Source organism: Hydractinia symbiolongicarpus, chromosome 7 (assembly GCF_029227915.1).
Source record: "Hydractinia symbiolongicarpus strain clone_291-10 chromosome 7, HSymV2.1, whole genome shotgun sequence".
In the NCBI taxonomy this organism is placed as follows: domain Eukaryota; kingdom Metazoa; phylum Cnidaria; class Hydrozoa; order Anthoathecata; family Hydractiniidae; genus Hydractinia; species Hydractinia symbiolongicarpus.
This window is the reverse complement of record NC_079881.1, coordinates 20,517,627-20,661,805: the sequence shown is the minus strand read 5'-3', so window position 1 is coordinate 20,661,805 and position 144,179 is coordinate 20,517,627. Positions and strand designations below refer to the sequence as shown.

The following is a 144,179-nucleotide window of genomic DNA, read 5'->3' as shown; positions in this document are numbered from 1 at the left end:
TATACCTGCGACATGACTAAAATCGTTATCAAGTTTAAGATATATAAGATTTGACCATAAAGTTGGATCCTACAAGTTTAAAGAAACAAAAGAAATAGAAGTATGCTAAAGAAACAAAAAAGGTTTTGACTACGTTCATTGGTTTGGAATTACAAAAAAGACTAAATAAATGCGATTCCGTGTTATTAATATTTAGACTAGTTTTGGGACCCGGAGTCGAAACGCAGGGTTAAGCCACATGTATATATGTGTTACCCAGCGTTGAATGCCTTGAAGAGCGATTAGTAAGAACTGTAAACTATGCCACACATTCAGGTGGAGCGCTTTAGTATAGTATGTCATAAATCGAGTGAGGCGCAGAACATTGTGGTGTTTCCGATGTAATATTTTTTTTTAAAATAGGCACAAAACATTATGATCTTTCCGCTGTAATATATTTTCTTTCAAAAAATAACTTTCCACAACTTTAGCTAAAATAAAAACACAGTTTACAACTCATGTCACACTGCAATAGCAAAAACAGTCGGCCAATCTTGTGTTGTAACTTTTACATAACAACACAGGATACACTCTGTTAACACTCTGCTAACACTCTCCTAAGCGCTCACTACGTTCAGGTAAACCGTGTAACCTATATCCATATAGCTGTATACCCTTGCAGAAAAACTTATCACAGCTTCCATTTAAACAAAACAAACAAGGAGCAATCTGTCGCTAACAACGGGTTGTGCGCTTAGTACAGGTAAACAGCCAAAGGAATTTTTATTGGCAAAATACCCTTTTCCAAAAAACGTTATTGCAACTTCGGTTTAAATAAATACACAGAAAACAGCCATCCAGCTAAAAAAATGACTCAGCAATTTTGCGGAGTAAGTTTTCATGACAGTAATGAAAGGTGCCACTACCATCTAACTGAATTGATTAAGAATTTTGTTGTAGCTAGACAAACTGCATTTGACTAACTTAACTCTTCAGCTAGAAGTGTTAAAGAGCTAGCTAGAGAGCCACAACCCCTACATAAAAATAAATAATAATATTCCAAACTTTAAAACAATAAGAATAAATAAGGCTAGCTTCAGGTAGCTGGCCTCAGCAGAATGCTGCCCTAAAATCTACATTTGTAGATTGTTAAAATCTTGAAATAGATTCAGATTTACACATGCCTAGAAAACGTGATGATATTTTTATCTTAATATATGAAAACATAGACACAATTAAAGGAATATCTTAACGTTGATAGAACTGAAATTTAGGCAGTTAAATAATTATACCAACCCAACCAAATATTTCTTTTTGCTTCAAAAATTTTAGGTTCGCAGCTTGTTGAACAAGCTGGAGTATAATCAATATGGCGTCCTTGAACTCGTTCCCTTGAAAGGAACCACTAACCTTAACCCGTAGAGCTCGGCTTAGTTGAACAAAATCCACCTCTTTAAAAACATAACTTGAAACATAACTTGCGCTGAGATACTAATCATTCACCGAAATGCCTTGTTAGGACAATTCCAAAACTTCTGATACGTTCTCCCAAATGCAATCAAGCTTGGTAAAGTTATAGTATGTTCTAACAATAAAAAATGGTAAAATTTTTTGCTTATGTCAGCAATTTTCTGTGACGTCATTAAAAGGTCAAAATTTGTACAAAATGCCACTATCTGCCTAAAATGCAATTACTTTAGTTCTACAATTAGTAAGAGAAAATTTTGTCACGGATAATGCTAATTTTTAAAGCTGACTGAGGACTTACGATCTTAGATGAATTGGTGAAACAATTAAGCTGTGTCAATTGCATTATCCACGGGCCTTATCGACTGGCACGACCCTTCGTCTGATATTTCAGAATACCGTTATTATTTGGTAATTTCGACGTTTTAGACAGTGCAACTAGAGAATTCTAAACGCTGCTTAGCGTACCTGGGTATATACAGAATACGCATTTTTGCAGTCACAAGGCTGCGGTCATTGACAAGGGAATGGTTTTTGCCAACTTTAAAAAATGCCTTAAAAACCGCCATTGCGACAAGTTACCAACAAAGATGTCGAGAACCACCTAAAAGTTATTAATCTTACGGTCTTACGCTTTTTACATATTTCTTATGATTAAAAGCCAAAAATTATCCGATAATCTGATTTTTCCGACTTTCAAGTAAAATCCTAAACAATTGGAAAACAACGATAATCAACGTTTTTTAAAGAAGTAATATCATGTTGTAAGTCCTAATCCTAATGGAAGTTAAATCTTTTTATTATAAAGTTTTCCTAGAAAGTTAAGGGGTGGTTTCGATTAATAGCTAAAATCTTAGGTTGTGTGAGGTATGGGACCTAAGCGTTAAGCAGGCGCGTGTCTAATATATAATATACCATCCAGCAAATATAGCTAAACGAAGTTAGTAAAATATAAAACTGGCAGAGGAGCGGAGCGAATAGTGTTTCGTTTTCATATCGTCTAGAATGAGAGTGGTGTTCTTCATAGTTTGGAGGTAGAATGAAAAAAGAAAAGTGCGATAAATTCCGATTGTGTATTGTACATGCGTCTTATATAAACGCTGCAACGCGAATTTTTGGCACTTTTCGGTAGCCTAGTGCAAGGATTCCCTGAAATCTTCAGAAAATAGCTTAACACGTAATCATAACCGGATCGATTTTATCATAAAAGACAAAAAACCTAAAAATTATGTTTTTAAAAAACTTTCGACGTGACTAAACTCTTGCCGGTTGTTTGGAATTATTTACCTGTAAATCTCTAATTAGTTACTTAGGGAAATAAAAAAAACGTATTGGTAAAGGTTTGTTGCATTCTCTTTCTTTTGCACCACGTGCTCTTGATATAAGCATAAACATATTTGTAGATAAGTGTGTAGCATGACAAGGGGGAGTAAATAAGAACTTTCTTATTTAGAGATCTTATTCTTGCACGTTTAAATTTTACATTTTGTTAAAATAACTTTTCACTAGCTAAAGCCAACGTTCTTGCACTATTGTCTATGCTTTGGAACAACAGAAGTCTCTTTAATCCGGCATTTAACCAACAACTACGCTCTTTGCAACTTTGTGTTTACTTGTTTGAGAAACTTTTTAACTGCATGTTTCTCTCCACAAATTCATGAAGTCTTGTTGCCTTTATTTTAATTTCATTTGCTTTTCCGATGAATTAACAATTGTGACGCATTTCACTTTAGTTGTTGTTTGTTTGTTGTTTGGTTTTTAAGGATTTTGTTTGTTTGGTTGAACATAAAAAATACAAAGCATGCAAATTCAAAATGACGTTAAAAAAGATAAATACAACGTGAAAAAGATTACTAATATGAACTTACTGCTCTCACCATAGCACAACAAAAAAGGTAAACACAAATTTTAAACACAAATTTAACCCTAACCAACATATCTACTTTTGCTTTATATAGCCATTCAGAGAAGTTTTAAATGCGTGGTGAAGTTTAATGACGTATTTTAATGCTTTCGTAAGAATGCAAGTGTCAAGAGTTAATTAAATTATTTAAATGAGAGTCTAAAATTGTTTTGTCAAATAAAAGTTATGTGTAAGTCTTGCAAGCAATTTAAAGACAAAATGTACGTAGAACATTACAATGCATATTTAAAAATAGTTTCGATCGCCGTTGCACTATCTTCCGTCATATCAGTTATAAGATATAAGGATTAGAAAGTGATATATCTACACTGTTTGGACTCCAAAAATCCTAATTCATTCATTTAAAACGAAACGCTTGAGAAAGTTTTTGTCACTAAAATCTAAATAACTTCCTCTTTATAGAGAATTAAGACTGTGAAAGAGGAAAAAACACATGAGAAACGTTTCGTCACTTAAGATTAAGGGAACCTTCTCTCTGTACAAAATTAAGAACAAATCAAAGTCTTATAGCCATCTTTCTTCTAAATTTCGTTTCCATTATTTGCATTAATATAAAGTGTCACCTCGGAGCATATACACCCAAAAAGTACCTGATGACATTTGATCATGTTAATTTAACACTAAATACTCGCCCGTGCGTCAAACACTCATTAATTAAAGGGAAAAAGCATCTTTCGTGTTTTTTTTTTTTTTAATTAGCATAAATTTCCTATAATCAAATTAATTGGTTTTACTTTTACAAGATGGCAACAAAATATTTGTGGTTTTCCACAACTATTTTTGTGACTGTTTATGCGACTGATAAAAAAATTTGAAATTACTTTTCTTAGGAATAGACTCGAAACTTTTACAATTTTAAGAATTTTAGTAAGTGAGTAAGTAAGTAACGGGAAGTTTAAAATTCCTTGGGGATTCTACCATAACGGCTGGCTCTTCATCTTCTCCTTCTGTAACTATGTTGCATTGCGGCCAGAGATATCTGAAGCATTGATCTGACTCGCTTGCATGACACACAAGCGGGTTAGCGCCTAGTAGATAACACCACATGGGCTGACAACGCTACATTTAAAGGTCCCCGGAGTGAGGACTCTGAACCTGAAACTATATCAATTAAAGGCAAAAGCGCTGTCACTACACTACATGTCTGCATTATTTTTCGTCAATTTACACAGAATTAAAACAAAAACGCAAAATTAGTAAAATTTAATTGTTCATCTTCAGATAAGATATATATGTAGGTATTTGTTTAGATAAACATTATTGTCGCAAACTATATTTGTTGTCGAATTTTTTACTTTAGATCAATTTAATTTTTCACACTTTTGTCTATGCACCGGAAATAAATTTGGAATCTCACACACACGCAAGACAACAAGTAGGACTGCCCGTTGTTAGTTCGCTCAGTTATTAGCATCTTCCTACTAAAGTCGTGACATTAGAGTCGCAACAACGGTTACAAAATGCCTTACAACCACAACTTTTCTTTTACAGTCTATTTATACTAGCTTTCTTGATAATCAAATATGCTAAGGTAAGGCTGTTATCTAAAGTAAATAATTTTTGAACTTTATCTACTTGGTCTCTGTTTTTACTCTTTAATAAATCCTGTGAAATCTGGTCTAAATTTCTCCTGCTATCAACAGAATGATATATAATCTGTAGTAAATCCAAGTGGCTCCTTCATATTTGAATATTTACAGGTCGTTTAAAAGTTGTAGATATCAAGCCGGCATATCTGTCATATTAAAAATTGCAAATAGCACGCCGCCATATCTCTCACAATAAATCAAAAAAGTTGATCCCAAAAATGAATCATGTTCCCTATTCGTTTGTTGACAATTATGAATCCTCACAGTGAACGTTATTTCAAACTAAGCAACATTATTCAAAGGACCCGACCCGACATAACATTGAAGTGGAGAAAGGGGTGTTTTGGAAGTTTTTCTCAATTGAGGGAACGCCGTATGTCTGCTCTATAGCTACTTGTAGTTATTTAATTTCAAATTGTCGAGTGAAGGATCGTGTGACGGAATAGACACTAGAAAACGATAAAAAGTGTCCCTATGACCGCTGCTCTGCAGTTGTTGTTTAAAATGGTCATGGTAGAGGCAGCACGTGGCATTCCAACCATGTTTAATCAAAAAAATGAACTTTCCATCCGCTAATTCGTTTTGTTGCGGAGTTTAAGCAATTGTGCAATGTTCGGAGGAACGTATTTCTCGCAGTAGGAAGGCCTAATTTTTCACAATTGTATCGCCGAAGATCAAAAACAATTTACCAGCATCTCTCCGTTGGTGCGAATTTATGATGAAAACTGTCTAATTCGTCTTCATTTTTTTTCATTTTTTTGTAAAAACAGGTAAAGTGTTCTAACCTTTCTGGATAAAAACTTTGAAAAGTTGACATTTGTTCCTAGGCAAAACAACGCTTGCCAGCTAAAGGTTCACCTCTGCAATAAAGTTAAAACCTGTACATGGCCAATCTGGCTTACCTGGACAGTTAACTAACTAGCTAGTCTTCCTAATTAGCTAGTCTCCCTGTTTAGCTACAAAGTTTAAGTGATACTTAGCTTCTTCTTTCGGCTAGCTAGCTAGTACTTGGTGTGTTGAAGAAGTCTTTGAACCTTATGTAGCTAGCTACATTACCACCACACAGCGTTCGCTATAGCCTGACTACAAACCAGTGCCATTAAACATTTTAAATCCTAGGTAAAAAAGCACAAAGAGAAGCACAAACGTAGCACACCAAGCGTTCTTTCACGCTCAGATCTTCTTACAGCAACAGTTAACCCTATTCGGTCCGGGGTTTTTCGAACATACTATGACCGGGGGGGGGGCGGACTCCGCCCCCCCTTAATAACTTTTCATAGGGTTGTTCAAATTGAATCAAACTTGGCACACTTATAGTACGTCATAAAAGGAACAAAATGGCGCCAAAAAAAACTTGCTTGCGTCAGCACATTTTCTGTGACGTCATCAAAAGCTTGAAAATTTTTAAAAATGCCACTATCTGCTTAAAATATAATTACTTTTGTTCTAGAGCGAATTTTTACATTCTGTTTGAAGTTTCTGAAAGGTAAATAAAAGTTATTTAACATATCTTCCGGTTTTTACATGGATCGGATAAAAAATTGCCAAAAATTGCCCGAAAATCCGTTTATTTCTGATTTTCGGGTAAAATCCGACAAAATCGGGAAATCGGATTAGTCACGTGTTCAAATTATTCAAAATGATTCTTCTTGATGAAACAAAGTTGTGTTGCAAGTTTCAAGTTCTAAGGATAATCCTAACAGGAGTTATTATATTTTTCCCATTATAAGGATTTCATAGAGATTTTTAGGGGTAGTTTCGAGTAATGGCCAATATCAAAGCCTCTGAAAGGTATGGGACCTAGAAAATTAGCATGCAGGTTTCTAATAGATAAATGTTGAAACTCAGTAAGTATCATAGCCATATAACAAAGCAATCAGGAGTTATTAAAAAAAAACCGTCAGGGGGGGCGGAATCCGCCCCCCCCCCCGGACCGAATAGGGGTTAAGACAACCAAGTTGTGTTTTTCCTTTGAACGAAGTTTGTTTTTTTAAAAAAAGGAAAAAAATTGTCAAGAGTTATATAAATATGTCCAAACTTTTCAAATAATAACAATTATGAATGTAAATCCGTAAACTTCCTTTTGCAAATACAAAACTAAACTTCTATTAATATTTACAATATAACTTAGCAATAAATTGGATGTTATATTTGTAATAATAGATCTGTAAAATACATAATTTATTTTGATCTAAAACAGCTGTCACATTTTGCTTTCAAGACATTTTCACCTAATGTTACTGCATCAGGCTATATAGGTACGACCACCCGAATAGGGTGTGTAGTAAACGGACTCCGTATTTTCGCTTTGGTCGCGAAGCTTAATTACTTAGTAACAAATATTTATGTAATAAGTCGGGTTGTTTTGTATGCCATTTGACACGACTGGTAAAGTGATTAATCACTTATATTATCAAGCATTTGTCCTTTTCGACAGTCGTACCAACAATTATGTTATTACTTTAATGTAAACTGTTTTCCAGATGCGTTGACGACAGCGACACATTTAACTTTTGTTTTTCCAGTTGGTGTTTTTACTTGTTCTTTTGTTGACGTTTGTGTGGATGATTTTGTTTGTTGTTTACCTACAGAAAGTATGACACAAATGAATAATTTCTTATAGCTACTCTATACATAAACGAAGCTTATTTGAGAATCAAAACACTCAGGATTAGCTCAAGCAATCTAAGTAGGTTGTAAATAAGTCATTTGTTACCTGTTTTGCCAAAGATTTTCATTTTGAAAAAAATATTGATTGTACACTTCTGTTGACACTGAATGCGACCGTCTGACTTTTGAAGTAATTTGATCTGAGCATTTTTAATAAAGTAGATAATTTTATAATCTATAACACGAAAGTAGTAGGAGGCCGGAATGTAGAGACGTTGCTAATGGATAATTAAGCCGTAATTGGCCGAGGTAAAATTTTATATATGTCCTCTCCCGTAATCACTTTCAGTTTAATTTACAATGGTAACGATTTCTTAACTTCTGATTAGTTTTGGTTGTGCTGATATGCACTTTTTTCAATTTGTTTATTCGTTAGTGAGATATATGTTAAACCTTACTTACAAAGTTTCATTAGAAGCCGAAAGGCAAATCCCATGTTTGACGGAAACACCTCTACATTGATACAATTTCAAAAACTTTTTGTAGAACCTGGATGGTGCGATATTATGAAAAAAAATATTTAATCATAAAAACGAAATAAAAACATTTAAAACAGATTTCACAGGATAATTTTATGCAAAGCAATCATGGCGCAGATGATCCTTACTATCACTTTCAGCTTGAACTAAATCTTTTTTGTAAAAGCCTGTGTGTTTTACAAAGTAGCTACACACTTCATGGTAAGGTTGAATCAAAATTAAACACAACGCTGGAACTAGTCATTTTCGCTTTGAATATTGTTCTCATTGCGTAAAATGGAGCAGTTAACTGTTCAAAATTGCATTTTGGATTTCTTACATCTTAAGCAAGGAAATATTTCTATAAAAAAATAAAAGGATGTCGAAATTTGAAAGAAATACTGTCTAACTTAATCTAGATAGTCATTTTAAGTTACTAGGGACGAACAACTATTATCAATTGCCTAACTCTAAATTTGATTATCGTTTTCTCGACATTATGAACAAAAAGGAAAACATAAAAGATATGCCATGTAGGTAGTACACAAAATCATCTTGCCTTTTTTCTTTTTCTAAAATAAACTGGGCGTAAGAAGTAAAAATTATGCAGATAAAGCTCCCCCCTTTTTTGTAATAACTTGTGTTTCAATAAACTAACAGAAATTAACTACTAGCCACGTAATAGTGAAGTCGTTACTTTGTAATACATCTTAAAAACATTAAGATTAATAATAAGCCTGTCACAAAATGAGCTTTTTATCAAGGAAGCGAAATATATCGTTTCGTAACATTTATAACTTTCGTAACAAACAGTTATGTAGACAGACATTATTTCCTTTGTTTTATTAAATGGGTTTTTTTAATGTTCTACTAAACTTACACGGAACAGAAAAAGTGCGTAATAAATCGAAACGAAAAAAACGTTTTACTATGTTACGATTTACCTCCCGTGAGCAAAGAATTTAGATTCGTCTGAAAGAGCTTGAAAATTGTCTATTAAAATTTTCATTGTTAAGAAAAATTCTGGTCGATTCTCAAAATATTTTGACTTAAAAGTTTTGAAAATTATCCTAATAAATGCATGATGTCATGTGTTTGAAATAAATGAGGTACAGTTTTAAGGGTTTATAATTGTATGTGCACATGATTTCACCTATCTATTTTAAATTTTGAACGTATTTACATGAATAATAATCTTTGGCTATCCTAAATATTATTCATACCGTGACTGTGGGAAAGGCCACTGACGGTGGGAAAGACCATAGATCGTGAAGGCTTTTTGTTTTTGGTGACTGAAGAGTGTGTGTTCTTCATTGGTTAGGATTGGTCTTCAATTGCAATCTCGAGACGATTGATAACTCCTTCCAAAGAACGGAGCGTGGCAGATTTCGAAGCATAAAAGTTGACTGGGTGGTGAAGTGAAGTACTTGTTTAAGTTGGAGGCGATATGTAATGGTTTTCTGGGTTGCCGCGGCTGGGTTCCAAGTCCACCTTTCTAAGGGGCGGTTTCTTGACCAGCCCAAGCATTACGATACGATTCCGCAAGTGTTCATGTCTACCTTTCGATTTGTAGTTGCCGACTCTTTTTTTTCCAACGTTTAACAAAACTTATTGGTTTTGGCGTATGGTGTCAATGAATGCAGCTGGTGTATTGCAGGAGGCAGGGGATTCTTGCTCAAGGGCCCGCACCAGATTCCAAGCATGAATGAATTTCACCAATCCTTGTGTTTCCACATTCATAGGTGGTTGTTTCAGTACAGCCGAAATTCATTAGCTTTTTGACCATCCGTGTAAAGGGGAGAATACAGAAGTTCTCCAGTGCCTTCTTATTCTTTGGAGAGAAACCTCCTTTTTTCATTAACATCTCTGTCTGAAAAAGCTAGTTATATCTGCATTGCGATGTAATTACTCCTATTCTCCTCATAATACCACACAATCAGCTACACTTTCAAAGCCCATGCCTTCGAAACTAATAAAACTTTTAGAACTCCCTTGTATAGAACCAAATTGCTTTTCTACAAAATTTAAGCTTTAACCACAGCTATATGTGTTGACGACTGACTAACAACGAGAATTCCGTAAGCTGGATATTCCGCGACAAGAAACAGAAAACTTTTTGCATGACCAACGGGACAACTTTTAAACTCAAATCAACGCGTGTTAAGATTGAGGAAAAAACTGTACTAAAAGTTGGTTATGTTTGCCAACACACCATCCATATATCACGCGACTTCATAGCTTAAAGGTGAAACATAAATTATGACGAAGACCCCGTTTACATGCATTTTTTCTTGCCGGCATGAAACTCCTGCAACCATGAGTTCATTTCCGTGTCTTCAGGGAACCCTATTACTGTTCACACGTCAAAGCCGACATGATATTCCATGCCGGCATGATTTCATGTCGGGGCTTTTTGAACATGATATTACCGTCTGAACGTAAAATGTGTTTCATGCCGGTATGAAAACAGCTTATAATACGCACAAGTACTGCATAAAGAAGCTAAATGACACAGAAATCAAAAGCTATATGTTCGTTTATTGAAGAAAATTTTTTCTTTGCCAGTGCAATGGCCAGCATGCATTTGAGAAAAAAATTCATTTCATGCCGCCAGGAACGATTTAAGTGCACCGAAAAAATGTCATGCCGGCATGAAATTTCACGCCGGCATGAGTTTTATGTCAGGTACGTGTAAAAAGCCTTTAAGAAAGAAAATTCTTACATGGAAAAAATGTACTTCATCAAACTATGGCTGGCGAAATTCCATGCATCACAGTTTGTTAATTTTGTCGAAGTTTCAGTAAAAGAAGACAAGTTCATATCTAACACAGAAATTTGACGTTAAATATCTAACGTAGGTTTCTTTTTTGCACAAATTTTAGAATATAATACAGTAATTTATTTTATAAAAAAACTGTCGGAAACATGATTGTACGTTCACAATCAGTATTAACAGATATTTCCGCTCATTTGTTCGTTTCAAACGAATACGGAACTACTTGTTCGAATTCTTCTATTTTACTACGCTGCATGCTTTAGCTGAAATATTAAACCATCTAAAGTAATTATGGTTAAACATTTTACTTTCAATTTGCGCTTCGTTAATGATGGTTGTTGTGTTTTTGGCAGAGCTGGCTTGTAAACTAAAATAATAAAAGTGTTTATTATCCATAAACACTGCATGTCCTGCGTTATTTGTACATCAAATTTGAAAATAAAAACCTTTATGAAGTTTTAAAATTAACAAGCTAAACACTTTACTGAGAGTTAGTAACCACTGGGAAAGTTTGTACACGTTCAAGGCAGGAACAATTTGAGGCATTGGATAAAAAACTTCCTTTTTACTTATAGATAAAAGTTAGTATAAACAAGTTAATAATATTAGATAGTATTTGTTACCTGGTTAGGTAGTCTTGTTGTGTTATTCATCACTTCAGTAATATAGGTGGCTAGCATTTTTTGCGTATTTATGTGTCTTTATACGATGTTACAACTTGAGAAATGGGACATTTTCTTTAGCAAATTATAATTGTTTTTGTAAGAATATGTGGGAAGTATTCTTGTGATGTCACAGATATATATTATATAACGTGGGATATATTTAGGCGCAACCACATAATTTTCATATTGTTCTTATTGTGAAAATAATTATCTTGCATAACTGAAATGGCCCCTATGGGATTTCGTTTAGAGACAATTATAGTTTGTGTGTTTGAGTTGTCCCTTGTGGTGCGCTAATTTGTGTGTGTTAGTCGTGCGTATCGTAGCTGTGCAGTAATTGTTATGTTTTTGTGTCACTTTTGTGTATAAAAAGAGTTGTATTTCTGTGTAAAACAGTTGCTTAGCGTTGTGAACAGCGAGAACAGTTTACTACGGATTTTGAGGATTTGTACTTTATTATTGGAAAGAAACTGTTGAATCTTACAAAATTCTGTCTTTTTATGTGAACCGAACAACAACGCGCAGTAACAAAGTAGTAAACTTGCTGTAGTAGTGGTTCGAGAAAATTTATACGTGGTACAGGACGTGATAAGAAGAATTTACTCTCGACAAAAAGATGATCATCAAAGAAAGCAGAAAGATATTTCGGTGAGCAAATACAACAATTTTCTTTTAGTTTATCCGAAACAGAAGTCAGCGACTAAAACATCATTCGTTTTTATTTCACGCCTGGTCACCAAACCCCTGACGTCACCTTATCTCCTTCATATCCACATTTCGACGTGCTGTAATCTTGGTATTCCCGTCGTCCTGTGCTGTAGTGAGGCAATTTGTTTGTCTCGTGTTCTCCAACCAACGTTCTTTTTGTTCTGCTTGGTTCAAGCTGCTGTAGTCTTGGTGACGTTATCTCCGTTGTATCCACATTTCGACGTGCTGTAATCTTGGTATTCCCGTCGTCCTGTGCTGTTGTGAGGCAATTCTTTGTCTCGTGTTCCCCAACCAACGTTCATTTGGTTCTGCTTGGTTCAAGCTGCTGTAGTCTTGGTGACGTTATCTCCGTCATATCCACATTTTCGACGTGCTGCAATCTTGGTATTCCCGTCGTCCTGTGCTGTAGTGAGGCAATTTGTCTGTCTCGTGTTCTCCAACCAACGTTCATTTGGTTCTGCTTGGTTCAAGCTGCTGTAGTCTTGGTGACGTTTTCTCCGTCATATCCACATTTCGACGTGCTGCAATCTTGGTATTCCCGTCGTCCTGTGCTGTAGTGAGACAATTTGTCTGTCTCGTGTTCTCCAACCAACGTTCATTTGGTTCTGATAGGTTCAAGCTGCTGTAGTCTTGGTGACGTTATCCCGTTGTATCCCCATTTCGACGTGCTGCAATCTTGGTATTCCCGTCGTTCTGTGCTGTAGTGAGGCAATTTGTTTGTCTCGTGTTCTCCAACCAACGTTCATTTGGTTCTGCTTGGTTCAAGCTGCTGTAGTCTTGGTGACGTTATCTCCGTCATATCCACATTTCGACGTGCTGCAATCTTGTTATTCCCGTCGTCCTGTGCTGTAGTGAGGCAATTTGTTTGTCTCGTGTTCTCCAACCAACGTTCATTTGGTTCTGCTTGGTTCAAGCTGCTGTAGTCTTGGTGACGTTATCTCCGTCATATCCACATTTCGACGTGCTGCAATCTTGTTATTCCCGTCGTCCTGTGCTGTAGTGAGGCAATTTGTTTGTCTCGAGTTCTTTAACCAACGTTCATTTGGTTCTGCTTGGTTCAAGCTGCTGTAGTCTTGGTGACGTTATCTCCGTCATATCCACATTTCGACGTGCTGCAATCTTGGTATTCCCGTCGTCCTGTGCTGTAGTGAGGCAATTTGTCTGTCTCGTGTTCTCCAACCAACGTTCATTTGGTTCTGCTTGGTTCAAGCTGCTGTAGTCTTGGTGAAGTTTTCTCCGTCATATCCACATTTCGACGTGCTGCAATCTTGGTATTCCCGTCGTCCTGTGCTGTAGTGAGACAATTTGTCTGTCTCGTGTTCTCCAACCAACGTTCATTTGGTTCTGATAGGTTCAAGCTGCTGTAGTCTTGGTGACGTTATCCCGTTGTATCCCCATTTCGACGTGCTGCAATCTTGGTATTCCCGTCGTTCTGTGCTGTAGTGAGGCAATTCTTTGTCTCGTGTTCCCCAACCAACGTTCATTTGGTTCTGCTTGGTTCAAGCTGCTGTAGTCTTGGTGACGTTATCTCCGTCATATCCACATTTCGACGTGCTGCAATCTTGGTATTCCCGTCGTCCTGTGCTGTAGTGAGACAATTTGTCTGTCTCGTGTTCTCCAACCAACGTTCATTTGGTTCTGATTGGTTCAAGCTGCTGTAGTCTTGGTGACGTTATCTCCGTTGTATCCCCATTTCGACGTGCTGGAATCTTGGTATTCCCGTCGTTCTGTGCTGTAGTGAGGCAATTTGTTTGTCTCGTGTTCTCCAACCAACGTTCATTTGGTTCTGCTTGGTTGAAGCTGCTGTAGTCTTGGTGACGTTATCTCCGTCATATCCACATTTCGACGTGCTGCAATCTTGTTATTCCCGTCGTCCTGTGCTGTAGTGAGGCAATTTGTCTGTCTCGTGTTCTCCAACCAACATTCATTTGGTTCTGCTTGGTTCAAGCTGCTGTAGTCTTGGTGACGTTTTCTCCGTCATATCCACATTTCGACGTGCTGCAATCTTGGTATTCCCGTCGTCCTGTGCTGTAGTGAGACAATTTGTCTGTCTCGTGTTCTCCAACCAACGTTCATTTGGTTCTGATTGGTTCAAGCTGCTGTAGTCTTGGTGACGTTATCTCCGTTGTATCCCCATTTCGACGTGCTGCAATCTTGGTATTCCCGTCGTTCTGTGCTGTAGTGAGGCAATTTGTTTGTCTCGTGTTCTCCAACCAACGTTCATTTGGTTCTGCTTGGTTCAAGCTGCTGTAGTCTTGGTGACGTTATCTCCGTCATATCCACATTTCGACGTGCTGCAATCTTGTTATTCCCGTCGTCCTGTGCTGTAGTGAGGCAATTTGTTTGTCTCGTGTTCTTTAACCAACGTTCATTTGGTTCTGCTTGGTTCAAGCTGCTGTAGTCTTGGTGACGTTATCTCCGTCATATCCACATTTCGACGTGCTGCAATCTTGTTATTCCCGTCGTCCTGTGCTGTAGTGAGGCAATTTGTTTGTCTCGTGTTCTTCAACCAACGTTCATTTGGTTCTGCTTGGCTCAAGCTGTTGTAGTCTTGGTGACGTTATCTCCGTCATATCCACATTTCGACGTGCTGCAATCTTGTTATTCCCGTCGTTCTGTGCTGTAGTGAGGCAATTTGTTTGTCTCGTGTTCTTTAACCAACGTTCATTTGGTTCTGCTTGGTTCAAGCTGCTGTAGTCTTGGTGACGTTATCTCCGTCATATCCACATTTCGACGTGCTGCAATCTTGTTATTCCCGTCGTCCTGTGCTGTAGTGAGGCAATTTGTTTGTCTCGTGTTCTTCAACCAACGTTTATTTGGTTCTGCTTGGTTCAAGCTGCTGTAGATTTGGTGACGTTATCTCCGTCATATCATGTCTTATTCAGATACTCTCCCACTTGCTCGGACCAAGAAAATGACTAGCAAGGGAAAGGAATATATATTTTCCTTGAAGGAATCATTCAAGCGAAAGGTGCTCCTTGAGATTGATCGACTGATTGCAGAAATGGATATTGCTTTATCGGATGAAAATTATGCCTTCATCTTTAACAACGTGGACATCCTTGGCGTAAAACTGTCTGAATTTAAAGCTTACAGCCATGAATGTATGGCATTAGCGAATTCAGAAGAACTGAAGGAAGATTTAAATGCAGAATTGACTAGACTTGAGGATAGGGTTCGACTCTTTCAGCATCATTGTAATGATTGGCTAAAAAGAAATGAATGGGCGTGGAACCAGTATGAAAAATCAAAGCTTCATGCTGACGAAAACACAAATGCTCTGTTGAGAGATGACGCTCTTGGATTCACAACTCCTAAATCATCAAAGTTCTCCGTTGTTGATCGGGCAACTACCAGCCTAAAAGCTGATGTTATTATTCACCCGAAGTCAGTTGGAAAGTCGCATAGATCGCACAGATCGCCCTCGACACGTTCGAAAGAGACAAGATCTTCAGGTCGTTCGCAAGTATCTTCCTTGCGTAGTCGTGCTGCGGATCAAAAGGCTGAGTTAGCGCAACTGAAGACAAAGGCGTCATTTTTAGAAGCAAAACTGGAAGCTGAAGCAAGCATGAAAAGATTGGAGCTTAAAGAGCAGGTTGCTTTGGCAGAAGCAAAACTCAGCATATATGAAGAAGCCAAGGACGAAGATGAAAAAAGTCATTTCTCAAGACCATTGGACACGGATGATGAACAAATCTGCTCATATGCGAAGTGCCAATCTTGGGTGAATAATGGTTGTATAGGTGTCATTGGCTCCGGTTATGAAGGCGCTAGTCATCCAAAGTTGGTAAAGAAAATTCCCAAATTTCTTCCTGACGTGCCACAAAACACCGCGCAACCGCAAGTGGTCGATAATTCAGTTGATGTTAACAAAGACTGGAACATTACCAATGAGCAGGAATCTCCAAACCCATTTGGAAATAACACAGAAAGGGTGTTATGCGAATTACTGCTACAGCAAAGTGCACCAGACATCAAAATTGACCCATTTGATGGAAATGTGCTTGACTTCCAATACTTCATGACCACATTTGAAGCAGTTGTTGAGACCAAGATCAAAAGTAATAAAGGTCGATTGACTCGCCTGATCAATTACACAACTGGTGAGCCAAAAGAATTGATCAAAAGCTGTATATATGATACATCAGAACATTGCTACTCAAGAGCAAAGGATCTTCTGAAGAAAACCTACGGTGATCAATTCAGAATTGCAAATGCCTACAGAAAGGAGCTCAGAGAATGGCCCACTCTCCGTGCTGGTGATTCTGAAGCGTTCAGAAAGTTCTATACGTTCCTCATAAAATGCTACGGTGGTTTGGAGAGACAAATAAAAAGCGAACTAAACTCTCCAGAAGTCCTCAGACAACTTCAATCAAAGCTCCCACAAGCCTTGCAACAAAGATGGAATCGGACGGTTCTCAACGTCCGTCGGAAAACCCATCACGAAGCGGAGCTGAGGGATTTTGTTGACTTCATGGAGCAAGAGACAACGCTTGAAAATGATCCCCTCTACTCTAGAGAAGCCATCAGTGAAATGAAGAATAAAAAGGATAATGACGTGAAAAACAAGAAAGATCCACCCAAACTTAAAACAAACCTGACGGGCGTCACCAGAGATTGTCTCTACTGTTCGAACAAACATAAATTGGAAGATTGTCGAAAAATAATGAAAATAGACGTAGAGGAAAGAAACAAATTTGTTTGGGAGAAGAAGCTTTGTTTCGCGTGTTTGGAACCAATTACCAGCAATCACCAAGCAAGAAATTGCGAAAACAAATTGTCTTGCAAGACGTGCAAAAAGAGGCACCCAACCATTTTGCATGGTTTCATCCGACCAAAGAGGACCAACAAGAACGACAAGGAAAATAATGATAAAAAGGAAGATGAGGAGCCTGAAATCACAAATGCATTTGCAAGAACGAAAAAATCTGTTTGTTGCAAGACAGATAACAACGTAGAAATCATCAGCATGTCTGTAGTGCCTGTGGTGTTGTCGCATCCAAAGTCTGCTGAGTCAATCACCACCTATGCTATGTTGGATAATTGCAGTCAGGGTACGTTCATAACCGATGAAATCGTTCATCGCTTGAATTTAACCGGTATTTCGTCGACGATCGTCGTGAAGACTCTCACAAGCGAGAGTCGTGAAGATTCTTGTCTAATAACCGGTTTGATGGTAGAGCCCATTACACGAGATTTCAAAGTAACAATACAGAGTTGTTACAGTAGAAGACATCTTCCAATAGATCCCATGGAAATACCTACTCCCGAGAAAGTTGCTGAATGACCTCATTTGCGACATATAAAGCATTCCTTTCACAAATACGATCCTGGAATACCGATTGGTTTGCTTATTGGAGCCAATTGCCCACAAGCGCTAGAACCGATAAAGGTAATTCCATGCGATGGAAATGGACCATATGGGTTAAAAACAAGGTTGGGATGGAGTCTTGTCGGACCTGTGCTTCGTCGCAAAGGGGAGAAGCAGAAAATTCGATGCAACAGAATTGCTGTGAAAGATTCCTCCACTGACAAAGTTGCTGCACTTCACCTAATTCAACAAGATGAATTACGGGATGTAACAATTGAGGGGATGCTGAAAAGAATGTACGATGCTGATTTTTCAGAAATGAACGCATTCAAGAATATTAAAAGTGATTACGTATCCATTCACGACCAAAAATTTTTATCACTAATGGAAAAAGAAGTAAAATTTGTAAATGGAAAATATCAACTCCCGCTGCCTTTAATAAACCAACTTCCATTTCCAAATAATAAATGTCAGGCCTTGGCAAGGCTGAAATGGATCAAGAAGAAGCTTGAAAGTAATTCGATCTTCAAAGAGGATTACCTCACGTTCATGAACAACCTGACGACCCAAGGTTTCGCGGAGATGGTTCCAAAGCAGGAAGTTGAAGGGGAACCTGGTCATGTGTGGTATATTCCCCACCATGGAGTTTATCATCCGCGTAAGCCTGGGAAGATCAGAGTAGTATTTGATTGTACTGCTACATACAAAGGCGTCTCCCTGAACGGACGACTCATGCAAGGCCCAGATATGACAAATCTGCTAGTTGGAATTCTGTGTAGATTCCGGTTGGAACCAGTAGCGTTTATGGCGGATATCGAGTCCATGTTCTATCAGGTTAAGGTGCCGCCGAATCAACGGGATTATTTGCGATACCTTTGGTGGCCTGATGGGGATACCTCTAAAGATTTGGTAGATCATCGCATGACTGTCCATATATTCGGTGGAAATTCCTCCCCAAGTTGTTCCAACTATGCCCTGAAAAGAAGTGGGACAGACAACGAAAGTGAATTTGGTGAGGAGGCTGTGAAAGTTATTATGAAGGATTTTTATGTCGACGATCTTTTGAAATCCGTGAAAAGTATCGAAGAAGCCATCAAAATCATCAAATCAACGATACAAATTTGCAGCAAAGGTGGCTTCCGCCTCACAAAGTTCATATCAAATAGCAGAGAGGTTATCAATTCCATTCCTACTGAAGAACGCGCAAAGAACATAAAGTCCCTGGACTTAAAAAACGAATCGCTGCCGATCGAAAGGGCCCTCGGTGTTCATTGGTCGATAGAGGACGACAAACTAGGTTTTCGCATAACCATGCAAGACAAACCTCTGTCGAAGAGAGGGGTGTTGGCTACCATAAGCTCAATTTATGACCCGCTTGGATTAGCAGCGCCGTTCTTGTTGAAGGGTAGAAAAATTATGCAAAATCTTTGCAAAGAAAAAACATCATGGGACGAAAAGATCTCTGAACCTCTTCGAAGCGCTTGGGAAAGATGGCGATTAGATATCGTCCTTCTTGAAAAATTGGAAGTTAACCGATGCGTCAAGCCACTTCATTTCAAAGAGATCGAGTCAACGTCCCTCCATCATTTTTCAGACGCATCCAATGAAGGTTACGGAACTGCTACGTATCTTCGCATCAGAGATGTAGAAGGAAACGTCAACTGCTGCTTACTCCTTGGAAAATCGAGAGTAGCTCCAATAAAGATGGTTTCAATACCAAGGTTGGAGTTGACAGCAGCAACTGTGGCCGTAAAGGTCGGAGTAATGTTGAAGCAAGAAATGCCTGTCGTAGACTACGAATGTTATTGGACAGACAGCAACGTAGTACTGGGTTATATTAATAACGAATCAAGACGTTTTCATATTTTTGTGGCAAATAGAATTCAACAAATTCAAGAAAATACTTCGTTGGATCAATGGAATTACGTTCCTTCCCATGAAAACCCAGCCGATGATGCCTCGAGAGGCATACGTTTGAAACATGTAGAGAAGAGTAGTAGATGGTTCAAGGGACCTCAGTTTCTCTGGGAAGAAAGGGAAGCATGGCCAGCTGCCTACGATCCAGCGAAAAACAGTGTCACTGATGATCCCGAATTTAAACGTAGCGTTTCAGTATTTGTTTCAGCAACTGATTCTGGAATCTTATGTACATTCGAGAGAAGAATTTCCAGGCTACAGAAATGCATACGGGTCATGGCCTTGGTCGGTCGATTTATCGACATTCTGAAGATGAAAATAAAAGCCCCAAGTCATGGGATGACAAGAAGAAGCCAGAAGGCGAGTCCCCCAGTGCTGTGCGTTGAAGATCTTCAACGAGCCGAAAAATGTTTAATAAAATTAGTACAACAACAACACTTTGCCTCTGAAATTAAAGCTCTTGCTTCAAAGGAATGGAGACAAGATCGACGAAACGACAAAATTAAGAAGTCTGCTTTGAAAGAATGCAGCAAATTATACAAATTGAGTCCTTTCATTGACGATGATGGAATTCTCAGAGTTGGTGGAAGATTGTGCAACATGGATGAAGCGTATCAATTCAAATATCCTGCTATTCTTCCCAAAGAAAGTTGGTTTTCCAAACTTGTGCTCCGATGGTGCCACGAAAACACTCACCATTCGGGGAGAGGAATAACATTGCAAGAAATTCGGCAACGTGGATATTGGATCATACACATCAACTCAGCAGTACGACAGTTGATTCATCATTGTGTACGATGTAGAATATTGAGGGGAAGAGCTGGCCAGCAAGTCATGGCAGATTTACCCAAAGATCGAGTAGACGCATGCCCACCTTTCACATACTGCGCAGTGGATCTCTTTGGGCCATTGGTCATAAAACCATATCAAAAGTTTGTAAAAAGATATGGCTGCCTCTTTACCTGTTTGGCGAGCAGAGCCGTCCATATTGAAGTTGTCAACACCTTGGAAACTGACTCCTTCATTCTAGCTTTGCGACGGTTTGTTGCTAGAAGAGGAAACATTCGAACGATGAGAAGCGACAACGGCACTAACTTTGTCGGCACCGAGACCGAGTTCATAAAGGCATTAAAACAAATGGACAATGCGAAAGTTAAACAATTCCTTCAAAGTGTTGGTTGTGATTGGATTCTCTGGAAGAGGAATACACCTGCTGCTTCGCACATGGGTGGAGTATGGGAGCGCCAGATTCGATCTGTGCGCGCAATATTAAAAGATCTTTTCAATCATAATGGCTCGCGTTTGAGTGAAGAATCGCTGCACACTATTTTAACAGAAGCAGAAAGTATCGTTAACTCTAGACCTTTATGCGTCGAAGCAATCAGCGATGCAAACAGTGCAACACCAATTTCACCACTTGCTCTTCTAACGATGAAATCAAAGGTAGTTTTACCGCCTCCTGGTAATTTTGAAGAAGCGTCGTTATATTGCAGGAAACAGTGGAAAAGAGCTCAGTATGTGTTGGATATGTTCTGGAGACGATGGAAATGCGAATATCTGTGTTCACTACAGACACGAACAAAGTGGAATAAAAACGAACGAAATTTTGCTGGAAAGAGGACGGTGGCCACTGGCAAGAGTGGTGGCTGTAAAAACGAGTGCAGATGGAAAGGTTCGGAGTTGTAGCGTGAAGCTTGGTAGCCGTGCTGGTACAATATTGGATCGACCAATCACGAAATTGATACAATTGTTAGAATATCGAATCCCCGACGAGGAGCCACAATTTTCAAGATGAACTTGAGGGGAGCCAGATGAAATGGCCCCTATGGGATTTCGTTTAGAGACAATTATAGTTTGTGTGTTTGAGTTGTCCCTTGTGGTGCGCTAATTTGTGTGTGTTAGTCGTGCGTATCGTAGCTGTGCAGTAATTGTTATGTTTTTGTGTCACTTTTGTGTATAAAAAGAGTTGTATTTCTGTGTAAAACAGTTGCTTAGCGTTGTGAACAGCGAGAACAGTTTACTACGGATTTTGAGGATTTGTACTTTATTATTGGAAAGAAACTGTTGAATCTTACAAAATTCTGTCTTTTTATGTGAACCGAACAACAACGCGCAGTAACAATAACTTATGTAAATAATGATAATTACCCGTTTTTGCTGACGATGAAGTGATTATGTTAACATTAACAGATACTAGTACCTGTCTCTTTCTCTCTTTAGAAAGAAAGAGACAGGTCCATAAATTCCGATTGTGTATTGTAGATATGCCTTGACTAAGAAAGTTGGCGTTTCTTTTTAAAGTTTCTTAGGTTATATAAACCCTATAAAGCGATAGTTTATCTCTTGTGATATTTCATGTTGGTACCGTAATGCAAGGATTTCCTCCAATATCCAGAAAAAGGATTAACACGTTATCATAATTGGATCGATTTATTGATAACAGAAAAACACCCAGGAAATAATTTTTTATAAAAAAAACTTTCGATGTGACTAAAATCTGGAATTATTTAGCTTTAATTCATAAAATAGTTAATTTAGGAAATAAAAAAACGTTAACTTTTCAAACTGAAGCCTAAAAATTTATTTAAGGTATTCTTAAATTCTCCTCTAAGATAGTTAGTTTTGTGGTTTAAGGGAGAATTTTAGGACTTCTTCACGAAGCCTTTAATGTTCTAAAATTCTGGACATCTGAGGACGTATATTTTTTATAGGTTATTCTTGTAAATCAAAAGTGTAGTGTACATAACGAGATACGCATAATACTTTTAATATTTTTCCATAAGGTCATAAATAAAACTTAAATAAAAATGACAATTTTCATTTTAAAATATCAAAATGTATTTACAATTATTATTATTATAAACAATATATACAATATAATATATATACAATAACAATATGAGCTTAGCCTATAAATGTTATATTTGCTATTGTTATTATTCTCTGCATCTTTAACGTATTTCCCAGAGTCTTTTTTCTTGATATTCAATACGGACTTTATGCAAATGTCTTTTGATATTTAGCTGGATAATTTTGTGTTTAAATCATATTTTAATTGATTAGTTAATTACATGGACAATATTCATCTTTCTTATTTTAGTTTAAATTGTTTTCCAGACGAATTAACAATTGTGACACATTTCACTTTTGTTGCAGTTTGCTGTTTTGTCTTCGTTGAAGACTTTGTTTGTTTGGTTGTACCTAAAAAAGAAAACATGAGAACTGTCATTAATTTTTATTTTTTTGAGATAACAACAATAAGATTTTATCAACGCTATAACGGCAACTACTTAGATTACAGAAAAAAAGTTAAAAACATAACCAATTTACCTGATTTATTGAAAAACTTCATAGCTATGAATTCTGTTTTTCCTTGTCGTTTGTTATCACCTTAAGTCAGTTCGTCTTTAACTGTGGAATATGCAAACCGTAAGAGTATTTATAAAAAAATCACGTGGGCGACGGAAAATATTTCTCTGACGTCCATAGCTACAGGAAAATATAATAATTAAATAAACTAATCCTGTAATTTCTTAATTAAAAATATAAAATGCCTCGAAAGTTATGCGTTGGTTTCGACCCTTTAGCAAAAAATGACGCAGCAGTTGATTGTGAAGAATTTTCAGACATAGATATGCTATAATGCAGCAATTCATGTTCATGTATAAAATAAAGATTTATAACTTAAGAGTATTGTCAGCGGTATAAACATACTGTATGCAGAAACTAAAAGTGGGTTTGTACATACAGGTCCGCATTGTAATAGCAATTGCAGCTATGTGCAGAATTGTGTTTTGCGAAAACGAAGCCATGTACGTAGCTCATTAACTTATTGATTTCGGGCTTTTCGAGGCTTTGAAAAGCCGGAAGTTGTGGGAGACTAGAAAAAGCACTCACCCTTTTCCCCCACCTTCTCTACACCTCCTCCTAAAGTGATAAACACACATCATATTGTCACAAAACTTGACACAAACATTTGTTAGCACAAAATGAGTTCAGAAATTACGTCATAATATACTTCCGAACAGACAAAAACAGTGACTCTTTTAAACGTTTTAGACGTATTAAGAATAAGTTGATAATATTTGAATTTGTAGGTGTAAACAGTGCAGTGTTCGCATCAGTTTGCATTATTCACTTCATAATCAGCAGATGTCACTTAAATCGTATTTTTATTTTTGTTTGTTTGTTTATTTTACAAGCACCTGCATTTTTGGCTTGGTATCGGATTTTGGTAAAACATACGATAAAAGGGAAAATCGTTTCAGTTGCTCATCAGAAATTCATACAGTCAAAGATCTTCTTAAAAATTTCCCCACTATTGTTTCAGTGTGAAAATCTTTCCGGTTACAATCCGGAAAGTGAAAGAATATGTTGCATCATTAAATGGCTAAAAAGGTTTCTATTTAGTAGGCTCATTAACTTTTATTATATTAAAAATATTGCAGATTATTGAATTAAAAGTTTATAAAATATGTCTTTGCTACAAAATTTACCTGTTTCGTAAAACAATTAATGGCTCCTTTACAGGAAAATACATATATGTTAGAATATACCTTACCAATTTGAATATGTAAAGGTATTTTGTCGTTGATTAATAACATTATTCCCTATTCCTTGCCCGCTTTAACCCTGTTCTGTCCACAGTTTCACGAAGTTGTTATGACACCTCTAAAACTTTTGATGTGATCTACCGAATGCAACCAAGCTTGGTAAAATTATAGTATCCTCTAAATATATAAAAATGGTAGTACTATATTTTGATTATGTCACCATTTTTTCTGTGACGTTAGCAAAAGCTATAGATTTGTACAAAATACTACTAAAATGCAATCACTTTAGCTTTACAATCAGTTAAAAAAATGTTGTCATTGGACCAAGTTTGAAGTCCGTAGTAATTTCGATTGTTTTTATATTAGACGTACACAATTTAAATTGGTCAAGCTTGACTTCTCAGTGCTTATGCCTACAGCTGACTGAGGACTTAATAATGTCACGTTGTGAGTTTTAACCCTAACGGAAGTTAAATCTTTTTTATTGTAAAGTTTTCATAAAAGTTTACGGGGTCGTTTCGATTAATACCTAAAAATTCTTAGAGTGGGACCTAAGCATTTACCAGGCGCGTGTCTGGTATATAAATGTAGAAATTTTACAAATATGATGGCTAAAAACATAGCAAAACAAAGGTAATAAAAAATAAAACTTGCAGGGGAGCGGAGCGAAAAGGGTTTGGTTTTTAAAACGCCTAGAAAGAGATTGGTGTTTTTTAAGGTTAACAATGACGTAGAAAAAAAGAGACAGGACGATAAATTCTGATTGTGTATCGTATATGCGCCTTGGCTAAGAAAGTTGCAGTTTGATTTTTGAAATTTGAGGTTTCGTAACAGTACATACATGTTTTAATAGTAACCCACAGTTTGAAGGAGAACTTCAAATTTTTTAATTTTTTTTAATCAAAAATGTTCTTAAATTATTCTTATATTTTCCTCTAATTATGTCAGCTTTGTGGTTTAAAGGAAAATTTTAGTACTCCTTTGTGTTGACGAACCCTTTAATATTCTTCTATAGTTCAGGACCTCTGAGGGCGTATATTTGTTTTCTTGTAAATAAAATAGGTAGTTTAAATTACAAGAGACTTATATTACTTTAAATATTTTGAGCTGGGGTCATACAAAAATACTTAAATAAATGTGAATTAACAATTTTCTTTTTCAAATATCAAAATGTATTTACAATTTTTATTATTATTATAAACAATATATACAATTCTCAGCGCTTTAGCCCTTCAGTATCATATTTGCTGTTGTTCAACTATTCGTCTCTGCATCTTCAACTGTAACGTATTTCCCAGAGTCTTTTTTCTTGGTACTCAATAAGAATGTTATACAGATGTCTTTTGATGTCTAGCTGGATATTTTTGCGTTCCATTAATCTCTTAATTACTTAGTTGGTTACATGGACAATATTCATATTCCTTATTTTAGCTTGAATTGTTTTCCCGATGAGTTAACAATTGTGACACATTTCACTTTAGTTGTTGTTTGTTGTTTTGTTTTTGAGGATTTTGTTTGTTTGGTTGAACCTGAAAGATACAAAACATGCAAATTAAAAATAACGTAATAAAAAAGTTAAATAGAGCAAAAGAAAGATTACTAATATAATCTTTACTGCTCTCACCATATGTTAGCAATGAAAATTTATCGGATGGTACTTGACAATGGAAAATAAACAGATATTTACCTGATTTATTGAAGAGCTTCATGTTGTCTTAAAAAATGTTTATTTTACTATTAGTGTTTGATTCGATCCAACTTTAGTTTAAGTAAGTTTAACTGAACAAACAGATCCCCTCTTGCTTTATATAGCCGTGCAGAGAAGAATTAAATGCGTGGCGAAGTTTAATGACGCAGTTTGATCCTTTCGTAAGATTAGAAATGTCAATATTTAATTGAATTAATTAAATGAGTCTCTAAAAAATGTTTTGTCTCAAAAGTTATGTGTAGGTCTTTTAAGCAATTTAAAAAGAGAACGTCCATCGAACATTACAATGCATATTTAAAAATAGTTTCGATAGCGATTGTTCGTTCCACAATGTTCCGTCATATCAACGGAACGTAGGATTTGAAACTGATATGGAAAGAAAACGCATAAGAATGGTTTCGTCACTTAAACGTAAGGAAACTTTCCTTTTGTAGATAATAAGAGTGAGCATCTAGACTGTGAGGAAGGAAAAAACACACATAAGTTAAGATTTGTCTCTTCAGCTTAAGGGAACTTTTTCTCTGTGAACAAAAAAGAATGAGTATCCAGACTGGGAACAAGACAAAATACTAGAGTCATTATGCTTTCAAATACGTTTTCTTCAACCATTTAAAACAATCGAAAAATTTATTTTTTCGTGTGGAGAGGAAATTCAATGGCATTATTCGCATTTATATGAGGTGTAACTTCAAAGCATATACATCACAAAGCCCTTACTTGGTCACATGTGATTAAATAAATTTAACATTAAATTTTTACCAGTGTCCTCAGCAATCATTCAATAAGAAAAAAATTTTCCGTGTTCTTTATAATTTGCATAAATGTTCTATAATCAAAATAATTTGTTTTACTTTTATAAAATGTTGTCACACATTTGTGGTTTTCCACAACTAGAGGACGCATAGCAGTCATTTTGTAAATAACTGAATTGTATATCCTCTTTAAAGATTTTCTAATAATAATAATAATGATAGTCTGTATGACTGTTTATGCGACTGATAAAACAAATTGAAACAATTTGAGAAAGTAGGTAACAGGAAGTTTGAAAGTCCTTGGGGATTCTACCCTAACGGCTGGCTCTTTATTCCTTCTGACCGTAACAATGTAACATTACCGCCAGGAAGTGTGTAGCATTATGTTGACTCGTTTGTCTGCCACACATGCCGATTAGCGCCTAGTAGATACCACTACATGGGCTGCCAACACTTCATTAAAAAGTCACCGGAGAGGGGACTGGAACCTAAAACCATATAATTAAAAGCCGAATGCGCTGTCACTACACTAGCTACATCTCCGCATAATTTTTCGATAGTTTACACAGAGCAAAAACAACACCACAAAATGTTCATCTTCAGATAAACTATAAATTAATTCACGTAGGAATTTAGATAAGCATTATTGTCGAATTTAATTTCAATTTAATTTTTCACACTTCTGTTGATGCACTGGAAATAATTTTGTAACCTGACACACACTTTAGTATATCCCTACTGAAATGCTCCCATAAGACTCGTAACAACGGATACAAAATGCCTTACCATCACAACTTTTCTTTTAAGCTAATATAATTTAGGTTTGTTGGTAATCAGGTATGCTGGGGTAAGGGTGTTATCTACCTTAAATAATTTTTCAATTCCATCTAATGTTCCTACTCTTCAATGAACTATCATTGCTATCAACAGAATGATTTTTAATCCGGAGTAAATCCAAAAGGCTTCATGTTTGAATATTTACAGGTCGCTTAAACGTTATAGATATCAAGTTAGCACATCTCTCATATTAGAAATTACACACGCACTATATCTGTCAAAATAATTCAAAATGGTGTCCGAAAAAAGACTAAAACTTGGCAAAAGCTATATATTTAGTAATCAATACTTTCAAATAGCTGTTTTATGCTAATTAATTATTCTTACAGTGCTCGTTATTTCAACCTTTTTCGCCAGCTTATTCTCAAATGAGAGAACGCCGTAAGTTTGCTTTGTTACTACTTGTGGCTTTATTCATTGTGACATTGTCGAGTGAACGATAGTATGGCTGATTAGGTACTAGAAAACGATAAATACAGTTGCTATGACCACTGCTGTGCACTTATTTTATAAAATGGCCGTAGAAAGATGTAGCATGTGGCATTCTAGCTACGTTTCATCAAAAAATGAATTTTTCGTATGCTAATTTGTCTTAATTTTTTAATTAAAACCTATCCCGGTGGGTGCGCTTGTTGCGGAGTTTAAGCAATCGTACGAAGTTTGGAAGATCGATATTTGTGTCAGTGGAAATACTTTGCTCATCATAATTGTTTTACAAGGGTGTCTCCGTTAATCATTTCTATGATGCAAAACTCAGTATAATCGGTAGATTACCGCTAAATTCATGTTGGTAAGCATTAACCACGCTAGCATTGAAACACAAATGAACTGGTACCGTTACCAAGTTAGTGAAATGTAGTTTTCAGAACTGTTTATGGCACAGTGAAAACTCCGTAATTCGTCTTAAACTTTCGAAAATTTGACATTTTCTTCAAGGCAAAACCATGCATTCTAGCTACATGTTTTACTCTGCAATAAAATTAAAACATTGGTATTGCCAATTTGACATATCTGGACATTTAACTAGTCATATAGCTAGAAAATTAGCCAGTCTCTCAAGTCTACGTAGCTACAAAGTTTCAGTGATATTTAGCTTCTTTTTTTAGCTAGCTAGATAGTGCTTTGTGTGTGGAAGATGCGTTTGAATTTTATCTAGCTATAACCACACAGTCTTGGCTATAGTTCTGGCAACAAACCAGTGTCACTCATTTAACCTTTTAGCTCCAAGCTGCGTTAAAAAGCAGAAAAAGAAGCACAACCGTACCACAATCGTTCTTTCACGCGGAAATCTTCTAAATGCAACAGTTATGGCAACCCCAGTTGTGTTTGTCCTTGGAACAAAGTTGGCTTCTGTGAAAAAGAATAAACTTGCCAAGAATTACAAATAACTTGACCAAAAACAAAATATATAAAAGCAAATAATAACAATAATGAATGTAAATCATTAAACTTCCATTTGAAAATACAAAACAAAACTTCTTTTAATATTTACATATTAATGTAACTTAAGAATGAATTGACTGTTATATCTGCAATGAAAGGTCTGTATAATACACAAAACTAAAAAAACAACGGTCATATTTTTACTTTTAAGGCATCTGCACCTGATGTTACTAAAGTTTCCGCATCAGACAATATAGGTAAGACCGCCCGGATTGGGTGCGTAACGATTTTTTCATTTCCTTGGTACACTTCGCGAAGTAAACGGACTTATAATTTTGTTTCGCTCGTAATGAATATTTATGTAAAAGTCTGTATGCCATTTGACACGACTGGTAAAGTGATTAATCACTTATATTATCAAGCATTTGTTGTTTTCGACAGTCGTACCAACAATTATGTTGTTACTTTAATTTAAAATGTTTTCCAGATGTGTTGATAACAGTGACACATTTAACCTTTGTTTTCCCAGTTGTTGTTTTTACTTCTTGTTTTATTGATGTTTGTGTGGATGGTTTTGTTTGCTGTTTACCTACAGAAAGTATGACACAAATAAAAAATTTCATATAGCTGCTTTTTACAAGAATAAATAATGTTATTTCTCAATCAAAACACTTAGGAATAGTTCAAGCAATCTAAGCAGGTTGTAACAAAGTAATTTGTTACCTGTTTTGTCAAATATTTTCATTGTGAAAATAAAATTGATGTTAGGCTTCTGTTGACTCCGAATGCGACAGTCTGACCTTTGTAGAATTTTGATGAAAATGTTTTTTAAGAAGACGATACTTCTATAACTTATAACACGAAAGCAGTAGGAGGCGGGAATGTACAAACATTGCTAATAGATAATTAAGCCGTAATTAGCCGGGGTAAAATTTTATATATGCCTTATTTTGTAATCACCTTTAATTTAATTCATAATGGTAACGATTTCTGAACGATTGATTAGTTTGGGTTATGCTTATATGCACATCCGTATATCTGTTTATTCATGGTAAATTTTACTTACAAAGTTTTATTGCAAACCGAAGAGCAACTCCCATGTTTGACGCAAACACATCTACATTGATAAAGCTCTCCCTTTATAGAGACAGTATAATGAAAATAGAAAATTTCAAAAACATTGTTTAGAACCAGGATGACATGACATTATAATTCAAACCTTCAAAAAACATTTAAAACTGATTTGACAGGATATTTGTATACAAGGTTAACATCGCGTAGATGATGCTTCACTATATCTTTCACCTGCATTGCATCTTCTTTGTAAATGTCTGTGTGTTTTGCAAAGTAGCAACACAACACGTTGCAAGGTTGAATTAAAATTAAACTCAACGGTGAAACCAGTCATGATAGCTTTAAATATTGTTCTCATTCCGTAAAAAAAAAGCAGTTAACTGTTCAAAATTAAATTTTGATTTCTTACTTAACATAATTTATTTGAAGAAAAATAAAAAGATGCTAAAATTAGTGAAAAATACTGTCCAACAAAATCTGATTAGTCATTTTAAAATACTACTGTAAATTTGACTATCGTTTTTTCGTTGACATTATGATCAAAAAGAAAAACATGGAAGACATGTCATGTAGGTAATAACCAAATCATTTTTTTTCCTTTTTTAATATGGATAAACTGTGCATAGTAAGTGAATATCATGCAGATAAAGTTCCCTCTTTTTGAGTAACAACTTGCGTTTTAACGTATAACAAGAATTAACTCTAGCGACGTAATAGTAAAGTCGTTACTTTGTAATACATAGTAAAAACAATAAAATCAATAATAAGCCTGTCACAAAATAAACTTTTTGACAAGGAAGCTACGAAACATATCGTTCAATAAAACGCTTTTTGATTGACCAGCGAAACAACATTCAAACTAAAGTCAACGCGTTTAAACATTGAAGAAATAACTATACATAAAATTTGGTGGCTTTTGCCAACACACCATGCATATATCATGTGACTTCATGGCTTATAAGTAAAACATAAATTATTACTAACGACAGAAATTCTGTACTTTATCAAACTATAGCTAGTTTGTTAATTAGTTTTAAGGTTTTTGGACAAAAAAAGTTTTGTTTTCGTTTGGGACAGATTCACATCAAACTTTCATTGTGCACTCACTTGTTTACGCAAACTTTAGAATATAATAATTATTTTATCATTAAACTTGATTATCATGATTGTGCGTTTACAAGTGGTATAAACCGCTATTATATCTCATTTCGTTTTAAACGACTTCCACAATTTTCTTTGTTAAATTCTTTTGATTTTAGTACGCAACTATTACTTTAGCTGGAATTTTAAACCATTTGAATTAATTATGATTACACAATTTACTTTTAATATCTGTTTGCGTTTCCAACCTCGTTCCCAGGGCAATTTTCCGCTTTTTTGATATCCGAGACGGCGCGAAGAAATGACCCTGGACCAGGCTGGTTAAAATCAGCACGATTCGTGCTGATTTTTAATTTATGCAAAATTTAGTCACACCGTATTGCAATAATTTATGCAAAACAATCTTGGATTGAAATCATGGATAGAGTTTTATTTTTAATCAAAAAGAAGTTAGTTAAAGTGTTTTGAGTTTTTGCTTCGAGAAAACATCATTGCAGTGTTGCCTTCGCTTTTTTTGGCTACATACAAATTTTAAATATATATTTATTTTAAAGGTTTCAGCCATCTATAGCTAGCTAGCTAGCAAAGGTCCAAGACGTACTTTTGTAGCTACAAAGGTTGTGCAAACCAAGCTAGGTATACACTTTTTTAATTATGATTTTTAGGTATCTTTATTTCATATTATAGTTAAGAGTGAAAGTACTTTTAGCTAGCTATAGCTAGCTTCCAAGCCACAGAATTTTCAGAGGGTTTTGTGATTAGAATTACTGAAGATGCTTATTATTATTTTATTATTGAAATTATTTACCCAGAATAGCTCTTCAGTTCCTGTTGGTACTGCTATCAACAAGGGTCCTGCGAAGGGGGTCCTAGCGCATTTAAAGCCATTGTCGTAACGTGCATATACACCTAAATAAATTGTATTGTCTAAAAAATTTTACAATTCTTAGGTCAAAATTTATAATTGTCTTTAAAAAAATATTATCGCCCTGCATTTAATGCCTAAATTCAAAAAGTATAGCTATTACAGAATCATTTTTTATGCTAATCCCATCAGACCAGCCTAAAAGCATCTACTAACAAGTTTTAACCCAATATCTTTTTTTTTCATCTTTCTTTTTTATCATATTACAGTTTCGGTGTTTACGAAACGGGTACCTGGAAACGCATTTACAACTAAATGGCCACTATGGTCAAGCCAATTGACTTTTTTCAATGAATTTATGTTTGTTGCTTTAGTAAGAGATTAAAAGTCATAAAACATAGGATGTTGCATTTCATGCAGTCAGAGAAAATTGTTATTTAATCTGAAAAATCGATTTAATTAAGCGTATAACTATTTAGTAATCTTTTTCAACCAAATCAACAGCATATGATCTTTTTTTGTTTATGTGTTCTGCCTCGAAAGAATATTAGCTAGAGTGTAAAAGAAGGTCTGTTCAGGAAAAATAGGATTAGTTGTGTATACCTGCATATACCTTGTGTTGTATTTGAGCTAGCTAGATAGCTGCTAAACATGTCTTCAAAGAAACCTTTATTGTGTTTTTTACTACACCCTGTGCACAAAAGCTAGCATAGCTGGCTTTCTAGTCTAGTAGCTACCTCCTCAACTGCACTTCAAAAAAAACAGAAGCTTACTTTAACAGCCTCTGAACACAACTAAAAGCTATTTAATTTTGTTTGCACGTTCAGCTATACTAACAATGCCAAATATTTTATTTTTACAAAAATAAATTCAGTCCAGCAGAACATAAACATTCCAGCGTTCCTTTCGCACATAAACTTAGCCGCCATTATTGTTTTCCTGTTATTATTCAATTTTTTACGCAAAAATTAATTTATCTTCATAATTAACGGAAACTTGAGAAACCAATCAGATCTCGAAACTGACCAGTGTGGCCCAGGGTCATTTCTTCTCGCCGTCCGAGATTGTCAGAAAGAGAAAAATGGGCCTGGAGACGAGGTTGTTTGCGTGTTTCGTTAATTATGGCTGTTGTGTTTTTAACAGGGTTGGCTTGTAAACTGAAAAAGTAAGAGTGTTTATTATCCATGAACACTGCATGTCCTGCGTTATTTGTACATCAAATTTGAAAATAAAAACCTTATTGAAGTTTTAAAATTAACAAGCTAAACACTTTACTGAGAGTTAATAACCATTGAAAAAGTTTGTACACGTTTAAGGCAGGAACAATTTGAGGCATTGGATAAGAAACTTCCTTTTTACTTATTAGTATAAACAAGTTGAAAATATTAGATAGTATTTGTTACCTGGTTTGTTAGGTAGTCTTGTTGTGTTTTTCTTCACTTCAGTAATATAAGGTAGCTAGCATTTTTTGCGTACTTATGTGCGTTACCACAATGTCACAACTTGATAAATAGGACATCTTTTTTTTGCACATTATAATTGTTTTTGTGATATTACGTGGGAAGCGATGTTACAACTTGAGAATGGGACATCATGCTTCAGCAAATTATAATTGTTTTTGTAAGAGTTTGTGGGAAGTATTCTTGTGATGTCACAGATATATATTATACTACGTGGGATGTGTCCATGCGCAAACACCTAATTTTCATATTGTTCTTATTTTAAAAATAATTAGCTGGCATAATTTAAGCAAGTATTCATAATTACCCGTTTCTGCTGACGATGAAGCGATTACGTTGACATCAAGGTTTGATGAAGAAATAATTAACTATTGACTTTCAGTATCTCAAAAGCACTAAAAGATTATTATTCCCAGATGAAACCAAACCTTGGTTTGGTTTGAAACCTTTGTTTGAAGTTTGGTTAATAAAAAAGATGAGTCAGAGGTAGTTATGAATAATATTGATTATATGCCTTTTGGCTTCATGTCGTTCTTAAAAAAGCATGCTTTCTGTTATTGGGACTGTTTGAAAATTAGTCAACACTCTATAAAAGTTGTTCTTGGGTATACTGTTAAAAAGTTGTTGACGAGGAACCCCGTCTTTTAAAAGAATACATCATTGTGATGTTTATAACCATTTCAATATTACTACAGAGACATTTATTCGACCTGATTGAAGAATGATTTTTCCGACTTAGTGTAAAATCACAAATGCTTAAGACACAAGGATAATCGCATGTTAACTTCTTAGAGAAAGTAGTAAAGAAATAAAGTCATGTTGCCAGTTTAAAACCTAACGGTAGTTAAGTCTTTTTGATTATAAAGCTTTCATAGAAATAAAGGAGTGACTTTGATTAAAAGATAACATCTTAGCCCCCGGGAGGTATGGGAATTAAGCATTAAGCAGGTACGTGACTGGCACATAAATATAAAATTCAACAAATATGGTGGCTATATGTCTTAGTGAAAATAAGTTGTTAAATTATAAAGCTGGCAGGGAAGCAAAGAGTGGTGTTTTATTAGTATGACAATGAGGTAAAGAGAAAGAGAAAATAAGGATACTAAGATTTAGCCAGATTTTTTAAAATTAGTTAGCTAAAATTCCAAGATTAGGTATTTTAGAAAGTAAAAAACGTATTGGTAAAGACTGGCGTGTTTTCTTTCTTTTGCAACAGACATAAAAATACACATGTGTGTCTCTACACACATGTTTATTTTTTTACTCTGCAGCATGACGAATGGGGTAAAAAATAACTTTTGTGTTTAGGGATCTTATTCTTAAACGTTTAAATTTTACATTTTGTTAAAATAACTTTTCACTAGCTAAAGCCAATGTCATTGCAGTATTATCTTTGCTTTGAAGCAACAACAATCTTCTTAATCCAACTACTCCGACTTTTATCCAACGATTATTTTTTTTTTTTTGCAACTTTATCTTTACTTGAATGAAAAACTCAACTTTCTCTTTATTCGTTTCAGAAACTCTGCGTTTTTTAGCAACTAAGGCACGAAACCTTGATGTCGTTATTTCAGTTTGAACTGCTTTCCTGATGTATTAACAATTGTGACGCATCTCACTTTAGTTGCTGTTGTTTGTTGTTTGGTTTTTCAGGATTTGGTTTGTTTCGTTGAACCTGAAAGATACAAAGCATGCAAATTAAAAATGACGTGTTATAAAAAACTAAATGAAGAAGAAAAAGATAACTTCTGTAATCTTACTGCACCCACCATATGTGAGATACTAAGAAGAGTAAAGAATAATTTATTGCATTATACTTAAGAAAGGAAATGAAACAGATAAATACCTGATTTGTTGAAAAACTTCATTTTGTCTTAAAGGACGCTTTTTCTGATTCTATCCTACTTTATGTCAAGTAAGTTTAGTTCAACCAACAGATTCACCTTTGCTTTATGTAGCCTTTAAAAAAAGATTTAAAATGCGTGGTGAAGTTTAATGATGTATTTTCATGCTTTCGTAAGATTAGAAATGTCAATATTTAATTGAATTAATTAAATGAGTCTCTAAAATTGTTTTGTCCCAAAAATTAAGTGTAGGTCTGTGTAGGATTTAAACAACAGAACGTACGTAGAACATTACAATGCATATTTAAAAATAGGTTCGATCGCGATTCTGCGTTGCTCTATGTTCCGTAATATCCAACTATGATATCAGAACGGAGGAATTGAATCTGATTAACAGTGTTGATGCCTGAAATCTTTATTCATTAACGTTTAAAAACCAAAACCCATGAAAAAGTTTTTGTTACTTAAACCTCTTTGTAGATAATGAAGAATGAGTATCCAGACTGTGAAAGAGGAACAAACACACGAGAAACTTTTTGTTTCTTAGATTATGGAAACTTTCTCCTGTACAAAATTAAGTATTTAGTGAGTATTTAGACTGGAAACAAAATAAAGTCATATAGTCATGCTTTGAAATACTTTTCTTCAACCACTTAAAACGATTGAAAAATTATTGTTATATGTTGAGAATATTTACATTATTTGCATTGATATGACGTGTCACTTTGAAGCTTATACACCCCAAACGTACATGGCAACATGTGATCACATAAATTTAACGCTAAGTTCTCACCCGCGCCCCAAACAGTTATTGAATAAGGAAAAAAATTCGTGTTTTTTATAATTGACGTAAATTTTTAATAACCAAAATAATTAGTTTTAATTTTTCAAAATGCTAACAACATACTTGTGGGTTACCACAACTACATTGCATGACTGTTTTTCTTTTCTTCGCTTTTACAAATTTTAGTAAGTGATTAAGTAAGTAACAGAAAGTTTGAATGTCCTTTGGGATTCTACTTTAACGGCTGACTCTTTATCCTCTCCTAATCACTATGTCGCATCACGGCCAAAGATACGTATAGCATTGCGTTGACTTCCTTGTCTGCCACTCAAGTCGATTAGCGGCTAGTAGATGGCACTGCATGAACTGTCAACACTACATTTAAATGGCCCCGGAGGGAGGACTTGAACCTAAAACTACATGATTAAAAGCCAAATGCGCTGTCACTACCCCATCTTCGCATTATTTTATGACAGCTTACACAGAATTAAAACAACAATAAAAATGTAGAGAGATTCAAATGTTTATCATTGCATCAGCCATAAATTTATTCAGGTATAAATGTAAATATGCATTATTTTTCCAAGTCTTGTGGACCAAATATTTAATTTAACTCCATTTAACTTAATTTTCGCACTTTTGTGTACACACTAGAAATGATTTTAGAATGCCATACACACGCAAAAAGCCTGTGTGTGTTTTGTACGCTAAGTTCTTAGTATCTCCCTACTGAAATGTTGACATAAGAGTCGTAACAACGGATACGAAATGCACTACCACTACAACTTTTTTTAAGCCCATTTATGCTAGGTTTCTTAGTAATCAAGTATGCTGGGATAAAGGTATTATCTAACTTAAATAATTTTTAAACGAGATCTACTTTATCTCTGTTCTTACTTGACCATTAACCTTGCAAAATATATTCTGAACTTTCCTTGCTCTCAGCAGAATTATTTATAATTTGTAATAAATCCAAGAATCATGTTCCCTATCCGTTTTTTGGAAAATTATCAATTCTCACAGTGTGTGTTATTTCAACCTAAGCTACATTATTTGAAGGACCCAACACGACCCGACATGACATTAAAGTCGAGAAAGAGATTTTTTGGCATGTTTTTCTCCAATGTGGGAATGCCGTAAGTTTGCTTTGTAGATACTTGTTGCTTTATTGAATTTACCATTGTCGAATGGAAGATGATGTGGTTGAATAGGTACTAGAAAACGATAAAGAGAGTTGCTTTCACTGTTGTTGTGAAGTTGTTTTTTAATTGATTGTCAGAGAGCAGCATGTGGCTTTACAGCCATGTTTCATCAAAAAAAGAACAGAGATTCCCCAATTGGTAATAACTCAAAGCTGCCCCAATTTGTGTCAAACCTTGCCCCAATTTGTAATAAATTCTTTTCTCTAAAAAAAGGAATATGTTATAAAACCCTGGTATAGGACCAGTCAGAAAATGAACATTCAAATTTTTTCCTTTGACTTTAGTTTATTTTTTCAACTTAGAACCGACTGATACTGATGAAAAAACACAGGACCGCAATACATGAAAACAGGTTGCGGCGCAATGTTTGATGTGTTAGTGAATAATATTATCGAAAGAAGATTATATACCCACTTGGTGACAAGGAATATGCAGCGATTGTCAAACTTCCAAGTAGTAGATTCAACACGCCTGTAAAAGATAGATCAAGGATTTAAAAAAACGCTGTTGTGCAATTTTAGTGATCGAAGGAAAGATTCACGAAATATAAAAATGGATATGTTTTGTTACATGACAATAAGGAGGTATGGAATCATTATTTATAAAATGAAAGAGGTTGGAAGACTTTTCAGCTGAAAACCACTGTTTTGTTTTTTACTTTTATGAAAAATAATTGGTTAGTCTGCGTACACCATTTGTGCAAAAAAGTTGTTTGGACGTGTTGTTGTTGGTTGCACACTTTTTCCTTTTTTGTTTGTTTTTATAAAGCAGTGTTTTTTTCCAAAAATGGCAATGATTCAAAGTATAGACAGTTAAGTGTTCGCTTCAAACACAAAGCAAGCCCTCGATCTGTTTGTGTGAAGGACGTCCGCGAACAACACAAGATTAATGTTGATCTGAGCAAAATGAAAATTGAACATAAAGAGAAAACCCTTTTTCACTACATACTTTCACTAATGGATATATATCAAGATTTCTTTGGCGAGTTCAACTGGAACGAAAACTATCACGACATGTAAAAAGAGAGATCCAAAAAATCTACTCTATCCATGGCGAACCAAGTCGTTCTAAGAGTGACAATGGAGGCAAGTTCAAGAAAGAAGTTGCAAGATATTGTCGTAGTCAAAAGATAACAATGATAAAATCGCGGTCTTTTCACCCCCATGCGCTGGAAGAAGTTGAACGGTCTTATCGAGTACTACGAAACAAAATCAGTTACAGGGTTTTAAGCCAAAACTAAAATGGTATAATTTGGGTAAAAATGTACCTATTTTTATGCAGTGTTTATGAAAAACGCAAGGAATTGGGAAGGGAAATGTCTTTGAAGTATATTTTTGAAGGAGATCTAACAATCAATAGGACGTTCCATACCACCATCCGCAAAAGATATTAACAGAAGAAAATATAAAATGAGACATCTCCGTGAAACAGCACATGAGTGTAACTAGAGAAAAACTAACCAAATGCTCAGTTTACGTACGTATCGGAAGCAACAAAACAAATAAGATACCGAAACGGCATATTTTATTCCTGAAAGAGTTTTCAAAAACCATAGTAGAATCGATAATGTATGACATTTAATAACTCTACCTGGTCACAAAAAGTCATGTGTGAAAGAATTCTATGTTGATATTACTGCTAACTTCCATTTAAAAACCAAAAATGAAAGTACTATCAAAGAAAGAGAGAAAAGCACCTGCGTCGTAAAACTTTTAAAATTTCTCTCAAGAAGGAAGGTTGATTACAAAGCCTGTCCACCAAGGATTTTACGCTGCTTATAATCCTACAGGTGATGGAAATTGTCAGTCCTCAGCTATATCCTATGCACCACAAAAATATGGCATTTACTTTTAACCAAAAGATGTCGTTAATCACCTACGGATGAACGACGATGACGTAGACGGCTGGTCATTAGAACTTAACGTAGAAGTTCCTTGGTCTGCCACATTCAAAACAGGAATAAAAAAGGCGATTGTGCTGCGTACAATCGTGTTCAATGGAGCGAACAATGTTTAATACCCAGCTTCCTTTAGTTACCCGGTCATCATCTGTCAATTTGAATCTCACGCGATACAGACATGGCTTAAACTCGAGATTGTTTTCCCGCCCAGTGCCAACCCACTACTGCGGATTCCATCTTAGACTATGTCGCGCATCTCGATAGGAGTATGGATATTCGCTCATACATTCGCTCATACATATGATAAATTCAGCGGACTGGATTAAGCAAGGGCACAGCGAGAAATACACTTAAATTCGTGGCCATGCATTTATTTGACTCTTCCACAATTGAAAGGCCATTTAAAGGCCATTAGATATGACGAAACGTTAATGTTGACATGACGGAACCTTCTTTAAAAATTCCTGCCTATTTTTAATAGGCTAGGGTCCGCAGATACTAGCCTAAAGCAGGCTAGTATCTGCGGTATCTCTGTGCACAAATCATGTTTTATAATTACGGTCCTTTGTTATATATGTTATTGTTAGCTTTTAAAAAATGTTAACCCTTTTCGGGTCGCGTGGAAAAGGAGAAGTAATGCCCGATCTGACAAAGACTTGTTGATAATACGTGGACGTTCCAGAAAAGTTTTCAGCAGTTGTATACTACGATCATTTCCAGAACCATCATCATTTTGTGAATATCTTGACATGTTAGTGTTTTTATACATTGACATTTTGTAATTGTGCGTTTGTTGTAGGTTAAAGTTTATAGATAGTGTACACACTTCGCTACTGAATCTCATTCACGCCTCGACAACGTTAACATATTCCTGAAGCTACGCCTATTTACGCCCTACAATTTCTTCGATATTTTTCATTTATAAATTTTTGTGAATTTGGTCCCTGTCAAATTGTTCGAACTAAAATAATAAAAAGGTATCTCACCACACAGAAAGATTCGTTAAATTAAGGGTACATTACAATTAAATGGGATTCTAAAAATTCTATATCACAAGTTGCAGAGACAACGGAGGAGTTATGCTCTCCCACCCCTTTAAATTCGTAGAACACACAAAAGCTTAGTAGGAATAAGAATAATGCTGGCATTCAAAATAATAAAAACACAACGAAGGAGATTATTAACGCTTCTTTGAGAAAGATTTGAGAATTCGCTAGTTTTTATAACGGCAGACTCTTAAAGAATATGGACTGTCAACAAAACATGTACCATAATTTTGAAACATGCGTCCGAAATTAACATCCTCGATATCTGATGTTATTCTCGTTTCTTTCTCGACGAGACACAACTTAACATTATCTAGACCTGTGCGGTAAAAATCGGTAATTAGAAACGAGTTATATAACGCTCAGTATTTCTTTATGCATGTATAAATGTACGAGAAGAGTGAACAAAAAGAAGCGGTCTGCTTTTATCGTGTCTTTTATTGACAAAAAGTTACATGTCATTGGAAACGCCAATCATATAAATTGCAATTGAAAATTTTACGCCGATAACACTAAAAAAGATTTTCGTGGTTTTTAAAATAAACAATTTAATTCTTGCTTATAATTCTATTTGCTCCGGGATTTTTCGAACATATTGACCAAGTGGGCGGATTCCACCTCCGCCCGCTCCTCAATAATTTTTGATAGACTACTCTAAATTAATTATTGGCTCTTTCAGCACTGTTACTGTGACGTCATAGAAAGTTTGAAATTTGTTCAAAATTCCACCATCTGCGTATCCAGAATAAACAAAATGATTTCTTGCATTAAAATAATGTTGTGTTGTAAATCTCAACTTCTTAGTATAATCCCAACGAACGATATTATAGTTTCCCGATTATAAGGACTTATAAAGCATAAAGATTTTTAGGGGTAGTTTCAGGTAATAGCTAATACTCAAGGCTCTGAGAGGTATGGTACCTAAGAATTGACATGCAGGTGTGTTATAGATAAGTATTAAACTCAGGAAGTATCATAACCATGCAGCCGAGCGAAAAAAGGTTTTAAAAAAAACCTAAAAAGCGGGGAGGTTCCCCTCTCCCCCGGTCTGAACAGGGTTGAAAAGAAAGTTCCGTCTACATAAAAGATCCCCTAAGGATGTCAACATGAAATATTCTTAGGAGATCTTTAAAGACCAGTAGTTTTTGAAACTCTCTTAGGGAACTTAGCTTTTTAAATTTTAGGCAAAAGAATAAAGATAGGTGGGACATTAGTGGTAGATTAAAATGTCGGTTCCTCCTTAAGGCAGCCTAACTTATAAATACTTTTTCTCGCTATAAATGCACTAAAAACTAAAATTCTAATAAAATCAACATAAGACACACAAGAAGTGAGTTATTTTAGAAGTAAAGTAAGATCTTTAGTGATAAGATAACTATAACGTTCCATGGGAACCCAATATGACACACAATGGACAATAATTTGTATTTATACCATTACAATTGCATATGATCTTATCTCCAGGATGTTTTCATTAGAATTTTTTTTAGCTACTCATTATTCCCATCTTGTAAATAACACATGCCACATGAGTTTCTTCTTAAAAAAATTTTTAGGAATAGGATTGCCGCGAAGAAATCCTGGGATGCAGTCTAAAAAAAGAATTATATGTTTTGTTAGGAAAGTTTTAGCAGGTTTTGAGTTTTAAGTCTTTACAATAAATTTACAAGCGATCAAAATACAAGGAGTTGGTTTATTTAAATGATAGTTAGCTAGGAAATAGTTAACTAGGCACGATGTTGAAAAGATGGTAGTCAACGAGGCTAAAAAAAACGGTAACCAACGTTAGCTAACGAGGCTAAAAAAAACGGTAACCAACGTTACTATCTTGGTAAACAAAATTTGAAAACACGAAAATAATTTTAATTAACAAAGAATCTGCAAGAGACTACGTAAAAAATAGATTTAAACTTTTTCAATTCTTCCTTAAACTTTAAAAAAAGATTCACAAAAAAGTTATCGGAGTTTAGTCGTCCATCTAACATGGTGGCAAAATATTTACAACAAATCACCATGGGAATTAATTAATAGTTTGATTAATTAAGACATCTTCTACATCATAAACTTTAATCCGTCTTACTTGAATGTTGTATGGGTGAAGAGAATCACGGTAGGCGAAAAATTATTCTAGTGTTTGTGAGTACATCTGTCAACTGTGTATACAGCGTACAACTACGGTACTATAACAAGGTGTACGCTATATCAAGGTTTAGAATTTTGCGGGGAAAAGACACTTATAGAGGCACTCTGAATATTCTTTGCGTCATAAGCTATGCGTCGTCACCTTATCTAACTTATACTCAGCGCTCTTTTTACTTCAAGAAACGAAAAGTGTGTACGGGTTTTAAACTGTTAAAAAGCCAGTGATAAACTTGATTAATGTATTAATGGGAAAGTAGGCAAATGTGTTACATAAATACAAGTTATTTATTTTTCGTCTTTTTTACTGAAAAAAATTTCCTTGAAAAAAATGATGACCTTGCAATAGAGAGATGATTTTTTAAGGAAATTTTGTGTCCGCTATATCAAGTATCCGCTATGTAAATGTTTTTCTATGGAATTCTAACCATGAGGCTGGTTCCTGGAAAAGTCCGCTATATGGCATGACCGGTATAGCCAGGTTGGACTGTAGTATTTTTCACCGTATCATACAAAGTATGAGCACAAATTTACAAGTGTCCAATTCTTGCATGTTCTAAATTATCCTATTTTCATACACACTTTTTTGTTCCACGAAGAATATACGTGAATGCTTAATATGAAAAAAAAAGTTATGTTTATTATGAGTTTGTCTTTAGTTTGCAGCGAAGTATAAATGGTTTGTTTACTTGCATTGCAAAGTTAGTTTTGTCATACAATCCTAATTATCAACATTTACAGTGAGAGATACACAATGCGGTATATAAAGCACGGGAGAACCCGTGGATTTTGCCCCGGCCACGACTAGTGTATTTAACAATATCCGCATTTTTCAAAATGGTACCCGATCGCAACTTTATGCTACGGATGCACGAATAGCGATGCAGGGAAAGCGTACGTTTAGCGAAAATTTACGGACCGACGGGCCCGTGGATTCTTCCACTGGCTAACGATTAGTGTGATAACAACATGAGATAATAGCATGTAGGCCGTTGTATATAGTTGGTGGTTGGTTTATTTTTTCTTTGTGGTAAACTACATAGGTGAACCCTCACAAAAAATATTAAAAGAAAGGAACTTTTTTCGCCATTTTACAAAGTTGGCAAATAGTATCAATAGTACTAATTTTAAATGTATAGGCAGCGCTTAATTTGCCAATAAGGCTAATTTGAAATTTCAAGCTGTTTACCAAAAGTATTGCTGGTATATATCCTGTGTCTCTCTCCAGTTATTGAATGTACCTTATGTTTCAAAAAACATCTGTAAAAAAAAAATTGACTTGGCTTAATATTATTCATATTGCTTGTAAGATGATAGTTGAATTATTGCATTAATGTATCATATATTAACCGGTCTGTTTTTTCAAGATTCCAAATTAAAGTCGTATTTTACACACAGAACCGGGATACCATCTTGCACGATTTATCGTAGTGATGTCAGTTGGACTTTGAACCACTTATTCTTAGTCTTGAGATGCTAATTTGTAAGGGCATTTTTGAGTGTTTTACATCTTTCTGTGGGATTTTCTTGCTTTTTATGTCATTTTAAATTTCAAAATAATTTGATGGGTTGCGTTTTGCATTTATTTCTCATATGGATTAGGTAGGAGATGGGAGAGCTAGTTGCAACAGGCGAGTTATTTTTCATTTGTTGGCAGCAACTATCGATAAATAACTCGCCTGTGCTTTGATGCTCATGTTTATGGTTCACTCTAACAGTAACACATGTATGGTAACAACAAAACAGATAGTTAATCATTTCTCGTGAAATAGCACCAATCCACCCAACAATACTCTGTACAAAATGAATCACATTTTAAATTTGCTTTTGTAATGTATATTTAAAGCCTGCCACATACAACTTCGTCGTGGGCTCTTTCCTTTTTCATCTAGACATATAAATTTATATTATGTGGCCAGCCTTAATAACCACTGCAATCAATATTCTTTGTTTTAGCGACTGAAATGGATGCAACATCATCTTCCTTGCTAATGTACTTTACTTCGTAATATTATAAAGGAATCTAATTAGCATAGAAGTGATTTGCTCTGTATTATTCAATCAATAAGATATTAAACTTTAATAGTTCCTGGAATACTTATTGTGAAGTTTTTATGCACTAAATATTTTCGTAATTTGTCTTAAATTGGTGAAATATTTCTGGGATTTTATATGGATTTAGAATTATGTGTCCATTTGTACAATATAACAGTATTGTCAAGTCCTTGTATTCTCACTACACGTAGTAAATAAAGTCTCCTGGTTTTTTTTATTTTTTTTATGTTTTTTTTAGAAATTTAAAGAATAATGGCAAATATTTCAGGATTGGATTTGTTTATACTTGTCTTTGCCTTCCTGCCACTGCCAGGAAACATTCTAAATGTGATATTTATATTAACTAAAGAAAGACTGCATATACCGATATACTATATTGTCATTGCTATCGCAGTTACAGATACCATCTTTGCAGTAAGTGCTTCAACATCTATCATCTTGCAAATTTCGACAGATGTAACCAACAGCTCGATGTGCATGACTTGTAATGACCAAATCAAGAGTAAGCAGGCGAATCTTACCATTATTTTTCATGTTGCGACCAAAACGACTTTCTTGATATCTATATTTTGCACAGTTCTATTAGCTATAGATAGATTCATCGCAATAAAATATTGTCTCGCTTACTACCAAGTTGTTACGTCATGCAAAGTGTTTTGCTCTGTTATGGGAATTTCTATAGCTGCTACTCTCACTACCGTTATACCATTCGGCAAACAACCAAAACTGGTATCTGCTATAACTTCAAGAAGTTACAAGAACCATGTTGTTTCTTGGTGTTTGATGCTGATTTCTATGGTGACAGTGTTTTCTATAGCAATTCATACTAACAGTATGAGACAAAGAAATATTAAGGTAATAAAAAGCAAAAAAGTTAACACGGGACACAATGCTCAACAGTTGACAATATTGAGAAGGCTAAAGCAATCATTAAAGGATTTGATACGTATATACATTATCACAGTCATTTTCACAGGTCTTCATGTTCTCTCAAGTATTCTGAGACTCTATGTCGACCAATCATTTTACAAGCTGAATGGAATAATTTCGTTTATCTACATGATGTTAAATCCGTACTTGTTCATACTCACAATGACAGAGTTGAGGAACGTCCACAGGTTGTTTTGGTCACGTGTGTTCGTCTGTTTGTTTTCAAAGAACAACATTGTAACCCCTATGGATACCCCAACTATATCTAGTGCTAATAATCGAGCGTTACCTAGCAACAATATTGGAAAAGCTGTGTAATACGTCAAAACGAGACAGGATGTTCTGTACTTTAATTAGTTTATTTTATTTCTTAGATGATTTTAGATATATTCTAAATTTATTTTATTTATTTCTTCTAGCCGTGTTTGACATTATTACCCCCTATAACCATAGCCGAAGCGTAAGATATTTACGTCATGGCGTGGCAGAACAGATTTTGAAGTCTGATTTTGATTTTTGTATAGATGTTATTCCAAACTTTATAATGCTTTAATCTATATAAATGCAGAATACGTTTTTTAAAGTTATGCACTATTTAATTACCTATTATAGCCATTACTTACGCAAGAATCTTACTACTAAATAGTTACCCACAACATTATGTTTTATCAGCTCTGGCATATGTTAGTATTGTGTCATTGTTTTCTACCGATAGTGTTTTAGGTAGACACTGTTATGATTACCTAGCTAAAGTTAACCTGTATAAAATATAGACGTTAAAATGTAGCTACAATCTTTGCCAAAAATATTAACACACTTCAAAATTCCATTTATTCACATATTTTTACCCTTGCACTCCTCAGACAATGTTGCATTCAGGTTTTTTAGAAACAGAACTTTGTTGTTATGAGTGTGTAAAGGAGGGAGGAGATAAAAAGAACTATAATTTTGTATTTGTTGACTTTTTTGCCTCTTATGGTTATTTTGTGCATCTCATTACTTTTTGCAACGATTGTAGCTTTACACACATGCATTGGAAGATGACTAGCTTTTTCAGCTATGGCTGGGTAATTATGAAATGAAAATCCGGGGCGTGTAGTTTGCGAAAAAATCCTAGAAGTTTTCCAGCTGAGGTTTCTACTTATAATTTAAGATTAATTACGAACTTATACTGTGAAATAAAAAGAGCTGATTGTTTTAGCTACTGTCGTGTAACGACAGGCTGTGGCTTGTTTTTTAATCCGATTCATGCCGGGAAATTTAAGGCCTTGCATTTTAGGGTGGCATTCAACCCGATGGTGTCAATATCTTGGAAACTACTTGACCTAAAAAAACAAATCTTGTACAGTTTTAACACACAAAAAAGTGACCTAAGCTACAATTGCCAAACTAATTCAGCGGCTTTAAAAAAGTAATTTTAGTTTAAAACCGAGGTTTTGCATTAATAAACTCATAGAACTTTAGTAAAATTGAGATAACGGCTCGAAACTTCTTTTGGTATTTTTGCTTTGATCAAATTGAGGCAAAAACATTTTCCACTATTGTCGAAGTTCTGGAGGACCAATTCGCATAATCGAAATAATTGACATAAAGTATGTGTGTCACTGTTGCAATGCACTTTCGAAAGAAGTACGTGAAATATCTTTCTTTATTCCACAAAAAGTCACCATGGCGATATAAACATTCTGAATGATTTTATTTTAACTTTGTTTCGCAATACACTAAAAAAAATCACTTTATCTCAGTTTAAATTTTTGACATAAAGCAACTTTTACCTGCCCGTATGTACAATGGCAGCGACAGTCTTGGGAGTGTTTTTCAATGCGATGTGAAGTGGCGATTAGTTTTTTTTTAAAAATATGCTTGAAGTGGATGATACACGATACATTTTGTAGCTATAATCTAATTTTTGGATTGGCTTGAAGAAACATCATTATAATATTAAATAATTTTAAAAAGAAAAAAACTGCAGACAACTTGTTTTCTTCTCAATATTATTTTGTTAACAAATCTACGTTAGCGAGTCCTTTTTTGTTATTTGCTATTAGGCGTGTGTGCTACCAGTATGGGCTGACAGCTGTTGCACCCTCTCAAATTTGCTGCATCTGACAATCTTTTCGGACGTAGTATAGTGGAAAAGAGAGCTAAATTCGAATACAATTTTCACAAACTCACGATATTTTAACTTGTTAAAGTTGACTTGCATAGTTGTAGACCTAAAGTGGCAGCCACAATTTTTCGCTCGCGAACTTCAGGGGCCCTTTCCCCAGCCCTGCGACTATTTCTATATTGATTTAGGCTTTTGTTTACCTTATTAGTAGTATAATTACTTGGAATAACAAAGTCGGTAACAACAAAAGTTTTAGCCGGTAAAAATATTAGTCAATCCCACAAACTTTAGTAAAAATTTACAAACACTTTTTCGCTGTTTGTTGACTAATTTAGTAACAAAGTAATAGCAAATTCCTCTACATAACTATCAAATGTGTATGCACGTTTTCATAAAAATGACCTGGAGTTTTAAATTTAGAAGCCTTAAATTTTCCTAAACTTTATTGATTTGTGTCTAAAAGGTTTACCAAAAAATCTTATTTCGTTATGTTTTGTTTACAAAGATTTATTCTATAGGGACTCTCGAATTCGGTATAGAATGTTTGTTTTTAGAGAGAACTGTTTCGAAATTTAGACCTCAAGTGTTAACGAAAGTAGTGCTAGTAAATTATATTATTACTAGTCGTTAACCCGTGGAAAAATCCACGGGGTGCCCGTCCTTTATATATACCGCATTTCGTATGTCTCGCTACTTGAGGTGCCATCTTGCGCAGAGACAGACAGACGAAGGCTATTAATATAGAGATAAGAACACTAAACCGAAATTATTTTTTTTTGTTTTTATATAACTTAGACTGTTAACAAATAAGTCATTGCAGTCAGCCAGTCGTTGCACCGAGCTCGCAAGCTCGGTCGGGACTTAGACCTCGGGCGATATTTTGTAGTACAGCCCGGGATAATCTGTTATTATTGTATTAAAGTTGATACACAAATCCTGTATCATACCCTAAAAACTATTCTCAGGGGGTAAAATTTTTAACAACGTTCCTTTTCTAAAACTATAAGTTCAAAGACTATTGAAAGTATGAAATCAAATATACATTAAATAACTCCAGATGCAAGAAACTTTTGCTGAAATATCAGGTGTCTTCCTGCACCAATTCTCCAGGTATTTAAGTTTTAGTTAACGACTAAGCTGAGACTATATGCCTTGTTAAATGACATATAGACTCAGCTACTGCCAGCCGGATCTTGTTTACGCAAGAGAGTTTTGTATTTTGGCAGCAGTTAAACAATTAAATGATTTGCAACGTTATTTAAGCTGAATTTACCGCCTGTCAAATATCTCCAGGGCCTTTCTACAGTCGGTAGAAAGGCTCCATACCTAGTTACCTTTCTGCTATATTCTTTTAACGGAAGAGTTCCAGGCAAGACAAGCCGTATTATTGAACAACAAGGTCTTTCACCACAATATTTGAAGGCACAGGATTTTCTTCTAGCAATTTTTCTGTAATGTGAGAGTCCGGAATATATTGTTCGAAATATCTATTGGCTTACTTCGCCAGATCAGTCGGTAGTTCCCATAAATGGGGCGTCTTGTGTATTTTGCAGCACTTTTTTCTTCAGCTTCCGAGCAATTCTTGTCAGGAGAAGCTTAAGAGTAATCCAGATGTTGATGTTCGCCTAACTTTTTCATGGATACTTTTTTAGGCGTAAGCGTTTTCTTTTAAGAGGATCTGCTGGCACTGGCTCTTCTAAAAAGTGTTTTTAAGTGTTATGGCCCATTTCAGCAGCCTGTATTGTATTGGAAGATGAAGCAGGATCTAATATTTCTGTTCGGTTATAGATGTAGTTGATTTCATAACAATGTTGACGAAAGTAGAAGATCAGAAATTTTCACTAAAATCAAAAGACGTCGCTGTGTTTTACGATAAAAGTTTTGTGCTGCACCCAGTAAACCGAGTTGGAGTTGAGTTATCCAGTATTAGACAGGCAGAGAGTTAATAAGATTAATTCATAACACTAGAATTTCCGTGAATTGGTGTAAAACTACACAAAATTTCGCGCGACAAGTTGCCAGTAAAGCAAACTAGACGTAACCGTGGGCGCAATTTGGCGGGAATTCGGTTGCCCAAGTTTAATGCTAATGGGGAAAATTTCCCCAGCGACGCATTTATTTAATGATTGCTACAATTACGGAGCCTTAATAACAAGTGTGAATATAAAATTCATTTTGTAGAAGAAATAAGTATAATATAATAAATGCTTGTAAGTGACCGAAATGTGCACCTATGAGGTATACTCTTGTAATAAACAAAAAACAATGTTTTTGAAAACCTTTTTTTTTGAAATTTTGCAGTTAAAAGCTACTCTATGGGCAGGTTTTGTCCTAAACACAATTTGTGTAAATCATTTATTACGGACTATTGTTGGAGAGTATTATAAATAGCCAATAGTAGCCCTCTAAATACCAAAACGTGAAATTTTTGCTTCCAACATCCTCTCGGCTTGAGTTATTTATCTATAAAAAATCGTTCTAACGCCTATATAAAATAAAAATTAGACGAAGATACTTTTTTTTACTCAGACGAATTTTTCCTGTAGTAATCATTGAAAATCTCAAGGAACATATTGCCCTGTATCATTGGATTACCATATCGTATTTTTTTCGACTTGAAAGTGAATGAATTTTGCGAGTAAAGTTCATAACATGCTCATTGATACATCAAAAAGATTGAACGTTTTTTAAAAAGAATGTGCGCAAGAAAGCGTAATCATATAAAGTATGTTGTTGTTTTTCCTTTGCTATTAACATTTCCTGCCGAAAATCAATTGAGCGTGAATAATTCTGCATAAAGAAACCACTCACCTATGAATTTAGGTCAGTGGTTAACTGCTATAGTTGAATTCTGCATTTCCTCTTTGATAATGTAAAGGAAAGGAGATACAGGAAAAGGTACTTTTTTCTTTGTTTTTTGTGGGATTTGAAAGGATACGACATTCACGTAATAATTCGAGTCGCATCAACTTCTTTTTGTCTTTTCAAAATATTTGTTCAGAATAAAATTTTTGAGAGTTTTTATATATTGATACAAAAAGGGATCTCTGTTCTCTAAACAGTCATATCGGCATCGGCAAAGTTTCAAGAGTAACACAATTGGATAAAATCTATAATTTTTTTAGAGCGCACACGTTAACAAAAAATTCGTGGGTTAAGACTTGACTTCTTAACATACCACAGCATTTTCTATTTTGGCCACAGCATGCTGGGTACTTTCTATCCCATACGCACACGCCAGCCTCCAGAACAATTTAAGAATCATGTGCATTAAATGAATATCCAGATACGTATCTATTAAAATTACTGTCAATTTAATGTTCCAGATAACTTTTTTAGATCACAATGTTGTATTATTTCCTGCTGGTGTTGCTGTTGCAGGTGATATCGACATTTTCAGGTAAGCAAAACTTTTTTAAGGAAACTCTTTAGAACATACCAAAAAATATTTGTTTGTGAAAAGCTCTGTTAACACGTAGTTTTTAAATATATTCCAATCATGTCATACTATATTTTTTACGAAACAAATTAACAATAAATCATATTTACAGTTCAATTATTATTTTGTTTCAACATAGTAATTAAAGGGAGGTCCCGGTGCTCTCAACCGTAGAGATTATGCGTTGAACTGTGACTTTAGGTTAGTGAGGTAGTATCTATAGCGCATTGAAAGAGATTTGTGTTTAATTCGGTAGTTCAACTTAACTTATTATACATCAGGGTACTTATTAAACATATTCAGGTCGAGGGGAGGGGCAAAAGCCCTACCTGGCATGCTTTCGTTAATAAATCTGCAACCATAAATGGTATTACCCTGAAACTCTTGATAGCTTTTTAAAAATTTACAGTAAGTGGTGCGTCACGCCCATTTTGAAAGGCACTGTTTCAATTATTTTTAGCATTTTGGTATATGGATATTATAATGGACTTACAATGGTAACATTTAGGTTTTTATATCTAAAGATGTTCAAATAACTTGCGCCCTCCGCTTTTACTACCCTTTGACGCTCGTGGGCGTTATTTTCTATTTTTACTTACGCTTTTTTTTCACCAAAACCTTGGTACCTGCGTTGCTTTTCAATAACTTTTATATGCTTTCCTCATTTGATTGTAAGCATTTCTCAATAAAAAATGTATGGAATCAATCTAATGTCTCTGACCAGTTGTGCATACATATTTCACTTTTTATGGTCATGTAATTACTCCAAAGGTATGTGTGAAAATATGTTTTTACATATTTTACACGATGTAATTGCATATAATTAACATTATTTTCAATATTTACATAAAAGAAGTAAAAATCTATTATGAAGCTACACAAATTCAATAAAAGAAGTCAGAAGAAAAAAATTGCTGACAGTCAGCATTTGAAGCATGCTTTTTAATTGCCATGTGACAAACATCACCCGTAACAAGTTTTATAAGTTATAACCTAATACAAGGAAAGTTATGGGGGTAGGGCATTTTTGCCCCCCCCCCTCCCACACCCCAGGACTACACCCCCTGAATAGGGTTAAACATGCGTAAATATTATTGCGTGACAAACGATTTAATTCTCGTGAAGTAGGAAAAAAAACATAAAAAACTTAAAAAATATATCCAATAATTTTCTCGGCACTGTTTAATAACTACTACATATTCACTGTTAATACCATTATTTTTTAAAAAATTAGGGAAATTCAAATATTTATATATTTCACTATCAACAAACGGTGAAAAATGTTTCGTAGATTCCTTGAATACAGACGTTTTTCAACAAAAACAAGTCTGTAAGGAATTTTTCCCTAATAAGCTGTTGCATTATTCTTTCGTTTTGTTTTTAGTTCTACTTGCAGGCTTCGTAGGTTTTTTCAGTTTAAAGATCGTATTCCAAAGCACTTGCGCTCTTGCCTTGTTTACCATTTTTAATGTGGTGGCTGCAACACCACATATTATGGAAATTTTCTTTGCCTCTTTAAGGTCACAATGTATAAGCAGTTAGGGATATCGCGTTCCCTCTGTTGTTTATGATCATAGATATAAATGTAATTATGCTCCACCGTTTTGTAATTTTGCCGTGTTACGCATTGACAGTAATGATTTTAGTTAACCTTGCAGGAGAGCCTACTATTTAATCGAGATAAACCTCCCCCTCGATAAAACTATTACATCACTGTCTTTAGCACTATTCCAGCATGACATTTTCTATTCTTCCTGATATGCAATTTTTATATAAATTGACATGTTATTTTTAGGTAAACCTATTGTATGTGATTATAGTGCACGGAAGCCACAAAATAAAAAAAAACTTGCATTTCTGGAAATACGTTTGGCATGGCTTAGCTACACTATCTGTTTGTTTTCCAATTTGGGTTTAGTTCGTATTTTGACAAGCATTTAGCCAATTTTTTGACACGAACGGTTTTAAAGTTTATAAGGTACTAAGCACCGGTTAGTTTAAGCACTTATTTACCCTCTCTTCCGATTAATAGTTATTTGCTTCTTTCTGCGTCTTTTTTATGTCTGAGAAATTCCGGGTTCTTTACATGTGTTCTTTTCATTCATGCAGTTTATTTTTACCGTGCTTATTTTATTCTTACGTTTAATAATCATTAAACGCATTTATCGCTTTGATCAATACTTACGAACACAAAAAACTTTGAAGAACTACTCCCACTAATTTGTTCCAACTTTTAACATTTCACATAACCCTTTCAGTACAATAAGTGATTTTTCGGGAAAAAAAATGTAATTTACCAGTCTTACGTCGTCGTCTGGACAGAGCAGCCTGAAACCCCTTGACCTGCTAGGATCTGAAGTCCAAAAGTGACGAGATTTCGAGATTTAGCCTTTTCATCAAGATGATGTGGTTCTGTGTCACTAGTGTTAAAAACTTTAATGACTTAGTAACCGTTTCGTCGATCTTTATGGAAAATATAGATCGACGTAATCACGTGTGTACCGAAGGCAGTGTCAGAGTTCATTTACTACAATATTTTCAATATCAACTAACCTATTTTCCTTAACATACCCGGCGGAGCAAACAGGTGCCTAGTATGAGTTATTGAAAATATAATAAATGTCCATGCAATAAATTAATTTGCGATGTTTTGATTAACTAGTGTTGTGTATTCTTTTTAGCGATAACCAACCCGCAGCCAAAATATTGTGTTAAGAATTACGTTGATACAGGTGTTCGGCAAGATGTTTATAACGTATACGTGGATGCATTGAGAAATAAAACTGTACGAGAGAATTACGTCTACAAAGTTTCACGGACAGTATCTGAAATATCATGTTACAGATATTACGTCTCTTTACTGGGAATAACTCAATTGCCTGAATGTGAGATAACCAATGGAAGTGTTCGTGTTAAAGAACTATGCAAAGATGACTGCGAAGAGATGAAAACTTCACCATGCTACACCTTCTACAAGCATGTCACCGATCTCAGGAAGTTTGTCGAAGACACAAAGTGCGAAGGCCTTCAAAATGATTATTGCCAAAAACCTGAATCACCTTGTAATCACTCACTTTCTTTATTTTCGTTGGAGAAGTTTTTTTCATTTGCTTAAGCCAGCTCAGCCTTTTTATTTATTTTAACATTTGATCCTTTTTTTTTTTGCGCTTACATTTATATCAATTTCGTTCGTTAACTTTTTATAATTCATGTTGTTGTTGTTTTTTAAGTGAATTATATACAAAATAAGGCAAACAAAATAAAGTAAGAGGTGAAGACTGGCGAGATTTTTTGCAGCTTTCATATAGCAACATCTTGAATTGTCGGTTACAATCAATTTGTTTATCTTTTTTAGCAAAAGCGTTTTTATTCAAACATCAATGTGCGAAGCAAGTAAAACCAAAAGGTAACTTTAGATTGTTTTAGCCTTCATGGTTCCTGTAAGTCGTTAAAATAATTACAAGGGATTATAATAATTTTCAACCTTGCTTATAAAATACGATGACAAGTATTGATAAATTCATAAACTGCAAGACAACGCCCATAGCAATCATTTTTAGCAAATTTGAGTAGCTTTTTAACACGTTTAATCGAAAACCGAAAACACGTTTCAAATTAAGCTACAAAGCGTACTCCACGGTGTGCCCTGAAATAAGAAAAAATATACGCTTTTTTATAAAAAGCAAATAATTTTAATAAAATTGAATTTTGATTCTTTTGTACGAAGTCCAAATTCGTGAGTTTGACTGTTCTGTGTCGCAAGCGTGACAACGCTGGGTTATTACTTACAAGTTCTGTCGAAATTTGTTAATACTAAATTTGAAAGTTTTTAAAACATCAAACAGTCGAAAAGTAGCCTAAATTACAAAAATATATATTCAACAATTGCGTGTATGCACAATCTGGCTAATCTATATGTCCATTCATTTATTGTAGACATCGAGACAAACAAACTGAACAAGTTTACTGTCAATAGTGTTGACGGCGATGCAGAGATTATCGAAAAAGCAACACGATTGACTTTCCCTTCTATGAAAAATTACAAATGTGATAATGTATCAAAATCTTATCGCCAGTTTTTTAAAAGGCCAGTTTATAAACAGCTGTTGCCACATTTGAAGCCGATTAATATAAAACCATGTAGAACTTTGAAATATGTCTGTGGGTATCAACTTGGTCGAGACATAAAGAAGTTGTCATCGCCTATTGGCCGTATGCGTTATTACAAACTTGATGATTCAATGGTGCTAAATGATGTCATTTTCAGCATAATGCAAAAATCCCTGACTGTGTATACTCAAGCAAACGGTGTTTATGATATATGTGGAACAAAGTTTGTTTATGAAATTGTGCCTGTTGTTGCGACCACTCCAACAATTCATTTCCATGGTTCTTCTGATCAAAACATCTCAGCCCTAGCAATCGCTCTTTATGAAAACATGAGAAAGATGCCCAAGCAGGATATGTCAGCTTATTTACTCAAATACAATTTTTTAAACAAGGAGTTTAGGAATGTAATGATAGCTCCCAATATGGATGTGTTCTGGTTTGGTGATTCTAAAAAAATTACTATGTTTCAAGGAATAGGGACATCGCATTCCACAATTGACTTATTTGACAGTAGTGAATGGGAAATAATCATTGGCGACAAGCAAAGATTCACAGTGCTTTGGGTCAAACTTGACTCGCCACATATGTATAAAGTTGAGAAAATATTGAATAACCTACTTTTTGCAATATCCTACCTAGTACCAGAAGTTAGCCTTACCAATTTTAATGTCGATGATGTAAGTTTTAAAATTTTGTTGTTATATCAATGTTCTATTTTCTAACATATACTGCAATATCCTTCTTTAAGTGTTGTTTTTCCGTAGCAAGTTTTTCTGTTTTAGTATATAAAATGTTTTTGCTATTATTTTTTATTTTTATTAATTATAGCCGTAATAAAATATCTTTTCGATTATATCTGCCGGTCCGCTTTGTTTGTTTTCTATCACCGTTTCGACCTGAACCTAACATCAACAAATTTCTCCAAAAACATTCTCCAAGTTTTTATCTTTTAGATGGAGATAATTTTTTCCACTGGTGATATCGATATTCCAGAACTGTCGTTTCTTAACAAGTGTAATGAGTATAAGTCCGTTCAATGGCTGAAAAAGAAGAAGACCATGCATATAGATGAATTCGAAAGAGGACTGTACATAAAAGCATTTGGTGAGATGTCTGGCGTAATGGATACTTTTATTTTTGATAACACAGCGTTTACGTTTACTTTAAACACTCGATCTGGAAATACAAAAATTTTGCTTCAGTTTACTGTACCTACTGACATGGACTGTCAAAAGAAAAGAAAGGTACAAATTTTGTCGTTTTATTAAGTTGTCATTTTCTCTAGCGAAATAGTACCAATAAGTCAGTCACCTATTCTCTAATATATATTTATTATTTATATATATTTATTATTTCAACCAAAATGTTAAAAAAGCAATTTTGGGTAAATAAAAACCTTTGGTAACAATAAGTTTTGTCCCACGAAAATATGCAAAAGGAAGAAGAAAGTAAAAAAGTAGTGATATGTTAGTAATGTCCAGAGACTTGGATTTCAGCTATACTATGACTCACATTCTTGTTTACGTTAAAATGAAAAAAATGTCCCAATGTTGGTTACAACTTGCGCTCTTTGGTTAACAAAAGAGCTCGTGACTTTTTTTAGTTTGATTTTCTAATGCTAACTGATAAAAACTGATGTGAACATTCTAACAAAATGTAATGTGACAACTGGTTTAAGTAAAAGCTACAAAAAACCCTCTGAAAATGTTGTATAAAAAGGTTAGAAATAAAATTTGTAGGAACAAGAAGTGCATTGGAAAGCATTCGATGAGATGTTGAAAGATATTGAGAAGAATGCAAAAGTGAAAACAAAGAAGAAAAAGCAATCCTGCAGGGATTGCTGTGAAGGTCTACGTCATCTGGTATCATTGAGGTTCGAACGGGAGAGTGAGTTTATTCTGGATAGTTTAGAAATTCGGGCGCGTATCCTTACTAAAGAGGAGAAGATTGACATAAAGATTAAAATGAGTTACAACACACTGTTTTTGTACGGCTTGGTATCAAAGAATTTTCCACATTTTCTGCAATTCAGTGGGTAAAGAATGGAGAAAGACGAGGAAGTAAAAATCGAGTCGTTTAAAACTAAAATTTATGTATTGTAAGAAATATATTCTTCACAAAATGTAGCTCTATAGTAAAGAATCTTTTTTATGTTTTTCTTTTACACCCTTTTCTTTAAAATAATGTTGTTTTTTCGTTTTAACATGAATACCCTTAATTTTGTGCAAAAATCATCGTTTCATGCACAAAAAAACTCACGCGTACTATGAATATTATTTAGAAGTGTTTTGGAACGAACGAATTTCTTAGGTCGGGGGGTGTAGACGTCTTCTTTGGGGAGGGTCTAACTTTTACTTCTGCTGCTTGCTTTTCTAAAGAGTTTTCTCCAGTGGTCTTGTCCACTTCAGCAAATCGAAGTGTACTGTAAGATAGACCAGGTTTGATGATAAATCGTGTTGATTCTATAACGGTGTTAATAAAATTAGAAGATGGAAATATTTCACAACACAATGATAATAGGAAAAAAATTCCTTAAAAACGCATGATTAAAATGATTGCTAATGAATTACCCAGATTAAAATGCATTTTATCAAAAAATAAGTCTAACCTTAGCCTGCTGCCAGACAAAAACTATTGCCATACTGAACAACCTTGACACCTTGCTTCAAAACCAGTCCTGAAAATGGAACTCTGCGCAACCAAAAATGATATTCAATAGGCTTGTTAAGATAATAGAAGAGAAAAAATAGCATCTTCTTTACAACAAAATAGCATATAGGTGTGTTCACTCACACATACCTTACACCCATTTCCTTCTCATCACCACTGTCCAGTAATTCCTCTTCAGTGGGAACAGTAGAAACTAACGTGTCATTTTAATCACCTTCAACTTGAGGAGTTAAAACTAAGGATGCTCCATCAGAGTCGCATTTGGTAGATATCTTGTCACCAGAGTCATTTTTGCTTGCTTGAGGCGAAAACAATGTGATGTTATCTTTATTACATATTGATATGTACACATCTTTCATACTCATGACCATGGCAATCAATACAACTTTATCGGTTTGAAAACTTGGTAACTTTATCTTTTCGAAGTTGTAAGGAGTCAACTCGTCGGCATTCAAAAAATGAAGATTGTCATCTACTGCTGATGCCCTAACTTTGCGTCTGCAGACAGTATTTGCATTTAACGTGGTTACAATCATCTACCACATCTGTACCTTTAAAACACGATTTGCATACTAATTGGTGCAGTACATCATCACAGAGTCAAATTCACTGACGTTGAATGTTTTAGGATGACTCTCCAACACAGTTAAAGCGCTATTAAAAACCTGATCTTCTAATCTGGAACAAATAGTATCAGAACATGTACTTAAACTCACTTGTCCATTGAATTTTTTCACCAGCAAATTCATAAAAGTGAAAATTGTGATGTCCTCACTTCTTTTTTCAGATAAGGGATCCATTCATCCTATAACGTTAATTCCTTCTGGCCCCCATCGTCAATTAAAAAAACGTTATTAGCTACTTTGACAGATTTGTTTCGATAGAAAACAGATTTTTCAACAGCGTGCTTTATATCAACTTTTGCTTTTACATTAACAACATCGCCAACCTTGAAATCGCTGTCTAGGCTGCTGAATTCAGGCTCTTGTTCTGTTGACGAAAATGTTAATTGCACAGGATCTATTGGAGATAACTGATATATTCCGCCAAATGACTGCTAGTATGTTGTTGAATAATTGCAGTGCTTATTTTCATTGGTTCACCATGTTTTGTTTTTGAACACACCAAACTTTTCCGAATCGAAACATATCCCCTTTTTGACAGAACCGTTTCCGTCCATTTGAATTTTGAAGTGGGAAGATTTGTTCTTTTTCTGAGGTGACACCATATGTACAAAGCCACTGACATCTGTATTTCGTCGTTTTGACATTCCTAAACATGAAGCCATGAAATTCAGAAAACTTAGCTATAGATAAATATAAGATAAATCAATATTTTTTAGGCGGGCACAACAATCACACACACAAAAAAAAGATGAAAAACACCAGGATCTATCAGAATAAGTTTTGAGACAGCTAAAAACTTTAACAACTTCAGACGTGTTGAAATATTCTTGAGTCAGAACTTGCATAATCAAGTACAAATTTTCTGCTGGACTAGCAGAAGGGGGAAAATGTGAACACATTGTCAACCGGCTGCCTCAGACATTTTGAAACACGGAAATGAAAGAATAGAAACATGGTATAAGGTAATGGTGATAAAAGAACCAGAATATGACTGAAATAACTTTCGAGGTGGTTTATAACTCAACACAAATGATCGAGACAAAAACGAGACACTACAACAAAATGGTGAAATGAAAATAAATCCGTCCAACAGCAAACCGTTTCGGATTTACGGATTTTTAATACTTTAAGGGGGGAGGGAAGAAGAGGAGATCGGGGTTGAGGAGCACGCTTTTTTTAACATATCTATATAGTTGTAAGCACAGTTTCACGATTCAAACGGTTACCAAAAAGCTGAAATTGATACATTTCAAGCCCCCATCCTCCCCCGACCTCATAGTGAGTGTTTCTCAAAAGGATCAATGGCATATCCTAATTACCTACAGAGCAAATGAAAAAAAGAAAAACTTCACCTCGTTTTTTAATACACAGACGGAACAGCAGGAACGCAGTGCTAACACTTCTTCCTTGCACGAGAATCGAGTTAGGTATAAAATCGAACCACCTGCACTTTCTTTACGAAACTATTTTTTCTTCTTTTTCATTGGTCAAATTTCAAAAAAACTGTAACCTCAGCATTTCATTGGTTATCAAAAAACAGGTGACAGCTATAGGAAGCAACATTTTATGTTTTTCCAAACCCCTTTAGTCCAATTTCCGCCCCTCAGTACCACAGGGTCACGGGCGCCTAAGTTCATTATTTAGGCATTTGGGTTCATTTCAAGTATGAAAATTTACGTCTGAGATCATTCACGCTGAAATGGTTGCTAGCAACACTTTCACAAAAAGAGCTTAAACAAGTGAAATTTTAGGGGTTCGCACGTGATTTATCAGCATCATATGTGCCGGATATCTGCTTGTTATAGAGGTTTCCGCCTGAAGTATTTTTATTTTTTTTATTTTTCTAAACGTGAAAGTTACTTTTGCTTATTCCATTACCATCTCTTCCTAACGAACATCCCTCAATCTTGTCTCAAACTTTGCCTTCGGAAACGAGGTTGCGCTATATACATCTATCTATCTCGCGGAAATTGACAAGCCTCCCGGGCTTCTTGTTGCAATCAAAATGATTGTGTATGAATGCTTACCAAGCTTTTCTGTTTCTCACATAATATATATCAAAACTGAAGTAATTTGTATTTTCATGTGTTTTAGGCCACCATACACAATTTTTTTCTTTTCCTAAATCTTAAATCTTTTAATGTAAAACTTCATGCCTAACTGAGGTAATGTTGTAGCAATAAGAAGAACTGAAAATTTTCAAAAATTAACTAATACTGTTGGTTGTCTCTATAATATTAGCCGTCGTCTGTCTGTTTGTCTGTCTGTTACGGAAACACGATATGCGATATATAAAAGACGGACGACCCCGTGGATTTTTACACAGGTTGACGATATGAATTTGAACAAAGAACTACGCTTAGAAGCAGTCACATGAACGGAACCTCACAATACTAACTTTAAATTAATTCATCAAACGTCAGCATCAAAAGGAGGACGGTATAATGGATAAGGAAATTTTTCTGCTCAATTATTGCCAACAAAAAAAAGGATCAGACTTTTTTTCCGCCTAGCGGGAATTTGTTTTTTCAATGTTTTTGCTAGCTATGTTTATGTTATATAGCCTGTTGGTTTTGAGTATGCAAAAGATTTACTTCTTGCACAAACCAAATGGCAGAGAGAAATTTGATATACGCTATCCAATACGTCGGTTAATTATTATCCAATTTCTCTTCTTCTTTTTTTCGTTTTTTGTAACCGAAGATTACAGAAAGCAAAGTTAACATTGCATGCGCCTCAAGCATTTTTATAACACTTTATAAACCAACTTTTACTTATTGTTAATGCACTATCGTTCTTTGACATTCGTAGCTACCTTCTTTATCTACCTCATCGTAGTCACACCTGTTCTAATTAAAAAGCTAAGTTACATTTTATCATCTATATTGTGCAGATGGCCAGTAATCGTTAGTACCTAACCTACCTAAACCAAACACTCATCTTTTTCATCGCAATATGATTGGATAGCATTTATTTTTAAACCTATATTCTAATTTTTATTCGTTGGTCATTTTTCAAACTATTTATAATCAATTATATTGGCGCGTGTATATATCATATATTTTATTTTGGTTTGCTTTGCTCTTTAGGGAAAGTTTTTTTTCATTCTTGTTGTTATGAAAGCTCTTTCTTCTTTTGTTATAATCAGTATGTGTAACATTGATCAAAAGTGAAGAAGACTCCGGGACAAGTACTCTGGTTTCTGCAATTACGCACGTATTTAATCTTTCATTAAGGATTTTCATTGTTTACGAGATTCGGCGCCTACATCGTACAGATGGGGTCAAGCGAATTTTTTATATAATTCCATGTTTACATACCAAACTTTTTTTATTAATATATTTTTTGCTAGCAATTGCAAAAATCATCGCTGCACACGCTGTCCCTCTGACTGAATTCTTTTTTTTTACTTCTCTCACTAATTTTTTTTGACTTTTTCATAAAATCTCATTTAAAAGAAGCTTGTGCTAGTTTTTTTCAAAAGAAAACTTCAAGGCAAGACAAGAAGACAGTATTTTGGAAAAATGGGGTATTCTGAAAATCATCTAAGACTTTTACCACAATATTCGAGACACAGGCATTTTTTGATGACCGAGTACGGAAATATATTGTTCAAAATATCTATAGTTTAGTCGATTTTTTCTATAAATGTTACTCCTCTGTGGGGACAACTTTAAATCTTGTGTTTTCTTCAGCACTTTTTTATTCGGCTTCCGAGAAATCCTTGCCCGGAGAAACTGAAGAATAACAAGAGTTTTTCTCAAGTCTTCTGGTCCATTTCAACAGCTTGTGCTGTATTGGGAGATGGACCAGGATCTGCTGTTTCTGTTGAGTGATAGATCTAGTTGATTACATAACGGTGTTGACAAAAAAATTGGTTGCTCAAGGGCAATGCTAATGAGAGAAATTTCGCTGGCTACGCATGTAGAAAATGGTTGCTACGAGCCTAAAAATCAAGTGCCTACATAAAATGAATTTTATAGGAAAAATAGGTTCAAAAGGTGTTTGTAGGTGACCGAAAATCTATCTATGAACTGGTTTCTTCGTAAAATCCTTTTGTGTAGATCTTTTATGACACACTATTATCAAAGAGTAATAGAAATAGCCAGTAGGCTCCTTTAGTACCCCTTTAAACACCTAAACGTGAAAATACTACTTGCAATATCTACTCAACTTGAGTTATTGATCTATAAGATATCACGCTTGATGTTCACTTATCCTGTTCCAACACCTAAATGTTTCTGGAATTACAAATAGATAAAGATGCTCCTTCACTGCAATAATCATTGTAAACTTCAAAAACACATTGACCTGTGTCATTGGATTACCGTTTAGTGCACGTTTTTAATTTTGAAGTAAATAAATCAAGTACAGTAAAACAAAACAGGTGCATTAATCCATAAAAAAGATTAAACGTCCTTTTAAAAAAATGTGCGCAAGAAAGCGTAATCATATAAAGTATGTTGTTGTTTTTCCTTTGCTATTAACATTTCCTGCCGAAACTCAATTAAGCGTGAATAATTCTGCATAAATAAACCATTTCCTCTTTGATATTGCAAAAATACAGATACAGGAAAAGGTACTTTTTTCTGCTTTTTTGTGAGGTTTGAAAAGATTCGACATTTACGTATTAACTTGAGTCGCATTGACTTTTTTTGTCTTTTCAGATTATTTGTTAAGAATAATACTTTTGAGAGTTTTTATATTATAATACCAAAAGGAGTTTCCAGGGTAACACACGTGCGCAGTGGGATAAATTCTATAATTTTTTTAGAGTGCAAACGCTAACAATAAACTCGTGCGTTCAGACTTAACTTTTTCTATTTTGTTTCAAGCATCCTGGGTACTATCTATCCCATACGAACACACCAGCCTCCAGAAGATATCAAGAAACATGAGCAACAAGTAAATTTCCGGATATGCATCTTTAAAAATTACTTCCATTATTTTGTTAATTAATCGCAATGTTGTATTGCTTACTGTTGTTGTTGCAGGTGGTATCGACATTTTCAGGTACGGAATACTTTTTTTAAGTAAATAGCGAAATAAATTATTAGGAAAAATTTCTCTTGTGAAAACCGCTGTTGAAACCTATTTGGTATATATACATTCCTGATAGGTTTCACGGGTACCTAGGACCTTACGCACAAGTTAAACACAAATTCTGCTGCAAATGTTGTAACACGAATGATGTTGCTCAAACTAAACGAGTAAATATTTACAATTTAGAATGAAATTTATAGATTGAGATTCAAGTGTAATAAATTATATAAACATACCAGCTTGCTACAGCAAAATAAACAGCGTGTAACAACTTGAACATGTGATTGAAAAAACTTGAAGGTTGAAAATTGAACAAAATCTCCTGACGTCAACGCCTTGATTTTTTTATTTAAATATTGAATATATTGTTGTTGTTTTTAAGAGCTCACTCTGACTTCTCACTTGTGTCAAACGTTGAATTCAAATGTGAGACAAAAATAGATCGTTAACCATATTATATAAGCATACAATTAATGCGGGATTAATAAAGTACCGAACAATCTGTAAACAAATCGAGTCAAATCGAGACATACAACACAACTTTACAATTTCAATGATGCTGTAGTGCATGACATTCCACGAAAGTTAATTAGTAGTAATTGCTTTTTCCGTACCATTGTTAATACCATTTTTTTTTGTGAATTATGCGAATCCAAAATTTTATATATTACACTATCTAAAAACACCATCTAAATTTACCCTCATTCCAGATTGATAGTTATTCGTTTTTTTCTGCGTCTGTTCATGTTTGAAAGCGGGGCTTTAATTTCTGCACATGTATTTTTTTTATTTATGTTTTATTTAATGGCTTTTTTTTAAGTTTTTGAGACATAGCCTTTTCACCAAAAAGACACAGCTTGCGTCTCACCAGTAATAAAAACTTTAATGGCTTAGTAACCGTTTCGCTGATCTTCACATGAAAATATAGATTGACGTACTCACGTATGCACTAAACGCTGTGTCAGAGTTTTTTAACACATTATTATCAATATTAACTTGGCCTATTTTTCTTAAATTGAGCAGCAAAGCAAACAGGTGCCTAGTATAAGTTATTGAATATATGACAAATGTCCATGCAATAAATTAATTTGCGATGTTTTGATTAACCAGTGTTGTGTATTCTTTTTAGCGATAACCAACCCGCAGCCAAAATATTGTGTTGATATTTACGATGATACAGCAGTGCAGATGTTGGCTTATAAAGTATACGTGGGCCCATCGAGTCATAAAGTTATACGAGAGAGTTACATCTACAAGGTTTCTGATAAAGTACGTGGAACATCATGTCACAAATATTATTTCTCTTTACTGGAAATAACTCAATTGCCTGAATGTGAGATAACCAATAGAACTGTTCGTGTTAAAGAACTTTGCAAAGATGACTGCGAAAGGATAAGAACTTCATTGTGCTACCAGCTCTATGGACATGTCACCGATCTCAGGAAGTTTGTCGAAGACACAAAGTGCGAAGGCCTTCAAAATGACTACTGCCAAAAACCTGAATCACCTTGTAATCACTCACTTTCTTTATTTTCGTTGGGGAAGTTTTTTTCATTTGCTTAAGCCAGCTTAGCCGTTTTATTTATTTCCATATTTGTAATTGATCCTTTTTCATCACTATTAAGAATGCGCCCTACTCAGAAATAAATGTTTTCGGTTATTTTTATATCAATTTTCGTTCGTTAACCGTTTACAATTCATGTTGTTGTTGATTTTTCAACTAAAATATATAAAAATAAGACAAACAATTAAATAAAGTGTAAAGAAACAATTAATAAAGGTGTTTTCTTCTTTTTTTTTCTTTTAGCAAAAGCGTTTTTATTCAAACATCAATGTGCGAAGCAAGTAAAGCCAAAAGGTAACTTCAGATTGCTTTAGCCTTCACAGATCCTGTAACTCGTTAAAATATCGAGTTACAGGATCATTTTATTTTTAATAAAGCATTTTAATAGTTATTAACCTTGCTTGAGAGGTAATTACCTAAGAAAAAAACAACAACAAATTTTAAGAATTATTTTTTGCCTGTTTTCAGACACTAAATTTATTTTAAAATACGACGACAAGTAATGAGGAATTCATAACACCCAAAAGTTAATAAAAGTTGCTAAAGCGATTCTTTTAGCAACTTTTATTAACTTTTTAACCCGTTTAATCGAAAATCGGAAACGCGTTTCAAATCATACATTGGATTTCCACAAATGGTATTTCCACAAGTATTACTTCAAAAATGTATGCTCAGGAATCTCAAATTAAATTAAGCTACAAAGCGTACTCCACGGTGTTCCTGAAAATGAGAAAAAATGTACGCTTTTTAAGCATATAATTTTAATGGAATTGAATTTTAATTATTTTGTATGAAACCCAAATTTGTGAGTTTGACTGTTAAGTTAAAATTTGAAAATTTTAAAACATCAAACAGTCAAAAAGTAGCCTAAATTAATAAAATATATATTCAGGTTTACTTTATTAATAAATATTTCGGCTTTTGAGTGGTTGCATCAAAGACAAGCAATTAAGAGATTTAATAACAAAATAAATAACAATTGCGCGTATGCACAATCTGGCTAATCTATATGTCCATTCGTTTATTGTAGAAATCGCGACAAACAAACTGAACAAGTTCACTGTCAATAGTGTTGACGGCGATGCAGAGATTATCGAAAAAGCAACACGATTGACTTTCCCTTCTATGAAAAATTACAAGTGTGATAATGTATCAAAATCCTATCGCGAGTTTTTTAAAAGGCCAGTTTATAAACAGCTGTTGCCACATTTGAAGCCGATTAATATAAAACCATGTAGAACTTTGAAATATGTCTGTGGGTATGAATCGGGTCCAGACATTAAGAAGTTGTCATCGCCTATTGGCCGAATGAGTTATTACAAACTTGATGATTCAATGGTGTTAAATGATGTCATTTTCAGCATAATGCAAAAATCTCAGACTGTGTATACTCAAGCAAACGGTGTATATGATATATGTGGAACAAAATTTGTTTATGAAATTGTGCCTGTTGTTGCAACCACTCCAACAATTCATTTCCATGGTTCTTCTTGTCAAAACATTTCAGTCCTTGCAATTGGTCTTTATGAAGAAATGAGAGAGATGCCCAAGGAAGATTTGTCATCCTATTTACTTAAGTACACCTTTTTTTTTACAAACGAGTATAGAAAAGGAATAATAACTCCCAATATTGATGTGTTTTGGTTTGGTGATTCTAAAAAAATTACTATGTTTCAAGGAATAGGGACATCGTATACAACAATTGATTTATTTGACAGTAGTGAATGGGAAATAATCATTGGCGACAAGCAAAGATTCACAGTGCTTTGGGCCAAACTTGACTCGCCACATATTCGTAAGGTTAAGAAAATACTAAATACTCTACTGTATGCAATATCGTCTCTAATACCAACAGTTCATCTCACCAATTCCAATGTCGAACAGGTAAGTTAAAATTTTGTTGTGATAATAATAACGAGAGAATCAAATTACTATGTTCTAACAAAATCCTATCTGCAAAATCCTTCTTTAAATGTTGTCTTTCTGTAGCAAGTTTTTCTGTTTTAAGATATAAAATGTTTTTGATGCCTGGCAGACATAATTGAAAAACATATTTTATTACTTCTAAAAATACTAAGAATATATCTCAAAATACATCTTTTTCGATTATATATGTCAGGCGGTTGTTTTCTATCCTTCTTTCCAACTGAACCTTACATCAACAAATTTCTTCAAGAAAATATTTTTATCTTTTAGATGGAGATACTGTTTTCTACTGGTGATATCGATATTCCAGAACTGTCGTTTCTTAGCAAGAGTTATGAATATAAGTCCGTTCAATGGCTGAAAAAGAAGAAGACAATGCATATAGATGAATTCGAAAAAGGACTCTACATAAAAGCATTTGGTGAGATGTCGGGCGTAATGGATATTTTCATTTTTGATAACGCGCCGTTTACGTTTACCTTAAACACCCGGTCTGGAAGTACACAGATTTTGCTTCAGTTTACTGTACCTGCTGACATGGACTGTCAAAAGAAGAGAAAGGTACAAATTCGGTCGTTTTATTGACTTAACATTTTTTCTCGCGAAAATTAGTACGCAAAACTCAGTCACCCATTTTGTAATAAAATTAATATTTCAACAAAAATGATAAAAGAGCAATTGGTTTCGGATAAATAAAAAACTTTGGTAAGAAAAAGTTTACTTCCACTAATATACGCGAAAGGAAGAAAATAAGAAAATGGTGGTGATTGCTTTTTAGCTATGCTATGACTGACTTTCTTGTTGTTGATTATACTAATGCACTTTGTTAGCAAAAAGAGCTCTTGATTTGTTTTTCACTAAAGTAGAATACGCAGTTTAATTTTCTAATGCCAAGTGATGAAAACTGATGTAAATATTCTAACAAAATGCATAGTGACAACTAGTTTGAATGTTGTATTAAAAGGTTAAAAATATAATTGTAGGAACAAGAAAAACATTGGAAAGCATTCGATGAGATGTTGAAAGATATTGGGAAGAATACAAAGGTGGAAACAAAGAAGAAAAAGCAATCCTGCTGGGATTGCTGTGAAGGTCTACGTCATCTGGTAACAATGAGGTTCAAGAGAAAGAATGGATTACTAGTAGATAATTTAGAAATTAGGGCGCGTATCCTAACTAAAGAGGAGAAGATTAACATAAAGATTAAAATGAAATACAGCAAACGGTATTTGTACTATTTAGTAAGAAAATATTTTCCACATTTTCTGCAATTCAGTGGATAAAGTATGCGGAGGACAAGGAAAATCGGGTTGTTTAAACTTCAATTTTATGTAATGTAAGAAATAAATTCTACACAAAATATAGCTCTGTAGTAAAAAATGTTTATGCTGTTTTTCTTTAAAAGAATGGTGTTTTTTCATTTTATTAAGAGTATACCTAATTAATTTTGTGCAAAAATCATCATCTCAGGACACTTTTTTATGCATAAAAAACCCTCACGCGTATTATGAGTATTATTTAGAGGTGTTTTGGAACGTATGTCAATATCTAACCAGGGATCCTGCATAATATTTTTTTACCGGAATAGTTAGGCTAGGAGAAATTACACTGGGTTGTGAACGAGTTTCTTGCTGTCGGAGGCGTACTTTCTCTTTGAGAAGGGGCTAACATCCATTTCTTCCGCTTGCTTTTTTAAAGAGTTTTCTCCAGTGGTCTGGTCCACTTCAGCAGCTTGAGGTGTACTGAAAGATGATGGATAAATCTTGTTGATTCTATAACAAAAATGATGAAATGAAATGACGGAAATTTTACACTTAAACTAACACACTTTACGATAGAAGCTAAAAGAAATATTATACTCCACTCAGATCACCTAAGATTTAATAAAAAAATCACAACATTAAAATTGCTGTGAATTAATGTAAAATTACCCGGGATTTCGTACGACAAATCAGTCGAAAAGCAAAACTCAAGTACCCGTGATCGTAATTTGGTGGAGGTTTGGTTTTTCAAGCATAATGATAATAGGTAGAATCTCCTTAGAAACGCATGATCAAAAATAATTGCTAATAAGCTTTATCTACAATTCCCTAGATTAATTTGCATTTTATCGAAAAAATAATTCTAAAATAGTAGATGCTTCTAAGTGACTGAAATGTGTGTCCATGAGAGTTACTGCTCTGAACAAACGTTTCCTTTTGTGTAGATCATTTGTCACGCAATATTATTAAAAATGCGCTTGAATAGAGACTGTTATTAATTGACAGTAGGAAGCAGTATCCGTAGCCCCTCTCAAAACCTAGCTTAAAAAAACCATTTGTCCTGAAACTTCTGCTTACTTTTTCCCCTCGATTTGATTTATGTTATGTTATTCACTTATACCATCCTGACACCTATATGCTTCTGGAATTTCAAATTAGATGAGGATACATTTTGTATTCTAAAACGAATTTTTATTCCATTAATTATTTTAAACCTCAAAAAACGCATCGCCTTGAATCATTGGATTATCGTTTAGCGTACATTTTGGATTTAAAAGTAAATAAACTCTGCTAGTACAGCAAAACAAAACAGGCGCAATGATCCATAAAAAAAGATTAAAGATTTCAGGCTTGATAGCGGATAAAATCAGCTCTTTACCATGCAAGTCAAATCTGGAATTTGATACGTCAAATTGGCAGTCAATTTAGTCAAATTGATGAGTCGATTGGTCAAATTGATGAGTGAAATTAGCAAATTAAATGTCAAATTGGCGTATCAGTATGTTTATTTATCAAATTAATAAATAAATTTGATAGACAATCAATTAAAATGTCAACAATAAATCAGACAATGCTATCGTCAACTTTATTTATACAAATTCTTTTATACTAACGATTTAAAGACTTTACTTTTCAGGAAGACCTAATTACGTAATTAAAAAGGTCTGGTTAGAACAATGATTCGAATTAGAGTTTACACAAAAAGACATAGTTGCCATCTTGAGTTAAGTGATAAAACTGTGTCCAGAGGTATGCAGGAACAAGAAATATAACAGATGACGCACTACATGCAATTGTGGCCGAACAAATATCCCGTTTTTTCAATGCTGATATAACAAAAATAAAATGTGATTTATTTGCTGTTAACATCGGGGAGACATTGGCTGTTTCCAAAATGCTTTGTGGTGTGTTGACGAATTCTTAATCAATCGTTGCACAATCTCATCATTCAACACATAATGTACAATGGTGTATAATGGACCTGGTTCCTTAGTACTTTAGCTCCTAAAATGACAAGCATTAGTTAATACGCTAGAGATTTAAACAAAAAGCATTCTATTTTTATCAAAATTAATTAATTAATTAATTAATTAATTAATTAATTAATTAATTAAACTTTGAAAAAATAGTGAAGCGCAAAACATAGCCTATATTTACCCCAACTGCAAAATCCATGACATGATAATATTTATATTATTCAATGACAATGACTAAACAGATAAGTAAATATTTTTAACGCACAATTTAAATCCTGTGATATTTCCTTCTTGATACTTTTGACTTATATCCGATAAGAGTGGAATTTTTGTTCAGGATATCACCCCTAACTTGCTAGAAACATTTTTCAAACGAAAACAAACTCAATCTTGGAAAGTGACCTTCTAAAGTTTCCTTATGCTTGCCATACTTGTTTTAAAAACGGTGTTTCCTTTCTAAGTCCTGACATACGCAATAATCCTATCTGGGTCTGTTTAGGAGTATATTATGCATTTAAAGGCAGATAAGGTCGTGCGTCCAAGCCTGTTGTGGAAACTTTGATGGACGATTTTTGGAATATGGGACTTTGTTATTTTGTGGATTTCTTTTTGCTCCTGCAGCATTCTAGCAGTTTTTGGCATATAATTTTGCAACGTTTCTCCTGAGTTTGTATCAAATGGACAAGGAAATGCTCTTAAACAATCTCGTCCTGCTCTCTTAGCTCTGATCTTCTTTGTCCATCTTCGGGTGTGCCAGTTGATTTCTCTCTGGCTCTTTGTATTAAAGCATAAAAATCTTCGATAAAATGTTCTACTTCCAGCAGAAGTTGTTGATTCTGTTTTCGCCATTGTAAATAAGGTTCAATAACAAGGAGGAAGTGCATTATGTGGGTAGTATTAATTTACCAGACTGGAATATTCATTGGTTGTGTTATCAATATTACTAAGACTATTACCCTTGAACGAAGGTACGCATGACTTTGATAGTAAATTTGACCAATTCGTAATATTTTGGATTAAACATTCGATTTAACAATTTGATATATCAATTTGCTGATTCGACTTAATTGATTTGACAATTGACTCATCAGTTTAATAACATGACTGACCAATTGACATATCGATTTGTAAAGTTGACTTATCCAATTTATAGGAGTCTTGCTAATTCGACAAGATGAATTTATCTGCTACTTAACCCCATATTAACGTCCTTTTAAAAAATAGAGTGCACAAGAAAGGATAATAAGATGAAGCACGTTGTAATCAATTGAGCGTGAATAATTCTGAATAAATAAACCACTGACCTATGAGCATGAACTGCTGTAGTTAAATGGAGCATTTGCCCTTAAACATGGTGAAAAACAAGAGATTAAAAGGATTTCACAGAAACTGGTAAATTTGCTCTGCTTTTTATGATGTTTGAATGGATACAACATTCACATAAAAAGTTGAGTCGAATCCGCTTCTATTTACTTTTTTGTATTTTCAAAATATCGGTTTAGGATAAAACTTTTGAGAGTTTTTATATATTGATTCAAAAAGAAGTGTCCACTCCCCAAGCAGTCATAAAAGCTATCTACATAGTTTTAAGGGTAACACACGTGTGCAGTAGGATAAATTCTATAATTTTTTTAGAGCGCAAACGTTAACAAAAAACTTCTGATTCCAGCTTAACTTCTCAACATGTTCCAATATTTTCTATTTTGTTCAAAGAAGGCTGGGTACTGTCTATACATACGAAAACGCCAGCCTCCAGAAGGTGTCAAAAAACATTAGCAATAAATGAATTTCCAGATACGTGTCTCTGAAATATACTTTCAATTTTTTGTTCTATATAACTTGTCCCATATCACAATGCTGTACTACTTCCTGTTGCTGTTTCAAGTGCATTCGACATTTTCAGGTAAGCAATACTAAAAATATTTTAATCATGCAATAGCGCATGATATTCCACGAAAGTCACTTAAGAAGTATATCTTTTATATATATGAAGTATATCAAAAACTTATATATTACATATTATATATATTTTTTTCATATTACATTATTTACAAAAGGGGAAGAATGCAGCGCTGTTTTTTGAAACGTCTTTCGACAAATACAAGTTTTGTGTTGATTTTTTTCTTAATAAGCTACTTGATCGTTCTCTTCGTTTTCTGTTTAGTTGTACTTGCAGGCTTTGTAGTTTTTTTTAGTTTAAAGATCGTATACCTAAGCACTAGCGCTCTTGCCTTGTTTACCAGTTTACAGGTGGTGGCTGCAACAGCCCTCATTATGGCCAAACTATTCGTCTCCTTAATGTCAGAATGTGCTACCACTTAGGGATATCGCAAGTTATTACGGGAAAATATAAATCGAGGTCTTCACATAGTGATAGGGTTTCTTTCATATAATTTTACTGGTGCAATATTTGTTTAGCTCAGTATAAGTTTGTTTTGATTAAGTATTGGTGTATTCTTTTTAGCGATAACCAACCCGCAGTCAACATATTGTGTTAAAAATTACGTTGCATCAAGAAATAAAACTGTACGAGAGAATTACATCTACAAGGTTTCTGGCCAAATACCTGAAATATCCAGTCACATTTATTTTTTCTCTCTACTGGGAATAACTCAATTGCCTGAATGTGTAAGATTTGGCAAATCTGTTCGTGTTTAAGAACTATGCAAAGATGCATGCCAAAAGATGAGAACTTCAACATGCTACAAACTCTATGATCATGTCACCGATATCAGAAAGTTTGTCAAAGACACAAAATGTGAAAGCCTGGAATATGATTACTGCAACAGAGAAAAATCACCTAGTAATCATTTACTTAATTCAATCTCGCTTCGAAAAGCTTTTTTATTTGTTTAAGCCAGTTTAGCCTTTTTATTTATTTTAACATTTATAAGGTTCTTTCTTCTATAATGCGCTCTACTCAGAAGTAAATGTTAAGCACATTTTGCTTACTTTTATATCAATTTCGTTCGTAGGAAGAGACAGGAAGAGCTGGATGATCACTTTTTACAATTTATGTCGCTGTTGTTGTTTTTTTAACTAAAACTCTAAAAAATAAGACAAACAAATTAAATAAAGTAAGACTTCAAGACTGGCTTTTTTTTTTCAATTTTTTTTGTTGCGATCTTTTTATCTTTTTCATAGCTGAAAAGTCTTTATTCAAACTTCAATGTACAACGCCAGTGAAGCCAAAAGGTAACTGCCGATTTCTTGAGCTATCACAAACTGTATATCCTTAATAATAGCCGTATTTTGTCTGTCTGTCTGCGAAAACCGCGTCCCGTAATAGAAACACGAAATTTTTATAATGCGCACCAATACCAAATGCGATATATTTTTGTGCACTTTGTTGCGTAGAGTAAATTTAAAGGACGGGGGACCCCGTGAATTTTTCCACGGGCTAACGACTAGTCTATATTATAATACCCGTATACGTCTGTTCATCTGTCACGCAAAATGGTAGCTTAGCTGCACAAGTATAAAAAGGACGGGCGACCCCGTGGATTTTTCCACGGGCTAACGACTAGTAATAGTAAATAACCTTGTAGGGAAGCGGTCCTCCCCTCAAAAATATGATGAAAATTTAAAAATTGTCTTTTGCCTGTTTTTGACATAAAATTTATTTTCGTATAGAAAAATTCGCAACCAGGGTGTGTCCTAAAATGTGAACTCGTCAGTTACGTAAGACATAAGATAGGAGGTAAAGAACCTATTTTACTCAAACAATTTTTTTGAATCAAGTTCACATTGTAAAAATGCTATTAAGTATTCGCTGTTTCTTGTGGCTTTTACACTAGCTTAAATTACTTTCCTTTGAAAGTAAAAAAATGTGTTGTTTTATGTTCCAGATTAATTTATAACAATTTGCGGAATTTAAAATATATAAATTCTTTTTTTTTTGTGCAGTATTTAACTTGAAACAAATGTTTATAAGCTTTTATTTACATAAAAAAAACTACTTCTGAGCCTGTTCACTAGTTTTCAGGATTCACACTGTTCGTAGCTACAGAGCATTATCCTTAGAAATATACGCTTTTTATAAAAAAAATAGATATATAAACGTTTAAAGAAGGCGTTGAATTTTGATTATTTTTCAAAAGCAAAAAAATTAAGAAATATTCAAAAATTCGTGTTCAATTGCTTTGTGGCGCTAGTTTGCAAACGATGGGCTATTGCTAACAAGTTCTGTCCGAATTTGTTCCTACAAAAACTTAAAACATCAATAAGTCGAAAATTAGGTTAAATTACGAAAGTATGTATTCATGTTATTCTATTGTTAAACATTGTATCTTGTGAGTGCTTGCAACAATGACGAAAACTTAGCGAAAATAAGTACTTTACCGGGAAAATATTAAGAATTGCGTCCCTAGTATGCATAATTTGACTAATCCATATATCCATCCATTTATTGTAGACATCGAGACAAACAAACTGAACAAGTTCACTGTTCATAGACTTGATGGCGATGAAAAGATTATCGAGAAAGCTACACGATTGGCCTTTCCTTCTATGAAATATTACAAGTGTGATAATGTATCAAAATCTTATCGCCAGTTTTTTAAAAGGCCAGTTTATAAACATCTGTTGCCACATTTGAAGTCAATCAATCTAAAACCATGTAGAACTTTGAAATATGTCTGTGGGTATCAACAGGGTCAAGACATAAAGAAATTGTCATCGCCTATTGGCCGTATGAGTTATTACACACTTGATAAATCAATGGTGCTAAATGATGTCATTTTCAGCATAATACAAAAATCTCAGACTGTGTATACTCAAGCAAACGGTTTTTATGATATATGTGGAACAAAGTTTGTTTATGAAATTGTGCCTGTAGTTGCGACCACTCCAACAATTCATTTCCATGGTTCCTCTGATTAAAACATCTCATTTTTAGCTATTCGTCTTCATGAAAACATGAGAAAGATGCCCAAGGAGGATATGTCAGCCTCTTTACTAGTCAAGGACCATTTTTTAAACAATGAGTTTAAGAATGTAATGATAGCTCCAAATATGGATATGTTTTGGTTTAGTGATTCTAAAAAAATTACTATGTTTCAAGGAATAGGGACATCGTCCTTTCCGTATGATATATTTGATAGTAGTAAATGGGAAATAATTATTGGCGACAAGCAAAGAGTTACAGTGTTTTGGACCAAACTTGACTCGCCACACATGCATAAAGTTTATGTTATATTGGATATTCTACTTTCTAAAATATCCTATCTAATACCAAGACTTAGCCTTACCAACTTTAACGTCCGAGAAGTAAGATTAAATTTTTTTTAAAATACGCAGCAAAATTCTGCTGTAACCCTATCTGGTCCGGGTTTTTCCAAACATGTAATTACCGGAAAAGAAGGGGGTGGGTTCTGCTCACCCTAGGCTTGTCCAAATTGAATCAAACATGGCAAAAATGGCAGCAATATTTTTTTGCTTACGTCAGCAATTTTTCCATGACGTTATCAAAAGTTCATAATTCCACTATCTGCTTAAAAAATTCAATTTATTTAGTTCTAGTTACATTCTGTTTGAATTTTTTAAAAGCCAAATAAAAGTAATTAAACATTTTTTCTGCTTTTTACATAGTTCGCATAAAAATTGACCGAAAATCCGGTTTTTCCCAAACATAATCGAAAAATCGGTGAATCACGTGTTAAAAACATACAAAATAATTCTACCTTATAAAACAAATTTGTGTTGTTAATTTCAAGTTCAAAGGACAATCCTAACATCCTAATATATTTTCCTGATTATAAAGATTTCATAGAGATTCTTACATGTAGTTTCAAGTAATAGCCAATATCAATACCTCTGGGACGTATCGGGACTAAAAATTGCCATGCACGTGTCTAATAGAGAAATATTAAAACTTAGTAATAGCCATACAGCATAGAATAAAGAAGTTAATAAAAAAAACCGTCAGGGGGGGTAGAATTGGTGGAATTACCCCCTCCCCTGGACCGAGTAAGGTTAAATGTTGTCTTTCTGTCTATTTCGTTTTTGCTTCCCGGTTTTAGTTTTTTTTCGAAACAGTATATGGAATGTTTTTGCTGTTATCTTTCACTGTTATTGTATTGTTTGTTGTTTTCGGAATTAAAGTAGCTTATAGAATATGGTTTTTGATTTCATTTGACAAGTCTATATTTTCGTTTTCCATCATCGTTTTCGTCTGAACAACGAAATTCTTCAAGAAATTATTTTTATCTTTTCGATGAAGATACCGTTTTCAACTGGTGATATCGATATTCCAGAACTATTATTTCTTAACAAGTGTAATGAATATAAGTCCGTTCAATGGCTGAAAAAGAAGAAGACGATGCCAATAGATGAATTCGAAAAAGGACTATACATAAAAGCATTTGGTGAGATGTCTGGTGTAATGGATATTTTCATTTTTAATAACGCCCCGTTTACGTTTACTTTAACCACCCGTTCTGGAAGTACACAGATTTTGCTTCAGTTTACTGTACCTGCTGACTTGGACTGTCAAAAGAAGAGAAAGGTACAAATTCTGTCGTTTTTTTAGATTGGCAATTTCTCTTGCAAAAATTAGTACTAAAAAGTCAGTCGCCTATTCTCTAATAAATCTATTATTTCAACTAAAATGTCGAAAAAAAGCAATTGGTTTCGTATAAATAAAAACCTTTGGTAAAAATGAGGTTTGTCCAACTAAAATATTCGAAAGGAAGAAAGTAAGAAAAAAGGTATTGATATGTTAGTTTATGTCCAGAGACTTGCCTTTTAGCTATGCTATGACAGCTCGTGGCCCTTTTTTCACTAAAGGGGGAAACGCAGTTGAAATTTCTCATGTTAAGTGTTAAAAACTGATTTAAACATTCTAACAAAATAGATGGTGACAGCTTGTTTAAGTAAAAGCAACACAGAACGCTCTGAAAATGTTGTGTAAAAAGGTTAAAAATAATATTTTAGGAACAAAAAAAACATTGGAAAGCATTCAATCAGATGTTGAAAGATATCGTAAAGAAAGAAAAAGTGGAAACAAAAAAGATAAAGAAATCCTGCAGGGAGTGTTGCAAAGGTTTACGTCATCTGGTAACAATGGCGATCAAACAGGAGAGTGGATTATTTCAAGGCAGTTTGAAAATTGAATTGCATATCCTTACTGAAAAGCAGGAGATTTACACAACGGTTACAATAAGTTACGACATACCCTTGTTGTACGGCATAATATCGAGAAATTTTCCACATATTCTGCCATACAGAGAATAAAGTGTACAGGAAGACGAAGAAATAAAAATTGAGTTGTTTAAAAATTAGATTAAGGGAACGATGGATTAAAAACATTTATTGAATTTTTCAGAGACAGAGAACAACTTATCGCATAAAAAGAATAATGTATATTTAGCAAGTTTATAAGCCATTTTTTGACGTGATATAAGCGTATCGGCAGTGTTGTTTTAATGAAATCAAATATGATATTGAAACTGAGATGCTGCGTCTTTTCTTCTTCCTACTGTTATTTGAATATTATCAATTTATTATGTATAAATCAGGGTTAATATCAAAGTTTCCCGCCACTTATTACTTTGCTTGTCTTGATTTTGTTGATCTGCATACTAATAATAGCTACAATGTAAACTGTTTTGTCTATCTATACCGAGAGATATTACCCGAGCATAGACCGAGCTTGCAAAAAATGGCGTGTAATAAACGGGCCACTCAAAAGGTTGCAGTGTAAGAAGTTATAGATACATTAGAACGACATAGACGCCTAGAAAAACATATTTATGAATAATGAATTCTTTATAATTAATTTGCTGCGTTTTAGTTTTTATTTTCTAAGAAAAGAATTCTCCTTCAGTATTCTTATTAGCGGTAAAATAAGCTACGGTATGTAATACTACATTAAACATCAGTAAATCAAAAGTTTGTTTTAAAGAGGGAAAAAGACAAAAGAAGGAGCTGTATTTGTTAAAATTGCTGTGTTTATAGCTTAAGGAAGGTAATTAGGTAGTTACTAGTCGTTAGCCCGTGGAAAATCCACGGGTTCGCCTGTCGCAGCTAAGCTACCATTTTGCGTGACAGACAGACAGACAGATACGGGCATTATAATATAGACTAGCTGTTTCCCGTGGAAGAATCCACTGTATTCCATTTAATTTATGTAGCAGATATATGTCCATCAAAAAACAAACAATACAGCAGTGCGCATCTTACATCTGCATTATTATATAAATGACCAAAAAAATTAAAGGTTTTCAACAACTGCAGTATATATGTGACATTTAAAATCTAAATCTACTAAAATTACTGCTCTGACCATCTGACAAATGCGAAAATTATTCGGAAAAAAGTTTTTAAAAGCATTTCAACATACATCTCACCCATAAAATTTAAATCACTCAAAACGCCACATATATACAAAAAAGCTGATCAATGTCAAACACAAATCTCTCTCATTGTATATGTTAAAATCAGTTAGTTTATTGCAAACCCTGCCAAAGGTTGACACAAAATGTGAAAAATAAACAATAAATTTTGCCTAAGTAGAAATTTTTATCTAAGGTGTTAAAAAGGGATTTGCAAGGATAAATTATAATGCAATAAAACATTATTTGATATATTGCATACGGTCCTTCCTCACCAAACTTTAGACAAAATGCCAACAAAATAACGGTGTTTAAATCTAAAATTAATAAAGTCCTTTTAGCAATTTGCATGCTGTTTTACCATCAATAAAGTAAACAAAATTTCAAATCTCACATAGTATTCTGTCACAAATTTTCATAAAATATATATATAAGTCATAATGAGTCATGTTAAACAACAGCAATCAATCTGTATATAAGTTCATTTTATGTCAATTTTTGCACCAATTTTGCAACACAAAATACAAATTCTAAATAATACTAAAATCTCTTATTTTGGTCCTTCGCATACCGACGGTCTCCCACAAAAGTTTAATCAAAATGTAAAAAATGAGAGGTAACAACAAAATCAAAGTTTGCAAAATTTAATTATTTCGGTACATATACTCTAAAACAATATTTTAATCCAAAATGCCAAAGAAAAACAGTTTGCAACAAAAATCAGTTATTTCGATAATATTGCATACACTCTTTCCTCACAAAAGCTTCACAAACTGTAAAAAAAAGAATGGTTGTAGGGAGTGCTTCTGATTCAACAAAAAAAGTTTTTTTGACATATTGCATCTAGCCCTTACCCATTAAATCTTACACAAAATTTCCAAAACTATATACGATTTAGAACACATCAAATTTAAATCGAGAAGGATCAGTCATTTCGATATATTGCACGGAGTCCTCCCCAGTAAGAATTTATACAAAATATAGAAAAACAAAGCTTGCAAGGTGAAAAATTGAATTCTTCTTCTGTGTATATATATATATGGTCCTTCCTCGCAAAATTAACATAAAATGTCAAAAAGGTTCAGATATAACATCTAACACAACAAAAATCAGTTCTATCAGTATATGTCATGCCATTGTCTTCCACCAAATGTTCCCCTTAAAGTTTCACAGACACAGCCTGTAAATTAAAAACAACTAAGATCAGGTATTTTGGTCTATTTCATACCATTCTGTTCCAAATAACTTATAAAATGTAAAAATTGAGTGGTAAAACAGAAATTTGCAAAATTCAATTTTTTTATATGCATGTATATTATATGCCTTCTACAACAATAAGTTAATTCAAAATGTCAAAAAGAAGAAAAAAATAGCTTACAAAGAGTATAAAATTGAAATCAACAAAGTAGCTTTTTGGTGTATTAAATATAAGCCATATGCACAAAAGTTTACACTAAATGTAAGAAAATGGTTGTGTTTAGTAATTCTAAATTCAGTTCTTTTAGCATGCTGATTAAGGTTTTTGCCCACAAATTCTTACATGAAAATGTCAAAACCACAATTTGAAACAAATTAAATTTACATTTTAAAAATAAGTAATTTCTGAACTTTATTTTCAGAATATTTGGAGGAAAAGAACTTCGCAAACCAAAAAAAAACCAGGAAAATGTTTAAAATTTTCAGGGTTAATAACGTTTGATGGGTTTTGTGGGAATATATATACTGGGAATCTTTAGTTTAAAGCTAGCATTAGCTAGCTACAGCAGCTAATAGCTAGCCACTTAAATATAAACTGGAGACTTAGCTAGGTATAAAGAACATGGCTACATATATATATATATATATTCCTAGCTAGCTAGCTAGTTGTTGGTGGTGGTTGGCTTTTTATGATGCTAGCTATAAAACATGTCTGGCAACAATAATATAATCAAAACTGAACATAAAACATGAAAAAACCTTACAGAACCTTGCTATGATTAATTTATAAAACCATGCTCTTCTTCAAATGTTTTTTTAAAGATTTATTTTAAATGAAAGAGTAGAGAATACTCAAAAAGAACAGCCATCTTTTTCGTAAACACATTTTCCGTTTTATGCTAGGAACTTCATTTAACAGTCCGTATGCTTTGTGAATATCTAATACCGTTTCATATGTAGCGATACCTATATATATATATGCTAACATAGAGTTTTTTGGCATAAGGGTATATATATATTTATATCGTTATTAGCAGCGGGTTATATATTTACACCTTATGTGCGATTTCTATGAAGTACATCCCTAATCTTTTTAGTTAAATTTTAGTGTACAGCCACGTCATAAGAAAGTGACCCGTGATTTCCGTGTCGTGGACTCACAGTTTTACTCACGCCAGGGAATTAATATATAAGATGCATCCCAACAGATTTTAAGGTCATTTTTTTTTGCTTAGACTGGCTTTATATACAATAAACTTATATGTTTTTGTTTTCTATGAAAAATTTAAAAGTATATGGCTAGCTAACTAGTTCAAAAGGTTTGAAGTTTATTTTATTAGAAAATTTGAACATTGTAAGTACTTATATCGTATGGACATCCAATATAAGTAGGGAATTTTTTTGTCATTTTCAGTTATACTTGGTGGCTCAATATGATAGTTAAGATGATTTAAGTTGTTGTTTTTGTCCCCAGTGATTATAAACTTATCCAACCCTATTAGCTCAACTTTCGTGTAAGTCTGTGAAGTCGAAAACCAAGAACCATTCCGTAGCCCCATTAACAAAAAAGTTTTTGGGGAACATAAAAACGAAACATTACGAAGATAAAAATCTTTTTTTAACACTAATGCTTGGGAATGTTTGTAAGTGGCCAAATGAGTGTTTGGTTTTAGCAAAATTTTGTTGTTTATCATTTCTTACTTGCGATTAGTGGCTGAACGCAAGATGTTGTAGATAAAATGCAAGTTGGCTTTTTAATTTAAGCAAATGTGACCATGAAAGGCAGATAATCAAGGCACAAGTATTAAAAATGGCGGCGTGGTAGCGGATGACAAAACGTAGCTTTATAACCAAAAAACATATCAAAAAAGAAAGACATTTCTTTTGTGACATTTCTTTTATTGTAAGCCATGCAAAAAATAAATGGCACATCTAATGTTATCGAGCTACTATTATGAAACGTGGTTTGGTTACACAGAAAAAGAGAATAATAAAATTTTCAAACGACCAACGAAGGTTTCGTAGTTATAATGTTTATGTAATGAATGCAGAAAGTTATGTTTCTTAGTTGCATGAAAATTTTATGCACATTAGTCGTTAGCCCGTGAAAAAATCCACGGGTCGCCAGTCCTTTTTATACCGCATTGCGTGCGTCTCGCCACCTGCGCAGCTAATGTACCATTTTGCGTGACAGGCAGGCGGACGGACGGACAGACGTATACGGGTATTATAATATAGATAATGTAAATCAACATGTGTATCAATAATTAATTTTCTACATTCCAGTAAGTGCCACTGTTTTTCAAATATTTTTAAATACGCTCTTTACAAGAGCACACTTTATTCTCGAATTTACAAAAAAATTGCAAAACGTTATCACTTCATACAAGATTATTTACAAAAATTTTTATAATCGTCAAAGAATTCTCCAGCCACGTCTTTCGCATCCACCGTCAAATAATCGCGCATAAAAGCCGCCTCCTCCACACCCACCACCACCACCACCACCACAACCACCTCCACCTCCGCCTCCGCCTCCACCGCCACCTCCACCTCCATACCCTACAATGAAATAATAATTTTAGTCGATGAAAAATTTAACAACCTCGTTATTGATTTTCTTGGATCAAACAATAGAGTCATTATGAAACTGAAACGAAAACCTTACCCCCACCTCTGCCAGAGCCTGTAGATAAACATCCACCCATGGTCGTTTCAGTGCAGTAGGAAACAACAAGTCACAAATCTAAAATAAAAAAGCATTTGATAAATTGTTTTCTTTACTTGGATCAAATTGAATGCTCCCTAACAGTCGACCAGATCCTAAGTGTATATTAATAAATATTGAATATTATATATAACATAAATTAACATAAGCATCAGTGGGGTATTGTAATACGTGATGATCATTTTAAGGTAGGAACGCTAAAAATAATTGATCGTTAACACTCGTTTGAAATTCGCAGAAAAAAATTATTACTCGCTTTGCCTCAGCAAGATATATACCTACATGAAAAGTGCGAGGCCACGCGGTTCTGTTGCGATGCTTTTCTTGATCAAAATATTGTTTCGCTTAGATGATTTTCTTGATCAAAATATTGTTTCGCTTAGATGATTTTCTTGAGCAAGGTATCCTTTCGTCGATATGACTTTCTTGAGCAAAAAAATTTTTTTTGTTGATAGTAAATTAAAAAATGTCTTTTATGCACACGAAGAAGGACATGTAAAAGTGTTGGAAATACCCGCAATCTTGATGATCTTGATTAGGTGAATTCCTTTTAAGTTTTTAATTTCCTTCTTTTCAAAATTAACACGATCATTTCCTTTCTTTTCTTTTTTTTCAAGATCACCATGATGATGCTCTTGCTATTGTTTTTATTTTTTTCTTGATTTCTAAATTTTGTGCCTGATACCTACGTTGTTGTCATATATATCTTGTGTTACTTGTAATGTGTTAAAATATTTTTGCAACATTAACTACCCAAAAAAACTGTGTTACTTTAATGAGTTCAGATGCATTATGTACAACAACAATATTTTTCATGTATCCTGATTAGAATATTGTATAGTGAATTCATATGTCCATTTAGAAACGAGTGTTATCGAAAGGGGTGTAATCTACTAATTGAACAAGGGAACTGATGGTATCTTCCCTGTGATTGTACAAGTAGGAAGACGGACATTTAACGTTATTGATCTTGAAAATACCCAAAACTTTGATGAAACAGGCAATTCCTAAAGTATTTTGATATGCCTGTTTGTCAAAATTTTCTTCCTTTTGCGATAAAACTAAAAAAGGTTTAGATAAAAGGTAAATTTCATCAAAATTAAAACTTGCATGTTGTAAAACGCATACTGAGATATATTCAGTTTAAGTGTTCAAACGTGACACTTTTTACCACCATAATATAACTAAAAAATAGTTGAAAATTTGCTTTCTGCTGGAAGTTTATTATTCTTGACTGGATCTGATAATAAATCTGATGATAAAGGATCTGGTTTTATTATGCCTGTTTTTTTTACTTAAGGTAAAAAAAAAATAAGAAATACCTAATACAGAAATACACAATATACAAATATACAAATACAGAAATACACACGTAACATAACAACGCCTATAACCGCTTCTGCCCTCTTTTCTAGATTCTTTCCAACTAATTTAACTCTGCTTAGGGCATTTAAATCCTCACGTGACATTTTATTAACCCTAACCAAGCAGTTCTAAAGAGAAAAGGAGAGACATTTGAGTAGTTTTTATTGAAATCATCCGTTGTCGATCTGTAGGTTGCTGCATTTTTTTCAAATTCAATTTTGTAAACGAAATTTTTAAAATCTCGCGCCTAAATTATAAAGTAACCTTTGCTTATTGTTATTTCTGCAAATTTTAAACAGGGGCTCTTCTATAAACGATTGTATTAGGGCACACCCTTAGCTCTTAGCTCTGCCCAACGACAAATTAAAATAGCTGAATACATTATCTTACCGAAATATAAATTGATAAAAAATAAAAAGTATATGTCAGCACATTACTCCACACCAGTATGAACCTTCGTGCAGTTTTATGTTGTCTATGTGTAATCAAAAAGTCTTTAACTGCTATGTCAAATTCATAACCAGCCACCACGCAGTAAAAATGAGTTAATTACAAAGCCTGTAAATCATGTGGCCTTTTAGCTAGCTAGCAAAACTACACTTCTATTTGATCTTTGAACATATTATGACCATGGGGGGGGGGGGGGGGGGGGGGGGTGGAAGACAATGAATCAGTCGTTAGTGACTTCAAGAGGCTTTAAAATGTAAATTTACGAGGCTATCTCAAATCCGCAAAGTTTAGTTGCATAAAGAAATGCTTTTTTAGTAACCTTCTTTCTTTTCTCACACTTGGTGCTTTTTGTCGCAGGATCTCAAATGGCTTCAAAAGATATCGAATCAGGTGGCGTCAAAAAAATTACTAAAGCAAATCACGTGCTAATATATTTTCTATATTTAGTTTTCCATTTTGTATGTGAAAAGAAATCCAGCGACTAAGAACTGAGTTCACTTTATGAAATTTTCGCGCACATGCAAAAAAAGCCACGCAATATATTGCAATATATAGTGCAATATATTCAGGATACACAAAGCTATTTATGGAGAATATCTCGCCGTAGTAGTGCGCAAAGCCTAGGTGCGAGATAATTAAATGCGCGAAAAAAAATACTCGAAATTTAAACTCATGCAAAAATTTTATGAATTAAGGTACACACAAACAGAAAAGGGATTGACGACAGAACGACGGCCTAATTACCTTGTTTAGTTCCAATTGGCAATCCCCCTTCTGCTATAGACAATACTTTTGTACGATATTTCGAATCTCCATTGTGACTCTCCGAGGTCTGTTTTGTTGGGTAACCTCAAAATTAGAGAATTTTGCATCAAATTAATAACAAAAGGGGATTATAGGCGTGAAGTGTATTTGGTTAATTAAAAATACTGCTGAATTTAATGTGGATTGTCTTTATTCCCATTGCGTAATCACGCAAAATAATTCGTTAAATGCGCAACATTTAGTAGAGATTATGCAAAAAATAACCTTAAACAAGTCCTTTATTTCAGGGAATCTATATTTTGTCTAAAATCCTGAATTCTGGCATGTTTTCTTGTAATTTGCGAGAAAATTTGAACTTGTGCGAAAACTAGCAAGCACGAAGTAGATTTTTTGTTGAACCGCGGAAATTAGTCAAATTTAGCGAGTATTGACAAATGGTATCATTTTTTTTTGAAAATCAGGTCATTCTTGGTGCCGGAAAAAATCTTTTAATCACACTATAAATCGTGTTTGTAACCATAAAATTATATTTTCGAAATACATGCAATCATATTTAACTTGATTGAAGTTTATTTGATCTTTATTTTATTCTTACTTTTATTGTGGATTTAATTTGACGAACTTTTAAATAATTGAAATTTAATGTGAATTAAATTTAGCGAATTTTGACACTACTGGCCAATCTCGCTGCATTTTCTCTACGCCAAAATATCTTCAACATATAGTTGAAAACTTTATTTTTTGACAAAACACCCTCTAAATCCTAATCCAGCCCTTACCAGGGCAATTTAACACTTCAAGCAAATATCTATTTTTGCTACACATTGTAAATGTCAAAAGGTAACCTGACGTTTTATTAGAAATAAAAAACATTTGAATTCGTTAACTCACAATACTAGAACCAACAAAATTATCTAAAAACACGGATATATAAATAGCAATTAACTCAGTGAAATTATTATTTTGAAGAAAAGGACAAACTTTTTCAGTTTGCAAGACATGCAGTGATAAACAATCACATATCCACAAACATTTATTGACTGCAGATGAGTGTAAAAGAGCATGTAATGAAAACTATTTTTCGATTTTAGATTCCGCTTCATCTAAATATGATTTGCGAGTAAAATAAGCTTTAAACATCAGATGGGAGAAAGCACAAACAGGTTAGGAGCCTGGTTACTACCATTTGTGTGTAAACGGGTAAGTATAATTTTATATATCAGGATAACATATTCAGGCCACTCCTTTAGTCTTTAGTATTCACAGTTTTTTTGCTAATTTATTATAATCATATGCTCACGTAGGCATTTTAATTTTACCCTTATTTTATATAAATAATCTTTTTATTTTATATTGTAATTATTTTAATTTTTGCTATAGCAACTTTTTTAATGCCATTTGATATTACATCAGCTTATAAAATAGACTTGTACATATTTTTAAATTAACTAAAGATGACTCAATAATGTAATAAACACAAAGTTACGAAAATGACCATATATTATAATTAGAACAAGTTAATTTTCACTTTGCGAGTGACCAGTTTTAAAATAAATATAACAGTTTATTTGTCTAAATATACTTGACAAAAATATCTCCAAACTTGATCACATCATATGCACTACTACTAAGCACTTCAGAAAGCTTTAAATCTGTTGGAATGATGACGTTATTACCATCAAATATCCGAATTTTTGGCGATTTCGTCACATGGTTTTCATTTTTTAAACTGCATTCTTTTGCAAGTAAATCAATAATTTTACCTATGGTGTGTTCATGACTAAAAAACATTGGGATTGTCTCGTCAGCGACATGAACGTTTACATAAGTTCTTTCGATGACTGGTACTTTGCTCTCGCCTTTTGCTTTCATTTTCAGCTTCATTTCAACAACTTTGGAAGATGTATTAGTTGATCTTCTACCAGTCCTTCCACTGGGTTTTTCTTTACTGAGTTCTTTACCAATAATCTTAGCAACCTTCTCCTTTGGAGTCAGGCTGTTAGTTAAAACTTTTTGCACACTTGGACAAGAATGATCATGCGGAAGGCGGTGTTTTAAACAAAATTGTTTGACACATTTTTCACAAACAACTGGAGTCAATTCTCTTCCTCTACAATTCGAAAGAAAACACTTATAAGATTTCGGTGAACCAGAGGCTTCGTTCCATTCAACTATGTGTGATACTTTGTTAAGTTGGCTACAGTTATGTTGGTAATCAACGGAATGGTTTGTACAAAACAACAACTTACATTTATTGCATTCGACAGGCAAAAAATCCAGTTGCTTGCAATCCAAGAATGCACATTGACTACCTAAATCTGGAAACTCCATTTTGATTTTTATATCTATAAAATATATATATTACTTCACTTTACATAAATCACAAACAAAGTTAAATAATATGGTGTTGGGCCGTTCAGGAATTATGTGCCGCTAGAGATACTGATTAGAAGAATATTTTTAATCTGGATCTTAACAGAAAAAATTAGAAACATCTAACTTAAAATACAACCCAAATGCCCGAATTGACGTTTCTTGTACCAAAACAATACTCCTGGGCCAACAGTTCCTTGTCCACTGCCTGCATGCGTTTAACCATTGCATAAAATTCACTATATATATTTTCATTGCCCGAATTGCCCCCGAAATGCAACATGTGCGAGCTGATATTGTTGTCATTACGGAGTTTCATACCGCGCAGGTGTGGGTACTAGCGAAGCGCTTGTAGGGACAAATTTTTATATCCCCCGCAGAGCGTAAGGCATTATTGAATTATTCACTTTTTCCTTTGTATTTTCACTTTTTAAACTGGTGCGATATATTGATTTTACAATTATTTAAAGGAAGGATACTCAGTATTGACATAAGATTGTATATTATGAAAGTTCAAGACCTAAACTTGGTTATTAATTTAATTGCTTCAAGTTGTGGGGTACACTCATCATGAAAAGTTGGCAGTCAAAAGAGAAAGAAATCTTATTTTGGTAGCTAGTTACATCACAAGTTTTATATTGTCTTAATAATATGACAGTGCTGATCAAAGAGGAATTGCTATTATGTCATTCAAGATTTATATAGCTACTAGATCAGCCAAAATAATGTAGCTCCTTAAACACAAGTAAAGAAGACAATGGGTTTTTTTCTAAACTAATAGTTTCATGCTCATTAAACAGATACCTAGCTAGCTATAATATTAAAAAACGATTCCAAAATTTCTTATTTTGTGTTTGCTAGAAACTTTATTTAACTAACCAAGGCGGAGTTACCTGCATTTTTTATAAACCAAATTAAAAAATGTCAAAAAGCTGGCTGTATCTGTCTTGTAGTTTTTGTTAGCTGGGGGTCACACTGGGTCACTCATATATATTGTAGCCTTATTCATACAGTAATCAGATATATAGGTGGGCAAGTGCCCATATGCTAAAAATAGGATCATAAAAACTCATTTCTAATATCACTCACTTAACTTCAAAAAACATCAAACAGTGCAGTTCGAACACCAACTTAGCCTTAAAAATTGCTACGCCTCAATTTTGCATTGGAATAATTTTAATCTGTAAAGTACAAAGTTATACTGTGGTTAAAATAAACAAATTTAATGGAAAATAACTTTTTAAACAAACTTGTGACTTTAACTGTTTTCGTCAAATATTTACGGTTGCCAATTTTTTCTTATGTCAATGTACCAAAATTACTATAGATATCACAAAATTGTAAAAGTGGACCTTGCCTAAATTTATTCTTGCATTTTACCAAAATTAAGAACACAGTAATACAGTGTAACATGCTATTATATATATTATCCCTTATTATATATCTCTTCCTACCTAGTTACGTAATATTTATATACAATAATTTCTAACGAAAAGTCAAAGCCAGTGATTATGTCATTGAAGTGTGTATTTTATTTTTATTCGATTTCATCTGTGCCCTTTTTTACATAACTAGTTAGCTATAATTTGCAAATAAATCCTTTATTAAATGCTCTTCCACGTTAATCCATGTCAAACTTGCAGATCCATATATAGCTAGCTAGCTTACTGTAAAAAATTTCCTAAGTCTTTCTATAGCTAGCTGTAATTTTCATGTCTTCTTGCCAAAGTGCACTGATAATGATAGAATAGTGTTCCTTTTTAACCATTACTTTCTTCCTCACAACACAAAATGTATGGTATATGTAGCTAGCTTGCAACAGGAAGCTGACCCCTAAAACCAACATCAACAATATGTCTCCTCTTGCCTCTCTATAAAAGTCAGTAATTTAAGTTTTCTTCGATTCCAATATCTTACCCATGTCAATATACCACAAAGAGGGTAAGCAACACCATTTAAATGCGTTATTAAAAAGCAAAACGTCAGTTAAAGCAAAAAATTAGTTGAAGAAACATCAGGCAGGATTTTGCATCTCTGCCTCTTTCCGCAGCATTAACCTGAATAGTTGTGAAAAACTGACCATGAAAGTTATTTGGGATATCGAGACAAATGAAAACAAGCCAAAAATTTGTCCCTACAAAGCCCTTCGCTAGCGCCCAGACCTGCGCGGTATGAAACTCCGTAATTTAAATTTTGTCAAGAAGAAGGAAGACGAGGGTTTTTAGACGAGTTCGACGTTTTAAAAAAAATTCAGGTATATATTTGCCCGAAAAACCCCGGATAGTCCCGAACAATGTCCCCTAAAAAAAAGATTCACCAAAAATGACTCTTGAAGAATTATTTGAAAAAGTATATATATATAAAAATTAAAATGAACTAACTATATATGTGGTAGCGAAGTTCTTTAAAGAACTGTTTTTTATGAGTTTTGATAAGACTTAATTGATAAATAACTTATATAAAAACTTTATGAACTCCTTTCTCTTCAAACGTATTCTTGCAACTGTCGTCCGCCATATTTATGTTACAAGGTGTTGCATTTCGGGAAAATGCAAGCGGCTTTGGCGGACAACCGCAATTTAATTCAAAAAGTCACTCAAACTTGCTCGTATATATGCGAGCGTTTGCGGCTCATTAGTACCCTCTTGAAGGAAAGTGCTATTTTGTCGTTGTACTCTCAGTTTATTATTTGTGGGGTTTTAGTCAGTTGTTTATGGAATGAATGTTTAAAAAAATGTTTTTTCGGACTTCTCTGGGCTGAATTTTAGGTTTCTTTAAAACTCTGGAAGTCATCACACAGCACAGCCCCTGTGCTTATTGCAGTGTTTCCAGCGAAGTCGGCACCCTTGTATGGGGAGCTAATAAATTTTTGTGCTGCACATTGATTCAAACTAACTATGCAAAAGACATGCAATAATATAGCTACAGGTATAATTTCTCCACCTGATTGAACAAATTTTGGTTGCAAAAATAAATAATAAATTACCTAGCTAGCTAGCTACACGGCTGTTTCGCTACGGTCAAATCGCGGACAAAATTAAGATGGCTTCCACAATTTTTTTGGAAATTTTGTGTTTTTATCATTTTTTAAGTTATTGAAACTTTTTTTGTGTTGTTTTAATTTTACTGAATTAAAAAGTATTAAAACGTTCTACTTTTCCCCTTTTTAAATATATAAATATGTTATACATGTGTGTTATAAATTTCGAGTTATTTCGTCGAACAAAACACACAAAACTAAAAAAAACATTATTTTTGGCGAAAGTATACCATCTTTCCAACCTTGTGCCAACACCGCGCTACTAGCTACGGACTTGAAAATTGGTATGGGGGGCCTGGAAACATGGTTCTATTGGCCGGTACCGTGCACCGTTCGTCTCGCAAACTATAAACTACTTAAATTTTAAGTTAAAGTCTTCTTTAGGCGCTAAAAAAGAGGAGAAAAAGTTGCCAAAGTGGTGCACAGCAATTTGATGTAGTGTGATCCCTTTTCTGTTTAATTAAATAATTATCTAAACTTCTAAGCAAGTCACAGTGATGGCGTTTAATGTTTTAGTAGGTATGGTTTTTCCCAGCAAAATTACGGCAACCCGGTGTTTACTTTTGACTTGATTGCTCGACCCGGGAATTCTAATCCGAAACCGGGATTTTTTAAAAATGTTGGAATAAGCGAGACAACAGTGTCTCAGCAATTTTGAAGCTAGCTAAAGTTTGGCAGAGCACGAGGTAAGGGAAAAACAGTAAACTACTTTATTTTGTAGGGATTTTAATATTATTTTTTGCTATAATATCACCCTTGGTTTTAAGAAATTGTTTTATAGCTTGTAAAACTTTAAACGTGGCTAATTGTTATCTTTTTTAATCTTTTTTCTTCTGTTTTGTATTTTTCTGTAAAGAGTAGCTATTTTTTGGTCCTACAGTTTTGCATTTTGCATCGTGTTTTGTAGCTAAATCACTTAATACTTCTTTTTTATATTTAGTTAAGACTTTGGTGGGCTCTTTCAAGATAAAATTGATGAAATCAAAGATGTTTATGGCTAGCTAGCTAGCTTATCTTGGCTTTATCACAAGATTGGGTGCTATTTTATACAATTTATAAAGAAACACAAAATGATTGCTTTGTATATATTTAATGTATATAATAAATAAACTATTTATGCACAACTTGAGATATTTTCTACTAACATGATAAACTAGAATGTTTAAACTGTCGACTCTGAATGACGTTTTATTAAATGTATGATGTCACATATTTGGCCCGAAAACCCTTAGGACCAAAAGTGACCCTTTGGACAATTTTGGACAGATAAATATTACATCTACATCATCTTTAATGGCCTCAGAATCCAAAGTAATGTTTTTTATTCAGTTAATAAACAAATTTTAAGCATACATTCAGGCTCTAAAGGCCGTTTTTCACATAATTTCTCACATTTGGCCCAAAAATAACCCTTTGGACAATTTCGGACAGACTAATATGTCATCTACATCATCTTTAATGGCCTTAGAATCCAAAGTAATGTTTTTTATTCAGTTAATAAACAAACTTTAAGCATACATTGAGGTTTAATGCCGTTTTTCACATAGGTCTCACATTTGGCCCAAAAATAACCCTTTGGACAATTTCGGACAGTAATAAAATTAATTAATTTTTATTCCAGATATTTAACCTAACCTGTGGACCATAAAAAACATGTTTCCTTAACTTTATTCTAGAGATATTGTGGAAGACATTCATCTAAATGATAATTTTTAAGTCATTTTTAGACATTTTGGCCTAAATATACCAATTTCGGACAGGTGTCCAAAAATTTTTTTCTTTTAATAATATGGACAATTTATCTGAGATTATTATTCTTTTTACAGAATATAAAAATTTTATTTCGTTCTTGAGATATCTTGTTTTAACTGAGAGGGTAATTCGAATTATTTTTTCGTAACATTTTTGTCCGCTTCGAAACAGCTGTGGCTAGCTGACATTTTTCTGCATGTGTTTGTGAATTTGTTTAGGACAAGAAACTGTTATGTAAGTCCCTTGTCCCTAATAACAGTGATGTAACTGCATTAATATAACTAAGAACAAGCACAAGGGATAGAACTTTAGGAGATTTAAAAGAAGAACATCATGAGAAACAGCAGCCATTGATATGGATAAGCTAATCTACATATTTAGGTAGATAGCTTTTTCAATTGGTGTGGTCTACAGTGTTAAATGCCTTGTGAGATCAACAAAACAGCACGTACATGTTTACCTTTATCAGTAAAATTACAGAAAGTTCAAATACCAATTATAGTGGCAAGCAAGTTTCCTTTGTACCCTGTGGTTATGACTATTAGTAATTAGAGGTCCATTGAGCAAGATAGACATTAGATCAAGTCAGTAAAATGCGATTAATTTACTGTGATTTTGTCTAAACTAGAATTTATAGCCTCAAAGAACAACATGTGTCTACACTGGGTTGCAGTGTTTGTGTTTGTAGTGTTGTGTTGTCGTTGTTTTTGTTTTTAGCTATATTTTTCTTTACTTTATTCTTATTTACACAATTGTAAAGTTATAGCGGACTGCTGCACTTGTGATTTAATTTCATGTTTAGTGCCATGAAATTGCTTTTTTAGCTATAGCTAACCAACCAGCTAGAGGCTTTTGAGAGTGTTGCTGTGTTTACCTTGATTTGATTTTTATTATATCTTTAGCTAGCCACTAGCTAGCTAGCTATATTGCGAGCTAGCTATATATATATAAATTTATTTTTATATATAAATTTTTCAAACATTTCATATTGTGAACTAAATTGCTTTATTTTCTATCGTTAACAGTCAGGGAAATCCTCTTAATTAAGCTGTACAGCTTAATTTAAATGTCAGCTTAATTAGGATGTAATGATACAGTCTAATTAGGCGTTTTACAGCTTAGTTAAGATGTACAAAACTTTTATCGTTTAAAACACACATTTAACTGATTTTTAGCATCTATCAAACTGAATAAATCCAATATTTACGTGCATATAAACATCTCCAATACATTAGTTTTTTCGTAGCGCCCCGGAGATCCGCTAAATTTAGCTAAGTTTTAAAAATATCCGCTTAAATAGGATGTATCACGTGACGTGACATCCTAACTAGGATGCAGTACAGCTTAAATAGGCTATCGCTAACATGAACCATTGTTTATAGTCCATATCTTTTGAACCCTGAGTGCTGGAAATACCGTTCTTCTTTTATAATATAGTGGTCAAACTGACGAGACCTGCAGTGGTGTTTCTGCTAAAATTTACATTTTTCGAGAAATGGGGGAAAAACTTTTTCTACCTCCTAATTTAGATGTATGTCACCTAATTAAGCTGTATGATACAGCTTATTTAGGAGATCTCCAAATTAAGCTATACAGCTTAATTAAGAGGATTTCCCTGACTGGTTAAGGGAAGGTCAAGGAGGTACAGCACATTTTCTTGCAGCCCGAAAATAAAGTTAATACACATCTTCACAGTTTAATTTCCCCTCATTTTCTGTATGGAAAAAAGGAAATAAACATCGTTAATTGGCTGTTTTGATGGAAGAAGTTAGCTAGTTAAACGAGGTATAGCTTCCACATCAGCTTTTAGATGCCTTTGTATTTTAACCTGCTTTACGGAATAAATTAGTATATAGTGGTAGTAATGGCATGAGAATGTAGTATGGTATTGGCCGTACTCCTACTTAAAACATATATGTGAAGGAATTTTAATTTTTTTTTCAAAAATTTTCACAAAAAATATTTCACTTTTTTGTGGTCAAAGCCTTCTTAAATCTTAACAATTTGCTTCCGTTTGTCAATTCTCAATAAGATAAGATAGATAAGGTAAGATATTTTTATTAATCAAAAATAGCTGTACAGTTCAAATAATTAAATATATTAAGTTGGTAATATGAACAGAAAAGAAAACAAATTATTTTTTAAGGGAGACCTTACCTAATAGCAGAAGCTAAGACAAGGATAAGGCCACCCTTGGACAAGTACAGTAGACGGCACAGGACACACAAAACAGCACAAACATATATAATCAACAGATAAATGAAACGTGTGAGAACAAAGGGAAAATTTGTTACAAATTAATAAGAGGCAATAAAATAATTCTTTAGATAACTTTTAAGACCAAAGTAATCTATGGAAACAAATTTTTTAGACATTGATGTCTCCATCTTATTCCAGGATTAAATGGTGTTAAATCTATAGAATCTTTACCAAAACAAACGGTATTGACTGTAGGAAGATTGATCAAACCAGCCTTTTTCTGCACGAGCATGGTTGAAGTCAACCGCAAAAGTATTCTGGATAGTAGCACGCATTTTATCATGAAAGAGTTTATGCAAAAACAGAATGTTCTGACACTGGACAATATCATTGAATTTAAGGATTTTTAGATTGCCATAGATATACTAGATGATGCTCTTCAAGATTCAAAAGTCAAGAGTTTTGTAACAAAAAAAAAAGATTTATTTAAAAGATTTAGTTTTAGCTAAAACTGTTAACTTGTGTACCATGCAACATTTGGTTGACCAAATCAGTGCACAGCATAAGGTTCAGGAAGTTTAGTGCATGAATACGCAAAAAATAAACCCTCAACCTCATCCCAAGGGTGTGAGCCTATTTAACTAAGCTTTCTTCAAGGTTAATAAAATAAGTTTCTTTTATACGAAAGCTTGAGTAAATCCCTAAAATTAAATTCAAACTCAGCTCACAGCAAACTTCATATTAAAATCAATCAATGAGTACAAAGCTGGTCACATCTTACCCTGTTAAATAGTACAAGATTCAATTATATTTCATTGGGTGAGTGAGGCCATTAGCGCTCAAAACAAAGGATTTTCCGGTGATCAGAAACATTATGCTGTGTCTCTTGGCTACAAAGGTGTTTGCTTCTGCAAATAATGATGGAGATAAAACCAGATTCTGGGTATTCTGGACATTTCGCTAGCTTATACTCTCGTTAAGTTAAATGGTCTTCACTTGTTCACTCACTTGTTGGGTCATGTAAAGTGTTTTGTTGGGTTAAGATAATGAAAATGACTGCTGAATGATTTATCGTATATACAGTCAAATCTGTCTCTATAGAGAGGAAGTTGAGTTTAGATCTAACACAGTCTAGATCAGATTGGAAGAGAGTCATTAATATACCCTGTCCAACCCATGCTAGCATGGAAAACGGACGTTAAGCCGAGAATGATGACTTTCACCATCGATATATACATAAATGTTGTCATATAAAGAATCATTAAAAAAATCAAAGTTAGGGAGTATGCATATCAGCTTTCTCTTGTAACCCTGACTTCTGTCTGTTAATAATTCTAAACGAGTGCATGCATATTCAGCATAAAGAAAAAGTTCACACTTTCATCTTTCTGCATACTCAGTTCACACATTTTCATAACACCTACAAAAATCTTTAAAAACAAATATCTCGTTAGTAAATTTTCGCATACATGCCTTTACGTTTGTGGTCTCTTTTTCCGAAAGCTTCCTATTGGCTCATTGAAATTTTCGGTAATGGAAAGCTGAATAAATTATGCACAAAAGGTTCCCGGATTTTTTTGTATAAAATACTGATTAGCGTATTATGATGACAGAAAGAAAAAAATATGCATTTTTTTGAATGATTATATATAATTACAAATAATTTCATAACGACGTTGTTACAAAAAAAAAACCGGGAACCTTTTTGAATTTAATTTATGCTGGATGTAATAGTGCAAAAACAAGACGTCTGCGACCACGCGTTCGGAAAAAGAAGTCATTTTAAAACGTACAGTAAAAAAAAAAATGGTGTGTGAAAATTAACATCTCACGAAAATAACACCATCAAAAAAGTCTTTCATCAAGCATTCAGAAACAAAACAAAAAATTAAAAAATGTAAAAGTATTGATAAATTATAAGGGTTTTTCTTAGACTACTCATCAAGTGAGTTTTTTTCTTTACAGTAACCTTAAGACAGGTGGTCAGTATTGGGGAGAAGCTGTTTAAAACATCCAACTCTAGTTTTGCCTGTCAAGGACAGGTTTTCCATTGATAAGAAACACAACTTATTCTGAGTGCATCATCACAATTTTTTCGAGACATGTGCCACCACATATGCACACACCCAACACATATTTGTTTAGGTATGCGATAAATTACACATGCAAATCTTTGTTTTCCTATGTCTGTTAAAAATTTCCTAATTTATTGAAATTTACAAAAAAACAATTATAAAGTCAGAAAATATTTTGAGAAAGCTTTGCAACCATTATTGTTAACTTTATTTTTTTTTCTGTACATTGAAAATGACATACTTAATTTACATAAATTTGCTAATGCTTTTAAAGAGATCACAATACTTATTCTAACAAAGTAGAAATAGAAAATAAATAAATATTAATTAACAAGATCATCCCACTAATAATAATATGATTTCAATGCATTTTTATTTTTTTATTATACATAAAGTTTTCTTGGCATGATGTTTTAAAATAATTCTTGTTTAGATGTTAATGTTAAAAGGAAAAGAACTGAGCACTTTTACAGATGTGAGGTATACTAGAAGCTTGTGTCTGTATTCCATTCTTCTTTTAAGACGTGTAAATCTTTTTCTGTTTACGAATGCTGAAAAGTGTTCACATTTGGTAGAATTCCCTAGTATGAATACTCAAAATTCTGCATTTAGTACGTAGTATAGTATTATAAAAATATCCTAGAATTTTCTCATGATAACTTATTATTATTACATACTGTTTTCCAGTTTGAATAAATTTTTTTACCATCCCAACATTTTATTTAGCCCTAATAATGAGAAGATCGATGTTTCCAATAACCTGTTGAAAGATCTCAATGGAATAGGTATTTGATTGTGTACACAATTATTATAAAAATATGTTTTAACTGCCTGGACAAAAAATATATACATTAGTGCATAAAAATAAAAATTCTTTTCAATATATATTTATTGCTGAAATCCTAAAAATAAATACAAAACCACCATCCGTTTGGTGGTCTGTAAAATAAAACTACTGCCCCGAATACTATCCCAATTAGGTTACCCCATGTTCTCAACTAACTCGCTTATTCAGGGGAGTGCTTAATAAGGTGGGAGGGGGGGGGGCTTAATTGAATCTTGATTGTATATATATATTAAAATGATTGTTGTTAGTTGATTTTTTATTGACTTTTTTACCCAAAGTACTAATTTTATTTAGAAACGAAGTTATAAATGTAGTCGTTAAATGTAATTTGTTAAATGAAAAATATCAATACATCCCAATATACTAGCTATAAATCAAACGATGTAGGTAATGATGTTGTGATATAAACGTGGCAAACTTTTTTTTTTTAACTTCCAAATACTGCAATGAATAACAAATTAAGCTTGGTTGTTAAAAAAAATTGCTAAAGTAAAATAGAAATGCAGTTGTTGACAATAGACGCAAAACTGTCTATTACGTGTTTTACTACTTTATAGAGTCTTGCCAGGAGAAACTTTCTTGGCTAAACGCATCACATAATCAACTTGAAAGTATAAAACATCTAAAAGTATGCACAAAATTGAATGGTAAGTGCAAGTCCATCTTTATTAAGTTGTGTCAAAGTCTTGTGTCTGATAGTTAAGGTGAGACGTGGCAGGAAATTACCCTTGATAGAGAGTCTTGTAGTTAGGTAAACTTGGCAATATGCAAAAACAAATCTATACTGGTGATGTGGTTATTGATGTCTCTCTCTGAAAATAGGCACAAGATTTTTATGTACCATAAATGCTGATAATTTTTAAGATTTTTAAGTGACATTCACGTATTTATCATAAATTCGAAAAATTGTTTGAATAAGGAAAACTCTAATAAACTACCCTTTTTGACTAAAGAATATTATACTTAAGCTGATCTATGGCATAAATAATAGAGGTAAGATTTTTGGCACCTGCTAGACTCCAAGAAATCCTCCCTATTCTTTTAAAAAAAGTGATTCATATGCAAGGGACTATTTTTTGCCTTTTTAGGCTATGCAATTGTATAAATAGGTTTTTAAAATTTGTAAGTCATGGTTAAGCTAATATTCTACTACTTATATACTAAATATATGCTGAACTTTTGTTATGCTCAAACTGACACAATTGTAATTGTAATGTCACCATTCTTTAGTGTTGAATCTTGGCTACAATAAGATTCATAGTACGAATCATTTAAAGAAACTCAGAGGTTTGTGGATCCAACTTAGACTTCACAAGTTTCTTTTAAATTTTCGGAATAAAAAAACATGGTTTATGTATAGGAACAGTAAAATTTGTTTTTGTATGGAAATAGCAGCGGATAAGTTATTTAGGTTATCTAGGCAGCTTTTATGTTTCCACGGAGAAAAAATGTTGTTAATGTTTTGAATGTTAAAAATTATAATTTAGAATTTTTGAAGGATTCTCTAAAGGCCGTACCATATGCCATAAGTTTCATTAGCCCCTAAAAAATTAGAAAATAAGAATGAAAGCTAATTGGAAATGAGCAATAAATGAATAATGTTGATGCTGGATTACACCCTTGGAAGACATTTTAGGGATCGAGAGTATTTCCTTGATAGTGTATCAAGGAAATACTTAGTTTTACTCAAAGGCACAAAACAAATTGCGTATTCCTAATCCTATTCCAACAGAGGGGAGGGGGGACCAAATGGTGCCCTATGAGATTATTTTGCATAACTTTTTTTCCGATTATGGTGTGGCCCTGATATTTTTATGGTTTTAGACGGGGCTTAATTGAAGAGGGGCTAAATAAATAATAGAATTTTAAACAAAATTTTATTTTTCAAATTAATACATGATGTTAATACATAATGTTAACTTCATTTGTTTCATTACATAGTGTTATATATCACTTTACTCTTAAGGGGGGTTTTCACGAAGCGAATTGAACGGAGAATTTGACGGCGAATTGTATCTGAGCATGCACAGTTTTGTTTATTTTGATTTTGCGTCAAAATATTCGCTTAGCTGAAAAGTAAAAACAGTTCCTACTTTTTCGCTACTAAAGGTTTCGCTGCTAGTTTTTGACCAATCAGAACGCGGTTAACTAATGTAAACAATGACTTTGGCGCCTAATTTATTTTGTCGTGAAAATTAAAAAGCGAATTTGCCGTCCAATTCGCTTCGAGAAAATCCCCCTTTAGTGAAACAGAAAATTCAAATCAAAACCTTCGATACTATTTTAATTATAGTGATGTGCTGTAAAGGGAAACGCCCCTTTTTTACGATGACGATGGCGTCATAATATAAGTGACATTACCAAAAAAAAATTATTTTTGAATTATTTGAACTAAAAATGACAATACAAATAAAAATTGATGTTGTAACTAATAAAACTGATTTCGTATTCTCATCAAGTCTAAGAGACTAAATTGGAGAGTTTTGATGACGTCACATAAAAATAATGACTTCATCATGATTTTTTTTTCTGAAATGAACCAAATTTGAAGTCAATATCATTTCCCAATCAAAATCTTTTGAACCCTGTGTTTCAGAGCCATTAAAAGCCCAGTTGGAATAGGGTTAACTTGACCATGACCATATTAAAGTCTGGGTGTTGAATTATACCTTTTTCTATTAAGAACTTTTAAGTAAAACATACCAAAGTATAGGAAAAGTATAGGAAAGAAACAGGAGATTTTTTTTCCAAAACATAACAAGTTGAATATATACACTACATATAAATACACAAATCTGTTGTTTTTAAACACTCTATTTCTCCTATTTAGAACTCAAAGCATTGATTGTTAACAACAATAAGTTGGAAAAGCTAGAAGGTTTGAACATGTTAAAGGAACTAAACACTTTAGGTATGTTTGACCATTGAGATAAACTGGTACCAATAAAATACTTGTTAATGTATGCTTTTTGTTGTTTTAGTGGTCTCTGGAAATCAGCTGGACACACTTGATATTTCATCATTAAGCAAACTTCAAAAATTATCAGCTTCTCATAACAATTTGGAGGAGTTTCCAAATTTACAGGTACGTGTCTAATGCTTTGGCTTTGTTATATGCTTCTTGTTATTCTAAGTGTGCGAATATTGTTTCACTTAGCTTTAATCATGTGGAAAAGTTAAGAAAGGAGCTAATAAAAAGAAATTGTTTCCATTTTGTTTTGTGTTATGATAAGGAAAAATTTAATGCTCATAACACAAGAAAATGCTTCACCCTCTTTCAAAAGAAAAATAATCATAAATGAAGCCAATCTTACGGTTACAGACTTTGGACCATCTCGCTAAGTGGTTTTTGTGGTTGCCAATTTTAAAATATTAAGGCAGTATATTAAGTGATGAAGTAATCAGCTATGTCTATGTTGACATCTTTGAGTTTGGTCTTCACCAAAACAAACCGAGAAACACTAAAATGCCATGGCTTTTCATTTTTGTGAACTTTTAATTGTAGTGTATTATTTCCCACTCGCAGTTTAACAACATTCCATGTTTGTTGAATTTTAAAATTTTTGCTTAATAAACACAGAACGATGTCAAAAGTGACTATTAGTGAAGAAATAAGGTTGCCGCTATTATTTCGGGAACTTTGCCTTATTTAAACAGAGAAAATTAGAGATTCCGTTGTTATTCTGCAGGCTCGCAGAAAAAGGGAAAAATGTCTTTAATTTCCACTTTATTTTCACAGAAATTTTTTCCAGTTGTTGTAAACTTTTCTTTTTCTTTAGTTTTTAAAAGATGTCAAAGACTTAAAGTTAAACAACAACAAAATAAAACTAATCCCGGATTGGCTAGCAAACTGTAAAAGGTATGCTTGTTTTCGTATTTTGCCAACTTAAATTGTATTAATATGTTAAGTGGTTTGTTGCTGTTTATCAGTGTAAAATGTTGATTTAAATTCACTGTGTTAAAAACATCATTCTATATAAATCACTAAATTAAGCCTTAACTCCGAAAGTTCTTATTTTGATAGTTTAAAATTGAGTGATCGCGAGTTATGGCCTGGTATTTTTGTAAGAAACTTATTCTTGTTAAGCAAATTGCAAGAATATCGAACTGGGAAATTTCTAAAATTAAAATGTGGGTTTGCTTTAATAAATTAAAATTCTTCAGTTAGCTCTTGGATTAAAATGGAATACTGAAATGGAATACTAAAATGGAATAATATTTTTCCAGTAGCATTTTGATGAAAGGTGGATTTTCCATTCGCGTTCTTTGACGGGTTTTTAAAAACCAGATCTATTTTTTAGCAAACATGCTAGCCCTAACTTACCTGCACAAAAGAAGGGTATATATGTAACGTTTTGAAAATGTCTTTCCTCTATTATCTTAAAAGCTAAAAACATAGGTTAACACATAAGCATCGTGTCATTTTCTCTACTTAGAATAAAAGTATTGGATATTGGTAACAACAAGCTGGCAGATTTTCAGTAGGTTACTTTTACTCTCGTTTAATGTTTGTTACATCCTTTTAAGCATTATTACCCTCAACAAATTTAAACTTTGGGAGCTGAGAAATTAAAGCCCGATGTCCAGAAAGAAACCTCTTAAAAAACAGAGAAGAATGATGTTTTAAGAAGAAACCCATCACTTTCAGGCTCTCCAATTTTTCAGGAACGTCAGTAAATATTGTGTAGACGTTCCCAATCTTGTTAAAATGTCAGTAACATTACCTGTTTTAGGTTTAAATGATCCATCGGAACTATTTTTCATTTTTCAAAGTTAAAGAATTAACATTCATTTTTAACAGTTTGTTTTGTCAATATACTTTTTTAAATTTAGATTTTTAAACCAAAATTTGTCAGGAAAATGTCGGGGTTGTCAGAAAACAATGAGTTGATATGAAGTGGACAACCTGATTTTGCTGCATCAATGGGTTTTCTTAAACTTTTTCAAAAGTTAAAAAAAGAGTTTCAGAATGTGACTATTCTCTAGTGCTAACACATTATTTGAAAGCCTTTTTGCTTTGTTTGAGGTATTCGAATATTCAAAGTTTTGCATACCCTGTTGCTATCTGTTACGAATATAAGCAAGGCTGGCCAACATTCTTAATCGTATTTCGATTCTCAAATAAGAGTTTTCACCAGCACAAAAAAAGCACAAAAGAAAATCCAGTTTATGTTTAAAGCGAAAAGAGGGAAGAATGAGTGAAAATTGTACAATGGTTCTTGCTATTGTTTTAGATCTATAGATGTCCTTCGAAAGTTACCTTTACTGGAGAATTTGAACTTGAAAGGTAATCCGCTGTGTGAAAAAGAAGAATATCATATTAAGGTATGTGTTGTTGACTAGACTGGTTTTAGTTTTGACTAGACTAATGTTGTCTTCCTGTTTCGACAGTGTGAACATGTTCGTTTGTACATAAATCAATATATACCCCATCCTAATCTGTTCTTATAATATATTTTATATTTTTTTAGATGAAAGAGTTATTTCCAAATTTGAAGTTGTTGGATTATAAGAAACTGTCCGGTAATTACATGCATTTCTTTGTAACAAAAACAATGAAAGAGAAAAGATTTCCTTGTTATTTTTATATTATAATTTATTGTTATTATTTTTACTCAGTTCATTGTAACTGTTTATACCAGGTAGTGTTAGTTAGGTTAGTTTGAAAGTCGGGATGATACTTGCGACTTGAAGCATCTACTAATTACAAAATAAGCAGTTAGTCATAAATTTTTGTCGACCTGCTATTCACGCTGACTGAATGTGAAAAACAACAAAAACGATAAGTCATCCAGCTAAATTGTAGTAAATACGTTGTAGTAAAAAACTTATCCAAGAAAAAAGTGTTTGTTTATATATATATTTATATATTATATGTTTTAAAGGTTCGTTCGAAATGCAAAACAACGTAAAAGGGGATACAAAGCGAATTTGCCGGCGAAATGTATCTGAGCATGCGCATTTCATTTGTTTTCATTTTGTTTCAAAAAGTTCGCCTCGCCAAAAAGTAGAAACAGTTCCTACTTTTTAGCAGCAAAATATTTCGCTGTAAACTTTTAACCAATCAGAACGCAATATTCAGTGTTTTTTTCTCAAGAAAACTTATTACTGGAAAGGATTCAAAATAACTGTGTGGTTTTTAATACCCAAAAAGAGTTTTTCATTCACATGTTTTTACGTGAAATTTAAAAAGATATTTCGTAGCTAATTCGCTGCTGAATTCGCCATTCACAATTCGCTTCATGAAAATCCCTCTTATGATCAAAGAAGGACTTTTAATTATTATTCAGGGATAAGTCACAACGTTATTTGGGTGGAAGTGGTAAATCCTTTGACGTTCAAATATTTCATACCATAAAACGTCAATTTTTTAGAGAATAGAAAGCACCAACTGAATTGTCAAATAATTAAACAAAAAGTTTTGGTGTTGAGGTTGAAGTATTTGAATGCCTTCTCATTTTAGATCTCTATTTCAAAGCTATCGATGCAAAAGCAAAGAAAAAAGCCAATTATAAAAGTGAATCAAAGAAGGAGTGTAATAAAAACACCGACGAAGGAGAGTCTAATAAAAAGGAGGTTAAAGCAACCCCCTTGACTAATCGTGGTTTTAAGTCGGAGAAATTTAAGCAAGATGTTGGCGATGATGTCAGCAACGCTGTTAAAGGGCGGGAAAATAAAGTTCGGAAGAAAAAGAGAAGGAATGACATTCAGGAAGCAGTTAAATCAAATAAGAGAAAAACAAGCAGAAAACAAATAGACGACGAAGAAAATACAATTATCGATCATTCTGACAAATCAGAAGAAAAAGCAAAAAAGGGGAGTGTTTTTAATAAACTCTCCTCCGATGGTGGAGAAAAAATGGAGAGTGATGAAAATGATGACATTGTAAGTAGGAGGATTTTTTGTAAAGAAAGTAAAAAAGATGTTCTAACTGATGAAGTAGAAGATGCGAGTGCGCGCAAGAAAGAAAAGAAAATGAAGAAGGGTAAGAAAGGAGAGATTGGAACTAAAAAAATGAAAAAACAACGTTCAGGTGTTGTTGCTGTGAAGACTGTCAAGCAATTATCTAGAAAACAGAAACCTGATGTATGGTCGCATAATATTAGTTCAAAGGATGTTTCTTTTGGAGGTGGAGAGATTTGTAGTTGGTGACATGCTTTTTATACTTTATTCTTTTTTAATTCACAAATATCTGCTTTGCTACACACCTTGTTAAGTATAAATAACAAAAAAACAAAACAATCTAGCCCAAGGCTCCTTGTTGTTTGTCTGGCCTTATTTAGTCAGATTGATTATCGACTTCCTAATTAATCAAGTCTATATCATCTGGAGAGTTTTTCCATCATATCTCATATAAACATCATATTAAAAATACCCACTTTCTGTCTGTTTGTGGAGGAGAAAAAATGGCGTCCTGTTGAAGTACAGGCGACCCCGATTTTTTCACGGGTTAAAATTTATAGCTTGTATTCTTTTAATTTTACGCAAGTTTTCAGACTCCAGGGGATTAAATCGAAAAAACAGAACCCCCTGTCCATGTATATTTTTTTGTTCATATGTTGAAAAGACAAGGATGTGGAAAATAACGACAGGTGATCCGTCGTTATCGTTTGTACGCGTTACGCCAGTTACTATTATATACGTGTGCTTTCACATATATTTTCAAATACAGTAGACCCCCGGTTATTCGAAGGTCCACGGGGGATAGGAATTTACTTCGAATAACCGAAATTTCGAATAACAGAAAATTTTCTTATTTTGGTCCAATTTTCACTCTGATGGAATTTTTGGAGGGATTTGAATAAAAAGGTAGTCATATCAAGTTTCTACTCTACAGTTTTAAACGCAACGAGTGTTTCAAACGTTAAAATATACGAATATAATGTTTACTTAAAACAAATATCGACAATAACCATTCTTCATATCTATATTCTTATGAAGTATTTGTGAAATAGATTTCAATAAAAGTTTGCTTTTTGCCCTCGGTAAAGTGCTGGTTACATTTGTTGGTTATCGCGTGTTTTACTTCCTAAGATCAGATCCATTAAATAGTTGTTTTGTGAAAGTCACAGGTAAGGCGATAAATATAGGTGATGACAAAGGAATGCGAATCCCTTGTTTGCTTGGATTTTCTGGAAATGGTGAAAGCATTCAACTTTTAAAAAACCACTTCGAATAAACGAATTTTCGAATAACTGAAGTTTGAATAACTGAGAGAGATTTACTCTAAAACGAGTTAGAAAATTTAAGGCGAATGAAAATCGCTTAATAACCGAGAATTTCGAATAAGTGCAGGTTTGAATAACCGGGAGTCTACTGTACTTAGTCGTTTTCATGTGACCTCATTTTACCGCCATCGCAAACTCCAGGTTGTGAAATGGAAAATTTTAATTTATGCGGTTATACTCTTTATACTCAGTAAATTTCTGACCTACGGCTCGCTGTTCTTATTTTTCTAGCCTTTATAGCTATATATTTGTTCTTTTTGTGAGCTTTTTTTAACATTCTTTATTATTATGTTCTTATATGAATTTTTTGCTGCATAAACAATCGGGCCAGAAGAGAAAACTTGAAAATAATTTCCGTCCTGGATTGTTCTTATTTTATAGGAAAATTAGATTTAAAAACAGTGATTTGAGCCCAAGGGTTTTTTAATTTTGTTTTTGTCTCGGGAATGGTCGGCTTGATAAAGTTATCGAAAACATTTGAGCCCATGTACACACGTTTTCTTTTCATTAAAAAGTTAACTTCCTCTGGTACCTAAGTTGTTAAACAATTGCTTTAACAGCGTTCATGTTAAAAGTGCGTCTCGTTAGTAAAAATTAGTTTTTGGTGCAGATTATGACCTCATTATAACAGTTGGGCTACTGTATCAAGTTTATTGAATTCACATTTCCAAACTATGGGATCATCAAAAGGCAGGCTTGATAATAAGACAATTTGCGTCTTCTACTTGCTCCGGCAAATGTATTTTTAACTTTTATTAGCATTTTAAATGAATTCTTATTTACCCGGCGAAATATCTCTCTCTCGGTACGTGGATACACTATGGGTGACTGTCACGTTTTTATTCTGGTCGTTTCTTAAGATAAAAGTAATCCGCAAATTATTCTAATGGATTTTCTTTGCTGATATATTATTCGTTTCACTTACTTGCAAATTCTGTTCTTGTCTAATTCTTTCAATATTCTTTACACTTAAGTTGCCTAGAAATGATGCTCGTCCCCACCCCTTCTTTTTTACCAATATCAATTCCAATATTTAAGGTTAAAAAAAAGAGTCCTGAGACAATTTCGCCCGATTGGGTAGAAAATTTTGCGAAACCATGCAAGTTTGTGTCACAAAATCTCATTGTCGTTTTGATAATTAAAAATAATATGCGAACTATGAACAAAAAGATGACATGGCTTTTCTTTTCCGAAATATGTACGCGCGTTACCCATGGCAACAACAATACCAGGTTTTTATGAAGTCAAGTTTTTATTAAATAAATTTTAAGGAACTCATTTTCGGGGCTTTTTTTTATAGCAACGCCAAAATTCTAACTAACCTGGTCCTTATTTTTATTTCTTTATTTTAATTCGGGCATATGACTTCACAATAAAAATAAGTACGAGAAGTTTGATTGATGTTTTGTTTATTATTATCAATGTAAATTGTTACATTTATCTTACAAGTTTTTTAAATATAATTTTCAACAACTACATAATACACAGAGGATGAGAAAACAATAATAAAATAATTTAAAATGTAACAAAGTAAGTCCGTAACTCTCATACCGCTGCTCCTTGAGAACCTGAAATTTCTTTTATATCCATCATTGTCTGAAGATGAATATTTCAATATTCATTTTATTTCAATATTGATCTTCAATAAGTGTTTCTCTGGTTTAAATAATTGACTTTCCATCGATGTAAACGGTCATTATGCCGGATATTTTTTACGTTATTTCTGTGCCCGGTATTTTTATATCCGTATACTTCGGCGCCTTATAATATCGCCAAATTTATAGTAAAAAAATCTAGAAAATAGTAGGATAGAACTGTATAGCTTAATTTTTTTATAAAAAATGGTGAGTACTCCACCGACTGAGTTGTCGGTATATCGGAAGAGTCAATAACAGACCACAGTCCGGCGTTTTAACACGTCAACACAACATGCAAAGAGTGAACTTATTTCCAGAAAACACTGCTCGTTTCACGAACACACTGCTCGTTATACGATGGTTTTCTATTACGAAAGGAAAAGAACTTTTATATAGATTGATTGCTTAATTCAAACAGAACAATTTTTTGATTCAATATACATCTGTATACAAAACAATACACAACCATTAGAAATCCTGAAAGCGCATGCTTCAGACTGTTTTAACAAAGTTGTAGAATAAAAAAGCTATAGAAGTGAAGAATTAAACTCGCGAAGATTAAAATGCTGTTCTATTTGAGCCGCGCCAAAAACGTAAATACATAATTATCATAATTAAATAATTTACATATTATTATGACCCGCACTAATTTAAATTTTCATAAAGGAAGAAACTTTCGCGAGTCAAAAAATCGCAAAATCAAAGAAATTTCAATAAATACTCTTATAAAAACTTTCGCAAGAATTAACTTTAGTGACAGGCACACATTAATAATTGTTCAAGTGTGAATTAAAATGTGTGAATTTACCAAAAAATGCCAACAACGATAAAAACTGATTCAAAAATATTAATTAATGAGAAACTTAAAGATAAAAGTGACAAAATAAATAGAAATTCTCAAAAATTATATTTCAACATATATTCTGGTAATAAACTTTTGGGATCTAGCGTTTTCTAAAAATTTTCTCAGATTGAGGACAAACATAGCGAAATCGTAAAAGTTTTTTTTTTAACGCATTTAAAACTATAAACAGTTTTTAAAAGTGTAAATTTCTTTTAAAAGCATATCTTCAAAACAGTTTCAGTGTTGCAGAATGAAAGGTGGCTGTTGAACGATTTGACACTATCTCGTTATGTTTATCTTACAAATTAAAAAAATAGCGACTAATAAAATATTTGACTAATAACCAATCTGGAGTCACACTTCCATACTTTCAGTTGGGGTAGCAGAGACACCAGTGTGATCATCGTCTTGTTCTTTTGCGAACTCCAAAAATACCTGCAAACAGAAAGAAAACATCCAGTACAAGAGTGTTTCAAATCTCTACGAATTCTACAGTTCAACAGTTCAACGAATCTACCAATTGTGAAAAGAGGTTTGTGTATAGAAGACAGGTTTTTGTTTTTTCTCTATCAATTATAGTGAGTTACCTGACGAAAAAACAAAATTTAAAATAAATTCTTCCTTGCATAAAAGTTGATCGGATTTTCACTCATTTACGACGAGTCACAACGACGTAAACAAATTGAGTTACTTCTTTACGGCAATGTGTGACACGAAAACGAATTTATAAATCCTACCTGCTCCAAAGTCGACTGGCTGAAGCTATACTCTTCTATGCCGATGTCATTTTTACCTATCAAAAATTATCAATTTACATCAATAAATCCAAATAATAACAACGTAAAATAATTCACCCGATAATTAACACATCCAAAAATAGTGCTGTCAGTCTCATACCTGCTTCAAGACTTTGAAATACACTTGCTAAGCTTTGAACTTCGTCTTTTGGGATTTTGTATGTTATTCTTGAACCGAAGTACTCCACTTCTTGTGCGTGTGGAAACTGGGAGAACACAAAATCTGTGATCCTAAATAGCAAATTTAAAAAAGAATTTGCTGCTAATGTTGGTTCGTACTAGGGCTCTGGCCTTTGTGGCTTTGGAGCTTCATAAACTTGTGGAATAGTCACAACACTGGCTTTTAAACAAAGCAGGCTTTTTCCAAGTGACATCACCACAGATACTTGTCATACTGTGGCGTGTAAAGTGGACCTGTTACGCAATGCCTACGCTTAGTTTCTTACATTCATAACAAGAGTTGTATTGATAACCTTGTATAATTTGCGAGGTGGCGAAATGTGTATAATTTGCGGGATTGTGGCGAAAAGTGAATAATTTGTGAGATAATGCGAACTGTGTATAATTTGCGGGATTGTAACGAAATGTGTATAACTTGCGAGATGCTGATGAAATTTGGAAAATTTGCGAAATAGTGACGAAATGTGTATAATTTGCGAGATAATGGCGAACTGTGTTTAATTTGCGAGATGGTGACAAAATTTGTAAAATTTGCGAGATGACGACGAAATTTGTTAAATTTTCAAGATGGTGGCGAAAAGCTTAAAATTTGCGAGGTATACACAGATAGCCGTGATTTCAAGTCTTGTGAAGTCAACCCTCATGCTGTTTAATTTCAACCCCTAACCACTGCTAAGGACATATACATTTTATACGTACCTAGGGGGACAAATTATTTCCAAGAAAAATTTGACAGAACTAATTTTTGCATTTCCTAAAATGCTTCATTTTGCAACACATACTTTTAAAGTTGCTTAAAATTCAGTAAGTTTAGAGAAAAAAAATCGGTATTTTGCCTTAATAGCTGTCAAAAGTAAAGGTAGCGATTAGTTGTAAACAAATTTATTGGGTTTTGTCCCATGGAAACCTACTGTGTGCACTGCATATATTGGTTGCTGACGAAAGAGATGCGATGTAATCTATTACATCGTAGCATCAGCTGAGGCACAAGGCACTACTTAATAACAAATTATAACGAAAGAATGAAGCGCCAAGTATTTACTCAATGTTAAGTTTTCCTTGACACTCAAATAAGACTGCCATAATATACTAGTACGGTGACACACTGTTGAGACGACCAGGCAACTTTCCCTTTGTTTAAACAGAATGAGATATCTACGCGCGTGGATCTGCCCTACTGTGTTACTTTCGCCGATACAAACTAGTTACCACCTTTGAGAACTCGTTCCTACGATTGATGGAGATAGTAATTTCGAACATACTGTTCGGGTAAGTGAAAATGATCTCTCTTATCTAAAGACTACTGTCGTTTTTTGCGAAAGCAATAGATAAAATGGCACCCTGTAGCTGCGCACCAAAATTCAATTCCATACAAAACCAGAATAATAGCAGGGAAAATATCGCACCCTAACCCACTGATGACGGTACCCCCTAAGGCGGTCGATAGAAACAATTACAAATTATTTTACCTCTGTTTTCTGTCGACATGTTCCTCATGCTTCGTTTTAAATTTGATTTCAAGTTGGTACCCTCCACCGTAGGTGGATTTTAATTCCTGAGTTGTACCAACACATCTAGAGTGAGAAAAAATAGGTTCAGAAAATCTTCATCGAACATATGCTTTATAATCCCGAGCCTCCACAAAATTAGTGTAACGCACGAAATATGCAACGTCTTTCCGTGCCTAAAGAAATATCTCTCTGTACTTTTTTTGTGATCTACTGCTAAAAATGTTTGTTTAAAACGACTAAAAAAATAAAAAAATAGTATACTTTAAGAAAAATGTTTATTAGGCTTCACTTTTAGGTGAAATAAATCCATTTATGTAGTTTTGTAGGTCTGGTAAAGTTTTAATTAGCTCATAAGGAATTAGAATTTTATTTAATAATACCGGTCCTTTATATTGGTTGGAAAATCAAGTGTTCTTTTCTCTTACAGACCAGGAATTCAAAATTTCCCATGGTAAAGAAGTAGATTGACCCAAACTTAGTGTGACATATTTTTACAGAAGACATTATTTCGTTAGAGAGATATTCTAGTTAGTAATGACTGCGAGGATATTATTTTCCTAAAAATTTTTGTAATATAGCAAGGGGTGGGGTAACTATTTTAGGGTACCAACCATTAGACATAAAAATATCGCCTATTTACCAACCACACGAACTAATTAAAATAAAAACATAAAATAAATGTTTGTCACAAAAAACGCAAACTGCAAACTTAATCTTTGCTAAGAGTACATTGGTGTGCTGTTACACAGAACCAGCACAAACTTACTTTACTTCACCTTTCACAACTATTGCTAATCGACCACAGAGCGCGTCGGCCTCCTCCATGGAGTGCGTCGTTAAAATAACTCCTCTCTCACCCGTTGTGTTGGAACTAATCGCTGTCCTGTGTAAAAAAATGAAAAAAGTTGTATAAGAGTTCAAAACATACGACACGCAATAAAACTAAAATACTTCCCGCCTTTTTACCAAGCTCGGTAATCGTGCTAAAAAATTTAGCAAATCCACAGAAACACGTTCAGCGTACGATTCACACTAACTTTTTGGTCATTTTAATTATTACTGGTACCGAAAAAACATTTTGAATAATTTCCACTCATGTGTTTAATGCTCTCCGTATATGTAATTGAAGTAAAATAATTCTCCCCATACTTAATTTCGATTGACTGCAAAGAAGAACAATTTTACCTTCGACGGCTATGGCTTAGAATAATTCTTTATTTTAACAATCATAAATATTTAGGCAAGTATTAAGTCGTACATCTTTTCTATCATTTTTACGACGATCGCCATAAATTATGCGATTTTTACGATTTTTACGACAAAATGAGCGATTTCCATGACGCTATTTTATCCACGATCTTGAAATTAAAACACAGCCCAGAATCAACAAATTTTTTTTTTCATTGCTCCTAGAAATTTTTAACTTCTATGCTGTCATATCAAATCAATATCCAAAAATTGACGAATCCAAAACATTAAAATAATTGACTATTAACGTACTGAGCAAAACGTATAACATATCGTGAATGTCATCCGTCATCCGAATTTGTTAATTTCGGAAAGTTAATAATTACTTATTGCTGAATAATATGACGTCATTAGCATGACAAAAAGCTAAACACATCCGCACTTTTAATTACGCCGGTTATTTTAGCTATAGCTACTATGACTTTTTTTCCCTTCAGCACAGCTGTCATAATTATGACAATCGTCATAAAAACCATAAAGAAATTGCTCAACTATTTCTTGCACCCATTCACTGTATTATAGTTCGCGCACTCGTCCTTCAACAAACGAATGTACACAGACGTATAGAATAAGTAGTGGCCTCACTTACCATAAAAATCTTCTTGCTGAAGGATCCATACCACAACTGGGTTCGTCCATTATTATCACATTCGCATCTCCAATCATGCTCATCAAAAAACTCAACTTCCGCTTCGTGCCGCCAGATAGCTCCTTTGCTCGTTTATCCATATGTTCAGTGATCTTTAACACTTGTGCGTACCTGAGAAATGGAGGCATTGTTGTAAATACTTATAATAGAACTACACATGATTTATATGTTTACTTATCTATTTTATCTGAAGTTGTGTCTAGAACATTTTATAAGAGGTGAGCAAGACACATCTCAGTTACTCAGACAAGATGTCACTTCTTTATTGATGATAATTGTGTATCACGCACAAGGTTACAATAAAACAGGAGAGTACACGAGGTAGTATTCATAACTCATAATTACATTCTATTGCCCTCTGGTATCTGCCAGTCAACAAAAAACAATTAATTAGATAAAGTTTGGAAAGGTATAGTTACAAATAGTCCTTACTTTGTCACTAACGTATTGATGTCTTTTGGTAAAACACCCTTGATTAGACCATAGCACTTAAGATGTTCTCGAATTGTGATTTCTTCCCACAATGCATCAAATTGCGGACAATAACCAAGACTTTGGAATGCTTTTTTCAAATCAGTTTCTATATTGTTACCGTCTACAAAAATCTGTAAAAAATAAAAAGAGGTTATAAAAAAGGTTTATGACGTTCTACACATTTGTATTTTTTAAAATACATGTCTAAGCAGAGATGGTGTAGTGGTAGCACATCCGGCTTGTAATCATAAAGTTACAGCTTCGAGCCCCACTCCAGCTCACTTTAAATCTAGTGTTGTCTTCCCATTTAGTGCCATCTACTGACCGCTAACCGGCAGGCAAGCGAGTGAAAGCAATGCTATGTGTATCTCTAGCGGTAATGTAACATGGTTACAATCGTAGAGAAGGAAGACCCAACCGTCAGGATGGAATCCCCAACGACCTTAAAACTTCCCGTTACTTACTTACTTACATAAGCAGACCATTGTAGCTTAAATGAAAGATTTTGTGACTTTTGCCGTTTCAGAATTAGTTTGAAAAAATTTTCAATATGATTTTCAAGCCTAAGTTCCGAGCATCGCAAATGATAAGAAAAAAACTTAGTACAAGATTATAACACAAAATTTGGAGAAAAGATTAGAACTAAAAAGAAACTAAATTTCGATATGAATAAGCAGAAATTTATCACCATACAATATTGCTGCACGCACACGCACTTCTTAAAACAACGATCAAGGAAGTTTTAGAAAAATTATGTTTGAAGTGAAGCAACATTAACAATGAGAATTAGGTAAAAAGACACGTAAAAGAAACCAAAAAACCAAAATAAGCAGAACAATGTAGTCCTGACTCATTCTTACTTGTCCATTATCAGGATGTAAATCCGCTGTGATCATGTTCAATGTAGTCGTTTTGCCAGCCCCGTTTGGTCCAAGTAGGCCAAAAATCTCACCACGATTTACCAGTATATTGATGTCATTTACAACTTGTTTATCACCAAACTTTTTCTTTAAGCCCTATGTGACATTTGGACAACTGAAGATTAATTATAGCTTTATTCGAGGATATCAAATTCTTAGAAGCAAACAAATGTCAGAGCAAATCCCTAAATTTAAATCCATAGCAAACCCTGAATACAATCAAACAATAAACAAGCACAAAGCCGGCGTGGTCACACGTTACCCTCTTAAATAACACAAGAATTAATTATTTGTTCAGATAAGTAAAGCCATTCTCGACACCAACAAAATTTTTGCCGATATTAACCACGTAAGAAAAGAACAATAGAATTAACTAATCAAAAAGCGCGGTGAGAAAAATCAGCGTATTTTTTTCCACCACAACTATTCTGATTTTCTGACACATTGATTGATCTCTTTAATTGAATATAAATTGTAGTACTTCTAATAAAGAAATTCATGTCAGAGTAAACAAATTTACGATGATTTCATAAGATTATAGGGGGGTGGCTCTCTATTTTATATACTACTGAAAGGTGACGCAGCACCGCGTGAGGAGCACATCGTTTTCTCGTGAGATATATTACTGTAAGAAGCACGTGGCTCGAAAACACAGAAGCTTATATTCTAGGAATCTAACACTGAAATTTGTTGGGATCCATGAGATATTTCAATACGGCTGATTCAAACTTAGACATGTAAGTTGTGGAATCAAGGATTTTTAAGAGACAGCCAAAAAAGACATAAATGTTTTTTTTACAGCCAATGCCTCTCAGTAAAATTCGCCGAGGATGGTTAATAAGCACGAATCACGGCACTTCCCTAGTACGGCGTCTTCAGCGATCTAACAAACACACATTTTCTTACCTGCGCAATAACAGACGTTTCATTCATTTGACTTTCCAAAATACTGTTTATCACTTTCTCCTTTTCCTCTTTCACATCTTCGTTCACCTCTGCGTTGGAGTGCTTCGTGGCGCGGGGTGTCGACTTCTTTTTTTTACATTTTAGAACGCTAAGAAGGTAAGTTTTATTTCTTAATACAAGCTTCATTCAAACAATTAATAAATGGTAAACAAATCCTCTCTTTTTACACTCCGTTGGATTGTCGGCCTTTATTAAGCAGATTAAAATTTAAGAAACTTAGGGTGGCGTACCAATGAAAGAGAATTTACTTTAACATAATTTACTCTCTTCTTTCTAGAATGTATTTTTCAAAGAACCACGTTTAATTTATTGGTAGAAAGCAAGGGGATTTATGGACAATAAATTTCACATAACTTGCAATTAAATATCTATAGATTCTAAATGTCTGTAGCTTCTTAAACAATGGTTGGAGTATTTTATAGTAAAAGACATTTTATATTTAAGGAATCACGAAAATAACACGACATTGAACGAAAATAACACACCATTCAACGAAAATAACACGCCATTCAACGAAAATAACACACCATTCAACGAAAATAACACACCATTCAACGAAAATAATACACCATTCAACGAAAATAACACACCATTCAACGAAAATAACACGACATTCAACGAAAATAACACGCACTTAACGAAAATAACACGCCATTCAACGAAAATAACACGCCATTCAACGAAAATAACACGACATTCAACGAAAATAACACACCATTCAACGAAAATAACACACCATTCAACGAAAATAACACACCATTCAACGAAAATAACACGCTATTCAACGAAAATAACACAGCATTCAACGAAATAACACGATATTCAACGAAAATAACCCGCCATTCAACGAAAATAACACGCCATAAATACTTACCGGCAAGTCGACTTCGGAAACAATGAGAGCGGAAATATCAATATGCCACCAGATTTGTAACAATCTATCGCATAAGCAGCCCACGAAAACACAATAAGATGGATAAACGTCTACGTGGGAAAATGAAATAAAAGTCATAAATGCAACCATGCAAAATGTTTCACTGATCAGCATAGGTGAAAATCACTTACAAATAAATACACAGCCGGAAGGGCGTTGTTGGAATACCAATCAAAATACTTGGATGCTGGAATATTATCGATTTCGGTTTTTTGTTGCAAGATTGATTCGACACGATATACCTATACATCAAAACATAATGCGGTTAGAGTTTTTCTCGCACTGTGATTGGCTAATCTACACGAAATATTTGCTATATTTTTGTTTTCTATCGAGAAACGAGTGCAATTTTTACTTATTTTTTAATTCTACAGTACAAAACCTATAAATAATCTGTATACTCTAAGAAATTACAGCCACAAAGTTCTTATCCGACAAAATAATCGTGTACAGTGCACTGCAAAATAAGACTTAAGAAGTAGAGTTTGCTAACTTCCTCTGCAAAAATCTCTAAATTTTAGTATAAAATAGTTTTAATCTCCAAGTCTTCTGTGGTCTTCCCAGAAACAACTTGTCTTTGAAAAATTCTACACACGGCGTCCCATTTAAAGAGAAAAGATGGAAACCATGCATTTAAATTTGTAAAAAATTGATACTTTTCTAAAAAAAAGCGAGAATATTTATGGGCATTTCAAGGCAATGTCACGACGGAAAAATATTTTTGCTGTACTCATGAAGCATTTTTATGCATGTTAAAAATAAAAACCAAATAGTTTTGCAAAACGACAATTGCAAGGGTTTGAGCAGAAAAGTGTTGAGCAAGCGACCTGCGGAGGGGATTTGGGGTGTCTTAAGGAGTTTTATCAAAATTGAGGACAATTGAGATACTTTGAGGAGGCGTGGCAATTCTGTCAACATAGACAGCCTGCGCTACAAAATAAGAATAAAAAGAAGAATCGGTTCCACACCTACCCTAGCAATGTAATACAGTCCAGTCAACAGTGTGGAAGGTGGATCGAGTGCCGACACGATCATGGCAATAACAGCATGCAATGGTTTCCCATCTATTGTACCAGATACCATATCAATAGTTGTTATGACGTAATATGGAATAATTGCAATCTAAAATAGAATTGCAAGAGTGTAAAATATCACCCTCAAAATCATACAGATATTGAGAAAATAGATCAAATACTTTTTTAGTTTTTTGACTTAGAATGAGGATAAAATAGTTGGTGTGGTAATTCTTAACTCAAACCTTAGAAAGTACTACCTCGATTCTAAAACTAAGTTCAAACATATTAAAGAAAAATATATTTGAGAAAGGTGTATCGCCCAGTTAATTCAGAAATTTTCATATGCAACGAACGGTTTAAATATTATGTTGTGCATATTAATATTTTATAAAAACGGTCTAAAGGGATTATCTCCTAACATTACAGTGTGTTAAAAGAAAGATTCTTTTTTACATACCATATTAATTATCGTTGGCATTGCATTTTGAGTTGTTTCCCATTTTGTGAACATGAATGACAAGGTGTAGGAGAAGAACAAGTTTGCAGGGATGTAAAGCAACAGTAGAAGAAAAATGGCGCCCATTGCATTTCCCATGTTCAATGAATGTATGTTCATAGCTGGTATTACAATAAACAGTATGACGATGGGAATAACGTAAAACAGCAAATCTCCTGCCAGGATTTGTAACCAATACATTAAACGACTTGTGCCAGAAACACGCAATTGATGGCGTATACCGAGCTAAAAAAACATTGCTGAAACTCTAAATAATATAGCAGCATGCACGTTGTGAAACCGGCGAAAATTTCTTCTCGCCAACCTGATCATCATCATGATCAGCCACAAATTTATAAAAAGAGGTTTAAGGTGACACAGTAACTCTTTTCTAGTCTTTCAACCAGATAAAATTTTTAATTTAGTAGCATCACTAGAAAATCGTGACAAGTGTGTAAAAACAGAAAAAATATGAATATATAGTCCGAAAAAAAAACCCTTTTGTAACTAATTATGCAAAAAAATTTTTTTGATTTTTGAAAGGGTAATTGCCACCCTAAAAAAATGATTTTAAAGTTGAAATTAGAATTCCCTGATTTTTAAATAAAATTTAGATTTATCGATAAAGGTAGGATTTTGTAACAGATCAGATCGACACTAGACAGCCAAATGCAATATATGTGGTATCACCATAGAGTAACAACTGATTCACCATAGAGAAAGTAACACAAACTATGCCACCATAACTTACCATTATATACGGTAAATAACAGAAGAATGTTTTAATCGAAAATCGCTTTAAATGTCTAACCTGACGTGTCATGACTACGTACACAGTGAAGCCACCCAACATTGTAACAAAGCACAAACCAATCAGCATCACTGCAGCTTGACCAGCTCCATCGTATACCCAGCGAGCCTCTCGAGATTTAAAACGCTTGTTGTAGACAGATATTAATATTTTCTGATCAACTGTGATACCTTTTTTGTTTGCCATTAAATGATACATTGAATTGCTGATTGTGTTGATACCAACAGGAAGTGAATTGACATGTGTGTCATTGAAATTCACAATGTAATCAATCTGAATGTGGAAGTCAGTTTAGGTGAAATGATTTTTTGAAGTCATGGTAAAACATAGGTCTTTTCACAGCATTGTGTATGATGATACAAAAAACTTATATCATAACATTAGGGTTTTAAAATACATGTACTTATAGCTACAACATCAGTTTCATTTAAATTAGAAAAAACATTGAAATGTTTAAGGTCATTTCTCCTTTGATTTTGAATTAAAAAACAGTGTAAAGTTTAAGGTCATTTCTCCTTTGATTTTGAATTAGAAAGACAGTGAAACGTTTAAGGTCATTTCTCCTTTGATTTTGAATTAGAAAAACAGTGAAAAGTTTAAGGTCATTTCTCCTTTGATTTTGAATTAGAAAGACAGTGAAACGTTTAAGGTCATTTCTCCTTTGATTTTGAATTAGAAAAACAGTGAAAAGTTTAAGGTCATTTCTGCTTTGATTTTTAACAAGACACTTTTTTGCTTAAAGTTAGGTTTCACACAAAAACTAAGTTATACACACACAACACACCTGTCCAGTGTTTCCGACATTCAGTACATCAATGGCAATGGCATGAGGAGCTAACTTTATCAGATCCCACGCTGACATGTTTTTATTCTGCACATCAATTTCAGAGAATGATTTATTCAGTATTTCAGAAACTAGAAAAATCAGGAAAATTAGAAGAATATAGTGGCTTGTGTTTGCAGAAAATATACCCTGGAAATGTTATTCTCGAAATAACGAATGATGCAAATATGATTAAAAGCTACAGAGACATCATCAACAGACCTTCTATGTATCAGTTCAGATGTATTGTCAATCTATTTGCTTTATTTTGAAAATACAAAAAAGACATAGTAATTTTAGAATGTGCGCAATTTCCAGTGCATGATCAATACCTTTTGTGTGTAATAAACTAATTTTGCCAATGCTTCAAATTTTGGTGTTAATTAAAAAAAGGAAACACGAAATGTAACATATAAAGGACGGGCGACCCCGTTAAATTTCCACAGGTTGACGGCTAATACATGCTTAATTCACTATGAACTGGTTGTATTCCTAAAACAATTCTACTAGGAAGAGCTTTCATCATGAACTTAAGGATATTCAAAACCTACTTGTGTTATTGCGTATTTTTAACTTCCAGAGTAATTCTGATGCATCTCGTGGAGGGTTGGAGCCCTGTTTCAAATACATAGAAGGGGGTAACTTCACAGAGCTGACATCATCAATCGCTCCTTTGGTGACATTTCGAAAAAGTACTAAACCAACAACCAGAAGGATAGGAGGAATAATAGCTTGAAACACAATCTTCATTGGGCTTCGTATTGACAATTTCCAGCGAATCTATGAAAGTACAGATACCACATTGTAATGAAAAGTGTGTGCAAGTCAAAACAATATTGACATTAAGACTTTAACCAAAGCTAGCCAATGAACTAGTGTATACATTTTCCTCAACTAGAACTTGTATACATTTCATTTACCTAAACTTAATCTGACTCCATGACTAAAGCCCATTTTTTCTTCAAAAAAATCCTTTATATGGCTGGACATACGTTTAGCTATTATATATTTTACTTCTACCCTTTTTGCATATAAATTGTTATGATTAAAACAATGTTAGCAGATTTCCATTAAGGGTTAAACAAATAAAATTTTGTCCCAGCTTACAACTTTAAGATAGGATATAATAACAAGAGTGTCGCATTTTAGATATAAAAACACACAGTAACACAGTCAAATGGTAAAAACAACAGTTCGCCAAGTTCCAAACACAAAAAAATATTTTTCATGTAAAGTAATTTTCATGTAAAGGTGGGCTACCTCAAGCAGTGCCATAAATTGTATCCACAAAGATACATCTGTTCTTTTAGAGGTACTATCAAGGGTGGCTGGATTTAATTCTAGGTTTGAGCTATACAAATCACCAACACTTTCCGAAACTTTAAGCCCATTATTGACTGTTAAATGCGTCTGTTCGTTCATTGCTATTGGGTAGGCCTGTGGATTTTCAATTGTATTTGCTTCCTCTTCTTCTTCGCTGGGTTCTTCTAGCTTCAAGAATACTTCCTCTAACGTGGTAATTGACACACCGTAACTAGTAATTCCTAACTTTGTAACTGAGAAAAGGTTGTTGGCTTCCTTTGACTCCTCGAAATGATTAAATAAATCTGAAATTAGAGAATAATGATTAAAACAGTTGCAAAGATAAACCCTTTCATGAGTAAGGTGTTTCATGAGTAAGGTGTTGGGGACTTAAAATACAACAGGTAGGACTAACAAGAGACTTTTCACCAAAAAACTTTATTAAACCACAACTAAAACCAGTTGCATATGAATGGGAATATTATCTTCTCTCAAGCATAAACCAAGCGGTTGACGTAAATAATAAAAAACAGACAAAAACTCCATCAACTAAATTGCAGTGGTCATATCGTCTACTCTATCTTTGAGCCCATCTTGTGACATTCTATGGGTTATTTTTACATCAGTATAAAAATATTCACTCTAAAAGAGCTTGGAGAGGGTGCCACACATACTAAAACCCCCATTAAGAATCATTGTGGCTATTAGTTTTATTACTTTTTAAAGGATATTGGAGCTAAAAGTTTGGCGATATTATTTTTCACTAGATATTTAATAAATTTGTTAGTTGAAAAAGAATTGTAAGACTGCAAACTGCTTTCGAATAAAAATGCAGGATGTTCATCTGGACATATGTGCTGCTATTTTCCCAATGCGTACCCATACTACCCATAAACTGCTATGTTAAATTCAGAATACACTCAATTACCATTACACAAATTATGGTAGAATAGGACTATGAGTGGTAAAATTATGGTAGCTATAAAAAAGTGTAAGCCAGGTTTTTGACGTTATGAACGAGCTGGATGTTTTATGAATAAAAAACCTCCTTGGTCCCTATGCAGCTAAAAACATCAAAATAAGTGTATTTCACACTTGTACATTAGCCAAAAAAGGTAAAGCTCCAAAAAAATTCCAAAATATGTAAAAATATTACAAAAAAGCAAAGAAGAAGCAGAAAGATCTGTGAAAGGGGTATAAAAAACTTGTAGCTTCCCTTGCTAAAATTAGCTAGCTCCTAACAACAATGTATGTTGGTAGCCTGGGTATTAGTTTGTTAAAGATTTTTTACAGGCTATAAAACGTCATTAATTATTCCATAAAAAAGTACAAACATATAAAAAACAGATCCTTTGCAAACTCAAAGCATTTAAAAGATAAAAAAGTTAAAAAAGGGACCTTCAAAATGGTCGCCATACAGATATAAAAAATTCCCAGATAAAAGATTCTGTAGCCATATCCAAAACTTGATTCCCCAAATTTAATTTAGAGATATCCAAAAGCTACAAAGGTCGCATGGCATGTCCCTGAACAGCAATAATACTAAAGCATGGCGTAACATTTCTGATATATTTTCACGCCCCTATAGTCCTTAAAAACCTGAACAGTGGCTTTTACTGTGGTGATAGGTGCACCTGCCTGTTTTCAGAAAAAAAGTGGTATACTTTGGCTCACAATAACTTTAAACGCATTGAATGCATGTAATAGCCAAGATTCAAATTTTTACATTTATTGTTTTCAGAGAATACAGCACTATATACAAAGTGTAATCCATCCTTTTCAGTAGCTGTTTAGTCATTTAACAACTACTGAATTCATCCTGATTTTTCAAATTTATTAAATTCCAAAAACATTATTACACATTAAAGAATAAAAATAGTTTTTACAATGGTAGCATGTCTTATCAAGGGCTTGGAAATATAGGGAATCATCAGAGCACAACAATAATGACTTCTTGTAGCTTGCTCTGTAAATGCTCTGTAAAATTAAATCAGGAAATATAATTGTTTAAAAGCGTATCAGAAAATATCATATTTTTTTCTGGGCTGTCCTGATTTGTTTTGTTTTCCCAATACATTAAGTTAGACCATTGCCACACAACTGACTGAAAAAATGTTGTCAAGCATAATCACATACCGATTACATATAAAATTATAATTTGCAGCCAAAAAAGATTTTTTGCATAAAAAAATTTATTGAATACTATTTATAATTATACCGATACGTTTGGAAATATTTAGATTTAATATGGGTACAATTTATCAGCTGTAAAATGTAGGTGTAAATAAAATATTAGTACACATACCAGGAAATTTATTGACTTCTGCTAATGGAAGTCGGAAAGCCAGTTCTTTTCCATGATGACGTGATATTTCAGCAGTGGGGATAACTCCTTTAACAGTGTTTTGTATGGCTAGAATGTCTGCATTCTTTTCAAGAACCATGCTTTAAAAGAAAACAAATATTTATAACAGTTGATTTTTTAAAACAAAGTTTTGTTTATACTTCATTAACACTCACCCCAAATGATAGCCTACACCAAATCTTGATTTAAGGAAAAGAGAGGTTCCCGCACAGCGGATTTTACCTTTTGTCATTATGGCTTTGTAATCTGAAAAGAAATTATAAAACTCCATCAAAGTATTATATAAAAAACTAAACTAAGGTCACCAAAAGAATTTCTCCTTCCTAAAAATACAACATACTAAAAGCATATATAACCATGTATTTTGTCTTTATTTATAACTACAGGTAAGGGCTGTATGTTTACAACATTCCACATTGTGAAGAAATTAAAAGAGAGTAATTAGTGATTCATCTTTTACATCGATCAAACAAAATATATTCACATATACAATTTATAAAAAACATGAAACAAAACATTTTTGTTGATATGCAAGCTATTTTTAAAAAAATAATATTTTCCACTTGATTTCTGCATAATTAGGTTTAAAACTATTATGCGTCAGCCATATTATGCTATTATCAATATTGGTAGAGAAAACAAATAATAATAAGTATAGCTTAGCATCGTTTATCGCCTACTTTTATTTAGTGATAATTTTAATGTTTTTATATATAAACATAATTATATTATGATTATTATAATAATAGCTTGTTTCTTGGAATCATCACATATTTTGATTACAAAATTAACTTTTTAATGTATGCTACCTGCTAAAATATCAGCCTCATCCATAAAATGTGTTGTCAAAAATATAACCCTGCCATTTCTTCTTGATTGCAGCAAAGACCAAATCTGACGCCGAGAAGACGGATCCATTCCACTGGTTGGTTCATCCAAAAACACAATCTAGACATCACACCAATAAACCACAGTTTTTATACACCTTTGTAGACCTTATTTGAGATACATCAAGGAAATAAGGGTTTAGTGTATTAAGCACGCAAACAGTAAGTAAATGAAATGTATATATATCCTCTAATAAGCGTCGCCCATTGATACAAGCTCTCCTCCAACAAATTCAATATTGAAATACTGCATTACAGTTTTACACTTGCAGTATTTAATGAAGGTAGTGACATACAAAAGTGAAGTTTTAAAACAACAGATTGTTTACACATTACAACGTTACATTGTTGTATTTTTTCTAATTGAAATAATTCCTTCACCCCATTCTGTAAACTTCTAAACCTTTTTTTAACACTGCAGCCTTAATTTCATAAATAATTTAAATTATTATTCCATATTGATGAAACACATGCGTAATGCTAAACTTTACCTTTGGATTACCAATCAAAGCAATACCAACACACAATTTTCGTTTTTGTCCACCACTTAAATCTTTTGAGAGAGTTGTAGCGTGCCCATGCAAATCAATATCTTTTAGCAAAGAGTCAACCTAAAGGATGTTAAACACTTAACATTGTAAAAAGCTTAAAAACTAATTAACAGACTTGACAGGTGAAGTATTTTAATTTTATCTTATTTACAAGATTTTATGTCATATTTGAACCCTCATATTGCAAATTTCAAGATAATTTGACAATTAATAAAGTAACAGGAAGTTTTGACGTCCCTGGGGATTCCTTCCTAACGGTTGCCTCTTCCTTCCCTCTGACTGAAACCATGTTACATTACTGCCAGAAATACGTATAGCATTGCTCTAACTTTCTTGCCTGCCACACAAGCTGGTTAGCGGTCAGTAGATGGCACCAAATGGGCTGATAACATTGCATTTAAAGAGCCCGGGAGTGGGGACGTATATAAGCACATTTAGGTTTTGCAACAGAGTTTTTATAAAACACATTCTTAGCTGAATCTTTGTGTCAAATTCAAACAAACTGTGTGATTGTGTATGGATTCTGACAAAAACACAAACATAGGAATGAGCGCACAATAAAACTTACAATTTGGTCAATTTCGTTAGGAGGGAGTCCTTTGATGCCAGCATATATTTTTAAGTGCTCTCTTGCATTTAGTTGCTCAAATATGATATTTTGTTGAGGACATAATCCTAAAAACCAGTAAATGTGTTTATATTACGATTTTGTGATAGACGTTTGAAACATATTGATGCAAAACTAGTTCTACTAGTACGTGATATGGCGTAGTGAATAGACAATAATGTATGGTAAGTATGCTGTGTAATGTTAGTATAAAATAAAAGTTTTGTGCTACTTTAAGAATTCAATTTTTTATTTATTCCACTGCTCCATTTACTTTCACAGCTGTTAAAATTCAACATCAATGTTAATCTTGTGCAAGCCTTATAAAGATTATATTTCAATATAATTTAATAAGGAGAAACAAAACATCTCTGAATTTCTATAAACTAACAACTCTCTCTAACAACAACAAACAAGAAAAGCTTGAAAAATTACGAACTGGATTGTTCCAAAGATTATTATATATTGCCAAGTACTTTTTATTGTGAAATAACATTACATTAAACGTCCTATAGAACAAATATTACCAATTATTTGTCGAATGTCATCCATCTCTTCTGACTGACGTATGCTTAATCCATACATCTCTGCATTACCTTCTGTTGGTACTAACATACCAGTCAAAGTAGATATCAAAGTACTTTTTCCAGCGCCGTTATGACCAAGTAGAGCAGTTATCTGCCCTTCAAAAACATCAAGTGTTACTCCATTAAGGGCTCGCACATCCGGTTTCTTCTTGCCTTGTTTAAAAACTTTTCGAAGATTTTTTATACTAGAAAATACAAAAAAATAAATTAAAGAAATGTAGAATTTAATGAAAACTCAAAATGTTAGGTAATAATAAATATCACACAAGTCTCGTGTTAAAAATTACCTGATAACTTTGTCTCCAAGTAGTTCTTCAGGAATTTCTTCAATATCTTCCTGTATTGAACTTTCCTTTAAAGAGCCAGAACGTATCAAGGAAGTCTGTCTTTTAACAGTGTGATCTTTTTTACCAAATATATTTTTCCAGTATGACGGTAAAAAGGGAAATAATGGATGTTTTGCTTTGCCATATTCACCAGGAAAAACAGCATCCAAATACATTGCCAGAAAGAGGTATAAAAATATGTCGATAAATATCATTATGATTGCATTACTAGCTGGAAAGTCACCTTTCGATGCAAGATTGGAAAAGGTCAATGGGTTTTTACTATCAAGGCCCTAATAAAAAAAACCATTGTAAAACATATTAGAGGGAGATACCAATCATGCATAACCAAAAAAAATTGTCATTGTAATTAATAGATTAATGATACAGTTCCAGTACCTATAATTTAAACAATTTAGGCCTTTTTTGTATCAAGACTTAAATCTGCTCCAACTGCTTCACCATGTGGCTAAAAACCAACATGGATGCAAATCAATGTGCTCCAAAATTTGTTGCACAATTTAAGATATATGCTTAGCTTTTTTGCATATTTATAAAACCAAAGTAGATTTAACTTCTGTTCTGCAAAGTATTAAATTTAGTTCCATTTGCAAGTACTAAATTCAGTTGTTTTTTGCATAAAAGGTTTGCATTTCCTGTGTTTTTTTTATTAAATGCAAATTGTAAAATGGATTCTTACTACAAAGGTTTTATCAACAAACAAAAGATGTGACTGCAGAAATAGGTTTTCGGAACAAGAAGTTTTAACCGTAGTAATTCATTCATTAATTCTGCCTGCTGTTAATGCTTCAAGTAAATTCGATTCTGACTGTCCCAGATTAAAAAAAGGCAAATGGAGCATTCACAAGATCAAAATCCGAATCTTGTGTACTAAAGAAGTTTACTATACCAGTTGCATACAACATACTGTGAAAAAGAGACATTGTGAAAGTGATGTGAAACATTAAAATTTGACATCAGAAATCTTTTTCCAATTCAGTCATCATCATCATCATCATTCTCGGCTTAACGTCCGTTTTCCATGCTAGCATGGATTGGACGGGGTATATTAATGACCCTCTTCCAATCTGATCTAGACTGTGTTAGATCTAAACTCAACTTCCTCTGTATCAAGTCTGTCCATATAACCTCCTGCCAAGTCTTTCTCGGTCTGCCTCTGGGCTTTGCCCCAGGAACTATCAAGTCTCTACACTTTCTTACCCAATTATCATCCTCCATTCTTTCCAAGTGCCCCATCTAGTTCAATCTTCTTATTCGGATAACATCTTTAATTCTATGGATACTTAGCCTGCTTCTTAGCTCATCTGAACTCCTTCTATCTTTCAGACTGGCGTTACACATCCAACTAACCATTCTCATATCATTTCTTTCTAAACGGTCAAGATCTTCCTGGTTTACCGCCCATGTTTCACTACCGTACAACATAACACTTCTTACACAGGCCTTATACAACCTACCTTTTACCTCAATTGACAAGACTCTGCTAGTCAACTAAGGAAGTAACTCTCTGAACTTTTTCCAAGCAGAACCTATCCTGCAAGTAACACTTCTTCCAACACCTCCTTCACTGCCCAACATATCACCTAAGTAACAGAAGTTCTCAACTATCTCTAACGAGGCACTGTTGTACATCATTAAAGCTGGAAATACTTCATTCTCTATAATCTCACCTTTGCAACGCTTGCATACAAACTGTATGTCACACTTAACCTTCCACTAATACTACTGCACTTCTTATGTACCCAATGCTTGCAAGTCTGACAAAAAATTGAGTTACTACCAACCCCTTTCCTACAAACTCCACAAGGCCACTTTCCAACTACAAGGTCACACTTGGCTGCAATGCTACTAATCATGACTTTAGACTTTGCTGTGTTTACCTTTAGCCCTTTCTCTTCTAGTCCTTTCTTCCACTTCTCAAACTTTTCAACTAATTCTTCCATCGACTCTGCTATGAGAAGTGCGTCGCAAAATCACAAAAACAGATAGCTAAAACAACCACATTTTTTTAATGACAGGAAATACACAAGATAGAATTTTTTTGGAAATATTAATTACTTCTTTTTAAAGGTTTTATTTTAATCTGTTATCTTTTAGACTGTACAAAAACCAGCTTTGTTAATAGATGTTACACACCCTGCCTGCATAAAAAATGCTAAAATAAAAAGAATGAAATAATGAAAAACTCACTGCGGTTAGACCCAAGCTCAAAGCGACTGGTGAAAGGAGACAAGTCAACCATTTTACAGCATTTGATGTGTCGAGATAGATATGTAACAACGATAACAAACTTAACAATATTGTACCAAGTGAGCCAGCCATCCCTGCAGTTTTTGCTTTCTTGAAGAAGATGGTGAACAGAAAAGATAGGGTAATGATTGATAGTCCAAACAAAAACAAAATCAAAAAGATGATGACGTATTGGCTGTCTCCATATATCTTCGCACCTGGATAAAAAAAAGATAATGAAAATGACTTAAAAGATAAGCAAAGACACATTTTTTAAAAGATATACCAAAATGCTACTGTGGTAGTGTGGATGACATTGAAACAAAATATATATGTGTTTCCCGTAAATTTTACATTTAACTACTGCAAGACCACAGAATTTATGAATTAATATGAAAATAAAAGACATACACTGCATTAAATTTAAAATTTGTACAATTCCCACAAGGTGAAATGAAAATATGTATAAGTAACCTGCAGAAATAATGGTGGTCAGTATGCAACCAATTAAGATAACAACAGCATAGGTTATGAACCACGATAGCCAAAATGTTGTCATGTTGAGCCCCATGATTTTCATTGACTCCTTAATTTTATTTTCCTGCAAAATATATAGGAGACAAATAAAAGAATCACCTAAAGTGTTTTAACGTGTCTTTTCGTGATATTAAAAAAGACAAAAAAAGATATAATAAATAAAAATGATAAAGAAATCAATGTATTCTACCTTCTCGGTTACAATGTTGGTTAAGAGAAAAAGAATGTATGGAGCAAATGCAATGTTCATATATATCATCACAACATTTTTCAAGTAGTCCTGAGGTGGATCGTATTTCCTTTTAGGGAACATCTTCATACCAATGTTAATGGGAGAAGATATGGATTGATTCGTAACAATCTAGTATGTTAAAACAGTGGATTACCTTTTAGATGCCTTTAAAGCAAGTCTCATTTGTAAATAATTATTAATTTACATCAAGTTACACTTAAATGGGATACTCCATGTTGCTTTTTTTTAGTTTAGGAAGAGAGTATGAAGGAATCATTGTGTGACATTTTAAGGACCTTCAAAATTTCTAAATTTCAGAAAAATCAAAAATATCTTCAATGGTAAACATTTTTCTGATTTGTTAGCTGGACACCACAATGCATAATTAGGGTTCAAATTAGAAAAGTACAGTTGGTTAGCAAAAATTTCTAGATTTGGCCTGGGAACACCGTAGATCAATTACCATTGGCTTGTTCATTAGTAGCTACTTGTTTCTCGATGAGAATTTATTATTTTTTATGTTGCAGACAAGTAGGGGACGTTTAAACACTGCATATTTTTATCTGTGTACCTAAATTGTCATTATCACAAAAGACAACCATCTTGATAAAATTTATTGTATCTGATTAAAAAATATTAGGATATGTCATAGAAAGCCAAAAGATATATATTTAAAAATGGCCAAAAAAGGAACTCAACTTTCTTGTTACAAAATGTATTTGCAGACAAATTTATATTTACAACATTTTTTACAACACAGGGGAAAAATGTGGATAATTTGGGTTCAAAAAAAGAAAAAGGAGGCAATTTTGAACATACCTGAATAAAATGTACATCAATTATTGCTTGTAGTGACGAAAAACCAGTATTGACATAGGATCCAGCTGGGCAAACTGTAGGTGAATGAATATCCCCAGGTTTTCGACATTTTCCTAAAATTGTTGTATATTATTATTAAGTATTTAATGATGTTGTCATTTAATGCTGATTTAAAAAATAATTTATACATTGGGCATGAAAAAAACCATGTAAATGGAAAAAGTGACATGCTTTCGAATTCGAAGTTTATATATATATATAGATATATATATTTTAAGTTAATGAAAACACATCTGCGACGATATCTTTATTACACGGTATCAAATCAAGTAGGCAAAGTTCTCAAAATATGTCATATAGTACATAGAATAAAATTTGTTTTTTGCCCACATATAAATATAGTAGCCAAAAAAACCTGGGTATAACTGATATCTCGAATCTAAGATAACTGACCTTCATCAGTATCTTTTACTGACGCATCTGGCATCAAATTAAATGGTGTTTTAATTGTATAACTTAATTCATGGGAACTGGTGTTGTATTCAAATAGAATTCCAGTTGAGAAATTCTTTTTATCTTTGTCATGTTTGTAAAAATCATCCATTTTATCCTCAGAATCAAATTCATAAAAGGTAAGGTTAGTTTCTGACTGCACACTCCTGACCAAATCATCCACAAACTTACCACCTAAAAACAAGTTATATAAATCATTAGGATTCATAGAAAATAATAATAATAATAATAACAGTGCACTACAAAATGTTCACATTTTATTTTTTTCTTACTCACACTGGTCTTCTTGTTTTTACTTATTCATTAATCAAAGAACTGCTACACACACACACCAATTTGACAAACAATATCACATCACCATTAGACCAGTGGCTCATATAGGTATTTAAAGCACATGAAGTTGAGCATAAGCAGAAAAGAAAAAAAGAAAAATATGGAAATAATGTGATAAAAATATATACCTGTTTTTTTGACAAAGCCAATCTTCATTGCTTTATCATTCACCTTAAATAATATTTGCTCAGACTCTGTAACTGCTTTCTCAGTATCGTGAGGCGTAGTCTTTTTAACGATAACAAGTAACATCACAAAATACAAAACAATTAATATTTCCATGACAGTCTGTCTTTTATTGCGTATTTTGAATAAAAAGTTTTTGTACAACATGTAATATAATTGTCGCATAAACAGCCCCATTTTGCTTGTATTCTGTACACCTATGTAATTATTTGATTTGTCCACAGTAAATTTGTCATGCATCAATATTGTAACTTAATTCTACAAAGAAAAAATAAGGAAATTAGAAGACTGTATATATATATATATACATATATATAGTGTGTAAAATGAAAAAAACAACTTCGTTTGGAACTCAAATTTTCATGCACAATCTTCAGCCAACAAAAAAATCAACAGCCAAGCGTTGGCTGAAGATTCTGTTCAAAGAACGCATGAAAATTTGAGTTCCAAACAAAGTTGTTTTTTTCATTTTACACACTGTATTTGCTCTATTATCTTATTGAGCACTCTTTAATGAAAAAGAAATAAAGGTACTTAGTACGCTTGTTATATATATATATATATATATATATATATATATATATATATATATATATATATATATATATATATATATATATATATATATATATATATATATATATATATATATATATATATATATATATATATAAAATTTGAGTTCCAAACAAAGTTGTTTTTTTCATTTTACACACTGTATTTGCTCTATTATCTTATTGAGCACTCTTTAATGAAAAAGAAATAAAGGTACTTAGTACGCTTGTTATATATATATATATATATATATATATATATATATATATATATATATATATATATATATATATATATATATATATATATATATATATATATATATATATATATATATATATATATATATATATATATATATATATATATATATATATATATATATATATATATATATATATATATATATATATATATATATATATATATATATATATATATATATATATATATATATATATATATATATATATATATATATATATATATATATATATATACATTCAAGTATGGTCACATACAAATAGTTACTTTGGTTCGTCAATTTCTAATGTTAACCCGCGGTCGGCCTACTGTATTTCGTAATCTTCTGCGCTATCAAAGTTAGCCGCAGGTGTCGGGTTACTTTGATAACCATACAGAAAGCACCTTTAGGCTGGGAATTTCCCAATTTCAGAATGCTCATGATGATTCTATTACCTTATAAGGCAATAACGATGAAAATAGAACATACGAGGCCGTATCTTCGTTATCACGTTCGATTAAAAACACGCTGACTCAAGGCAAGTAGGCGAATAAATTTTATTTTTAAAAAAAAGGTGAGTGTTTTTATTTGTATTATTATTATTTCATTTTCTTTTGCACTGTGAAAAACTCACTGACTCTTTCGTTTTCCTCTTACTTAGAATGCCGTCAGTTTATAAGCGTAAGCCTGGCTCTCGAGCTTACCGCACGCAGTACAGTCAAGAAACGCTAGAGGCCGCCTTGAAGGAGGTGAGAAATGGTAAAAGTATGTTCGCTGCATCAAAAGAATTTAAAATACTGTATGGTACGTTATACAATTATTCTAAAGAAAATCCAATTCACGAAAAAGGACGACCGGGAAGAAAACCTGCCTTATCTGAAGAAGAGGAGAACACTTTAGTTGAGTTGACTAGTCACCTTACGTCTTGGAAGTTTCCGATTGATTCTTTCAACATAAAACAGATAGTACACTCATACTTAATGAAAAAGAACATTACAGTGAAGCAATTTAAGGATAACTGGCCTGGTAAAGATTGGTTGGCGGCTTTTATGAAACGTCACAACCTGACCAAATGGGTCTCCGACAACGTCAAACCAGCACGAGCGGAAATTACACGTGAAATAATTATAGATTTCTTCAATAATTTGGAAGAACTCTACGACGAAAATCTTACACCAGACTGCCTATTCAACTATGACGAAACCAATGTAACAGACGAACCACACAACAAAGCTGTCATTGTACCCAGAGGTTTGAGACGGGTTGAGCGGAAAATTGACCATTCGAAATCTGCTGTCAGTATCATGTTCACTTGCTCCGCAGACGGAACTCTCTTGCCTCCCTTTGTCGTTTACAAATCGCAAAATGTTTACGAAGGTTGGACGGCAAATGGACCTATTGGTACAAAATATGATTGTTCAAAGAGTGGGTGGTTCGACCAACGAACATTCGAGAGGTGGTTTTTCGAAGTTTTCCTCCCTCACGCTGTCACTAAAAAAGGAAAAAAGATCTTAATTGGTGACAATTTAAGTTCCCACTTCAGCGCTGATGTTATCCAGGCATGTGAAGAAAATAATGTAGTATTTATTGTCTTGTGCCAAATGCTACGCATCTGTTGCAGCCACTCGATGTAGCTGTATTTGGACCGTCAAAACATTTGTGGCGAACCGTTTTGGAGGAATGGCGGAAGGAAAGTCGAAAGAAAGGCTCAATCCTGAAAGAAGTCTTTCCTCTCCTTCTTCGCCGATGGTTCAATGGGATGCAGGAAAAAAAAGAAAACGTAATAGCAGGATTTAGGGGCACTGGATTATGGCCATTAAATCCAGGAGAAGTATTAAAACGTCTTCCGCAAGCTCAAAGCGAACGGAGTATCTCCGAAGCGTTTGGAGAAAGTGTCGCAGAATTGCTGAAGGAGCATATTGGTTGCAACAAAAATCCCCAAAAACGCAAACGTGGGCCCAAGGTTGCACCAGGAAAACCTGTGACATCGTCCAGTTTGAAACAACCGGTTGCTGGCCCGTCACGTGGAGGGCGACGAGTTTTCAGAAGAAGAGGAAGAGGACGTGTGCAAAATTTGTCACCATGTTGATCCGCAATCCAACGACGATAGCTCCGATGACGAAGAAGTTCAATGGGAAGATTGCGATCATTGTGATTATATAATTGACAAAATCGCCTGCTGCAAAACTAAATGATTCTGTTACTACATATTGCGTAAAACAAAAAATAGAGAACTGGGAACGAAATGTGCACTCGGCTACCGGCAAAATATCACAACTTTTAATAAAATATGGCGCTATTCATCAACGGGTTTGTTTATTCTTGTTTGCGACAAAGAGCAACTTTACAAACAGTTCCTTTTGCTTTGAAATACAACAGGAAAGTCATTATCAAAGTTACCCTCCCTATCAAAGTTACCCGACTTGACGGTAGCTAGTTAACTATTAAAGAGCTAATGCTAGCTAGAACGCTTGGGCATGACGTAAGATTTTGGTTTTTCAAAAGAATGGACATGCAAACAGGCAAAAAATATAAACAACAGACCAAAAAAATCAAAAGTGTAGCTATATTACGTAAAAAAAGACTGACGCTAAAATAGGTAAAGTTTGTTCTTAAACAGAGACAATACTTCATATAAACAATTTTGGTGCATTTTCAACCTTGTACTCCTGAAAACCCTAAATCAACATATGGCTATAAATTAGTAATTTGGTTCATGTGTTCCTTCTTTTCTTACCTGTCAGGATGCAGCACACACATTTATGGAACTTTGCAAACATTCATTATATATAAACGTTTAAAACCTGGCTGGACAATGTTTCTATGATGAGAGAAAATCTATATACAATAAAGGTCCATCTTCAATTTACTTTGACTCAAGTACCAAAGTTAAAAGAGCACTACAAAAAAAATTCGTGAAATAAAAAAAAATACGTATGCACGTGAAGAAGTGCATTATTTATAGCCATTCAGCTATAAAGCTAGCTAGCTAGCGAAGGGCTAGGAACCCTTCTCATAGACAGGAGACTCTAGCCCCAATTTGGTGATTTCCCTGATTGGGATGAATTGAATGCTGTTAAAGTTGCACTTAAACAGACGTTAGTCATTTTCCTGCTTTTACTTTTGCCATCAACATTCTTGTCTTGTGTTGCCTTTGTTTTCCCATGTGTGCTCTGTCTCCCGTGTTTACATTTTTCCTTGCCCGTATACTTTCCCCGCATTTCCCCGCATTTCGCAGGAACCACCACGGGAACATTTATTTTTTGCAATTTTCGCAAGAACTTACTTTGCTCATCCAAGTGTAACTTGAGAAGGAATTGATTATCCCGGGACAATTCCAAGACCGAAGGAGACGTAAAGAAATCTCAAACTTTAAAAAAACAAAAAATACAGTAAAATTTTAATATTACGAACAATCATTATAACGACCATATTGATTTACGAATCAAACTCTGTCAAAATTAAAGAATATCTTGTCCAAATACGACATATGATTTAGCACACCTTCGAAGCAAGCAAGTTTGTGAAAAGTATAAACAACTTCGTTTCCAGGGATTTTACCTTTTTGATTAATTTTATATTAATTTTGTTATTAGCCGCTCCGTAATGACGGCTCAGGGGCCAAGAGAAGCTGGGGACGAGGATCAGTTACAACCTCGCGTTCCTTCTCCCTGCACTTCGCCTTTGCATTTACAATAGCATAGACAAACAGAATTAGAATCTCAAACAGTAGCCTTTAATTAGTGCTTTGTTTTTGTTGATTAATTAACGTGAGTTAAAGGAGATTAATTTCTTTAAGTTTCTGTCACATTGGCTAGAATTAGTATTAACCCTTAGAATGGACACTGTACCGTTGGATAGCTTTTATCCTCTTTCTTAAACAACAGAAGCAATCCTCACAACAATCTAGCCGGCAAGGTGCTCCAGCTGTGATTCTGTTTTTCCTGATTTTCGACCGAATATCTATGTGAACGGTTTCTACGGAAGAAGAAAATTAACTAACCAAAATTAACTCGCGTTAACTCATAATGGTAACCGGGCTTCACTGTTGGGAACAGTAGAGAAAGGTACCCCCAGCGTTTTTTTCTTCTGTCATATCAAGATAAGGCAAAATCTCTGGGAACGGAGTGAGAAAGGTACAGGACCTCGCCAACGAGTTTTGGGGTCCGTTGGAGAAAGGAATTTTTTTGTGCGCACAAAAAGTGGATGAAAAACAAACAAAAAACTGGTAAAGGATTGTCGTCCTTTCAAAAGAGGAAACAAATCATCGCGATTTGACAGTGGAAAGAGTAAAGGGCTAGATTGTCGTGATACGAAATGCAAGTGACCAATGTATAAACAAGTCTCACTGGTGCGAAGTGAGAGTTGGTGAATACCTATTTTGATTTTGTATCTTGCCTTTATTTTTGACTGTTTTACCAAAGCTATTAACCCCGCAAAAATTTCGGGATTAATTCACGTGATGTCATCTATGTACTGACAATAATTGAAAAGTATTATTAACGAATCATTTGCAAATAAAAAAGTGTACCAAGACCCTCTTTATTTGAAAGCATCAAAGGCTCGGGAGCTGTTGATGAAAATTGCCCCGCTCTACGATAAAGCCTAGATTAAATAGAATTTACCCAGATGGGAGAAAATTATGTTATGCCACACGTAAAAGTTAAGAGAATATCACATACATACATTTAATACAATTCTACTAAAAAAAATCCTTGCCTTTTTATATGCCACCTTAAGGACTCTACCCTTAAGACTTTTTTTTAGAACGGAAAGCCCTCCAAGCCAATTTTAAAACTAGAGTCACCATGCACAAAATATTTTTTTCTCTCTGTTATAATTACAAATGCAAAAATTGTACGTACCCACTGTGCTGTTGTGTGTTTTTACTAATGAAGAAAAGTCATTTGGTTGGTGGAAATAAGTATTCTCTAAGCACATTACGAAACTCGCTGATGTAATGAATATGAATGCATGAAAAATGTGTTAACCTCAGAATATTTTTTAAAGAAAATTGCAGTGGCTGCAATTTACATTCTACTTTGTGTAAGTCATAGATTAATTATTTATAGTCAATCTAAAAGCAGCATATCTTAAATACTTTCTTCAGAACATTTGAACTTTATATTCATATTAAATATGAAATTTGTTTTAATTAACATTGATTTGAATAACATTAGCAGCTGTCATGGAAATTATCCTTTTACCTGTGCCAAATCAGCTGAGGTTAATGTTTTTTTAGAAAGCTAGTGTCAGCGTTATGGAATCACAAAACTATCAAGTTACAGACAAACGGTAAAATAGAATTATCTTGGATACAGTAACATGTAGTGTTGTTGCATTTTTGTTTTATAGACGAAAGGTAATGTTATAAATTTTACCACCCCAATGGATTTTAAGGAAGGCGAAATGCTACAACTGTTAAAATTAATACAGTACCTAACAAAAATAGAACTGATTTAACATCAAAAAAATTAATGCTGATGTTATCACTTTCTACTGACGTGACGTGATCAATTTGACAAAAATACTATTTAAATGCTGGGGGCGTTATGACCGGGGTGAGTCAGCTAAATTATGTGCCCTGTGTGCTTACGTGCCTTCATGCGTTAGTGCTTTGTGCCTCACGTGTTTTGTGCCTACGTGTCTTACGTGCCCTTGTGTTATAATTTATCCAGTGTAGTAGTGCTTTCGTGGCTGCTGTACTTTTCGTGTCCACTTTCTCTAGCACTTACTGGTTTTCATACAGCGCAGTCTGGGCACTAGTAAAGCGCTTGTAGGGACAAATTTTAGCCTTTTAATGTTCGACTCGATAGTATACTTTTATCTTACGTGACTTTTTTGTTCTTTTGTGTTTTAGGTATATATAATAAAAAATAAAAATACCTAAATGAATATGTTAAAAAAAGCATATATGAAGAAGACATTTTTTGTTTAGTTTAAAAACCCTTTTCGCGCATGTTCAAACACCTTCTTCGCCAATGTTTAAATGATTAGTAAATATGTTTTGAGAAACTTTTTGAAAAGGTGGAAATATAAACGACAGAATTTTTGAAATCAAAAAAAATCATTTTTCTATGAAAATTATAAAAAAAATGACGAAAAGGCATGATCTTTTTAATTTTTGCAAAATCAATTATTTCGATTTTGAGGAACTTATATAACATTTGAAAGTAAAAAGACATACGATAAGCTTCCGGCTTTTCTTAAGCCATGGTAACATCATTTTATACAAACTACGTTAGCAATGAATAATATAAATACAGTACACTCCCGATAACTCGAACCTCCAAGGGACCAAAAAAATAGTTCGAGTTATCGAATGCTCGACTTACCGGACCTTTGGATAACTGGAACTTTGGCCAATAAGTGAAAATAGTTGGAGTTATTAAAAGTTTTTTTCATTTCTATTCTAAGAAGAAAGGTATACAGTCAAAGTTATACATCACTGAAAAAAGACCATATCCAAAAACGGTTCGAGTTACTTGAAGTTCGAGTTATTAGGGGTTCGAGTTATTGGGTATGTACTGTATTAACATGTCATGAACAAGCGAGTTTTATCTAGGCTACGTTTCGACAGCTACAGCTGTAATCCAAGGGCAATGATCGTAATCATCTTTGGTTATTTATTATTTGAAGAGATAATTAGAAGATCGAAATTAACCAATCAGATCACAGCAATTAAAGTAATTAACTTTTTTCACGAATCCAGATGGAAGCAATAGATTAATTAAAATCTTTCCTTTTTCTAAAAGTTCGCTTTTTGTTACGAACCATTTTTTGCGCTTTTTTTTAAATGTTCGCTTTCCGAAGTGAGGGTAACCATATTTCTGAAAGTTGATAGGAAATACTATTGATATGAGTACAGTCGACGCTCATTATCTCGAACCTCCGTTATCTCGAACTTTCTCTATCTCGAACTTTTTCTTCGGTCCCTTGAGTTCTGTAAGCAATAGTAGGAAAAAAAACGTTCGGTATCTCGAACCTCCGTTATCTCGAACTTTCACTATCTCGAACTTTTTTCTCAGTCCCTTGGACTGATTTACGCTCGTTATCTCGAACTCTTGAAGAGGAATTTTGAAAAAAGAAGACCTTGCACTGCTTGTTTTAAAGTCACAAAATGTTGCAATAAAAAGAAGACATTCCATTGTAAAACAGGTAGATTTTGCAATGTTTTTTTTGTGATTTGTCAGAATGCCACCGAAAAGAAAGCTCGTTGTAAAAACTTTGGCAGAAAAATGCCAAGCATTAAAAGAATTGGAAAAAGGTATTCCAAATAAAGATATCGCTAAAAAGTACGGGGTGCCTAAAAACACGATATCAACTTGGCTAGCCAATAAGGAAAAACTTTTTTCTGCTCTCGAAAAATCTTCGAGCAAGAAAAGAAAGATCAGAGATGGTAAATTCTCAGAAGTAGATCTTGTCGTGTTCAAATGGTTTGTTTCACAACGAAGCAAAAACATACCAATCGATGGGACAATACTAAAGGAGAAAGCTAAAAGCTATGCACAGGAGCTTGGAGTAGAAGATTTCAAAGCTTCAGACGGTTGGCTTGGTAAATGGAAAAAAAGGTAAGAATATTAAATCTCTTTTTTTCGAATTGGTTTTATTTTGATATTAAAATCTTAAAAAGACTAACATAAACTAAATATGTTTCTTGAGTATCTCGATGCACTTTTCCGTTCCAATAAATGTCAAATTGCATGGCACTTGCATGCCTTCACCATCTCCCAAATTAACTGGTTTTCCAGTCACAGTTACTTTGCACGAGCCTAATTCATCAGCTCTGAGGAAATAAAATATTGTTTTAGCAAATTTTCCAGATTTTCCAAGTGGTAAATGTCCAACTATCTTGTTTTCTTTCTTGACACACACAGCATATTTGTCAACGGGATTATTAGGCTCTCCTTCGCATTGTAAAGTCTCCCCATTTTTTGGAGTCCACAATGCTTTATAAACGTGGAAGCCCTTAACATGTGAAGCCAATTCAAATTCTTTTATCATTAAAACATTGATTAATTTTGATCAATTATCATTTTTGCAAGATCCATCTTCTCCTTTTTCTCCTGGTTTGCTTTTCCTTGTTGCCATGCACAAGTAATAATGATAATGTTCACAGGGTGTTCACACAAGAATTTTTAAAAACATTCGAATTGAAATTCGAACATTCGTATTCGCAAAAATGCACGAACAGGTTAACAATAAATCTTTTATACAAGTCGGTATTTGTTTTATTTTCTATTTCAGGCACAATGTAACGTTCAAGACGGTCGTTGGTGAAAGCAATTCTGTTCAACCTGATATGATAGCATCTTGGTTTGAAACCACTTTACCAACATTATTAACTAACTACAAACTAGAAGATATTTACAATGCCGACGAATTCGGTCTCTTCTACCAATGCTTGCCAAATAAAACGTATCACTACAAATCCGAAAAATGCTCTGGGGGTAAAAATAGCAAAGTCCGAATTACCGGGCTTGCAGCTGCCAATGCTGTCGGAGATAAACTACCAATGGTTTGTGATTGGTAAATCGAAGAAAGCAAGGTGCTTCAAAAATGTAACATCCCTACCCTGCAGGTACAGAGCGCAGAAGAAGAGTTGGATGGACAGCTCTCTTTTTGAAGAGTGGGTGCGAGAAATCAATGCAATGTTTCTAAAAGAAGGTCGAAAGATAGTCTTGATCATCGATAATTGTCCCGCTCACCCTGATGTCGGTGGACTGTCCAACATTAAATTGATTTTCTTACCTCCAAATACAACTTCTGTGTCACAACCGATGGACCAAGGTGTCATAAGATGTCTTAAGTCTCTTTATCGCCAAAAATTGGTCAACATGATGATTCAAAACCTAGAAAAAGGCAAAGATCTTCCAAAAGTTTCAATTCTGCGTGCTCTTCAAATACTTGTTTCGTCGTGGGACAAAGTGAAGAAAGAAACCATCGTAAATTGATTCAAGAAATCAAAGCTTTCCAAGAAAGCTCAACAGAATGCAACTGATGATATTGATGATCCATTTAAACAACTGGAGAAAGATCTCACACAACTGCGTGCCATTGACGATACCATTATTCCTGCTGATCTCTCGGCCCGTGATGTAATCAACAATAAGTATACATGTACGCAAAATGCTGTTTTCTTTATTATCCATTTCCCTTTCTTGACCAAACAGTTCCTTCAAGTACCCTTAATTCAGGTGAATTTTAATTTTAAAAGCTTGCCCACAGATACTTATGACCGAACTACTGACCCTTGCCCTTTTCTGAAAATTTCAAAAAATTTCGAAAAACTCGTTATCTCGAACTTTTCATGAAATACGCTCGTTATGTCGAACCTCCGCTATCTCGAACGCTCGCTATCTCGAACTTTTCTTTCGGTCCCTTGGGAGTTCGAGATAACGAGCGTCGACTGTACTTCTGTCTATACTATTTATGGTTTCTTTTACTTTTCTTGCTGTCCAACCAAACTCTCGGTCTATGATCTTTTTATTGTCCAAGTCAATAACATGATCATTTTTCCAGCTATGGTCCGCAATCTCATTTTTGTCTGTATCTGCGCTGTGTACGCCTCTTTTGTGCTCTTGCACACGTTGTTTAAATATTCGTTTTGTTTCACAGACATAAATAGCATCACAATCCTTACACGGGGTTTCGTAGACAATGAAAAGATAGAAAATAATAGAAAATAATCGCAACAAGGTATCGAAAAAAAAACATTTGGAGAACCATCTTCGTCCCTAACATCCCTTTTCTCTCTGATAATCTTAGGAACAAAATGTGAAAATAATAAACATCTCGTCCGACGTCCGAGAGCTTTTTAGGTCTCAAAAGGTGTAACGTACTGTAAAATGATAAACATCTTACCCAAATTTCTTGGTTCTTATGAAAAAGAGAATCAACTTTGTCGTCCGATGGTACAAACCTAAAGTTAGAAATGAAATGTCAGAAATAATTTTAGATGTTACTATAGAAATATATTGGTCAGAAGAAACAAAATAAGAACAAGATTAAATATATCAATTTATCAAAATGACGTCACTTCTGATCTTGAACACCTATGAATGGTGCATAGTCAGGGCGCTGAGAGCCAAAAAAAGTCTGAAAAATGTCATTTTTTTGGAGGGAGGGGGGGGGGGGGGGATTCTAAATACCCGAAAGATCTCTCTCTACATACATTTCACCTCACTGGCCATGCTCATTTTCGTTCTAAGTTTAAAAAACAAACATTTAATTCGACCAAATAAACCTTCATTATTTCTGAAAATATGACGGTAATTTTTAATTGTAAATACGACGGGTTAAAAAAAAATATTTTCACTACTGTTTGGTACAGTAGACGTCCGTTAATTCGAACACGCAAGGGACTAAATTATTTGTTCGAATTAACGAATGTTCGGATTATCGGAAGTTCAGAAAAAACAAGAATTTTAATAAACGTTTAAAGGTTTTATGCTAATACAACTTTATTACAACTTTACTACAACTTTTTTTAAAAATCTTTTAACGTTGTTTGCTTGGCGATGGGCAAGGCCTCCAAATTCCATGTAAACTTCATTTTATTGGAAATGGCAATTTAATTGATAAATTGAAAGAAATTTTGCCACCATTGATGCAACAAAAATGAATAAAAATGAAAACGTTTTTTTTATTTTCCCATAAGATTTTATTTATCGATACACAAAATTTCGAATTAACGAGCATAATGCAACCTTGGTACTAAAAGATTGTTCGAATTAGCGAAATGTTCGAATTAGCGGAGTTCGAATTAAGCAGCTCAAAACATAAGACTTTATTAAACCAAACTCAAGGGACTTGGCAATTTGTTTGAAATAACGGAAAGTTCGAATTAAACGGCATTTGAATTAACGGACGTCTACTGTATTTCTAATTTGAATCTTTGTACTTTTAAATTGACATGTTTATTTTTTCCGAGTTTTACGGGGACAGGGGACCGACGAAAAAGTTCGAAATACCGAAAGGTCAAGATAAAAGACAGTCAACTTTTCGCCGACCTTTCAAGTTTGTTTGCGCTGTTGTTTAGATCGTTTAGCCGAAAACGAGGAACATAAAAATAGATAGAATATATGGTTAAAAGTATGTATTTGTTACTAAATTTAATTCTGCTTGGTAGCCATTTTTAAAATGAGGAGGATTCAAGAAATCCAAATTGTAAATGTGTTTTATATATTATTGGAACTTTTTATAAAATCAAATGTTTTTGTTCGAAAAATAAGGGAAAAGTTCGACATACGGGTATTCGAGGTATCGAACATCGACTGTATGCATTTCACAAAAGATCTATGCTATTTTTTACGCAAGAATATTTATACTCCAAGAGGACTCCTCAAAAAAAGACAATCTTTAAATGTTCTTTTGACACAAACAGTATAACTTCGTCTGTTTTAATTTTTAGAGAAATCCGACAGGACAAAGAGAACATAGCTCCCCTGAAATGCAGCAAAATCGATGATCAAAAATGCTATGATCGATATATGCATACAAAGGAATTGGAACGTATTAAATAAAACGGAGTAAAAAACGGACAAGATTGAAGAAAACTAGAACATCTGTTTGCCGAAAAGACACAGGCAATAATCTTTAAAAAAACATTTTTATTATTCCTACGTTAACTGCCCTTTGGATATAATAATACTTCATACAGATAGCTACGATTTAGAATCCGGTTCCGTTTTTACGTATTTTCGCATCAAGAAGAAAGACTGTTTTGTTACATCCATTGAAACATATTATCAGAAGTTATTTGAATTACCATATTCGCGAGAATTTAATTTCTTCTTCTAAGGTTGAACAGCAAGCGTTTTTTCGGCAAACACTGTCTTTCTTTAAGGTAGTTGTGAATAATCTTATTCTATTGATTGGAAACCTGCCAAAGCCACTCATGGACGTTTTAGTGGCTACCATCTCTTGCCGTGTATTGCGAGTGCCGCAAAATGTTGTGCGCTTTAATAATGCCATGCACAACCTGGTCACCATGTCTTAATGATGGTTGTGAAAACCAATAAAAATGCAATGTACTATATAAATCATCAGATTCGTCATTTAAATACGGAGAGGATATAGAAGGTGATTAAGATAATATTGTATGTCCGTGATGTCACATGACTTGGTTTAGGGCATTTAATTTCTATACATTTTGTGTTTTACACATTCGTAGAAATGTGTGATTTGGTATGGGCTGCGTTCTGTCACGGTGGTAACGAAAAGTTGAAAGGGGCGCGAATAGTATCAAAATCAAAGCCACGACAAATAGCGCGCTATATTGACCAAAAGTTTTTTGTTTATGTGTTATTTTTTTGCGTATAGCAGCGTTTTTTTGTTGTTTTCTTATTATCCTGTAACTTTATATAGTATACCCAAAAAAATGAAATCAGTAGATACATATTCTATTCGAATTTCGAGAAATCTCGCATCAAATGAGGGTGTTCATTGTCTTGAAATGATTATTTTGATTTACTGTATGTTGACAATTATCTCAGTTATCGAAAAATAGTCACAACTTTTAATATGATTCAATTTGTCATCATCTCTTTCTCTAAGCTTGTGCCTTAACATTTTATACCAAATTTTATCACTGTATATTTTATATTTTAATAAATACATTTTAATTTTTTATCATCACAGTGTTGTGTGAGTGTTCAAACCGCTTCAGTTCTTGTTGCTTTTACATGAGACAAATTCAAACTAGGGCGGAAATGTCGCATAGGTGCATCGCCAAAGAAGGATGATTTGAAGAAGATTAAGTGAATATCTGTACTATGCCAGAACAAATGTTTGTAAAGATAGATTAGGAGATGATACAATAAATAAGCATAAACTCTGTAGAAGGGGTGCAAAAATTGTCCTTCAAATCCAGACCACGCCGGTATAAAATGCTCTGCTTAGGTTTGTTAAGAAAAATATGTACAAGCAAGAAATAATTTACTGGGTTTAAATAGTGGGCGTATTCTTGCGTCGCTAAAAAAACACGCACAAACACAGATACTGTAACGTTGGATATTAGAAGAAAATTAAGAGTAAACATAACAGGTTTGTTGTACATAAATCAATTTAATTAATATTCAGGAAATTGAATTGCCATTACGAACTGTGGTTTCAGTTAAGAGGTGGGGGATAATATGAATCAGCACATCTGTAATATTCTCCTGGAATGCCGCTCTATACATTCATTAATGCAACTACAGTGGTCTTTCGTGAAGCGAAAAGGAATAAAATTAATAGACTCACTTGACATGTTGTTGTTCTACAGAAACATTGTTGCACCCGAACGGATGTAAGCTCTATCGGAGACGTCAAGATCTTTTTAAGACTACAGGGGTAATACTTAAATGCAGATGTAACCAGCAAAATAATTAACAAAATTTGGAGTATGGATGAAAACTAGAT

At 33.6% G+C, this 144,179-nt stretch overlaps 8 protein-coding genes and 3 long non-coding RNA genes across 14 annotated transcripts; 7 read left to right on the top strand and 4 right to left on the bottom strand.

Annotated features, from left to right (window-relative positions):
* The first annotated feature begins 15,108 nt into the window (after nt 1-15,108).
* LOC130648609 (uncharacterized) lies at nt 15,109-21,259 on the top strand. The gene is made up of 3 exons (XM_057454663.1): nt 15,109-17,439; nt 17,545-20,978; nt 21,037-21,259. The coding sequence occupies exons 1-3, from the start codon at nt 15,109-15,111 to the stop codon at nt 21,257-21,259; spliced, it is 5,988 nt and encodes a 1,995-aa protein (XP_057310646.1).
* Nucleotides 21,260-24,613: 3,354 nt separating this feature from the next.
* LOC130649498 (uncharacterized) lies at nt 24,614-29,921 on the bottom strand. The gene is made up of 3 exons (XR_008983057.1): nt 29,421-29,921; nt 25,705-29,286; nt 24,614-25,546 (listed from the first exon to the last, which is right to left on the bottom strand). It is a non-coding gene; the product is annotated as an uncharacterized LOC130649498 (long non-coding RNA).
* A 14,498-nt stretch (nt 29,922-44,419) lies between these two features.
* Nucleotides 44,420-45,415, top strand: LOC130648608 (uncharacterized). Its single transcript, XM_057454661.1, has one exon. It carries the CDS (start codon nt 44,420-44,422, stop codon nt 45,413-45,415), a length of 996 nt encoding a protein of 331 aa, XP_057310644.1.
* Nucleotides 45,416-78,057: 32,642 nt separating this feature from the next.
* On the bottom strand, nt 78,058-84,074 carry LOC130649346 (uncharacterized). Its single transcript, XR_008983037.1, has 2 exons — nt 82,364-84,074; nt 78,058-82,099 (listed from the first exon to the last, which is right to left on the bottom strand). It is a non-coding gene; the product is annotated as an uncharacterized LOC130649346 (long non-coding RNA).
* Nucleotides 84,075-86,143: 2,069 nt separating this feature from the next.
* On the bottom strand, nt 86,144-90,156 carry LOC130649344 (AN1-type zinc finger protein 1-like). Its single transcript, XM_057455608.1, has 2 exons — nt 90,021-90,156; nt 86,144-87,006 (listed from the first exon to the last, which is right to left on the bottom strand). Exon 2 carries the CDS (start codon nt 86,990-86,992, stop codon nt 86,234-86,236), a length of 759 nt encoding a protein of 252 aa, XP_057311591.1. The 5' UTR covers nt 86,993-87,006; nt 90,021-90,156; the 3' UTR covers nt 86,144-86,233.
* A 519-nt stretch (nt 90,157-90,675) lies between these two features.
* Nucleotides 90,676-91,198, top strand: LOC130649345 (uncharacterized). Its single transcript, XR_008983036.1, has 2 exons — nt 90,676-90,760; nt 91,015-91,198. It is a non-coding gene; the product is annotated as an uncharacterized LOC130649345 (long non-coding RNA).
* A 2,363-nt stretch (nt 91,199-93,561) lies between these two features.
* On the top strand, nt 93,562-106,734 carry LOC130649341 (dynein axonemal assembly factor 1-like). 2 transcript variants are annotated; one of them, XM_057455607.1, is made up of 12 exons: nt 93,562-93,611; nt 96,534-96,580; nt 96,827-96,885; nt 97,505-97,594; nt 98,178-98,234; nt 99,778-99,825; nt 99,929-100,032; nt 100,727-100,806; nt 101,384-101,428; nt 102,182-102,272; nt 102,419-102,470; nt 103,411-106,734. In XM_057455607.1, the coding sequence occupies exons 2-12, from the start codon at nt 96,534-96,536 to the stop codon at nt 104,097-104,099; spliced, it is 1,362 nt and encodes a 453-aa protein (XP_057311590.1). In that variant the 5' UTR covers nt 93,562-93,611; the 3' UTR covers nt 104,100-106,734. The 2 variants fall into 2 exon arrangements, with proteins under 2 accessions (XP_057311590.1, XP_057311589.1); XM_057455606.1 differs by having other exon boundaries at nt 93,564-93,611; nt 99,778-99,858.
* Nucleotides 106,568-135,748, bottom strand: LOC130649340 (phospholipid-transporting ATPase ABCA3-like). 3 transcript variants are annotated; one of them, XM_057455603.1, is made up of 32 exons: nt 135,495-135,556; nt 133,513-133,596; nt 129,919-130,234; nt 129,398-129,631; nt 128,945-129,057; nt 128,084-128,254; nt 127,831-127,957; nt 127,318-127,574; nt 125,068-125,399; nt 124,721-124,965; nt 124,155-124,261; nt 123,527-123,646; nt 122,958-123,096; nt 122,304-122,394; nt 122,089-122,228; nt 119,742-120,088; nt 119,033-119,261; nt 118,443-118,573; nt 117,659-117,931; nt 116,809-117,093; nt 116,308-116,457; nt 115,467-115,577; nt 115,276-115,385; nt 114,342-114,489; nt 113,376-113,531; nt 112,474-112,646; nt 111,982-112,152; nt 110,911-111,027; nt 110,103-110,207; nt 108,554-108,684; nt 108,394-108,449; nt 106,568-108,091 (listed from the first exon to the last, which is right to left on the bottom strand). In XM_057455603.1, the coding sequence occupies exons 3-32, from the start codon at nt 130,214-130,216 to the stop codon at nt 108,011-108,013; spliced, it is 5,148 nt and encodes a 1,715-aa protein (XP_057311586.1). In that variant the 5' UTR covers nt 130,217-130,234; nt 133,513-133,596; nt 135,495-135,556; the 3' UTR covers nt 106,568-108,010. The 3 variants fall into 3 exon arrangements, with proteins under 3 accessions (XP_057311586.1, XP_057311588.1, XP_057311587.1); XM_057455605.1 differs by lacking the exons at nt 133,513-133,596; nt 135,495-135,556 and adding an exon at nt 135,641-135,748; XM_057455604.1 differs by lacking the exon at nt 135,495-135,556 and having other exon boundaries at nt 133,513-133,615.
* On the top strand, nt 131,438-132,864 carry LOC130648607 (uncharacterized). Its single transcript, XM_057454660.1, has 2 exons — nt 131,438-132,355; nt 132,397-132,864. The coding sequence occupies exons 1-2, from the start codon at nt 131,438-131,440 to the stop codon at nt 132,862-132,864; spliced, it is 1,386 nt and encodes a 461-aa protein (XP_057310643.1).
* A 1,977-nt stretch (nt 135,749-137,725) lies between the features above and the next one.
* Nucleotides 137,726-138,957, top strand: LOC130649339 (tigger transposable element-derived protein 2-like). Its single transcript, XM_057455602.1, has one exon. The coding sequence runs from the start codon at nt 137,970-137,972 to the stop codon at nt 138,348-138,350; it is 381 nt and encodes a 126-aa protein (XP_057311585.1). The 5' UTR covers nt 137,726-137,969; the 3' UTR covers nt 138,351-138,957.
* On the top strand, nt 138,865-139,729 carry LOC130648606 (tigger transposable element-derived protein 6-like). The gene is made up of 3 exons (XM_057454659.1): nt 138,865-138,872; nt 139,023-139,304; nt 139,357-139,729. Exons 1-3 carry the CDS (start codon nt 138,865-138,867, stop codon nt 139,727-139,729), a joined length of 663 nt encoding a protein of 220 aa, XP_057310642.1.
* The last annotated feature ends 4,450 nt before the right edge of the window (nt 139,730-144,179 follow it).

Excerpts from the sequence above, each read along its gene's own strand:
- LOC130648609 (XM_057454663.1), top strand. The coding sequence starts at position 15,109 with ATGTCTTATTCAGATACTCTCCCACTTGCTCGGACCAAGAAAATGACT. Across the intron at positions 17,440-17,544 it reads CCATTACACGAGATTTCAAA|CATTCCTTTCACAAATACGA; the intron begins GTAACAATACAG and ends CGACATATAAAG. Across the intron at positions 20,979-21,036 it reads AAACAGTGGAAAAGAGCTCA|ACACGAACAAAGTGGAATAA; the intron begins GTATGTGTTGGA and ends TGTTCACTACAG.
- LOC130648608 (XM_057454661.1), top strand. The coding sequence starts at position 44,420 with ATGGCAAATATTTCAGGATTGGATTTGTTTATACTTGTCTTTGCCTTC.
- LOC130649344 (XM_057455608.1), bottom strand. The coding sequence starts at position 86,992 with ATGGAGTTTCCAGATTTAGGTAGTCAATGTGCATTCTTGGATTGCAAG.
- LOC130649341 (XM_057455606.1), top strand. The coding sequence starts at position 96,534 with ATGTTAATGTTAAAAGGAAAAGAACTGAGCACTTTTACAGATGTGAG. Across the intron at positions 96,581-96,826 it reads AGCACTTTTACAGATGTGAG|CCCTAATAATGAGAAGATCG; the intron begins GTATACTAGAAG and ends CATTTTATTTAG. Across the intron at positions 96,886-97,504 it reads GAAAGATCTCAATGGAATAG|AGTCTTGCCAGGAGAAACTT; the intron begins GTATTTGATTGT and ends ACTACTTTATAG.
- LOC130649340 (XM_057455605.1), bottom strand. The coding sequence starts at position 130,216 with ATGCATGACAAATTTACTGTGGACAAATCAAATAATTACATAGGTGTA. Across the intron at positions 129,632-129,918 it reads TGGCTTTGTCAAAAAAACAG|GTGGTAAGTTTGTGGATGAT; the intron begins GTATATATTTTT and ends ACTTGTTTTTAG. Across the intron at positions 112,647-113,375 it reads TACATCCTGATAATGGACAA|ATTTTTGTAGACGGTAACAA; the intron begins GTAAGAATGAGT and ends TATTTTTTACAG.
- LOC130648607 (XM_057454660.1), top strand. The coding sequence starts at position 131,438 with ATGCCGTCAGTTTATAAGCGTAAGCCTGGCTCTCGAGCTTACCGCACG. Across the intron at positions 132,356-132,396 it reads CATGTGAAGAAAATAATGTA|CCACTCGATGTAGCTGTATT; the intron begins GTATTTATTGTC and ends CATCTGTTGCAG.
- LOC130649339 (XM_057455602.1), top strand. The coding sequence starts at position 137,970 with ATGCCACCGAAAAGAAAGCTCGTTGTAAAAACTTTGGCAGAAAAATGC.
- LOC130648606 (XM_057454659.1), top strand. Across the intron at positions 139,305-139,356 it reads CTACCAATGGTTTGTGATTG|GTACAGAGCGCAGAAGAAGA; the intron begins GTAAATCGAAGA and ends CCTACCCTGCAG.